Source organism: Dendrobates tinctorius, unplaced genomic scaffold (genome assembly GCF_039654945.1).
Source record: "Dendrobates tinctorius isolate UK_male_01 unplaced genomic scaffold, ASM3965494v1 ptg000025l, whole genome shotgun sequence".
NCBI classification, from domain to species: Eukaryota; Metazoa; Chordata; class Amphibia; order Anura; family Dendrobatidae; genus Dendrobates; species Dendrobates tinctorius.
Window position 1 is genome coordinate 3404266 of NW_027361693.1, and position 144179 is coordinate 3548444.

Here is a 144179-nt window from a genome sequence, read left to right on the forward strand (position 1 = left end):
AGTCAGTCAGCAATAGTGCAAGTTCCACCACTTAAAAAGATGAGAGGCGTCTGTAATTTACATCATAGGTAGACCTCAACTATGGGAGACAAACTGAGAAAAAAAAATCCAGAAAATCACATTGTCTGTTTTTTTTTCATTTTATTTGCATATTATGGTGGAAAATAAGTATTTGGTCAGAAACAAAATTTCATCTCGATAATTTGTGATATATCCTTTGTTGGCAATGACAGAGGTCAAACGTTTTCTGTAAGTCTTCACAAGGTTGCCACACACTGTTGTTGGTATGTTGGCCCATTCCTCCATGCAGATCTCCTCTAGAGCAGTGATGTTTTTGGCTTTTCGCTTGGCAACACGGACTTTCAACTCCCTCCAAAGGTTTTCTATAGGGTTGAGATCTGGAGACTGGCTAGGCCACTCCAGGACCTTGAAATGCTTCTTACGAAGCCACTCCTTCATTGCCCTGGCGGTGTGCTTTGGATCATTGTCATGTTGAAAGACCCAGCCACGTTTCATCTTCAATGCCCTTGCTGATGGAAGGAGGTTTGCACTCAAAATCTCACGATACATGGCCCCATTCATTCTTTCATGTACCCGGATCAGTCGTCCTGGCCCCTTTGCAGAGAAACAGCCCCAAAGCATGATGTTTCCACCACCATGCTTTACAGTAGGTATGGTGTTTGATGGATGCAACTCAGTATTCTTTTTCCTCCAAACACAACAAGTTGTGTTTCTACCAAACAGTTCCAGTTTGGTTTCATCAGACCATAGGACATTCTCCCAAAACTCCTCTGGATCATCCAAATGCTCTCTAGCAAACTTCAGACGGGCCCGGACATGTACAGGCTTAAGCAGTGGGACACGTCTGGCACTGCAGGATCTGAGTCCATGGTGGAGTAGTGTGTTACTTATGGTAGGCCTTGTTACATTGGTCCCAGCTCTCTGCAGTTCATTCACTAGGTCCCCCCGCGTGGTTCTGGGGTTTTTGCTCACCGTTCTTGTGATCATTCTGACCCCACGGGGTGGGATTTTGCGTGGAGCACCAGATCGAGGGAGATTATCAGTGGTCTTGTATGTCTTCCATTTTCTAATTATTGCTCCCACAGATGATTTCTTCACTCCAAGCTGGTTGGCTATTGCAGATTCAGTCTTTCCAGCCTGGTGCAGGGCTACAATTTTGTTTCTGGTGTCCTTTGACAGCTCTTTGGTCTTCACCATAGTGGAGTTTGGAGTCAGACTGTTTGAGGGTGTGCACAGGTGTCTTTTTATACTGATAACAAGTTTAAACAGGTGCCATTACTAAAGGTAATGAGTGGAGGAAAGAGGAGACTCTTAAAGAAGAAGTTACAGGTCTGTGAGAGCCAGAAATCTTGATTGCTTGTTTCTGACCAAATACTTATTTTCCACCATAATATGCAAATAAAATGAAAAAAAAACAGACAATGTGATTTTCTGGATTTTTTTTTCTCAGTTTGTCTCCCATAGTTGAGGTCTACCTATGATGTAAATTACAGACGCCTCTCATCTTTTTAAGTGGTGGAACTTGCACTATTGCTGACTGACTAAATACTTTTTTTCCCCACTGTATGTATGATGGGTATATGGGCACGGGACTATGGGATGGAGGATGTGTGATGGGTATAAGGGCAGTGGACTATGGGATGGAGGATATGTATGATGGGTATATGGGCACGGGACTATGGGATGGAAGATATGTATGATGGGTATATGGGCACGGGACTATGGGATGGAGGATGTGTGATGGGTATAAGGGCACTGGACTATGGGATGGAGGATATGTATGATGGGTATATGGGCACGGGACTATGGGATGGCGGATATGTAGGATGGGTATATGGGCACGGGACTATGAGATGAAGGATGTGTGATGGGTATAAGGGCACTGGACTATGGGATGGAGGATATGTATGATGGGTATATGGGCACGGGACTATGGGATGGCGGATATGTAGGATGGGTATATGGGCACGGGACTATGAGATGAAGGATGTGTGATGGGTATAAGGGCACTGGACTATGGGATGGAGGATATGTATGATGGGTATATGGGCATGGGCCTATGGGATCATGGATATGTATGATGGGTATATGGGCACGGACTATGGGATGGAGGATAATTATAATTTGCTATAACTAACCACAGTTAGTTACTATGCCCGGGCAGCGCCGGGCTTTTCAGCTAGTACAGCTAGTATATATATATATCTAATATATAAAGCTCAAAGTGTGTATGTATGTATGTATGTATGTATGTGTGTGTGTGTGTGTGTGTGTGTGTGTGTGTGTGTATGTCCGGGATAGGCATCCGCACCGTCGCAGCTACAGCCACAAAATTTGGCACAGTCACACGTCTGGACCCCGAGAGCGTCCTAGGCTATGTTGTGAGGTGAAATTTTAACCCCGCGCGTTCCAATTCATCAAACAATTTTGCCCCTGTCTACATACTGGGGAAAAAGTGTGTGCGGGTCAAGCCCTGCCCCTCATTATGATGTCATAATGGTTGACTATGGAATGGAGGATGTGTGATGGGTATATGGGCACTGGACTATGGGATAGAGGATATGTATGACGGGTATATGGGCACGGGACTATGGCATGGCGGATATGTATATGGGCACGGGACTATGGGATGGAGGATGTGTGATGGGTATATGGGCACTGGACTATGGGATGGAGGATATGTATGACGGGTATATGGGCATGGGACTATGGGATGGCGGATATGTATGATGGGTATATGGGCACGGGACTATGGGATGGAGGATATGTATGATGGATATATGGGCATGGGACTATGAGATGAAGGATGTGTGATGGGTATATGGGCACTCGACTATGGGATGGCGAATATGTATGATGGGTATATGGGCATGGGACTATGGGATGGAGGATATGTATGATGGGTATATGGGCACGGGCCTATGGGATGGTGGATATGTATGATGGGTATATGGGCACGGGACTATGGGATGGAGGAGAATTATAATTTGCTATAACTAACCACAGTTAGATACTATGCCCGGGCAGCATCGGGCTCTTCAGCTAGTGTATATATATAACTGAGTGTATATATGTATGTGTATCAAGCCATGCCCACTCCACATAGTCCTGCCCACTCCACATAGCCACACTCATTCCACACACAAAGCCCCGTATAATAAATATCTAATATACAGTATATATATTATCTAATCTAATAAATATCTACTGTAATATATAAAGCTCAATGTGTGTGTGTATGTTTGTATGTATGTGTGTATGTCCAGGATTGGCATCTGCACCGTCGCAGCTACAGCCACACGTCTGGACCCCGAGAGCGTCATAGGCTATGTTGTGAGGTGAAATTTTAACCCCGTGCGTTTCAATTCACCAAACAATTTGGCCTATTATTCTTATTTCTATGGTGTTATCGTCCTTCTGTAAAGCTGGAAATAACACAATTTATTACTGTGCCAACACAGACCACCCTCTGACACAGACTGCAGGGGGAGCCCAGTATCACACAGGATAGGATTAGATACATGGCTCAGCAGTCAGTATCACACAGGAGAGGTTTAGAAACATGGCTCAGCAGTCAGTATCACACAGGACAGGATTAGATACACAGCTCAGCAGTTAGTATCACACAGGATAGGATTAGATACACAGCTCAGCAGTCAGTATCACACAGGATAGGAACAGATGCACGGCTCAGCAGACAGTATCACACAGGATAGGATTAGATACACAGCTCAGCACACAGTATCACACAGAATAGTATTAGATACACGACTCAGCAGACAGTATCACACAGAATAGGATTAGATACATGGCTCAGCAGTCAGTATCACACAGGATAGGATTAGATACACGGCTCAGCAGTCAGTATCACACAGGATAGGATTAGGTACATGGCTCAGCAGTCAGTATCACACAGGATAGGATTAGATACACAGCTCAGCAGTCAGTATCACACAGGATAGGATTAGACACATGGCTCAGCAGTCAGTATCACACAGGATAGGATTAGATACACAGCTCAGCAGTCAGTATCATACAGGATAGGATTAGATACACAGCTCAGCAGTCAGTAGCACACAGGAGAGGATTAGACATGGCTCAGCAGTCAGTATCACACAGGATAGGATTAGATACACAGCTCAGCAGACAGTATCACACAGGATAGGATTAGATACACAGCTCAGCACACAGTATCACACAGAATAGTATTAGATACATGGCTCAGCAGACAGTATCACATAGAATAGGATTAGATACACGACTGAGCAGTCAGTAACACACAATAGGATTAGATACACAGCTCAGCAGAAAGTATCACACAGGAGAGGATTAGGTACACAGCTCAGCAGACATTATCACACATGATAGGGTTAGATACACAGCTCAGAAACAGGATGTGCTAAAGGAGAGGACATTTTCATTCCAAGAATTCCACTCATTCCATCTGATTCGTTTTTTGATTTTAAATGCCTCCAGTTTCCAGTTCAACTGCTATTTGCAATGTCCATTAACAATGCTCAGGGACAGTCGATTTGCAATTTCCATGCTTTTCTCATGGTCAACTTTACGTGGTCTGTTCAAGAGTTGGAACTGCCAAAAATCTGTTCATCTTTGCACCGAAAGGAAAAACCAAAAATCTTGAATGAGTTGAAAATAAAATACTATCAATACTTGGGTAATCGTTTAGTTAATTTGTGTTGCAAATCTGTAGTGTTGAATATATTATGTGAAATGATTTTATGTGCAATATAATCATTATAATTTGTTACAACTTACCACAGTTTGTTACTATGCCCAGGCAATGCCGGGCTCTTCAGCTAGTATATAATAAATATCTAATATATGTACAATACCGTTCTAAATTTTAGGGTCACCCAGACGATTTTGTGTTTTCCATGAAAACTCATACTTTTATTAATTAATTGAGTTGCCAAATGAATTTAAAATCTAGTCCAGACATTGACAAGGTTTGAAAAAAAGAATTTTATTTGAAATAATAATTTTCTCCTTCTCCTTTCGCCTAAGAATGCTCCCTTTGCAGCAATTACAGCATTGCAGACCTTTTGCTTTCTAGCAGTTAATTTGCTCAGGTAATCTGGAGAAATTTCACCCCCATGCCTCTAGAAGCCCCTCCCACAAGTTGGTTTGGCTTGATGGGCACTTTTTGCATACCATACGGTCAAGCGGCTCCCACAACAGCTCTATGGGGTTGAGATCTGGTGACTGCGCTGGCCACTCCATTACAGATAGAATACCAGCTGCCTGCTTCTTCCCTAAATAGTCCTTGCATAATTTGGAGGTGTGCTTTGGGTCTTAGTCCTGTTGTAGGATGAAATTTGCTTCAATCGAGCGCTGTCCACAGGGTATGGCATGGCGTTGCAAAATGGAGTGCTAGCCTTCCTTATTCAAAATTCATTTTACCTTGTGCAAATCTTCCACTTTACCAACACAAAAGCAACCCCAGACCATCACATTACCTCCACCATGCTTGACAGATGGTGTCAGGCACTCTTGCAGCAACTTTTCAGTTGTTCTGCGTCTCACAAAAGTTCTTCTGTGTGGTCCAAACACCTCAAACTTGGATTCATCTGTCCATAACACTTTTTTCCAATCTTCCTCTGTCCAATATCTGTGTTCTTTTGCCCATATTAATCTTTTCCTTTTATTGCCCAGTCTCAGATATGGCTTTTTCTTTGCCGCTCTGTCCTGAAGGCCAGCGTCCCGGAGTCGCCTCTTCACTGTAGACGTTGACACTGGCGTTTTGCGTGTACTATTTAATGAAGCTGCCAGTTGAGGACCTGTGAGGCGTCGATTTCTCAAACTACAAACTCTAATGCACATGTCTTGTTGCTCAGTTGCGCAGCAGGGCCTCCCACTTCTCTTTCTACTCTGGTTACAGCCTGTTTGTGTTCTCCTCTGAATGGAGTAGTACACACCGTTGTAGGAAATCTTCAGTTTCTTGGCAATTTCTCGCATGGAATAGCTTTCATTTCTAAGAATAAGAATAGACTGTCGAGTTTCACATGAAAGTTCTTTATTTCTGGCCATTTTAAGAGTTTAATGGAACCAACAAATGTAATGCTCCAGATTCTCAACAAGCTCAAAGGAAGGACAGGTTTATAGCTTCTCTAATCAGCCAAGCTGTTTTCAGCTGTGCTAACATACTTGCACAAGGGTTTTCAAGAGTATTCTAACTATCCATTAGCCTTCTTACACAGTTAGCAAACACAAAGTACCATAAAAACACTGGAGTGATGGTTGTTGGAAATGGGCTTCTATACACCTATGAACATATTGCATTACAAACCAGACGTTTGCAGCTGGAATAATCATTTGCCACATTTACGCTACTTTCAGACTAGCGTACGGAGGCACAGCGCAGCGCGCAATGTCCAGAGCTGAGCTCTATCTGCAGCCGCAGACACAGGAAGGCTTCTCCTTCTTTAGAACACAGACCACTTCTGTAGAGTCCCACCTGGACACATGGAAGTCTGTCCACACTTTGACAGACTCACTCACACGTGCTAAACATCTCAATTACATAGCCCTGTAACCACACCCATAGGTGAGGTATGGATCACATGAGCTGTTCACATGGTCAGGACCTCACCACAGGTCCTAAACATACACATATCTTCAGGCAAAATGGGGTACACTATAGACAAAATACTCTGGGTTGCATCGCAGGGAGCATCCATCCATGTGACATATACCTCCCATTAACCACGCGACCACCCGTCACACCACATATTCCCCCCCTCTGCCTAAAGCCGTGGGGCTTGGCACTTTCTATTACTCGACCAGAGATCCTTCTCGGTCGTCTATGCCAGTCAAATCGTCTATCAAAGTCAGGCCCTGCTACTGAACCCTTCAGTAGACGTCCATTATCCGACTCTGTCTCGTTCTTTGATAAAGATGGGCCCATGTCAGACCACCCGCATTCCCGGCGGTCAGTATGGTGTTGCGACTCACTTGCCCCCATAGCTCTTGTCTGGACTGACTCTTTGTCACCACGTCTTCTACAGGGTCTCCCGCCTAGGTCACTCAGCTCTGAGCTAACTGAGGCATCACTACTTCCTCTTCCATCAGGCCACCTACTGTCATCTCTCTGCTGGCCATTTCTCCTATGGTCTATATGGTCCCGAGAGCAGCCCTTCCATTTATTTTTATGTACTCTCTTATCTCCAGCTTGAGTATTTCCAGTCTTAAGCGAACCTCTTCGCCTTTCTATACCGCGAGCTGAAGGTGGCGGCCATCTTCTTTCCATTTCCTGCAGCTCTCTGTTCATCTGCTCCATCTCAAGTCTTAGCTGCTCTACTTCTTTCAGGTATGACACGCGATACTCCAGGAGCATCCGGATATTCCCAAGGCTCTCCATGGACCCGACAACGAGAAATGGAACTATCCCATCTTCACCCATGTCCTGGGCTTTCTCAGAAGCCGGAATCCTCACTCTCATCACGCCAGACCTGTTCACCATCTCCTGCATCACTTTCCCAAACCTTCCGATGACTTTCCTCACCAGACCTCCGGGCACTTGAATGATGTCTTCTGCAATGCCCTGCTGACTTTGAACTTTCCTCGCACACTCTAGACATCGAGCGGCTTCTTTTTTCTTCAACAGGATCATCTGCTTTGTGCGGAGGCATTGTAGATGCATATCCCTCAGGAAAGCAACCCGCTTCCTTATGACTTCCTTAGTTGACAGTATGACCAACTGCTTCGTCTCTGGTGCCCAGATCACACTACATGCTTCTATAGCCTTCCTAAAGGCCTCATGCCCATCCTCAATGGCACACGCTTCTTGCATGTCTTCGGGTACCTCTATTACACACTTGAAAAGCGAAGTCTCCCCTTCTTGGACATACTGTTGGACCTTCTCGTCCTGAGCGTCAGCGCAGTTTTCCAAGACATCGGCATCCCTTGTATGGCCACCTGCGTGGCACTTCCCCAGCTGGATTTCTTCTTCCATGGAGGCCCCTTCTTTGGTCAGCCTCTCCAGCTCACTCTCCTTCAATGTGATCAGCTCCGGAGAGTGCAACAGTTTGATTTCCCGGTCATCTGTGTATTTCTGGAGCTGGGCCTTAGTCTCCTTTATCTTGAGCTCTTGAAGAACTCCATCTCGCTCCTCTGCCAAGCAGCGACGCTCATCCTCTCTCCGGAGAATCTCCTGTTGATGCTTCTCTTGGGTCTCTCTGAGCACTTCTATATCTTCCAACAGGGTCTTGTTCATGGTTTTACACGCTGACAGGTGACCTCTGAGCTCAGAGACTTCCTTCTCCAGCTCATCCACTCTGTGCTCAGTCACTTGTCTCAGTGCCTTGACTGCCAAGAGCTCGGACTCTAGGTGGCGCAGCTGCTCCACCTGTGCGGAGTTGGCGACTTCCATACTCGCCACCTTCAGACACTCCCTCGCCAGCTGTTGACACATCTCTTCGCGCCCTTTCTCCAAGTCTCGTAGGTGCGCTTCTACCTGGTGCAAACTGTCATTACACTGGGTTCGTGCTTCTGTCTGACAAACACTGTCTTCAGCCCTAGTGGTTGCTACTGGCAATAACATATTACAGTCACGCCCGCTACCTGTGTCACACCCCACCGTATGGGAAACGCTCATGTTGCTCTCTGTTCGGGTGTCAGGTCCACTCTTTTTAATTACCACACCACTATCAGTCCCCCTGTGGTACACGTCAGGTGACATCATGTCGGTAAGTTGGGCCGACGCACTGTTCTCTCTGGTCATGCTTAACTTAGGACTGTCAACTTTAGGGGGCGGACTTTCCACACCATTAACTCCCATACAGATTATTTCAACAGACACTTTTCCCTTTGTCCACCAGTCCCACAGGGCTTCTAAGTCCCGCCCTATTACCATAGTACACTGTAAGTCCGGGACTACTGTCACTACATGGTACGTGGATCTCTCAGTCGTGTCAATGTGGAGGTATGCTGTCAAAAGGTCTTTATCGTCCCCACCAAAGCCATTCACTCTCGTCACTGTCCCAGGTGACACAGAACGTCCAGGAGTGGTTCTTAGCACAGACACCTGACTCCCCGGGTCTAACAATCCCATCACCCGTTCTCCATCCAGCCAGAAGGGGCACTGTAGTGTCGGTTCACTGACCAAGCTACCCACAGTACAGTAGGAACTTCGCTGCTCCCGGCTACAGTCCAATGGCGCCTTCGCCGCCGCCTCTTTTTTTGCCACCATGCCAATTTGGGTTACCGCCCCCTTCTGGGGCTCCACCCCTTTTGGGCTACAACCCCGATTTGGGCTACTATCCCCTTTTGGGACTCCGCCACTCTCTGGGACTCCACCCCTTTTTGGGCCACTATCCCCTTGTGGGACTCCACCCCCTTTTGGGACTCCACCCCCTTTTGGGCCACTGCCCCCTTTCGGGATTTTCCCATGTCCGTTCTGCAGAACTTCTTATGCCACAGTTCACACAGTACAGTTTGTCCTTTTTTTGGGCTGGTACTGGCCCTTTAAGCCCAACACCACACCAGTTCCTTCTGGTACTGCCACAGCTCCTGCTGTCACAAACCACCGGCACCTCCAGCTGCCATTCACAAGCAGCTGCTGCTGTCACTGCAGCTCCTGCTGCGCCGTCTTCGTGGACCCGCCGATCCACCGCAATCTTCTTAACCCCGCCGAGTTACCACTAGCCACTTGTCACCTTCGTGACCCAACTGAGCCACAGCAAGCTGCCTTGCAAAAAAACCTCCGTGACCCCTCTGAGCCACAGCAATCACCTTCAGGTTTTGCAGAGGAAAAGAGGAAAAAGAAAAAAAAACATGCACAGTTTCTCACTGACCCTGGTCAGTACAACATGGATTCCTGTCCGTTACCTGCTGGTGTCAGCCACACAGGTTCTCAGGTACCTCTCATCCACAGAGGCACCCTATAGCGACTTCTCAAATAGTCTTTCCCTGACCCCGGTCAGCATTACTCACGGTTTTCCAGACCGTCTGCTCTCCTGGCTCAGAGCCGCCAGTACGGCAACATGTGCTTCTTGGAACCGCTGCCCACAGTCTGTCACCAATTGTAACGTTCCACACTGTCTGTGGACGGGGATTACCCACTTTGCAGGTCTTGGAGGTAAACACTGGCACACGCAGGGTTAAAACTAGTCCATTCGGTTTATTTTCTCCATAAACCATTGAAGCATGAAAAAAGGCAAACAGTCTTACAGCAACACAAAAACAGTCCTTAGCTGGGCTTGGTTCCCTCAGGTCCTGTGCACACACAGGCAAATATATAAGCCGCGGAGACACCATCACGTTTCTTAACGCAGGCAGTGACTAGCCAGGTCTTTCACCGGGAAGGAACAACCACGGGAAGGGCAGTCTCCAGTGAAGGAAACCACCTATGCCAAAACATGGTATCCATCCACAGACAACTGTTTCGGGTTATTACCCCTCATCAGTGTGGAGTAGGAAACTGGCTAGTGGGAGCAATGCCTAGTAACAGACCATGAAAAGAGGAGGATCAATGACCTCATGGAGATCCTTATGGGATGGGAGCAGTGCTCTAGAATCACTGCGTTGAGAAACACGTGATGGTGTCTCCGCAGTGTCGGATGTTGATCTCCATGAGGTCATTCATCCTCCTCTTTTCATGGTCTGTGCACACACAGGACCTGAACAATGTCCAGAGCAGAGCTCTATCTGCAGCCGCAGACACAGGAAGGCTTCTCCTTCCTTAGAACACAGACCACTTCTGTAGAGTCCCACCTGGACACATGGAAGTCTGTTCACACTCTGACAGACTCACTCACATGTGCTAAACACCTCAATTACATAGCCCTATAACCACACCCATAGGTGAGGTATGAATCACATGAGCTGGTCACATGGTCAGGACCTCACCACAGGTCCTGAATATACACATATCTTCAGGCAAAATGGGCTACACTATAGACAAAATACTCTGGGTTGCATCGCAGGGAGCATCCATCCATGTGACATATACCTCTCATTAACCACGGGACCACCCGTCACAACACAGAGTATAATGCATTCCAGTCATATACAGTAATATAATGCACCCCATAGTCATATAGAGTAGTATAATGCACCCCCATAGTCATATATTAATAGTACAATGCACCCTCATAGTAATACACAGTAGTGTAATACACTAATACACCCCTATAGTCATGTATAGTAGTATGAGTATAATGCATTCCAGTCATATACAGTAATATAATGCACCCCATAGTCATATATAGTAGTATAATGCACCCTCATAATCATATATAGTAGTATAATGCACACTATAATCATATATAGTAGTATAATGCGTCAACATAGTCATATGTAGTAGTATAATGCACCTGTCATATATAGTAGCATAAGCATAATGCATCCCATAATCATATATAGTAGTATTATGCACCCTCATAGTCACATATAGTAGCACAATGCACCCCCATAGTCATACACAGTAGTAAAATATACCCCCCATAGTCATGTATAGTACGAGTATAATGCATTCCAGTCATATACAGTAATACAATGCACCCCATAGTCATATATAGTAGTATAATGCACCCTCATAATCATATGGTCCCGGAAGCGCATGGCTATAAAAAGCCCGCATGGCGACTCGGCCATGCGCTAGTGTAGACTAAGAATGCTATGTGTGTATGGAGATTGATGCTTGGACTGGTGACTTACTTATTAAGAAACCCCTTCCCTCTGATATTACGAATGGTGACAGAGTGTTGGCTTAGTCAGCGCCAGGTTGTGGCAAGCTACACACCACTGTGCTTACCGCACCTACACTAGCGTCCGTCGGTGTCCGGCTCCTCCGGCACCGTCGCTTAGCGACTTCAGTTACGGCCGCGCTGCAGTAGCAGCAGCCTTTGGTGTTCGCGGCTGCAACGCCATACGCCGGCTGACCTGTGCAGCTAACAGGTTCAGCCTTCACTTCTACTTTATGTTCAGGCGTCTCTGTGACTAAACAGAGTCCGCCTTCAGGCTCTCGGGTGACGTTAACCCGAGCGCTGTATCGCACTTCCAGCATATCTGCCATTGTCCAGCAGCGGTCTTGCCATCTACCGCACGGTGGACCCCGGGCGGCGAACGCACCCCCTATTATTTATATCTGGTGCGTTCCGCCGACCCTAACATTACACTAGCGCCAGGGTCTGGCTGGTAATGGCAGACGTGCAGCAGTTGCAGCGCTATATTCGGCAGCTGGAGAGCAGGTTGGCGGCTATTGAGAGTGCCAACTCAGCTGCGAATACTGCGCTAGCTGCTGCTCAGACAGTCGCTGAGGCTGTCTCACGTGTGCCCACACTTATGCCCACGCCGACAATTTCTCGCCTCCCGCTCCCCGACAAATTTTCGGGTGACAGCGCCACCTGTAGGGGATTCGTCAGCCAGTGCTCTATTCAGCTGGAGTTGCTGGCTGCACGGTTTCCTACAGAGCGGGCTAAGGTGGGGTTTATTGTCTCCTTGTTGTCTAGCCGGGCATTACAGTAGGCCACGCCATTGTGGGAACGTGATGATCCCGTGGTTCAGGATGCTGCTCAGTTCCTTGCGGCCCTGAAGCATGTCTTTTTGGGACCACGGATCACGCACGATACCTCACTCCAACTACTATCCCTAACACAGGGCTCGCTCTCGGTTAGCCATTATGCCGTCCGGTTCCGGACACTGGCTTTCCCTTTTAGAGTGGCCAGACAAAGCATTAGTCCTGGTGTTTTGGAGTGGGTTAGCTGAGCATGTGAAAGATGCTCTAGCCACTAGAGAAGTTCCCACAAGTCTGGAGGAATTGATTGCAGTTTCCACCCGCATTGACCTCCGGTTTACGGAGCGCGGGTTGGAACGTGCACAATCCAGACAAAGGGTTAATTTGGCTCCCACATTCTCCGAGCCTCTAATTTATCCAGCTCAGGAGCTTTCACCCTCCGAACCTATGGAGGTGTCTCGCACTGGCTCTAAGCCACGGCCGATGCGAAGCTCGGTACGTTGTTATCAGTGCTGCCAGTTTGGTCACCCGGCCAGCACGTGTCCTCTGCGGGTGAAAAAACATCCACGACCAGTGGCCGTAGGTGGTGGGCAGTCCAATTTGAAACCCTTCTCACCCAAACCGGTATTCCGGGGTATCTTAGACAGTTGGTCTTCCACCTGGGAGGCAGAGGTTACCGTGGATTCCGGGGCCGAGGGGAATTTTATGTCCTCTACCTTCGCCCAGAAACACGCTATTCCCCTGGTATTATTACCACAGCCCCTGACCATCAGGGTGGTTAACGGTGCCCCGTTACCCTCTCAGGTGACCCATCAGACAGCTCCACTCGGGCTCTCTATCTCACCCTCTCATCGTGAGATTCTGTCCCTGGTCATCTGGCCAGATGGCATCGACCAGGTGCTTCTTGGGTTTCCCTGGCTCCTTTGCCATTCCCCTCATATTGATTGGGCTTCGGGGAATATACTGTCATGGAGCAAGGACTGTGAGGGAAGGTGCCGGAGGGGCAGTGTTCAGGTGGCTTCCACTGAAGTGCCTGCAGATCTCTCTGCACTCCCCAAGCCCTATCACCAGTACGCGGACGTCTTCTCTAAGAAGTCTGCGGAGACGCTCCTGCCGCACCATCCCTATGATTCCCCGATTGATCTCCTGTCAGGCACAGAACCTCCTAGAGGCTGTGTGTATCCGTTATCACTCCCTGAGACAGAGGCTATGTCTCAATATATCCGGGAGAACCTGGCTAGGGGTTTTATCAGAAAATCGGTGTCACCGGCTGGTGCAGGGTTCTTGTTCGTACAGAAGAAGAACGGAGAGTTACGTCCCTGCATTAACTACAGAGGTCTCAGTGCTATCAGGGTTAAAAACAAATACCCTCTACCGTTGATCTCTGAGTTATTTGACAGGTTGCGAGGGGCCCGGATCTTTACAAAATTAGATCTGCGGGGGGCATACAACCTGATCCGCATTCGCGTAGGAGACAAATGGAAGACAGCTTTTAATACCAGGGATGGCCATTACGAATACCTGGTTATGCAGTTTGGCCTTTGTAATGCGCCAGCTGTCTTCCAGGATTTTGTCAACGACATCTTCCGCGACATGCTCTCTACCTCGGTGGTGGTCTATCTGGATGACATACTCATATTTTCGCCAGATTTGACCACCCACCGGAAAGACGTCTGCAGGGTCTTCGACCGTCTGCGGGCGAACTCTCTATTCGCCAAGCTGGGGAAGTGCCAGTTTGAGCAGGAGTCCTTGCCGTTCCTGGGCTATATCATCTCGGCCCAGGGGCTGGCCATGGATCCTGCCAAACTACAAGCGGTAATGGACTGGCAGGAACCCCATTCCCTCAAAGCGGTGCAGCGCTTTTTGGGGTTCGTGAATTACTGCCGCCAGTTTATGCCACACTTTTCCACACTGGTGGCTCCTTTGGTTGCTCTCACCAAGAAAGGAGCTAACCCCAACGCTTGGTCGGAACAGGTCTCCAAGGCCTTCTCGGCTATAAAATCGCATTTTGCTGGCGCTCCCATATTACATTGTCCCGATGTGAATAAACCATTTATTCTGGAGGTAGATGCCTCTTCCGTCAGTGCAGGAGCAGTCCTTTTCCAGAAGGATGCTCAAGGTCGGAAGCATCCATGCTTCTTCTCAAAGACCTTCTCACCGGTGGAAAAGAATTACTCCATTGGTGACAGGGAGCTGCTAGCCATGAAGTTGGCCTTTTCTGAGTGGAGACGTCTCCTGGAGGGGGCTCGGTTTCCCTTCCAGGTATACTTAGACCATAAAAATCTGGTCTATTTGCAAACGGCCCAACGCCTGAACTCCCGTCAGGCTAGGTGGTGGCTTTTCTTTTCTCGCTTCCGCTTCACCCTGCACTACCTCTCAGGAGAGAAGAACGTCCATGCGGATGCTCTCTCACGCTCGATGGTTTCAGCGGAGGAAGGAGAGGCTGAGCCTCAGTTAATTCTCCCGCCGGAGAGTTTTACGACCGTGGCTCCAGTCGCTCTTGAGTCAGTGCCACCAGGCAAGACCTTGGTGCCTCCTCAGCTATGGCCGGAGGTCCTCGCCTGGGCACATGCCTCTAGAGTGGGTGGTCATTTTGGCAATAAACGGACCACCGAACTCCTGGCAAGGTCATATTGGTGGCCACATATGGCTCGAGATGTTAAGGAGTACGTGCAAGCATGCGTCTCGTGTGCTCGAAACAGACCCTCTAGACAGAGGCTGGCGGGGCTGTTGTATCCCCTGCCAGTGGCGGATAGACCTTGGGAGATGGTTGGCATGGACTTCGTGGTTGGCCTGCCCAAGTCTGGTGGCAATACGGTCATCTGGGTGGTCACCGACCATTTTTCCAAAATGGTGCATCTGGTACCACTCGCACAGTTGCCTTCCGCTCGTGGTCTTGCCACTTTTTTCATAAAGCACGTATTCCGGTTACATGGTATGCCGGACAAAATCGTGAGTGACCGAGGTCCCCAGTTTGCATCTCGGTTTTGGAGGGAGCTCTGCAGCTTACTTAGCATCGAGCTCAATCTGTCCTCCGCTTACCATCCCGAGACGAACGGCTTGGTCGAGAGAGCCAATCAGACCTTGGTCACCTACCATTTTGTCTCTGCCAGGCAGGATGACTGGGCATCCTTGCTACCTTGGGCTGAATTTGCTCTAAACAATGCGGTGGCTGATTCCACTGGTCAGACACCCTTTCTCCTAAACTATGGCCAACATCCTCGCGTCCCTGTCCCGATGCCAGTGTCCTCCGCTGACTCCAGGGTGGCAGACTGGGCAGTGGAGGCCCGGGACATTTGAGATCGCACTCAGGATGCTATCCGTGCCTCTAAGGAAAGGATGAGTGCGGCCGCCGACACGCATCGGCGACCCGCTCCAAGCTTCTCCCCTGGCGACATGGTGTGGCTCTCTACCCGAAACATCAAACTGCGGGTCGAGTCCCCCAAGTTCGCGCCGCGATACATAGGACCTTTCAAGGTCCTCGAGCGAATTAGCTCGGTGGTCTACCGCCTGGCTCTTCCTCCACATTTAGCCATTTCGGACGTGTTCCATGTGTCCCTCCTCAAACCAGTTCACATGGCCCGGTTTTCTGAGTCATCGGCTGGGTCGTCAGACTTATCGTCTGACGAGTTTGAGGTTAATGCCATCGTAGGGTGCAGGTTTGTCCGTGGCAAAAAATTTTATTTAGTGGATTGGAAGGGTCATGGGCCCAAGGCTCGGACCTGGGAGCCGGTGGAAAACATCCACGCACCGCTCCTGATCGCGGCTTTTGAGCGCAGTGGGGAGGGAGCCTTAGGAGGGGGGGTAATGTTAGGCGTCGGATTCCTGACACTGCACAGCATGAATCCAGAGCCAGACATCCAGCGGTCTCCAATTCTCCTCCGACCGCTCCGGGTGCTGCTCAGCAATCACGGTGAGCCAGGCGTGCTGCTCAGACTTGCTCTGACAGCCTGGATGTTGCTGCCACCTCTGGTGCAGCAATGGTAGCGCAACCTGCTCTGCAGGGAACCGCTCCAGAGGCTAATTCCTCATGCCGTGCTAATGGGCATGCCCGCAAGGTGACCTCTCAGTGGAGAGCAGAGGTCACATGCTCAGGTCCTGCGTCGGATCTGATTGGTCCTTCCCAAAGTACTGGAAGGTCCAGGAAGCGCATGGCTATAAAAAGCCCGCATGGCGACTCGGCCATGCGCTAGTGTAGACTAAGAATGCTATGTGTGTATGGTGATGGATGCATGGACTGGTGACTGACTTAATAAGAAACCCCTTCCCTCTGATATTACGAATGGTGACAGAGTGTTGGCTTAGTCAGCGCCAGGTTGTGGCAAGCTACACGCCACTGTGCTTACCGCACCTACACTAGCGTCCGTCGGTGTCCGGCTCCTCCGGCACCGTCGCTTAGCGGCTTCAGTTACGGCCGCGCTGCAGTAGCAGCAGCCTTTGGTGTTCGTGGCTGCGACGCCATACGCCGGCTGACCTGTGCAGCTAACAGGTTCAGCCTTCACTTCTACTTTATGTTCAGGCGTCTCTGTGACTAAACAGAGTCCGCCTTCAGGCTCTCGGGTGACGTTAACCCGAGCGCTGTATCGCACTTCCAGCATATCTGCCATTGTCCAGCAGCGGTCTTGCCATCTACCGCACGGTGGACCCCGGGCGGCGACCGCACCCCCTATTATTTATATCTGGTGCGTTCCGCCGACCCTAACAGACTTTCCTCAATTCATGGGCAGTTATTTTGCGCCTTTTTTTATCAACACGCTTCTTGAGACCCTGTTGGATATTTTCCATGAAACGCTTGATTGTTCAGAGATCACGCTTCAAAAGTTTGACAATTTCAAGACTGCTGCATCCCTCTGCAAGACATCTCACAATTTTTGACTTTTCAGAGTCTCTTCTGACCCATTTTGCCAAAGGAAAGGAAGTTGCCTAATAATTAAGCACACCTTATATAGGGTTTTGATGTCATTAGACCACACCCCTCCTCATTACAGATATGCAAATCACCTGATTTACATAATTGCCAGTTGACTTTCAAGCCTATACAGCTTGGAGTAGGACAACATGTATAAAAAGGATGACGTGATCAAAATACTCATTTGCCTAATAATTCTGCACCCAGTGTATATAGTAGTATATTGCACCCATAGTCATATATAGTAGTATATTGCACCCCATAGTCATATACAGTAACATAATTCACCCCATAATCATATATAATCTAATGTCACCAGTGGTAATATTAGTGTTATTAGTATTGTGATTTTTATTAATGAAAAGTAGTGTAATATTTGGTCACTATGTGGTGGTAATATGTAGTCTGGTCATAGTATGGCGATATTTGTTTCTTGTATGTGCTATTATTTACTCACTGTGGTGGTAATATGTGAGCTGGTCATGGTGTGGTGGTATTTGTCCCTTGTATATGATATTATTTGGTCACTATGAGGTGGCAATATGTGGTCTGGTCATAGTGTGGGGGTATTTGTCCCTTGTATGTGGTGTTATTCAGTCACTATGAGGTGGTAATATGTGGTCTGGTCATGGTGTGGTGGTATTTGTTCCTTGTATGTGGTGTTATTCGGTCACTATGAGGTGGTAATATGTGGTCTGGTCATGGTGTGGTGGTATTTGTTCCTTGTATGTGGTGTTATTCGGTCACTATGAGGTGGTAATATGTGGTTTGGTCATGGTATGATGGTATTAATCCCCTGTATGTGGTGGATAGGCGAAAAAGAGGTGGCATTCTGTAGTTAAGCAATATCCAAGAAGTATCATTTCTCCTTGCGGAGAATGACATGCTAAGCATGTCGAGGTGAGGAGACTTAAAGCTGCAATGCTCCTCTGGGAAATAAGCTAATTATGCAAATTGTCTCTTCATAGAGGAAGAGGACTAGAACTCTAGTGCCACCTATTGGAAGTAGCAATCCTAAAAGTCAATGTCGACCCTTTAATGAGCCTTGTTACATGACTTAGGATAAAAGCCAAGCCAGTATCTCCATTTGCAGACACTGTGTTTTGGGGTACTGCCCCTCATCAGTGCAAAGTGTGAGATCTGGTTTGGCTGTGTAGTTAAGCAAAAATGAAAAGGTTTCATGCCTAAAATGTGCACTGTTTCGGCTCAGGCAGTTTGCCTTTTTCTTGATTACAAATCCAGTTTTTGCTGAGCTACAAAGTGCTTTCGCTTATATTACTGGTGTGTTCCAGCAGCCAGTGCGTCTGGGGGGCTCTAGGGGACTCTTTGATAGATTGGTGCTGCTTTGTGCTTTCTCTACATCTATTGCTGGAGAGGACTAACTTGCACTCTCTTTATTTTCATACACGAACAGTGAAGTATCCAAAGCGCTGATACTGCATTCTCGCAATCAGCCAGCAGGTGGCAGAATACGATCAAATAGCAGGTTTTATTTTGCCAGACTTAAGGTTGGCAAAAGAGTTCCGACGTGAGCGGAAGTGACGTCACGGGCCAAGGTTTCCCGGAAGTAGGAAGTGAAGCGTAGAAAACGTGACGGAGCAGGGGATGTGAGTACCGGGCTGTGTTCTGACCGTGCTGGTAGTGATACCCGTTCCTGTCTGGTACAGGACGGTGTTCCCCCCACACACAGGTGTAAGCCCCTCCATACACGCAGTGTTTTCTTTCTTGTGTCTCCTCTGCAGGCACAGGCACTTTGTAGGGGAACAGTTATCTGAAAGACATATGGCAATCCTGGCATTGCTTTACCACCATAAAGGGTTAAATGGCACACATGTGACTTTTCTTTCTTTTGTGGATTTTCTTTATTAATCACATAAGGGAACGTTACTCCGTGATGCATTGATGACCTGCACAATTCCCTGCCCTAGCTATGCCCACTGGTGTGTGCCTGGCAGACATGGGGTCTCTATGGGAGCCTGGGGCACCATGTAGTAGTGCTGCAGCAGCTCTGATGGGCATCCTACCAGTGAGCCCGCCAGAGTCGCACCTTGCACCCGTCTGAACACACACCATGCAAGCTGTATACATGTACCACCTGTGCCCATGTGTTGCTTGTATGGTGCAGAGTGAGAAGGGATACTTTCTGACTGCTTGCTGCCAGCCACTGCTGGGAGGGGCCCATGGACTGAATTCCAGAATAGTAGCTTTTCCAAGCCTCCCCCTAGGGGTGGTGAAGCTATGGGGTATGTGCACACATCTTTTTTGGGTGTATCCCACCTTAAAATAAATGAGCATATGCACAGCAGGGTCAAAACCGCCTGCTGTGCTTATGAAGTGCCTTTTTCAGTTTTGTTTACCCACTTCAGGCTTTCAAAGCCATGAAGCAGCTAAAAGAAGAGACGTGTCCATTGGTAAGGCAGCTTCCATTTGGAAACTGCCACTTTGTTGCACCATTAACCCAGTACAATATTTTTGCTGACCTGGGATATTAGATAATAGCCACAGCTGTCGGTCACTATAGCGGACACGCTGCCGTGTCATCTACGAGCGATTGGTGTTGGCACCAACCGTGGACCATTTAAGCCTTTAGATGCTGCTGTCAATAGTGACTACGGCATCTATATGGTTAACAGAGTGCGGGGGGGATTCCTCTTAACCCCATCGGCCCCCTGAGATTACGATTGTGTGGTCCTGATGGTTTCCATTGCAATTCACGGCCAAATAACAGCCTTAGGGTCCCGTCACATTTAGCGATGCACCAGCGATCCCGACCACGATACGACCCGGTCAGGATCGCTGGTGCACCAGCGATCCCGACCACGATACGACCCGGTCAGGATCGCTGGTGCACCAGCGATCCCGACCACGATACGACCCGGTCAGGATTGCTGGTGCATCGCTAAATGGTCTCTAGTGAGCTGTCATACAGGCAGATCTCACCAGCGACGTAGCAGCGGTCGTTATTTACCTGTCAGTCGCAGCGATTAAGACGTCCTCCCGCCTGTGTCGCTCGTCGGCCTGAGGCTGTGTGCCCACATAAGCTTTTGTTTCGCGTTTTTTAAGTGTTTTTTCCATGCAAAAATGCTTAAACGCATACAGTAAGCATCCCATTCTTATAATGCATTCTGCAATTTTTGTGCACATGATGCTTTTTTTTTCTGCAAAAAAAGCGCATTGCAGTAAAAAACGCAGCATGTTCATTAATTTTGCGGTAAAAAACATTTCCAACTATATTCTATGAGAATGTGGATGCTTCAGAAAGAAACGCATAAAAAATGCGCAAAAAAAAAACACGTTTTTCCTGGGAAGGAGTCCGGTTTTTAGTCAGGAATTTTCTGCATACGTGGGTACATAGCCTAAATGTTACTACTAACATAAAGTACAATGTCTAATCATTGGGACCCGTTGAAGCGACACTGGTCAGAATTGAAAAAAGTTTACTACATCAGTAAAATGTAAAAAAAAAAAAAAGTAAATAAGATGCCACAAACACGACAAGAGATGACAAAGAAATCTATTCAGGAAAACCGCCCTTGACATGTACCCTTATAAAGAACATCTATAGACTGCTGTGAGTGTTGTGCCTCAGTTTGTGCTAGCACTCCTACTAAAGAGTTTGCCTTCATACTAATTAAATGGATTTTCCCACAAACAAAATTAATTTTAAAGTTGATTTTAATTAGTAGAGCTTGAAATAATAATTTCTACAATTGGATTTTCTAAGTAAAACGTTCATGTGCTGAGATAATCTTATAAATGACCCTACTGTGTAATGGCCGTGTCTGATCATACCACATCTCCTGGGCAGGGGAAGAAGAAAGGGAGTATACAGATATTATAGCACAAGATCACAGCTGATTCTTTTTGTGAGGTAAAACATTTCCCTGTTTGTTTTTAGGAAATGTTTTTCCTCCCCCTGCCCAGAAGCTGTGGTATGAACAGGCCATGTTCCTGCATTAAAGGGAGCTTTACACATAGCGATATCGCTAGCAATATCGCTAAAGCGTCACCGATTTTGTGACGCAGCAGCAATATTGCTAGCGATATCGCTACATGTGATACTCACCTCCGACCGGCTCCCCCGCTGGCTATCGCTGATTGCGCTAGATCGGCCTGGTCCATTTCTCGTCGTTGACTTCCTGCTGGCGCCAACGAGCGAGCCATGGACGCAGGCGGAAGACGGACACCCTCGCCGCGTCTGAAGGTAAGTACGACCGCCGACCGCTGCTGCATCGCTAGTGAGATCTGCCTGTATGACAGCTCACTAGCGACCATTTAGCGATGCACCAGGGATCCTGACCGGGTCATATCGTGGTCGGGATCGCTGGTGCATCGCTAAATGTAAAGGGGCCTTAAGACACAGCCATTACACAGTACACAGCAGGGGCACATTTATAAGGTTATCCCAGCACAGGAACATTTTATTTAAACTCATCCAATTGTGGAAATCATTATTATTCCAAGATCTGTTGATTAAAGTGAACTTTGCTTGTGGGGAAACCCCTTTACGGTTCCTCCTAGCACAAACTGTCATGGCTACCACATTGTGATGCCGCGTATCCATGTAGTCCTTTATTTAGCATACATAGTACACTTATGAACGGACACGCTGCAGTTTAAGTAGCAGAATACCTTGAACATCTTATGGATGCCCTTAATGAAGTGGCAACAGGTTCCTTTTAAGTGGATTGTCCATGCTAAACCCCCCCCCACCTGATGTTTTATGTTTGGAGAGATGCCACTGGGCAGTTGCTGCCATCTGACACCCAGCGAATCGATTCTGGGTATAAGGGTCATATTATATAGCGTGCACCAGAGAACTCCAGTTATTTTGTGGTGCTTCTCTGTGTGCTGGTTGCTGGGCCCTCAGCCTGTTTAGTTCTGAGAACTAGGTGCTTATTGCAGAGTAATCATGGAGTAAAAGGTCTGAGGATTTGTAGCACGTAGCAAGTCACATATTGGAGATCACTGATACAGTACTCTTGTGGTGCTCTGTACTCCTATGCATACAGACCGTTGGATCGTCACATTTCTCAGATTTGCTTACACATGTACATATAATGTTGCAATTTGTTTTCCAGTGTTGAAGAAACCAGACTTGTGGAAAAATGGCTTCCTACACCTGCATTACATGTCGGGTAGCCTTTGCTGACCCTGATATTCAGAGAGCGCATTATAAGACTGACTGGCACAGATACAACTTGAAGAGGAAGGTGGCTGACATGCCCCCAGTAACAGCTGACAATTTCCAGGAACGTGTTCTAGCCCAAAGAGCTGTTGTGGAGGAGCAGAGCAAGGAAACGGCCACCTACTGTACTGTATGCAGCAAAAGGTTCTCAACATTCAATGCCTATGAAAACCACCTGAAATCCAGGAAGCACTTAGACCTAGAGAAGAAGGCAGCGGAGGCAATCACTAAGAAGGTGGAGATGATGAATGAGAAGAACCTGGAGAAAGGCATGAGGGCAGAGAATGTAGACAAAGATGCCATGAATGCAGTCATACAGCAGGCTGTCAAGTCACAGCCGTCCTCTCCCAAAAAAAAAGCCAGCATCAGTCAAGAAAGGGAACTGGCTGTTCCTGGCAAGCAAGAACAAAAGGTGAGGGTACGGCCTGACAAGCCACCCAGGTTACAATGGTATGAAGATCAGGCCAAGAAACTGGCCACCTTTGAGGATGATGAAGACTCTACGAAGGAGGAAGAACAAGGTAATGCACAATGTAAGGGACTGGTTTGCCTTTACACAACTTCAAGTAACTATTTTAGTTTGACCTTCGTATTAGGAAATGGGGGCTCTACAGGTCCCTAATGTATGAGTCAGGACAGTCATTTTCAGTGTCAGAACTTAAAAGCTCATCCTTTGATTGTTGCCAATCCACACTTGGATTAGTTCTATTCAGTAGGGCTAATCATCATATGGCTACCTGAACGCCAACTTGGAAAAGAATAGGAGGTGGTTTGTAGCCTATTTTCATGCAGATTTCAGCTCAGGATACAAACCCAAATCAGTGTAGAAAAAGCTTTAATTCATTCCTGATGAGTACACTTCCCAAATGGCTTTGGTTGTGTAAGCATTGGCAATGCATTGGTGGAATTGTTACTGTGAAAGTGGGAGTGTGAAAAAAAACTTCTATTGAAGTCTATTCATTTTCATTTTTGCAGATTGGGAAGATATGGATTCAGATGAGGATGATGGAGACAGCGACGAGGAGATGGAGGAAGATACTGGAGCTGATGAGGCCAGCTCTGTACCAGTATCAGAGAGCGCTGCGCCCCCTATTGGAGCTATTCCTACCACAAACTGTTTGTTCTGCTTACACCGTTCCCGCTCCTTAGTGAAAAATGTCGCCCACATGACCAATGTCCACAGCTTCTTTATTCCAGACATTGAATACCTCCAGGATCTCCAGGGTCTCATTCGCTACTTAGGTAGGTGGACCTGTCTGATTAAACAGGAATTTCGCATGTCTTCATGTTCAGCTTAAATGAATGTAGCCATAACAATGGAATATTGGTTGCCTGGTTCATATTGCCATAATAAAAGTATTAATTTCACTGCAGTTGTTTGCAATGTTACCTGTATATCTAAAATCATACATTTTCTGATATGTGGCTTTGGGTGGAGATAATTTTGATGACAAATGTAGCAGATTATGTTTAGCTGTATGGGAACTTATATTTGAACACCATTATATTTACCTGCTTTATTTTTTGCTCCTTTAGGTGAGAAGGTCGGTATCGGGAAGATATGTCTGTGGTGTAATGAAAAGGGAAAATCTTTTTATACTACAGAATCTGTGCAAGCTCATATGAATGACAAGAGCCATTGCAAGCTCTTCACTGATGGAGATGCTGCTCTGGAATTTGCAGACTTCTATGATTTCAGGTATGCATAAACAATTATTTCACAGTTCCTTTAGTGATTTAAAGGGGTTTTGTACTTTAACAAAATTGGTGGCAGTGATAGTCGTTATGGGAAGTGACTGCGGTAGACGCTGTATGAAAGTGACTCCTTTTGAACTACATATGGGCAGAGATTGCTTATGTGCACAGCATCCTATAAAGTTTTCAATAATCCCATTATGACCTTGAACGTACCCAGTACAACATGGTTGTGAAGTGCTTTCCGACCATTGACGTACTGGGTACATCTTGGCGATTTTGCGCACACAGGAGCTGTGCGCACACGTTCGCCGCCTGGTGTTCAGCTAAAATCATAGCTGACACCCAGCGGTTTAACTCTCTAAATGCTACTATCAACATTGACAGCAGCATTTAAAAGGCAGAAAGAGGGAGGGGTCCCCATGACGTCATCACATGGCCCAGATTGTGCATGTTCTAAAGGGGGTTTTACACATAGCGATATCGCTAGCAATATCGCTAAAACGTCACTGGTTTTGTGACGTTATAGCGATATTGCTAGCGATATCGCTATGTGTGATACTTACCTCCGACCGGCTCCCCCGCTGTCCATCGCTGATTGCGCGAGAATGTCCGGCTCCATTTCTCGTCGGGCGCTTCCTGCTGGGACTTCCTGCTGTGACGACGAGCGACGCTGGACGCGGGCGGGAGGACGTCTTCATCGCTGTGTGTGAAAGGTGAGTATTGTGCGCTGCGTCGCTGCTGCATCGCTGTGAGGTCTTTCTGAATGAAAGCTCACTAGCGATCATTTAGCGATGCACCAGCGATCCTGACCGGGTCAGATCGCTGGTCGGATCGCTGGTGCATCGCTAAATGTAAAAGGGCCTTAAGAAGCTTGTGGGAGATCAGAACAGACTGTTACAATGCATTGCAATGGTGTTGTATTGCAATGCAATATAACAATGATCTGGCTGCTGAAAGTGAAAGTCCTATAAAGGGACTAAGTAAAAAAAAATTGTAAAAATATTTTTCTCGTTCGCCTTATTGGGGGACACAGAGACCATGGGTGTATGCTGCTGACACTATGCACAAAAAAAGGTTAGCTCCTCCTCCGCAGTGTACACCCCACCGACTGGCAGGGAATTCCTCATTTTAGCTTAGTGTCAGTAGCAGGTGGACACGGGTCTTTAATTAGACCCATATCTATCTCGATGTGCGTCATTCCTTTTCAGGTTTTGCCGGAGGGATACAGAGTGAATGGTCACATCTGTACTCCCACAAGGAGTCTGTGAGTACGGCGTGTACTGCCACCCCGTATCCTCACAGTTCTCCGTAGCAGGACCACCAGCCTTCCAGGCGGATGCCAACACGAAGATGTGTCAGCGATCCAGAGGGTCCTCGTCGCCAGTCTCCCACCCACTTGCCTACCAGAGCCTGTCGGTTGGATGAGACGCAGACTCTTCATGTACAGGTACTTTCTTCGAGGATTCGGGCCCGGGACGGGTAAGTATTGGGTCCCTTTGGCCTGCAGCATTCCTCCCCGAGGGCACGTTTGCAGCGTCTTCCCTGGAGCAGGGATGCGGTGATGCTGCGAACTCCTGCGCCCATCCTGCTCCTACAACCAGCCCCTTCACCGTCCTCTTCTACCCGACACTCCCATCGGGTATTCCAGGGTCCTCTCGCGGCGGCGCTCACATTGCAGCACCTCCGCGCCGACCCCGTGCTGACAGGCGGCCGCCGCTAGTAATTTAGGCCCCGGTTTCTGTCGGGCCTACCTTAGTGTCGCGGCCACGCCCCCCGCCCCTTTCTTCTAAGCGGGCTTCTCTCCCGCCCGTTCCAGGCCCTCCCACCGCCCTTCTCAGCCCGTTCCTGGCCAGGGGCGGTGCTGGATTCAGCAGGCGGTTAGCTCCGCCCTCCTTCCCCTGGGAGCGCGTTTTTCCCTGTTTCCTCTCAGGCGATCGCCATCTTTGCAGCCACACAGCCGGACACCCCTGTCAGCCGGATATCGCTCCCTGGGCCTGTCAGTCGGATATCGCGCTGTCCTGCATCTGCAGAGAGGTGGATACCTTCGTCTCTGGGTCACTGGACCGTAAGTAGCTCTGCATCTGCAGGCTGACACCCTTCTCTGCACCCTGTCCCCCCAACCTTCCGGCACTACCTCAGGTTTCACTATGTCTAACTCCAAATCTGACCGTAACCGCCCTGCGGCTCCCCCCTGCACTCTAGTTAAGTTCTTTGCATGCTCTTCTTGCAATCGCAAACTTCCCTCAGGTCAGTCCACTTCCCTCTGCCTGGATTGTAGCAATCCTATTCAACCTGACACCGCTCAGGAGCCATCTAGGGCCCCAGGCGAGAGTGAACCCCCCCCATGCCCGACTGGGCCACGTCTCTTTCACAGTCAGTGGCAGACCTCACCAGGGTGTCTCAGTCCCTAGTAGCCGTTCTGGATAAGTTACCCCTGGACACCTCTACAGGGTCCAGCAGGTCTCAAGAGGTTCCATCTGAGTCGGCCAGCGTTAGTCGCAAAAGACCCAAGCAGGATCTCCAGCCGGAATCCTCTCCTCGCTCCATGTCACCACATAGTCGTTCTCGGCAGCCTCCCTCCCGGGCCTCCTCTCTCGAGTCAGGTGAAGCGCTCTCGGACAGGTCATCTGAGGGGATCTTAGAGCTGGATTCGGACCAGGATGCGAACATGAGGGTTACTGTACAGAACCTCATTACAGCGATCCATCAGACCTTCGACATTGCTGACCCCCCTGCGAAATCCTCAGATCAGGAGGTTTCGTTCAGACGGGAGGAAACACCCTCCAGGGTATTCCCTTTACATTCCGAGTTTGGAAAGATTTTTACCAGGGAAAGAGGAGATCTGACCAGACGCTTTCAAAGAGGAAAGCGTCTCGGCGTTTTGTACCCGTTTGCTAAAGAGCTCACGGACAACTGGTCTGCCTCCCCTTCGGTCGACCCGCCCGTGTCCATGCTTTCTACTAACACGGTTCTCCCGCTTTCAGGCGTGGCGTCTCTAAAGGATTCTAATGATAGGATTATAGAATCCCTAGCGAAGTCTGCCTTCGAAGCGGCTTCGATGGCGGTATGCCCAATTTTTGCTTCATCTTGGGCAGCAAAGGCCATACCTACTTGGGCAGAGGATCTTTGTCAGGGCATCCTAGAGAAAGCACAACCAGATCGATTGGTCGATCTCGCCAATCAGATTTCCCATGCGGGGGATTATCTGCTTTCTGCTTCTTTGGATGCCGCATCCTGCGCAGTTCAGGCGTCCAGTAACGTTGTGGCAATCCGACGTACAATTTGGCTCAAGGCCTGGCAGGCGGACCTGTCTTCAAAAAAGTCTCTTACTAATCTGCCTTTTCAGGGAGGGCGCCTCTTTGGATCCCAATTGGACCAGATTATTAAGGACGCCACCGGAGGCACAAGTTCTCTCCTGCCTCAGTCCAAGCCTCACAGATCTCCACTAAGGCGTCCGTTTCGACCCTTTCGGGCTTACCGCCGTTTCAATACGGCGGAGACCTCCTCCAACCAACAAAAACCGCAGGCACGCCAAGATAGGAAGAAAGTTTCCTTCAGACCCACTCCCTCCTGGCGTTCCCACTCTTCGCAGAGCAGGCCATCCAGATACGGATCTGGACGGTCCACATCAGCATGACTATGCTCGGACTCCCGAGGGTCCCTTCCAACTGGGAGGTCGACTCCTGTTCTTCAAGGACGTCTGGCTGGCCTCAGTAGAGGACGCTTGGGTCAGAGAGGTTGTATCGTCAGGATACAAGATAGAGTTCGTCTCTCTTCCACGGGATCGTTTCTTCGAATCCCGTCCTCCAAAAGATCCAGCTTTGATCCCGGGGTTCTTTACGGCCATCGACTCTCTCCTCAGCTCCGGGGTGATTGTGCCCGTTCCCGAATCAGAGCGGTTTACAGGGTTTTATTCAAACCTATTTGTCGCGCCGAAAAAAGACGGGGCGGTCCGACCCATCTTGGATCTCAAGCTGCTCAACAAGAGAGTCCGTCTTCGCCACTTCTGGATGGAGTCGGTTCGTTCGGTAATCTCTTCCATGGATGAGCAGGAATTCATGTGTTCAATAGACATCCAAGATGCCTATCTACATGTTCCCATATTCTACGGACATCAGAAGTTCCTGCATTTTGCGGTTCGCCAGGAACATTACCAGTTTGTCGCGCTGCCCTTCGGTCTCGCCACCGCTCCGAGTCTTCATGAAGATCATGGCTGCATTGATGGCCTTGTTGAGGATCAGAGGTCTCGTTCTTTTTCCGTACCTCGACGATATTCTGATCAAAGCTCCCTCTTTCCAACAGGCACGCCTAAGTTTGACAATCGTCCTAGACACTCTTTCCAATTTCGGGTGGATCGTCAACAGGAAAAAGTCCTGTCTGGTTCCTACTCAGCGTCTTGTGTTTCTGGGCCTCCTGTTCGACACTCGTCGGTCAAGGGTCTTTCTCCCACAAGAGAAGATTCTCTCCCTGCGGCAGGATGTACAATCGCTGCAGACCACACGATTTCCGTCCCTCCGAACAACCATGAGGGTCCTGGGAAAGATGGTGGCGGCGATAGAGGCAGTTCCCTTTGCCCAATTTCACGCCAGACCTCTCCAACACGCCATTTTGTCGAGGTGGAACAGGTCGGCTCTGTCCCTGGATCGCCCTGTTCGTCTTTCATGCCGGATCAAGCGGTCACTCAACTGGTGGTTGACGTCACCTCTCATCTTCTTGGGGCGGTCTTTTCTTCCCGTTCACTAGCAGATTGTAACAACGGATGCCAGCCTCCTCGGCTGGGGTGCATTGTTCCGCCATCACACTGTTCAGGGTCGTTGGTCGACTCAGGAATCTGCTCTGACGATCAACGTCCTAGAGATACGAGCGATCCATCTGGCTCTTGTCCACTGGGAGAGGCTCCTCAGGGGTCCGCCTGTCCGGATTCAGACAGACAATGCCACAGCGGTGGCATATGTCAACCGCCAAGGAGGGACACGGAGTGTCTCAGCCCTGGCAGAAGTGTCCAAGATCCTTCAGTGGGCAGAGATTTCGGTACCGACAATCTCTGCGGTACACATTCCCGGCGTAGACAACTGGGTCGCCGATTCTCAGCCGCGAGGGTCTCGCAGCAGGAGAGTGGTCCCTACATCCGTATTTCTTCAGCTCTGCCGTCGTTGGGGAACCCCGGATGTAGATCTGCTAGCTTCTCGCCTCAACAGGAAAGTCCCACAGTTTGTATCCAGGGCTCGAGATCCTCTCGCAGTAGGCGCCGACGCTCTGGCCATTCCTTGGTCGCAGTTCGAGCTCCTCTACCTGTTTCCTCCCCTGCCTCTTCTTCCCAAGCTGTTGAAGAAGATCAAAGCAGAAGGAATTCCAGTCATTCTCATCGCCCCGAATTGGCCCAGAAGGTCTTGGTTCGCGGACATTGTCAACCTTCTCGCGGACGCCCCCTGGAAGCTTCCAGACAGGGCAGATTTGCTGTCTCAAGGCCCGATTTGCCACCCCAATTCTCGGCCGCTCAATTTAACGGCGTGGCTGTTGAGACTGAGGTTTTGAAACGAGCAGGATTCTCCGGTCGAGTAATTCATACCATGATCCGAGCCAGGAAGCCATCATCTTCCAAAATTTACTACCGTACTTGGAAGGCCTATTTCACTTGGTGTGAGGCCAATAACATCGCGCCCATGTGCTTTTCGCTCCCTTCCGTTCTGGCGTTTCTTCAGGCAGGGCTGGATGCGGGGCTTGCTCTCAGTTCCTTGAAGGGTCAAGTTTCGGCGCTGTCCATTTTGTTTCAGAAGACGTTGGCCTCCCGCCCACAGGTCAAAACCTTTCTTCAGGGCGTGGCTCACACGACTCCTCCGTATCGAGCGCCCGTGGTTCCATGAGATCTTAATCTGGTTCTTGAGGGTTCTGCAAGGTTCTCCTTTTGAACCTCTCAGGGATGTTTCCCTTTCTTTCCTTTCTTGGAAGGTAGCTTTTCTGGTGGCCATCACTTCCATCCGGCGCGTGTCAGAATTGGCGGCTCTTTCTTGCCGCTCTCCTTTCTTGGTACTTCACCAGGACAAGGTAGTTCTGCGGCCTTCGCCCTCTTTTCTTCCGAAGGTGGTGTTCTCCTTTCACCTCAATGAGGATATTGTTCTGCCGTCCTTCTGTCCGAGTCCAACTCACCCTCGGGAGCGGTCCCTGAACAAGCTGGATCTGGTCAGGGCGATGAGAGTCTATCTGTCTAGGACGACTTCCTTGCGAAAGACAGACTCTCTTTTCGTCATTCCAGATGGGGCGCGGAAAGGTCACCCGGCTTCCAAAGCTACTATTGCTCGCTGGATCAGATTGGCAATTTTGGAGGCCTACCGGGTTAAGCATCGAGTGGCCCCTCCGGGGATCAGAGCGCACTCTACCCGGGCAGTGGGTGCTTCCTGGGCGGTACGCCACAGAGCCTCCGCGCTGCAGCTTTGCAAAGCTGCAACCTGGTCTTCGGTTCACACGTTTGTGAAATTCTACAAGGTCCACACCTACGCTTCGGCGGACGCCAGCCTAGGTAGAAGGATCCTGCAGGCAGCGGTGGTGAGTCCACTGGCCTGATGGAAGTTTGTTTCCCACCCCAGGGACTGCTTTGGGACGTCCCATGGTCTCTGTGTCCCCCAATAAGGCGAACGAGAAAACAGGATTTTTGGGTTGCTTACCGTAAAATCTGTTTCTCGGAACCTTCATTGGGGGACACAGCACCCTCCCATGTTCTACAACTCCTGTTCTTACTTTGGTTGATTGGTTACAGTTGAGTTGTTTGTTCTGTTTTCAATCTATTCTGTTACTTCTGCTACTGCTTTCTCACTAACTGAGGAATTCCCTGCCGGTCGGTGGGGTGTACACTGCGGAGGAGGAGCTAACCTTTTTTTGTACATAGTGTCAGCCTCCTAGTGGCAGCAGCATACACCCATGGTCTTTGTGTCCCCCAATGAAGGCTCCGAGAAACAGATTTTACGGTAAGCAACCCAAAAATCCTGTTTTTTTTAAATAACAAAATAATATATCAAAAAATATATATTGTACCTATGTTTGTATTTTTCTGTAAATAAAAAAATCAAAAAAAGCAATAAAAGTGCATGTTTGGTATTGCCGCATCTGAAACGACCTGCTACATAAAACTGTCACACTAGTTAACCCCTTCAGTGAACACCGTCAAAAAAAAAAAAAATTGGGCATCATACAACCGAAAAAAAGTGGAATAAAATGCGATCATAATGATGGATGTAAATAAAAATGGGACAGGTGAAAATGTCATCTTGTCCTGCAAAATACAAGCCGCCATACAGCTTCATCAGTGGAAAAATAAAGTTATAGCTCTCAGAATAGAGCAATGCAAAAATAATAAACTATATAAATGTGGCATCGCTGTAATCGTACTGACCCGAAGAATAAAGCTGCCTTATCAATTTTACAACACGCTGAACGGCATTTAAAAAAAACAATTCCTGAATTGCTGTTTTTTTTGTTTATTCTGCCTTCCAAAAATTGGAATAGAAAGCGATCAAAAAACATTATATGAAAATGGTACCAATAAAAACATCGACTTGTCCCGCAAAAAAACAATCCCTCACACGTCTCTGTCAGCCGAAATGTGGAGAAATTCTACCTCTCACAATATTTCAATAAAAAGCGTCTTTTAGTGTGTGACTGCAGCTAAACAGAAAAAAATTATAAATCTGGTGTTGCTGTAATGGCATTGACCCAAATAGTAAAGTCACCTAATCACTAATACCAAACTAGGATCAGCATAAAAAAATTAATAAAATTTATTTCAATTCTTCACCTGCTGTTGATTTTTTTAATTCAGACTCCAAAGATCGCAGTAAGGTTTGGCATATGATTATCCTGCACTCTATGCTGATCACTTACACTGGGGTTTCCTATTAAATCTCTGAAATATGTGATTCAGGCGGAAGATTCCCTGTTATGAGGCAGATGAAGTTACTGTGGACGCTATCTGGCGTATGATCCAGCAGTATCTTGTCTTTTTAGGCGTGCATAAAACTACAGTCAACCACAGTTTTGTGCACCTCTGAAAAGGACACTGCTGAACAGAGGCCAGACGGAGTCCAGAGTAACTCTACTGCCTCATTATAGTGAATGGATCTCTCGGAGGTTTCATATGAATCACGTCATTCAGAGATATAGATGGAATCTCCAATATAAGAGCGCCAGATAAATGTGATCTCAAATGTTATGTTAAATGTTCCCAATAAAAGCTTCAACTCAATCCACAAAAAAACCAAGTACCCACTCAGATCTTTCAATGGCAATGTAGCAGTCTGCCACATTACTGGTAGTACAAAGGCTCTGAAAAGCGAAATGACTTCTCACCTCACAAAAGATATTCAGCAAATTCTCCGCTCCCAAATCCATATGCCCCCCTCTGTCCTTAGCTCCAGTGTGTCTAAAGCACATTTAGGCTGTGGGCCCACGTAGCGTTTTAAAACGCTCACTAAAAACCGCACTCCTTCCCAGAAATCGCACGTTTTTTTCCGCGCGATTTCACCGCGATTTTACCGCGATTATGATCGCGATTTTGTCGCGATTTTCGTGTGCGATATTCAAGCACTTTCCAAGCGATTTGAAGCATCACTTGGAAAGTGATTGACAGGTTGGTCACACTCGTCAAACATAGTGTTTGACAAGTGTGAGCAGCTTTTTACTATTGAGGCTGCCTATGCGGCATCAATAGTAAAAGATAGGATGTTAAAATGCTAAAAAAAAATAAAAAAATCGGGGTATATTTACCTTCCGACGTCCCGCGCTGCATTCCCGGGCCTCAGCTTTCCCAGTAATGCCTTGCGAGACCTGTGATGACGTAGTCTCGCGTTACTATAGCGATCTCGCGAGACCGCTAGAGTCACGTGAGACTACGTCATTACAGGGCCTTGCCGCAAGGCATTACTGGGAATGCTAGGCCGGGAATGCAGCGCGGGACATCGGAAGGTAAATATACCCCGATTTTTTATTTTTTATTCTTTTTTTTACAGGGGTATGGTGCCCAGGGCCTGGAGGACAGTCTCCTCTCCTCCACACCGTGGGTACCAACCGCACATGAGACACTTAACTTCCCGCATGGTGGGCATAGCCACATGCGGAAAGTAAGCGATTCTCATGCATTCCTATGGGTGCGGAATCGCGGCAATTCTTTGTGATTCCGCACAAAAGAATGAGCATGCTGCGATTTTTAAACGTTTTCGCTGCGTTTTCGCGCCGAAAATCGCGGCAAAAACGCTTAAAAATCTCTACGTGGGCACATAGTCTTAGTGTCTACGTGTTTGGCATTTCTGTAGCGATGAGAGCCTGACTAATTTACAGGTGCGCGTCTCAAGAACCATGAGATGGACACAATGTATGGACACTGCAACGTACTGATGACTACAATGTACAATGGCAGTTTATAAGTTTTACTCAGTAACATCCACTGCTGCTTGTTTCTGGTAAACAATCATAGAGTCAAAACCATCACTACACCTGTAGATAAATCCCCAAAGGGGTATAATTTCCAAAATGGGGTCACTTGAGGGGTAATTCTGCTCTTCTAGCACTTAAGTCCTCTATATACAGTATAAGGAGTCCGCAAACTATTCTAGAAAAATCTGCACTCAAGGAAGCAATAGCGTTCTGTCCCTCCTAAGTCTCGCCATGTGGCTAAGCAGTACTGTACAACCATATGTGGGGTACTGCCACATTCAGCAGAAATCATGTGACAAATTTTGGTGCCATTTTTACCTATTAACCCATGTGAAAATGTAAAATCTGGGGCTAAAACTGAATTTTGGTGGTTAAAAATGTAATTATTTTTTATTCACCGCTCAATGATATATAATTTTGTAACACCCTTGTGGTGTCAATATGATCACTGCACCCCTAGATGAAGTAATTGAGAGGTGTAGTTTGTAAAATGATGTCACTTATCGGGCGTTTCTGTTGGTCTGGGGCTCTGCCAATGTAACATGGCACCCTCAAATCATTCCAACTAAATCTGTAATCCAATATGGTGCTTCTTCCCTTCTGTGTTTTGCACTTTGCCTCAAAAGTAGTTTTCGACCACATATGGTGTATTGGTGTACTCGGAGGAAATTGAACAAAAATTTTGGTGTCCATTTTCTCCTGCTATCCTTGTGAAAATTAAAAACATTGGGGCTAAGACATTTTTGGGAGAATTTTTTTTTTTTTTTTTTTTTTGTTCATTTTCCCAGATCAACGTTGTAAAATTCTGTGAAGCACCTGGGGGTTCATAGTGCTCACCACACATCTAGATGAATTCCTTGAGGGGTCTGGATTCCAAAATGGGGTCACTTGTAGGAAGTTTCCACTGTTTAGTAACAAGTTATGTAATTCAATAAATATATGTGTATACCAATGGCGCTCAAGCGTACACCCACAGAACACAAAGCAGCAAGTAATAAGACAACACACCACTCAAGTTGTCTCCATAAAATAATAATAATAAATAAACCTGATAGAAACTTGCGCTAATTAAATGTGTCTTGGTTAAATAAAGATATCTTATGAAGAAATCTATTACCTTTACTGAAGCTAAAAACTGGCGAGGCAGGGAAAAAGGTCTTCAGAATGCAGGGTGGATTTCCAGGTCCTTTCCCAATAATACTCCCCGACACAGGTATATAAAAACTTACTGGAGCTAAAGGGTGCTACCTCCTAGCATGCCGCCGTCCCGGCCAGTGACTGGCGCGCAGCTGGAGGTGTATATCGGCAGGCTGTAAGAGTACCAGCCGCCGCTTGCAAAAGCAGGCCTGCAAGGTCCAAAAAAGCTGAAGGACCTTGCGTGACGTCACAGTCACGTGATAGATCACGTGACAGGCAAGAAAGCCCTATGGGGCGCTGATGGGGCCAGAAAGCAATGGCAAACCTACGCGTTGCGGAATTCACTGATTCTTTCTTGAAGAAAGAATCAGTGAATTCCGCAACGCGTAGGTTTGCCATTGCTTTCTGGCCCCATCAGCGCCCCATAGGGCTTTCTTGCCTGTCACGTGATCTATCACGTGACTGTGACGTCACGCAAGGTCCTTCAGCTTTTTTGGACCTTGCAGGCCTGCTTTTGCAAGCGGCGGCTGGTACTCTTACAGCCTGCCGATATACACCTCCAGCTGCGCGCCAGTCACTGGCCGGGACGGCGGCATGCTAGGAGGTAGCACCCTTTAGCTCCAGTAAGTTTTTATATACCTGTGTCGGGGAGTATTATTGGGAAAGGACCTGGAAATCCACCCTGCATTCTGAAGACCTTTTTCCCTGCCTCGCCAGTTTTTAGCTTCAGTAAAGGTAATAGATTTCTTCATAAGATATCTTTATTTAACCAAGACACATTTAATTAGCGCAAGTTTCTATCAGGTTAAGTTATGTAATTCAACCCAGTGATAAGAGGGAAATAGCACATGGGTAAAAATGAACTTTTATTAAATAATGGATGAAATATCAAATATGACTTAATATTAATGAAAGTGCTGTGTGTAAGAAAGTGATGTGTAAACGGACGTGCGCAAAATATAGAAGGTCAGTGTATGGATGTGTACACCCAAAATTCAGAGATCCAGTTGCTTGTCGAGTGAAGCAGGGCTTACTGGTATTGCCCCATTGGGTCCTGTATACAGGGAAAATCTTTGGGTGCATAGGAAGCACAATAGGTTTCTGGTACATCAAACTTCAATTAAGTTTATGTGACTGGTTCTTCTGCTGCAGTGTTATCCCTGTTCGTAGCATGATCATATATCAATCGCAAACATGCTTGTAGAGAAACAAACCTGAGGCTATAGCAAGCACAATCAATGCATTCTATCCTCATCACAGAAAGAAATCATATATATATGGAGAGTTTCCACAACCATGCATAATCACATGCCTTTTAGTCCATAATAAATGCAGCACCAATATAGAGAAAAAAAGCATGGAACTAAAGACCCATACTAAACCTGCGGTCTATGTAGTAATAGGAACATTCACACCGAGTTCAGAGGGAATTAGTTAAACCATGATGATCCCTATTCATTATCAGGTGGAAGTCCTTCCCATACTGACGCATTTCCTCATACAAGATTCATCAGGGGAGCCACACTAGGACATGTATTTACAAGGCTACCTTGTATATACAAGGTTTATTATGGGTCTCATGCTGATGAAGTTTAGTGTTGGAAAAAATGTCCTATTCCATAGAATCATCAGGTTTTGGTGCAAAAAAACGCAGCAAAACATACCGCATTTTTGTGTTTTTTCAGCGTTTTTTCACCACCCATTCAAGTCAATGAGTGAAAAATGCTGAAAGAAGTGACGTGCTTATGTCCAAAAAAAACGTGCAGAGCATATAATACTGATGACAAAAACCAATGTGTGTACATGAGATTTCTGAAATCTCTTAAGGCCCTTTTACATTTAGCGATGCACCAGCGATCCGACCAGGTCAGGATTGCTGGTGCATCGCTAAATGATCGCTATCACGCAGAAAGATCTCACAGTGATGCAGCAGCGATACAGCGCACGATACTCACCTTTCACACACAGCGATGAAGACGTCCTCCCGCCCGCCTCCATGCGTCGCTTGTCGTCACAGCAGGAAGCTGACGACGAGAAATGAAGCCGGACATTCTCTCGCGATCAGCGATAACCAGCGGGGGAGCCGGTCGGAGGTAAGTATCACACATAGCGATATCGCTATAACGTTACAAAATCGTTGACGATATAGCGATATCGCTAGCGATATCGCTATGTGTAAAACCCCCTTTAGACTTTGCTGGTACTGTAAAAAGCAGCAGAAAATTTGCATAAAAACGCAGCAAAAACGCCGAGTGTGAACTTAGCCTTAATTTTTTTCAGAAAAAAAATACTTTAGACCCAAGCTTTTTTATTTTCACAAGGGTAACAGGAAAAAATGTACCCCAAAATTTGTTGTTCAATTTCTCTTGAATACACCAATACCCTATTTGTGGGGGAAATCTACTGTTTGGGAGCACAGCAGAACTCGGAAGGGAAGGAGCTCCATTTGACTTTTTCAATGTCGTAATGTCGCGTTTGGAGGACTCCTGATGTACCTAAACAGTGTAAACCTCACACAAGTGACCTCATTTTGGAAACCACACCCCTCAAGGATTTTATCCAGCGGTATAGTGAGCATTTTGAACCCACAGGTGCTGCACAGAATTTGATAACATTAGGTTGCTATATTGAATATGTCGTCATTAATGCTGAGCGCAAGTGCTTGCTACTACAGTTTGCATCAGGTGCTTAGATATGCACTGGGTGCTTGAGTGACATGCTTGAGTCCCTACCCCGCATGTTTTGCGGCTCTTAGCACCAAAATAAAAATATTCGGGGATCCACAATACTCTGTGCATACCCGAGCACCCGATGCAAACTCTGATAGCGAGCACTTGCGCTCAACACTAGCTGTCATATCGTCATTTTTTATTTTTTTTTTACTTTTGAAAACCCCCCAACCCTAACCCTAAGCCCAACTGCAAAGAATGGAAAAAATAAAAATATTTTATCATTGTTATTATCTAAGAGGTGACAAAGGAGGATTTGATTTACTATTTTTTTTATTTTGATCACTGTGATAGGGTCTATCACAGTGAGCAAAAGGAACCAACTGGAAAAATGTCCTATTTGTGCTGGGTGCCGGCCTGTAGATTTCAACGGGCGCACTGCGAATGCGCTCTCCATTTTTTCTTCCAGGAAGATGACACCAGGCCGGGGGACTGATCAGGCGGGACCCGGGGTGAAGAAGGCAGAGGTATCGGGGTGTCTCGGGAGCATCATTGCTTTCGCCTCTGACATGTATATCATGTCAGAAGAGAGAGAAATCATTGAAACAGCCGGAACACTTTTTTTTTTTTTTTTTTTTATCATGTTCTCCGGGGTCTCAACTACCCCCAGTAGCCGAGACCCCGGAGATTTTCTGACTCTGGGGGACGTTACAGCCTTATTCCCTATCGCCGTTAAATAAGTACCCTTAGCGGCCGCCGATTTAATGCACATCGGCGGTCGCTAAGGGGACCAATAATTATTATATTTTGATAGATTGGACTTTTCAGCACGCGGCAATATCACGTGTATTTTTTTTATATCTTTATTTTTAATGAGGGAAGAGGGGGTGATATTAACTTTTTTCATACTTTTTTAAAACGTTATTGTTTTTTTTGCAATTCATGTTAGAAGCTTCGAACGCCTGATCGTTGGCACTATATGCAGCAATTCCACAGAATCGCTACATATAGTAAAAAAATCACTGTCTCCTTTTGAAGCCTTGCCACATGCTAGGTGTTAACCCCTTCATGACCATATATACTCATGTATAAGCCGAGTTTTTCAGCACATTTTTTTTGTGCTGAAAACGCCCCGCTCGGCTTATACACGAGTCATTTGTCCCAGAAAGCCGGCTGGGTAGGGGGAGGGGCGGAGCAGCGGGTGACGGGCAGTAGCCAGCGGGTGACAGGCAGGAGCCAGCGGCTGTGGCTACAGCCTTTGCCGCTGCTAAAAATAAATATTCATTTCTCTAGTAGCGCTCACAATGACAGCTGCAGCCACCAGCTTCCAGAAGACATCCTATTCACTCTCCAGCATGCCCTGCATCTCGTTGGTCCCGGCGCCCTCGCAGCATCTCGTTGGTGCCAGCTTCCAGCAGCTCTTCCTGTGCTGAGCGATCATGTGGCACCGCTCATTAAGGTAATGAATATGCACGCGTCTCCAACTCCCATAGGCGTGGAGGGAATATGGGGCGTGCTGGAAGCCGTAACAAGGTGCTGCGAGGGCATGCTGGATGGTGAGTAGGATGTTTTTTTTTTCTGTTTTTTTTTTATTATTGTAATAGGAAGCATGCATACAAGGATGGGAGGGGGGGAGCCACGCATACCAGGACAGCGACGGGGGGAGCCACGCATACCAGGACACCGACGGGGGGAGCCACGCATACCAGGACAGCCACGGGGGAGCCACCATACCAGGACAGTGACAGGGGGAGCCCCACATTCCAGGACAGTGACGGGAGGAGCCACGTATACCAGGACAATGACGGTGGAGCCACGCATACCAGGACAGTAACGGAAAGAGCCACACTTACCAGGACAGCGACGTGGGGAGACATGCATTCCAGAACTGGGGGAGCCACGCATACCAGGACAGGGATGAGGAGGCAGTACATACCCAGCTTATACTCGAGTCAATAAGCTTACCCAGTTTTCCGTGGCAAAATTAGGTGCCTCAGGTCGGCTTATACTCGATGTGATGGATAGCGCAGCCTGTGCCACCAATACGCCACGATCCCACCACTGACACGGGTTTGTCAGCGGACGGAGGAACGCGACGCATTGCCAGCACATGGCTATCACAGGCACAGTGGGGGCTTATCTTAGTTATCCCACCACTGGCACCGTGTGACCAAAGCACAGCAAGCTAATCTTGCTCTAACAATTTACTGCAGGGGGTTATTTTGGATGCCACACCACTGCTAACAACCTTCCAAGAACTGCGGGGATTTATGTATATCCCACTTTCTCAGTTTCACTTTGGAACTCGCAGCTCTCCCGCGCCCCCTTACCCTCAGGTCAGTCAGGGAACTGCACCTAGGATAATTAGTCGCCGGATTGGCTGCTTGTTGTGCACAACCAATTAGACTACTGCAGTAAGGGAATTATCAGTGCTGTGGCCTCATCCACTCATTCAGCAATATAAGACCCTTCTGGACTGCCAACTAGCCTAACCAACCGTACACCACGCTGCCACCAGCTCCTGGTTTCTCCACTTAAGTTATAGACTTAATGGAGGGGTTTGAAGCCAAACTCGAACAGTAGCGTAATTATCTAAAAAAAGGCGCATAGTTCGTTTCTTAGAGCATGAAGGCAGACTGAATGATTTTATCATTTATTTCCCAAATGGGCAGTGATTACATAGATAAAAGTTGCTATAAATTGAGACATTAAATATGTACAATACAAATATAACATAAAGGGATTAAAAAGACAGAAAGTAACACTCATGTGCTTAGTCGGTATCAGGCAGACCATGTGGCTGGGGAGAGAAGGCGGAGCCACACGTCTCCACTCATCTGGGTTCTGGTCAGCACGGACGCTGTAGCTCCAACTGACTGGAAGTTGGTAGGGAATACCTTATAGTCCAGGGTCTGTGACCTCACGAAATGGGCGGTCTGGTGAGGTCCAACCCCCCTTTCTCTAAGTTATGATTCTTTACTAAAACTTTATAATAGCCATATCTTCACGAGGGAAGTTCGCACAGACACATATATGGTATCATTGTTTGTGATTTACCGAATAGAATCCACCAACACCAATCATACCATATTTAAGACCCTCCATTTGGAAGCAATCCATATCTCAGTTTCTGGAGAGGTTATAACTGTGAAAATTAGGAATTAGAAAGCTGGCCTCATGCCCTTCGCAGAAATGTGGGTTTTATATCTCTGTCATGAGCGAGGCGCCCGCTAGGCTTCTTTAATATTTCCTATACCTGTCTTCAAACCTCGTGGTTTCAGAACAAAGGGACATCCTTTCCACTTAGCTGTGCTGGGGGTGGGAGAAGAAGGCTTCCAGAGGAAATGTCCGGTATCAGGTTTCAGATGCAGGCAGACACACAGCTGCTAGGGGGGCAAAAGGAGGGGGGCTGCAAGAGCTGACAGGCTACTTTCTCATAGAATGAAAGATTCTAGAAGGTTACAGAAAACATCATACTTTATAGACATTTTACATTACACCTCCCCCCTTTTAGAGGGCGCTACGGAGGCATTACCTCTCGGTAATCGGCCATGCGCACCTCAGCGGGTTCGCCCTGGCGTGACAACCCATCGGCATTACCATGTTCACTGCCCTTTTTGTGTTGTACAGTAAAGTCGTACTGTTGAAGGGCAAGGCTCCAGCGGAGCAACCTTCCATTGGTTCCGGACACTGTGTGCAACCAGCTCAAAGGGTTGTGGTCGGTTACCACCGTGAAGGTGCGCCCATACAGGTAGGGCTGCAAACGTTGCAGTGCCCACACCATGGCCAGACACTCCTTCTCGATGGTCGAGTATGCTACTTCCCTAGGCAAAAGTTTCCGGCTCAGGTACAATACTGGGTGCTCCTGGTTCCCCGAGTCGACCTGGCTGAGCACAGCACCGAGGCCAAACTCGCTGGCGTCGGTCTGTACCAGAAACGGGCGACTGCTGTCGACTGCTCTCAACACTGGAGAGCTGCACAGGGCTGCTTTCAAAGCTTGGAAGGCCACCTCACAGTCATCTGTCCAGTTGACTGTTTGGGGTAGCCTCTGCTTGGTGAGGTCAGTCAATGGTTTTGCAAGGGCGCTATAGTCGTACACAAACCGCCTATAGTACCCTGCAGTGCCCAAGAAGGACTTCACCTGTTTCTTGGTCCTGGGAGTGGGCCAGGACACGATTGCATCCACCTTTTCTGGCTCCAGACTCATGGAACCCCCGCCTACCCGGTGCCCCAGGTAGTGGACCTCGCTCATGCCCATCTGGCACTTTCCCGGCTTGATAGGCCTGCCTGGTGAAGACGCTTGAGCACCTCCTGGAGATGCTGAAGGTGTTCCTCCCAGATGGAACTGAAGATGGCGATGTCGTCCAAGTACGCCACTGCGTACTCCTCCAGTCCCCGGAGCAGGTGGTTGACCATCCGCTGGAAAGTGGCAGGGGCATTTTTCATGCCTAAGGGCATGACTGTGGACTCGTACAGCCCAAAGGGGGTGATAAAGGCGGATTTCTCCTGCGCCTCAGGGCTCAGGGGGATTTGCCAGTATCCCCGACTCAAATCCTTGATGGATATGTACCTTGCTTTCGCCAACCGCTCAAGCAGATCCTCGATGAGCGGCATCGGGTGGGCATCATAGGTTTTGATGGCGGTGAGCCCCCTGTAGTCCACGCAGAACCGGGTGGTTCGATCCTTTTTAGGCACGAGGACTACAGGTGAGGCCCATGCGCTTTTTGACCGTCGAATCACCCCCAGCCTTAACATCTCCTCGATCTCTTGGCGCATGACTTGTTGCACCGCCTCAGATATCCGATAAGGTGTTCGCCGTAGTGGGGCGTGATTCCCGGTGTCCACCTCATGAACCGCTAACTCCGTCCTCCCAGGTCGGTTGGTGAACACGTCCCGGAAGGGTTCCAGAGTTTCCACCAACCGCGACCACTGTGATACGGTTAGCAAACCACTTATCTCCATGTCCTCAATTTACCCATTGGCCTTGTCTTGGGCCAGCATGTCCAGTAGGGGATCTTCCTCCCCATCCTCGGGCAGGTTGCAGACCGGTAGGACGCAAGCTTCACGTTCGTGGTGCGCCTTCAGCATGTTGACGTGAAAGGCCTTGCGCCTACCCCGAGCATGGTCAAGCGTGACCACGTAGGTGATCGGGTTGAGCTGTTGGTGGACGACGTCTGGGCCTTCCCAGGCTGCCTGAAGCTTATCCGTTGGTACGGGGACCAGCACCCACAGCTTTTGACCCACCTGGTAGGTCCACTCCCGGGCGTTCTGGTCGTACCAGTGCTTCTGGTCAGCCTGAGCCTGCGTCATGTCATGCACCAACTGCGTCAAGGTCTGCATCTTGTCACGGAAGCGCATGACATAATCCACAATGGACACCTCTGTGGGGTTTGGCTCATCTTCCCAAGGGGTCCCCGAACTCGCCTGCGGAACTTCTCTGTAAGCGAACAGCAGGTGTGGGAGGTACCGCTCCCAGTCATGCACTTGGGTCTCAACCAGCATGCAGAGCATCTGTTTGAGGGTACCGTTGAAGCGTTCACACAAACCATTAGTCTGTGGGTGATACGCACTCGATGCCAGGTGCTTTACCTGCATTTTCTCACAGAGAGCCTCCATTAGGCCAGACATGAATTGGGTCCCTTGATCGGTAAGCATCTCCCTGGGAAATCCTACCCTTGAAAAGATGGTCACCAGTGCGTCAGCCACCTTATCTGCCCTGGTTGAAGACAGAGCTACTGCCTCTGGGTACCGGGTAGCGTAGTCTACCACGGTGAGAATGAATCGCTTTCCAGAGCTGCTGGGGACCGCCAGCGGGCCTACAATGTCCACCGCAATTCTCTGGAAAGACTCCTCTATCACCGGCAAAGGAATAAGGGGAGCCTTAAGAGCAGGCCACGCCTTACCCACTTTTTGACAGGTGTTACAGGTGTGGCAGTATTGTGTTACATCTGTCCCCATCTTGGGCCAATAGAAGTGTTGAGACAGCCATGCCTTTGTTTTTCTGATCCCCGAGTGTCCAGCGAGTGGAATCTCATGGGCAATCCGCAACAACTCAGTTCTGAACTGTAGGGGGACGACCGGCTGCCTTTCCCTCAACCACTCCTTTTGGGAATCTCCAGGTACTGTCTCCCGGTTCAACCTTCCTCGTTCCCAGAACACCCTCTCCTTAACAGACTCGGAGGTGGGCGTCTCGGCGAAACCTCTCAATTTCTCCAGGCTCGCATCTGAGTGCAGAGCAGCCTGGAACTCCTTGCTGGAGGCTGCCAGAAGTGGTGTCAGGGTCCCTTCCTTACTGGGACCCTCTGGAACCTGCTCTGGGTGCACCTCTGGTTCAGACTCTCCCGTAGCAGAAGAGGGTCCAGAAGACAGGGCGCTACCTGCGATCTGGGCACTCTGACTGCGTATGACAGCTGCTACGTATGCTATCTCCCTGGGGATTTCTACAGACCCACCAATCAGTGCTGCTATGGGCTCTACCTCCCCATCCAACCCCAACACTTCAGGCGCAGTGCTACTTATGGGCCGGTTACCTTCCTCGGTGGCACTGGTCAGTTGCATGGCATTACATTCCTCATGGTCCCCATGCACTTCCCCATTTCCTTGAGCATCGTTGCTTGCTCCTAAAAGGGGTTCCTCAGCCGTCTCACTCCGCAGAGTGACGGGGCTGAGCACTTCGGTACCTGTGGATACATCTACCGTTTCAAAGAAATGGTTAACAGGTTCAGTCGGCACAGATACATCATCATCATTCCTAGGAAAAGAATGGTTATCAGATTTCTTTGGTACAGTTACATCAGCATCATTCCTGGGGAGAGAATGGTTATTAGTTGCATCATTACTCATCAAGTCATCAGCAGGTAACACATTCAGTTTCCCATCATCATCAGGGTTAACGTTATCCTTATTATCAGGTTGGGGAGGGGTGTCAGGGACGTAGTATGCAACCATCCTCCCCAAGTCAGTCCCCAATAAAACATCAGTGGGCAGGTTTTCAGACACTCCCACTTCCCTCAACCCGCTCCCAGCACCCCAATCAAGGAATACCCGGGCCACTGGAAAGGGACAGCGGGTACCCCTGATCCCGGTGACAGTCAGGTGTTGTGAGTTCATTTTCCCCTCCGTCACTGAGGCCTGGTGAACTCCCTATTCTAGTGAAGGAAGGTAGTGAGCCTGATTATCAGGCACCTGGGACTAATGAAGACGATTGGTGGCTGAGTGGAGTCACTGACTGGATTTAAGGCAGCCTACGCCCTTTCTGCCCTGCGGGTGATTTCTCTGTGGACTCTTGGACACCAGTCTGATTCCTGCTCTCCTAAAGCTAAGTTTTCTGTTTTGCCTTTTTGCATTTAAGATTTGTTTTTGTTTTTCTTGCTTTTTGGACTCTGCCACTCCCTGCTGGAGTGTGCAGTGTTCCGTTATCTCTGTCCTCAGAAAGTACATGAGTGCTGATTTAGTTTTTGAAGCTTAGTTGCTTCAGGGCCATTTTTATATCAGCTTGTTGGCTTTTGTCTCTGATAGGGTTTTGGCAGATTGCAGACAGCAGCCTTCCTATCCGTTCCTATCTAGGTAGTTTTTGAGCCCCGTCTTTGCTCAGTCTGTCTTTCTGTCTGTGTAAGTGTTTTCATCTTGCTTCACCGTCATTATATGTGGGGGGCTGCCTATTGCTTTGGGGTCTGCTCTGGGGCAGTTAGATTTCCCATTTCCTTCTTTAGGCCTATGTATCTCTCCGGCTGTGATCGAGGGGTCTAGGTCATCGTAGGAACCCCCCACGGCTACTGCTAGTTGTGTTGATAGGTTCAGGGGTCTGCAATCTGATAGTTGCCAACTTCTCTGGTTTTCTGGACTTAGCTAGCATTTCTGGTTTTGCCTCCTACGGTGACTCAATCATAACAGTCAGGGTTTTCCCCTCAACAAACTCTTCAGGGGCCGCCAGTCCAGGACAGATGAGGGTTCGTTCAGCCCCGGTGTCCTTGAGGCCTGTAGCAACAGGTTGAACGTTGACGTCAATCCTCCCAACCACACCTCCCACCAAAAGAACAGAGGCATTGGGCCCAGAGGCCTTGGATGGGGGGTTCTTTGGCTTTTCCGGACAGGCGTGACGGAAGTGACCAGTCCGATTGCAGTTGAAACACTGGCGATTGTCAGTAGTAGGCCTGGTGTTGGTAACAGGGACAGGGCTTCCGGAGGGACGGCTAGCTGGGGCACTGGGGTTGGTTGCAGGCTTACCCCCTCTCCAGCTGGTGGTGACTGGCCTCCGCATCTCTGGTTTTCTGTTGGCCTCATAGTCGTCGGCAATCTGCGCCGCTTTGTCCGCATTCGGTGGTTCGCGGTCCAGGATGAACTGTCGGACCTCAGCTGGGCAGAGATGCAGGAACTGGTTTTTGATCATCAGGTCCCGTAGCCGCTCAAAGGAATCAACGGACAGTCCATGGATCCACTGGTCAAAGTGGGTCCTGAGTCCTTGCACCACATCGCTATAGCTATCGTGTGGGCCACGTTGCATGTTCCGGAACTTCTTTTGGTATACCTCAGGCGTCAGCCGGTATTTGGCGATCAGGGCCTGCTTGATGGCATCATAGTCGTCATCATCTTCTGGCCGGAGAGAAGCAAATGCCTCCAGAGCTTTGCCCTTTAGCCCTGGGGTCAAGTACCTGGCCCATTGTCCGCTAGGCATCTGGTACTGTCTGCAGGTTTTTTCGAAGGCTCGCAGAAACGTGTCCAAGTCCCCGTCCTTTTCCATCACGGGAAAATGCTCTGGCCGGGGTTTAGGACTCTGGGTGCTGCTGGGCTCACTGCGGCGGGCTATGGAGGATGTTCCCCCTTGTCGGAGCATCTCCAGTTCATGGGCTCTCTGGGCCTCCCGCTCGGCTCTCTGGGCTTGGCGCTCAGCCAGGGCTGTGGAGTCGGTAAGCCAAACCTGCGACTCCGACTCCTCAATTTCCCTTACACCGACTCCAACTCCGACTCCACGACTCCGACTCCGACTCCCACACATATTGCTTATATTTAAGTGAAAAATTTATTGTAGTACAATGTGAACCTCAGACATTTAATCATTTTTATGATCCAATAATCAAGATGTTTAGATAAAACAGAATATATATTGGTGTACTACCCGGTTTTCATTCTTTTTGGTACAGATACGATATGGATAGACAGATATGGATAAATGGATATATAGAGCAGATTTCTAATCTGCTTTTGCTATTGAAAACATTATCTAGGAGCTCAAAAACCTTTCAGGTGATGCAGTTTTTTAAAAAGATGATCAGCTTTTGCAGCTGCAAAACGTATCCTCAAAAAACACAGGAAAAACGCTGTGCGTGAATGTAGCCTTAGATCAGGAATAGAACAGTCATTTATAGGACATTTCATAACTTTCCCAAACTCCTATAAAAAAATATTCAGCACATCCTGCATTGAATTACTGTACCCAATTTATTATATATTTTAGGAGTCGGAGTCGGTCCATTTTATACCGACTCCAACTCCGACTCCGACTCCACCAAAATGAGCACCGACTCCGACTCCACGACTCCGACTCCACAGCCCTGCGCTCAGCTCTCTCCGCCTCCCGCTCGGCTCTCTCTGCCTCCCGCTCGGCTCGCTGCTCCGCTCTCTCCCGAACTTGCTGGATCAGCGTCATACGTCCCTCACGGTCTGCAGCAGGGAGTGCATCCAAGGCCGCTTGCAGGTAGGGGTCCAGCCTGGCCTGGTTGCATGTGGGGCTGGCATACGGTGGTTGGACCTCAGGTGCAGCGCCACCTTGGCTAGGGCCGACTTCTGCGCCCGCTGGGCTCTGGTCGTTGTCCAGCTGCACCAGAGCCGCGATCAGTTGGGCTCTGTTTTTGTTCGTGGCGTCAAGGCCTTGGTACGTGCATAACCCAGCAAGAACTTCCTTTGTCTGCTGTTTGTACCAGCCTTCTTCTTTTGCCGCCATGGTTGCCAAATTAAAGATAGAAAAGAAAAACGAAGGAAAAGGGAGGGGATACTTGCAAGTACACAAAAATGTCTCAGGACTAGTAACCACTGAGTCTGTTCTCCAAAACCTGTGATGCAGGATTCCTGCAGGAACCGTGCAGGTCTTTAGTGAGAGGAATGATTGCTCAAACCAAATCACTCTAGGATTATCCCACCGCTGCCACCAAATTGTGACGGACAGCGCAGCCTGTGCCACCAATACTCCACGATCCCACCACTGACACGGGTTTGTCGGCGGACGGAGGGACGCGACGCACTGCCGGCACACGGCTATCACAGGCACAGTGGGGGCTTATCTTAGTTATCCCACCACTGGTACCGTGTGACCAAAGCACAGCAAGCTAATCTTGCTCTAACAATTTACCGCAGGGGGGAATTTTGGATGCCACACCACTGCTAACAACTTTCCAAGAACTGCGGGGATTTATGTATATCCCACTTTCTCAGTTCCACTTTGGAACTCGCAGCTCTTCGGCGCCCCCCTTACCCTCAGGTCAGTCAGGGAACTGCACCTAGGATAATTAGTCGCCGGATGGGTTGCTTGTTGTGCTTGACCAATTAGACTACTGCAGTAAGGGAATTATCAATGCTGTGGCCTCATCCACTCATTCAGCAATATAAGACCCTTCTGAACTGCCAACTAGCCTAACCAACCGTACACACCACGCTGCCACCAGCTCCTGGTTTCTCCACTTAAGTTATAGACTTAATGGAGGGGTTCGAAGCCAACCCGAACAGTAGCGTAATTATCTAAAAAAGGCGCATAGTTCGCTTCTTAGAGCATGAAGGCAGACTGAATGATTTTATCATTTATTTCCCAAATGGGCAGTGATTACATAGATAAAAGTTGCTATAAATTGAGACATTAAATATGTACAATACAAATATAACATAAAGGGATTAAAAAGACAGAAAGTAACACTCATGTGCTTAGTCGGTATCAGGCAGACCATGTGGCTGGGGAGAGAAGGCAGAGCCACACTTCTCCCACTCATCTGGGTTCTGGTCAGCACGGACGCTGTAGCTCCAACTGACTGGAAGTTGGTAGGGAATAAATTATAGTCCAGGGTCTGTGACCTCACGAAATGGGCGGTCTGGTGAGGTCCAACCCCCTTTCTCTAAGTTATGATTCTTTACTAAAACTTTATAATAGCCATATCTTCACGAGGGAAGTTCGCACAGACACATATATGGTATCATTGTTTGTGATTTACCGAATAGAATCCACCACCACCAATCATGCCATAGTTAAGACACTCCATTTGGGAGCAATCCATATCTCAGTTTCTGGAGAGGTTATAACTGTGAAAATTAGGAATTAGAAAGCTGTCCTCGTGCCCTTCGCAAAAATGTGGGTTTTATATCTCTGTCATGAGCGAGGCGCCTGCTAGGCTTCTTTAATATTTCCTATACCTGTCTTCAAACCTCGTGGTTTCAGAACAAAGGGACATCCTTTCCACTTAGCTGTGCTGGGGGTAGGAGAAGATGGCTTCGAGAGGAAATGCTCGGTATCAGGTTTCAGATGCAGGCAGACACACACAGCTGCTAGGGGGGCAAAAGGAGGGGGGCTGCAAGAGCTGACAGGCTACTGTTGTGAGTTCATTTTCCCCTTCATTACTGAGGCCCGAGGAACTCCCTCTTCTGGTAAAGAAAGGTAGTGAGCCTGATTGTCAAACACCTGAGGCTGATGATTGTGACTGGCTGAGTGGAGTTACGGACTGGATATAATGCTGCCGACGCCCTTCTGCCCTGCGGGTGATTTCTCTGTGGGATCCTTGGAGACCAGTCTGAATTCCTGCTCCTCCAAAGCTAAGTTTGCTGCTCGGCCTTTTGGTTTTGTGCTTTGACTTTGTTTTTGCTTTGTTTTTCTGGATTTCTGCCATTCCCTGCTGGGGTGTGCTGAATTCATTTAGCTCTGTCTTCTGAAAATACCTGAGTGCTGATTCAGTTTTTGAAGCCTAGCTGCTTCAGGGCCTTTTTCATATCAGCTGGTTGGCTTATGTCTTTGATAGGGTTTTGGCAGATTGCAGACAGCAGCCTTCCTGTCCTTTCCTATTTAGGTAGTTTTGGGGCCCCGTCTTTGCTCAGTCTATCTTTCTATCTGTGTTAGTATTTTCATCTTGCTTCACCGTCATTATATGTTGGGGGCTGCCTATTGCTTTGGGGTCTGCTCTGGGGCAGTTTATATTTCCCCTTTCTTTCTTTAGGCCTATGTATTTCTCCGGCTGTGATCGAGGGGTCTAGGGCATCGTAGGAACCCCCCACGGCTACTGCTATTTGTGTTGATAGGTTCAGTTGTCTGCAATCTGATAGTTGCCAACTTCTCTGGTTTTCTGGACTTAGCTTGTATTTCTGCTTTTGCCTCCTACGGTGACTCATTCAAAACAGAATCACCCACCATACCGCAGATTCTAGGGTACTCAATAGCAGGAAAGAATTGTAAAAAAAAAAAAAAGGTGTATATTTTTTTCCTCTATATCTCTGAGGCCGTAGGGGGAATTTTTTTTTTCTCTCCATGGAGATAAAGCAATTGTCTGATCGTGTGGAGCAGCTCGCTGCGGAAGTGCGGGGAATTTCTGCCTACCTTGCTCATTCACATTCTGCTGAACCAAAGATTCCTACACCTGATGAATTTTTTGGGGATCAGTCTAAATTTTTGAATTTCAAAAATAATTGTAAATTATTTTTTGCCTTGAAGCCTAACTCGTCAGGGAGCTCCGCGCAGCAGGTTAAAATTGTCATCTCTTTGCTGCGTGGCGATCCCCAGGATTGGGCGTTTTCTTTGAAACCAGATGATCCTATTCTGACTAATGTGAACGCATTCTTTCAAGCTTTGGGGTTGTTGTATGACGAACCTAATGCCATTGATCAGGCTGAAAAGACCCTGCTGGCATTGAGCCAGGGTCGTGATTCTGCAGAATTTTACTGTCAAAAATTCCAAAAGTGGGCAGTACTTACTACCTGGAATGATAATGCCTTGGCTGCTCTCTTTCGGAAGGGGTTGTCAGAAGCCGTAAAAGATACTATGGTGGGATTTCCTGTTCCCGCTGGTCTTGACGATTCTATGTCATTAGCCATTCAGGTTGATCGGCGTTTGCGCGAACGCAAAGCTGCACGAGAGGTGTTGCCACCTGTTGAACAAATGTCTGAACCTATGCAATGTGATAGAGTTTTTTCCAGAGAGCAGCGTCAGGAGTTCAGAAGGCGTAATAAGTTGTGTTTTTTCTGTGGAGATGCCTCGCATATTATTTCTGTCTGTCCCAAACGAGAGAAACACTTTACACACACATTTTCTGTTGGGGGTGTTCAACCTAAGTTTCTTCTGGCTATTACTCTGATCTGCTCCCTGTCCACATTTTCCGCCAAGGCGTTTGTGGATTCGGGAGCAGCCCTAAACCTAATGGACTTGGATTTTGCTAAACGTTGTGGATTTCCAATGACACCTCTTCAGACGCCTATCCCTTTGAGGGGAATTGATGCTACTCCTTTGGCTAAAAATAAACCCCAGTTTTGGACCCAGGTGGTAATGCGGGTCGCCCCAGACCATCAAGAAAATTGCAGATTTCTGGTGTTGCATAATCTGCATGATACTGTTGTTCTGGGGTTTCCCTGGTTACAGATTCATAATCTAGTTTTGGATTGGAAATCTGTGTCTGTGGTGAGTTGGGGTTGTCTGTGTGCCTTTAGTGAGGCTCCGGTGTTTTCCACCTCTCCTCAGTCGCATGATGTTCCTGATTATTTGGCGGACTTTTATGATGTATTTAGTGAGAATGAGTCTGCGTCTCTGCCTCCTCATAGGAGTTATGACTGTGCAATTGAACTGAGCCCGGGGTGTAAATTTCCCAAGGGTCGGCTCTTCAATTTATCTGTACCCGAGCACGAGGCTATGCGATCCTATATTAAGGAGGCGTTGGAGAAGGGTCATATTAGACCATCCTCGTCACCCTTGGGTGTCAGGTTTTTTTTTGTAGCCAAAAAGGATGGATCATTAAGACCTTGTATTGATTATCGTGCCCTCAACAAAATTACTGTTAAATATCAGTATCCGTTTCCCCTGATTTCTGATCTATTCTCCAGAGATAAAGGTGCTTGCTGGTTTACCAAGCTTGACCTCAGGGGGGTGTATAATCTTATTCGCATTAAGCATGGGGATGAATGGAAGACGGCGTTTAATACTCCGGAGGGACATTTTGAGTACCTGGTGATGCCTTTTGGGCTCACTAATGCCCCTTCTGTCTTCCAGTGCTTCATGAACGATATTTTCCGAGATTTTGTCGATAAATTTTTGATTATCTATCTGGATGATATTTTGATCTTCTCCAAGGATTGGGATTCTCATGTGGAACATATTCGGACTGTGTTCCGGATCTTGAGGGAGAATTCCCTGTATGTCAAAGGATCTAAATGCCTTTTTGGAGTACAGAGGATTTCTTTTTTGGGATTTATTTTGTCCCCGTCAACTATTGAAATGGACCCGGCCAAGGTACAGGCCATTCACGATTGGGTTCAGCCCACTTCTTTGAAGGCCCTCCAGAAGTTTTTGGGTTTTGCTAATTTTTATCGGAAATTTATAGCAAAATTTTCTAGTATTGCCAAGCCATTGACTGATTTGACTAAAAAGGGTGCTGATGTGTTAAATTGGTCTCCGGAGGCTGTTTCTTCCTTTCAGGAGTTGAAGCGAAGATTCACCTCCGCCCCGGTTTTGCGGCAACCTGATGTCTCACTTCCATTCCAGGTAGAGGTGGATGCTTCTGAGATTGGTGCAGGAGCTGTTTTGTCGCAAAAGGATCCTGTAACATCTAAAATGAATCCCTGTGCTTTCTTTTCCCGAAAGTTCTCCCCATCTGAACGTAACTATGATGTGGGGAATAGGGAACTGTTGGCCATGAAATGGGCATTTGAGGAGTGGAGACATTGGTTGGAGGGAGCTAAGCACCAAGTCGTGGTCCTCACTGACCACAAGAATTTGATTTACCTAGAGTCGGCTAAGCGCTTGAACCCTAGACAGGCTAGGTGGGCCTTGTTTTTTACACGTTTTTATTTTGTGGTTTCTTTTCTTCCTGGAACAAAGAATGTCAAGGCAGACGCCCTCTCTAGGAGCTTCCTTGCTGATTCTCCTGTGGTGACCAAGCCTGCTACCATTTTAGGCGAAGGGGTAGTTCTTTCTGCCATCTCGCCCGATTTGAGACGTGCTCTGGAAGAGTTCCAGGAGGACAAACCTGAGCGTTGTCCCAGTGGAAAGTTGTATGTTCCTGACCAGTGGAAGAAGAGAGTGATGTCTGAAGTTCATTGCTCTGCTTTGGCTGGTCACCCAGGTATTTTTGGTACTAGAGATCTGGTGAGTCGTTTTTTTTGGTGGCCCTCCTTGTCCCGTGATGTCAGTAATTTTGTGCAGTCCTGTGGCACGTGCTCCCGGTCTAAATCGTGTTCTCGCTCTAGTGGGTTGTTGATGCCTTTGCCTGTCCCCAAGAGGCCATGGACCCATATTTCAATGGATTTCATCTCTGATATGCCTGTCTCTCAGAGGATGACTGTTATTTGGGTGATTTGTGATAGGTTCTCTAAGATGGTTCATCTTGTACCACTCCCTAAGTTGCCGTCTTCCTCTGAGTTGGTGCCCCTGTTTTTACAACAGGTGGTTCGTTTGCACGGGATTCCTGAGAACATTGTATCTGACAGAGGAGGGCAGTTTGTGTCTAGATTTTGGAGAACTTTCTGTTCCAGGCTGGGAATTCAGTTGTCCTTCTCCTCTGCTTTTCACCCTCAGACCAATGGGCAGACAGAGAGAACAAACCAGACCTTGGAGTCATATTTGAGATGTTTTATTTCTGCTGATCAGGATGATTGGGTTTCATTTTTGCCCTTGGCCAAATTTGCTTTGAATAATAGAGCTAGTTCTGCCACTTTGATGTCACCTTTTTTTTGTAACTTTGGGTTTCATCCTCGATTTTCTTCAGGGCAGGTGGAGCCCTCTGCCTGCCCAGGTGTTGACACTGTGGTGGAGAGAATGCACCAGATCTGGGACCAAGTGGTGGATAAGTTATCTCTCTCCCAGGAAAAGGCCCAGCGGTTTTCCAACCGACATAGGACCATTGGTCCCCAGTTTAAGGTTGGTGATATGGTGTGGTTATCATCAAAAAATATTGCTATGAAGGTGGCTTCTCCTAAGTTTAAGCCTAGATTTATTGGACCTTACAAGATTGTGGAGATTATTAATCCGGTCTCTTTTCGTTTGGCTCTTCCTGTCACATTTAAAATCCATAATGTGTTCCATAAATCTTTGTTGAAGAGGTTTGTTGAACCTGTTGTTCTGGGGGTGGCACCTCCAGACCCTGTATTGGTTGAAGGTAACATGGAGTATGAGGTAGAGAAAGTACTGGATTCCCGTCTGGCTAGACGGAGACTCCAGTATTTGGTTAAGTGGAAGGGTTATGGTCAGGAGGATAATTCCTGGGTCTCCGCCTCTGATATTCATGCCAAACGATTGGTGCGTGCCTTTCATCGGGCTCACCCTGATCGCCCTGGTGGCATAGTTGAGGGTTCGATGACCCCTCCTCAAGGGGGAGGTACTGTTGTGAGTTCATTTTCCCCTTCATTACTGAGGCCCGAGGAACTCCCTCTTCTGGTAAAGAAAGGTAGTGAGCCTGATTGTCAAACACCTGAGGCTGATGATTGTGACTGGCTGAGTGGAGTTACGGACTGGATATTGCTTTGGGGTCTGCTCTGGGGCAGTTTAGATTTCCCCTTTCTTTCTTTAGGCCTGTGTATTTCTCCGGCTGTGATCGAGGGGTCTAGGGCATCGTAGGAACCCCCCACGGCTACTGCTAGTTGTGTTGATAGGTTCAGGGGTCTGCAATCTGATAGTTGCCAACTTCTCTGGTTTTCTGGACTTAGCTTGTATTTCTGCTTTTGCCTCCTACGGTGACTCATTCATAACAGGCTACTTTCTCATAGAATGACAACATCAAACATCATACTTTATAGATATTTTACATTACACTCGAGTATGTATGGGTATTTTTGTTTTTGCGTTTTCGTTTTTTGCTCCCCTTCTTCCCAGAGCCATAACTTTTTTTTATTTTTTCGTCAATATGGCCATGTAAGGGCTTGTTTTTTGCGGGACAAGTTGTACTTTTGAACAACTCCATTGGTTTTAACATATCATGTACTGGAAAATGGGGAAAAAAAATCCAAGTGCAGTGAAATTGCAAAAAAAATGCAATTCCACAATTGTTTTTTGTTTTTGCCTTTTTTTTTTTTTTTTACTATGTTCACTAAATGCTAAAACTGACCTGCCGTTATGATTCTCCAGGTCATTACAAGTTCATAAACACCAAACATGTCTAGGTTCTTTTTTATTTAAGTGGTGAAAAAAAATTGCGCCATTTTCTGATACCCGTAGCATCCCCATTTTTCGTGATCTCTGGTTGCGTTAGGGCTTATTTCTTGCGTGCCTAGCTGACGTTTTTAATTATACAATTTTGCTAGAGATACGATCTTTTGATCTCCCGTTTTAATGCAATGTTGCGGCGACCAAAAAAACGTAATTTTGGCATTTGGACTTTTTTTCTCGTTACACTGTTTAGCGATCTGGTTAATTCTTTATTTTGATAGATCGGGCAATTCTGAATGTGGCGACAGAAATTATGTGTATATTTGATTTTTTTTTTATTTTGAATGGGGCGAAAGGTGGGTGATTTGAAATGTAATATTTTTTTACTTTTTTTAAAATATTTTTAAAAACATTTATTTACTTTTGGCATGCTTCAATAATCTCCATGGGAGACTAGAAGCTGCCATAATCCGATCGGCTGTGCTACATACAGGAGATGATCAGATCGCCTGTATGCAGCAGAACTGCTGACTTGCTATGAGCGCCGAACACCAGGCGGCATTTAATGGGGGTTAATAGCCGCGGGTGGATCGTGATTCCACCTGCGGCAGTTCTGTGCATGTCAGATGTTCAAAACAGCTGACGTGCCAGGAAAGATGTGGGCTCACCGCTGGAGCCCAAATGAGAGGAAGGGTGTCCGACTTTGCTGTACTATTACGCCCGATGTCGGAAAGGGGTTAAAGAAGATAAGTTATGACAAGCACAAAAGTCTCCAATAGACCTCCGACTGTCATAGGAGCCCATCGGAGACCTGTTATCACGTCACATGCAATGGGTGCATGGAAGAAGCGCCCCCATGCTATCTCATGTTAAATCTGCTGTCAGGTTTACAATTGCGGTTGTAGATCCTTTCTACCCGCAATTGTTATAGGCAGGTCCTGGCTGTAACACAGCCATGAGCTGCCGGATATAGTGCGAGCTCACCCTGTGAGCTTTCTCCATAATCTGACTTCCAACTTGCGCCGTACATGTACGGTATATATCGTGAAAGGGTTAACATTATAATGCGTGGGCGAAGCTTTGTAATGTATTCATTCTTATGAGAAAATCATTAAAGGGAATCTGTCACCCCATATTCGGCCACCCCATTTTTCACCCTTATTATCTATAAGCTGCAGCCACCGCCATCAGGGGCTTATCTACAGCATTCTGTAATGCTGTAGGTAAGCCCCCGATGTAACCTGAAAGATTAAAAAAAGTTAGATTATACTCACCGGGGGGGGGGCGAGTGCGGTGGGTGTCGCGGTCCGGTCTGGCGCCTCCCATCTTCATACGATGCCGTCCTCCTTCTTACTTCTACCGCGGCTCCTGCGCAGGCATACTTTATCTGCCCTATTGAGGGTAAAGTACTGCAGTGCGCTGGCGCCGGAAAAGGTCACAGAGGTCCGGCGCCTGCGCACTGCAGTACTTTACTCTGCCCTCAACAGGGCAGATAAAGTACGCCTGCGCAGGATCGCAGTATGAAGCAAGGAGAAGGAAGATGGGAGGCGCCGGAACGGACGCCTGGGTAAGTATAACTCGTTTTTCTTATCTTTCAGGTTACTTCGGGGGCTTATCTACAGCATTACAGAATGCTGTAGATAAGCCCCTGATGGCAGTGGCCACATCTTATAGGCTGAAAATGGGGTGACAGATCCCCTTTAAGATGGTAAAAATTGACACATGGACTATATATTGATGAAAATCTGACCACTTTTTGCATACAATAAATATCAGTGACATCTGAATGAGGCCTGAGTGAAATACGCTTATTACCAGCTGGACTGCAATGCCTTCTTTTCGATAGGAACACTTTGAGATTTGTGTTTTTGTGTAATAGGTCCAGTTATCCAGATCATAAAGAAGGCGGAGATGTAGAAATGGATGTCCGAGAAGTTACACATGAGAAAGCTTTAGAATATGATGAGGAAACCATGGAATTGGTCTTGCCATCAGGTGAGGAATTGGCTACTATACTCACAGTATGTCAAATTGTGTACAGTTTACTTTCCATTGAAATTAATCTGGCCAATGATGTGAATTGAATTTGGCAATTATTTCAAAGAAAAAATTGACGAGCCCCGACAGGAAATTTTTTCCCAATCCTGTAAAGCTAAGGTTCACATTAGCATTCTGGGGCTCTGTGGAGGGCTGCGTACTTCCTCCGTTAAGTCCCGCCTACTTCCACATGCTTCTGCATTTGTCCTGCGAACCTATCTTTAAAATTGGGTACGCAGGACATGCGGATGCGTTATTTTGACGAGCCCGCTGACCGCACAGGAACGCAACAAGTTGGGTTTTGCGCAGACTATGGGCGCGTCAAAACAACGCATCCGCATACATCCGTATGTCCTGCATACCCAAAGCCAATGAGTTGGCGATTGGGACAGATCCCCTTTACACTATGTAGCAACCGAAGGATTAATAAACTTCTTGAATGTGATTTTGAGCAGCTTGAGGGGTGCAGTTTTTAGAATGGTGTCGCTTTTGGGTATTTTCTGCAGGGTGGATTTGATTTAAATCTAACTGATTTAAATCACGATTTAAATCACTAGTCAGTAAGGCTTGATTTAAATCAGTGATTTAAATCAAAGTTTCTACCTAAACTAGTTCTTGCTACTTTAACATGCAAGTAGATGAAGATTTTTAGAATCACTTTTTATATTACTTTTTTCTCCCCAGTTTAATGGGTTAATCATTCATATTTGGACACCACTGTTCTGTTGTACTTAGGAAGGAGAAAAATAATCCTGACCTTAATAACAATTTAAATAGATTTATTCAACTGAAACAATAACAACATTACAGCATAAGTTATTTGCTTAAACAAACATCCATGTTTGTTAACTAATTTGGCTAAACAAAATATATATATATTTTAAGAAACTTAGACTGTCAGCCCAGCCGACACATGAAAAACTTAAATACTACTGTCCCTGCTGTCCTCTGTAGCTCACTTGTCGTCATCTTCATCATCATCTTCTTCTTTGTTCCTATTCATAATCTGGAAAAGAAAAACAAGCTTTCCTGCTTTATTGGGTCCCAACTGATTTCTCAATTTAGAATGAATGAGTCCAAAGGAAGAGAATAATCTTTCAACGCCTGCAGAAGAAGCTACTGCTGTTAAAAGTGAAATCATTACTTGAACAGTCTCTAAATCCAAGCGCTTAAGTGACTTCCACCAGTTTACTGGTGTGACCTTCCTTAAAATATCTTCAGCAAACATATATTTCTTGAATGGTTCCCCCTTAGCTCTGAAGTTTATTATAGTTGGCATTAAAGATGGATGATTGCTGGATACCCATGTCATAGCTAACTCCTCTTCCTCAGCACTTAGGTTTTGACCCTGATATTGGATATTGACAATATTTGCCAAAAAATGAGCTGGAGTCAGTGCTTGTCCCATTCGTTTGTTTACTGCTTGTAATTTAATTCTGTCCATGTGTAGTTCTGTTTTTAAGTGTTCACTCAGTTCCTTCCAAATTTCAACAGCATCCGCAATAAAACAGCTATTTTTCTGTATTTTGTTTAAAGCTTGAGAGATGGGTTTCAGGAAGCTCAGCATATGTTCAACATTTCTCTTAAGCCCAATGTTGAGGATTTTGGCCGTGACAGTGCCATCTATTTTATCTCGATTTTCTTCACAAAGTGTCATCAGAATAGGCCAGTTTTTGATATACTGCTCAAAACAGTCCACCACAGAGTTCCATCTAACATCTTGTGGGAGCGTTAGCTAGGTTCCACCCATCCTTTTCAGAGCTGCTGCAGCAAAATGATTATTACGGAAGTATTTAGCAATTTCAACAACATTAGCCTTTATTTCTGGAACACTTAAGTCTTTGGCTAAGAGGTGCAGCAAATGAGCACTGCAACCATATGTTATTAGCAGCTTTGTATTCCCTCCCTGCTCTTCTAAATCTCTTCTCATCTTGGATACGTTTGCAGCATTGTCAGTGACCAAACTGCGTACTAGACATTTGAATTTTTGTTCACATGTCGTTATAGCTTTTACTGCCACTTCTTGTAAGTATTCTGCTGTGTGTGCATTTCCTGACGTATCAGTTGTTTGTGCAAGGAAGACTTTACCTTCTTCTGTTGTTATACAAGCACATACAATAGGATCATTGTGGACATTACTCCACCCATCAATACTTAGGTTAACAATTTTACCCTCCAGAGCTGTTGCACATTGCTCCATTTCTCTGTCATACACTTGATCCAGCAGTTTCCCTGCAACATCAGCTCTGCTGGGTGGACTGTATCCTGGTCTCAGTGACTGAACCATATTAATGAAATGTGGGTTCTCAGTCAGACGGAAAGAAGAGTTCGTTGCATAAATAAACTGGGCAATTTTTTCATCAATCAACTCTTTTTCTAATCTGCTAGTTCTTATCACAAACCTATCTATGGTGGTTCCAGGAGGTAAAGGTTTTTTCTTCCTTTTGGGTGATGGTGATATGTGGCTGCTGCTGCTAATGAAGCACTATCCTGGATGGATAACTCTGAAACTGTAGAACAGGATGATGGTGATCTTGGAGGTGGATAGTTTCCAGAATCCATGAATTCCCCTAAACAAAAAAAGTCAATGCTGTTATTTTATTGTTTATACAATTTCTGCTTATTGTACACAACACATCACTGCCCCTGCCCCAAAAGGAATATTTGTTTTTTTTCATAACTGTACCAAATGACAGTAACATGCAGTAATAATAAGAAATATAATTTTTCTCACACATGACAGTTCAGTCTTTAGAAATAGGATTCAATAAAAATGTTTACCAACCTGAAGATCCTGCCTGTTCAGAAGTGTTTCTTTGGTCATCTTCATCACCGCACTTCTCATGATGTTGCCTCATTCGCGCCACCAGGCCTTGCATCTCTTTGTTGCATCGTTTGCATTTTGCACGCATGCCTGCCTTACCGATAGGCAAAGGAGCTTCATTAAAATATTCCCAAACTGGGTCTCTTTTACGGCCTGCTGCCATTATAAGGAAAGAATGTAATAAACCTCAGATCGTACACACAAACAGATCCAGACTTGTCTGTCTGTGGCTATGCTGCAGTATTGTGCTCAAAGTTTCACTTTCATTTTCTTGTCTGCTTGCCCTTCCTCCTCCTCACACTTAGATTCACATTCTTCTTGTGTTGTGCAGATCTATTCCACTCCAAACAATCAGAAACATATTGTCTAACTTCTTGGACTTGGCACTGAAGGGGTTGATTCTGTATTTATAGGTTTGTAGAACAATAGGATTAAGGTCTTTTTCTCAACTCTGTTCATGTTGTAACATTTTTGCCGTGAAGAAGAGGCTGGGACCTCTGCGGAGTCAAATTCAGTTTTGAGAACTGCGTAAGTAAAGCGAGTGTCTGTGATAATATAGGAGAGAAACTGCCCACTAATCCTGCAGAAACCTCTGGAAGAGCATGGCATTGTGAATGTTACACATATACAGCCTTTATTCTACTGAGTTAAACAACTCAGCTTTATCTCATGATGGAAGAACCTTTGGATGGTAAAATATTTTCCTCAAAAAGCAGTTTATTGAAAAAAATCTGATTTAAATAAAAAAAATCCGATTTTTTTTTAAAAAAAAACATTGATTTTTATCCACCCTGATTTTCTGTCATATAGACCTCTCAAAGTCACTTCAAATGTGATGTGGTCCCTAAAAAATGGTTTTGTAAATTTTGTTTGAAAAATTAGGAATCGCTGGTCAACTTTTATACCTCATAACTTCCTAACAAAAAAAATTATATTTCTAAAATTGTGCTTTAACCCCTTCATGACCAAGCCTATTTTGACCTTAATGACCAGGCCATTTTTTGCAATTTTGACCAGTGTCCCTTTATGAGGTAATAACTCAAGAACGCTTCAACGGATCCTAGCGATTCTGAGATTGTTTTTTCGTGACATATTGGGCTTCATGTTAGTGGTAAATTTAGGTTGATAATTTTAGCGTTTATTTGTCAAAAAATCAGAAATTTGGTGAAAATTTAGAAAATTTTGCAATTTTGAATTTTTATTCTGTTAAACCAGAGAGTTATGTGACACAAAATAGTTAATAAATAACATTTCCCATATGTCTACTTTACATCAGCACAATTTTGGAAACAAAATATTTTTTTGTTAGGAAGTTATAAGGGTTAAAAGTTGACCAGCGATTTCTCATTTTTACAATAAAATTTACAAAACCATTTTTTTTAGGGACCACCTCACATTTGAAGTCACTTTGAGGGGTCTATATGGCAGAAAATACCCAAAAGTTACACCATTCTAAAAACTGCACCCCTCAAGCTACTCAAAACTACATTCAAGAAGATTATTAACCCTTCAGGTGTTTCACAGGAAATAAAGCAATGTGGAAAGAAAAAATGGACATTTTAATTTTTCCAACAAAAATTTTCTTTTAGCATCAATTTTTTCATTTTCACATGGGAAACAGGATAAAATGGATCCTAAAATTTGTTGGGCAATTTCTCCTGAGTACAACGATACCTCATATGTGGTCATAAACCACTGTTTGGGCGCACGGCACGGCTCAGAAGGGAAGGAGTGCCATTTGACTTTTTGAATGGAAAATATGCTAGAATATTTAGCGGTTGCCCATATTGTGTTTGGAGAGCCCCTGTGTGCATAAACATTGGAGCTCCTCCACAAGTGACCCCATTTTGGAAACTAGACCCCCCAAGGAACTTATCTAGATGCATAGTGATCACTTTGAACCCCCAGGTACTTCACAAATTGATCTGTAAAAAAAAAAATACTTTTTTTTCACAAAAATTTTCTTTTAGCCTCAGTTTTTTCATTTTCACATGGGCAACAGGATAAAATGGATCCTAAAATTTGTTGAGCAATTTCTCTTGAGTGCACAGATACCTCATATGTGGTCATAAACCACTGTTTGGGTGCATGGAAGGGCCCGGAAGGCAAGGAGCACCATTTGACTTTTTGAATGGAAAATTAGCTCCAATCGTTATCGGACACCATGTCGCATTTGGAGAGCCCCTGTGCACCTAAACATTGGAGCTCCCCCACAAGTGACCCCATTTTGGAAACTAGACCCCCTAAGGAACTTATCTAGACGTGTAGGGAGCACTTTGAACCCCCAAGTGCTTCACAAAAGTTTATAACACAGAGCAGTGAAAATAAAAAATAATTTTTTTTCCTCAAAAATGATTTTTAGCACACTATTTTTAATTTTCACAAGGCTAACAGGAGAAATTGGACCACAAATCTTGTTGTCCAGTTTGTCCTGAGTACGCTGGTACCCCATGTGTGGGGGGGAACCACTGTTTGGGCACACGGCAGGGCTCAGAAGGGAAGGAGCGCCATTTGACTTTTTGAAATGCAAATTACTTCCAATCGTTAGCGGACACCATGTTGTGTTTGGAGAGCCCCTGTGTGCCTAAACATTGGAGCTCCCCCACAAATGACCCCATTTTGGAAACTAGACCCCCTAAGGAACTTATCTAGATGTGTAGTGAGCACCTTGAACCCTCAAGTGCTTCACAAAAGTTTATGACGCAGAGCCGTGAAAATAAAAAAAAAAATTTTTCCCTCAAAAAATTATTTTTTAGTGCGCAATTTTTTATTTTCACAAGGGTACCAGGATAAATTAGACCCCAAAATTTGTTGTCCAGTTTGTCCTGAGTACGCTGGTACCCCACATGTGGGGGGGAACCACTGTTTGGGCACACGTCGGGGCTCGGAAGGGAAGTAGTGACATTTTGAAATGCTGACTTTGATGGAATGGTCTGCGGGTGTCATGTTACATTTGCAGAGCCCCTGATGTACCTAAACTGTGGAACCCCCCCACAAGTGACCCCATTTTGGAGACTAGACCCCCCAAGGAACTTATCTAGATGTGTGGTGAGCACCTTGAACCCCCAAGCGCTTCACAGAAGTTTATAACGCAGAGCCGTGAAAATAAAAAATGTTTTTTTTTCCACGAAAAAAAAAGATTTTTAGCCAGCAATTTTTTTTTCACAGGGGTAGCAGGATAAATTGGCCCCAAAAGTTGTTGTCCAGTTTGTCCTGAGTACGCTGATACCTCATATGTGGGTGGGGACCACTGTTTGGGTACACGTCGGGGCTCGGAAGGGAAGTAGTGACATTATGAAATGCTGACTTTGATGGAATGGTCTGCGGGCATCATGTTACATTTGCAGAACCCCTGATGTACCTAAACTGTAGAACCCCCCCACAAGTGACCCCATTTTGGAAACTAGACCCCCCAAGGAACTTATCTAGATGTGTGGTGAGCACCTTGAACCCCCAAGTGCTTCACAGAAGTTTATAACGCAGAGCCGTGAAAATAAAAAATATTTTTTTTCCTCAAAAAAAATGATTTTTAGCTAGCAATTTTTTTTTTCACAAGGGTAGCAGGATAAATTGGACCCCAAAAGTTGTTGTCCAGTTTGTCCTGAGTACGCTGATACCCCATATGTGGGGGATGACCACTGTTTGGGTACACGTCGGGGCTCGGAAGGGAAGTAGTGACATTATGAAATGCTGACTTTGATGGAATGGTCTGCGGGCATCATGTTACATTTGCAGAACCCCTGATGTACCTAAACTGTGGAACCCCCCCACAAGTGACCCCATTTTGGAAACTAGACCCCCTAAGGAACTTATCTAGATGTGTGGTGAGCACCTTGAACCCCCAAGTGCTTCACAGAAGTTTATAACGCAGAGACGTGAAAATAAAAAATATTTTTTTTTCCTCAAAAAAAATGATTTTTAGCCTGCAATTTTTTTTTTCACAAGGGTAGCAGGATAAATTGGACCCCAAAAGTTGTTGTACAGTTTGTCCTGAGTACGCTGATACCCCATATATGGGGGGGAACTATTGTTTGGGCACACGTAAGGGCTCGGAATGGAAGTAGTGGCGTTTTGAAATGCAGACTTTGATGGAATGGTCTGCGGTCGTCATTACGTTTGCAGAGCCCCTGATGTGCCTAAACAATAGAAACCCCCCACAAGTGACCCCATTTTGGAAACTAGACCTCCCAAGTAACTTATCTAGATGCCTGGTGAGCACTTTGGACCCCCAAGTGCTTCACAGAAGTTTATAACGCAGAGACGTGAAAATTAAAAAAAAAAAATTTTTCCACAAAAATATTCTTTTAGCCCCCAATTTTTTATTTTCCCAAGGGTATCAGGAGAAATTAGACCCCCAAAGTTGTTGTGCAATTTTTCCTGAGTACGCTAATACCCCATATGTTGGGGTAAACCACTGTTTGGGCACACGTCGGGGCTTGGAAGGGAGGAAGCACCGTTTAACTTTTTGAAGGCAAAATTGGCTGGAATCAATGGTTGCACCATGTCGCGTTTGGTGACCCCCTGATGTGCCTAAACAGTGGAAACCCCTCAATTCTAACTCCAGCCCTAACCCCAACACACCCCTAACCACAGCCCTAACCCCAACACATCCCTAACCCTAATTCCAACCATAACCCTAACCCCAACAGACCCCGAACCCTAATCCCAACCCTAACCATAAGCCTAACCCTAATTCCAACCCTAACCCTAATTCCAACCCTAACCCTAATTCCAACCCTAACCCTAATTCCAACCCTAACCCTCTTTCCAACCCTAACCCTCTTTCCAACCCTAACCCTCTTTCCAACCCTAACCCTCTTTCCAACCCTAACCCTCTTTCCAATCCTAACCCTAACCCTCTTTCCAATCCTAACCCTCTTTCCAATCCTAACCCTAACCCTCTTTCCAACCCTAACCCTCTTTCCAACCCTAACCCTCTTTTCAACCCTAACCTTAACCCTCTTTTCAACCCTAACCCTAACCCTCTTTTCAACCCTAACCCTAATGGAAAAATAAAAATAAAAATATTTTCTTTATTTTATTAGTTCTGCCTACCTATGGGGGTGATAATCGGGGGGTTTATTTACTCTTTCTTTCATTTTGATCACTGTGAGAGTGATCAAAATGAAAGAATGGAATCTGCAGCCAGCAGATTCGGGCGGGCGCATGCGCCCGCCATTTTCTAAGATGGCGGCGCCCATCATCCGGACCCGAGGGACACCGGGAGGGACGGGGGGACTCAGGAGGTACCGGGGGGGGGGGTGAGGGGGGGATTGGAGGCTGGCGGGGAGCAGAGGGAATGGAACGCCGCTGTCATTCAGTTGCGGGGGGGCGATCGCCGGTGGGGGGGGTGGAATCGGTGTCTCCATCCATGTCCGATGCTACAGCAGTGTCGGACTTGGCTGGATTGTAATATTTCATCAATTTTCATTGATGAAATATTACTATCGCTCTGATTGGCTGTTAAAAGTGAAACAGCCAATCAGAGCGATCGTAGCCACGTGGGGGCGAAGCTACGCCCCCTGTGGTGAATTACAAAGCCCCCTGTATCTGCGGGTCGGGTGACCTTTCAGTGACCCCGGTCACCCGACCCGCAGGGGGGCTTAGAAGTCATGACGCCACATAGGCGTCACTGGTCAGATTTGAACCACCTCCACTGAATGTTCATGTCGGGAGGAGAAGCAGCAGGGAAGCAGAGCTAGCAGTACAGCGGAGGAGCACGGCGGGGAGACCTGTTGCAGCTCCCAGAAACAGATGGAGCGAGCATGGTGAGCAGAAAGAGGAGGCCCCGACCTCCTCACATGCTGACAATGTTGGGGAGAGAAGCCACGGTTTCTCTGTGACAGCCCTGCGGCTGCACACAGAGAAGACTGTGAAGATGGAGCGGGGGAGCAGCGCGGTGGCACCTGCAGAGTCAGACCAAGCCGGGAGGAGAAACCACAGCAATGCAGAGCGGGCAGCACAGCTGAGGAGAGCTGCAGGAAAGGTTCTGCGTTCTGAGGCACCAGAGTTTATACCCAGGTCAGTCTGTAGTGGAGGAGACCGGGTTCAGAAGCGGCAACTGAAGCTTAAAGGGAGCGATGAGCAGGAAGTTATCCCTATATCTGCAGTTTTGCAGGGTCATATCCCTGCACTCACAGATCTACAATCCCCTCTTGATGCTGGGGAACATGCTACTGGACTCAGGCTGAATAATGGGGTAAAGAGTTATATGAACATAATACTCATACAGGGGTTACTAATGGATGCTTGTTTCCCAGTCCCTCCACTCTTATCCCTAAATGTAAAGGGGAAGTGCACCAGAACAACGTAGAGGGATCACAGATGAAAGGTGCTAAGCATCTGTATAACGATGGTGGTCTGGAGTCTTTTGGGTCATCTTATAAAGTTAAACAAAGGAGATCGAGTGGGACACTCAGATAAAAATGGCTTATCATACGATTTTGACAGTTTTTGTTCGGAGGGATTTATTGCGGATGGTGATTTATATGATGAACTTGGGAGCGATTGTCTCAGTGATCACGCATTGGATGAACCTCTATCATCGGGCTCTTCTTCAGAGGGGGGAACTAAATGTGAGATAAATACATTATTACTAGATGCCATACCCGCCTCGGATGACTACGCTACTGAAAGTTTTATGGTCAGTTTGTGCAAAGCTTTTTTGGACTCGTTGAACGCCTCTATGGGGACTCCTACCCTTCAGGGAAATCCGTTTAAGATGCAAAATAAATCTAAAGCATCTGAAGTTTTTGTAAAAGACCTCTTCAAAGATACCCTGATGCGTTTAACTGATGACTCCTACCCGACTTCTACGAAGGATTACGGTAACGCCACAAAAGAACAAAAAATACCCGAAACTCTTAGAAATCACAAGATTTTAGACTCAAGTCAGCCGCAGATCCTTCCTTCATTTTCAGATTCCCTGGATAAATTACAAAAAGACATTACTTCTCTCAAAATTAATATGGCCAACTTTGAAGACTTTAGAAGAAAAAATAATGCGAAGATCAGAGGGATTCCTGAGTCAATTCTGGCTCCCCAACTGAAGGGCTACATATTGTCAATGGTCTCTCATTTGTTCCCTGACATCAATGAGAAGTGTCTGATTGAAAGGGTTTTTAGGATTCGCAGGCCATCCACTCTCCCTCATGATTTAGCAAGAGACACTATAGTATCTTTTTACCCCAATTGGCTAAGAAACACGTTGCTGGGTATCTCCAAAGATCCAAGATTCTTGTCTTCCAAATATAGTCATCTGATTTTCCTCAAGGATCTTTCAAAGGACACTTTACAGAAAAGGAAAGCATTTTCCCATACTACTGGTGAACTCCGACGCGCAGAGATTCCTTACACCTGGACTCATTCCTCCACTCTTCAGGTGAAATACGCATCGAGATTGGTTCCTATCTCTACCCCGGATGAGGGGAATGACTTTCTTGAATGCATTGGAATAATGTCCTCCAAGGATTCTCCCGGAACTTCTTCCACTTCGAAATCGGATCTTCGTCTCGGCTGAAGGAGCTATTTAACTGTTTTTTTTAGTTACTCTTTTTTTATATCAAGCGGCTGAAAAGAAATTTTTTTCCATCCTTTTAGTTTTTTTTTTTTTCGTAAGGAACCGAATTTCAATTCTGATTTATTTGTCGTTGAGTAATCTAGATTATATATAAAACAGTCTGAAGAAATATTTCCACTTTACAGTTTTTGATTGAACCAATTTTTTTGGCCTTCACTCAGTCTTAGGGACATCACAGTATGTTCCGGACAGGACAGGCATTCATATTTTTTATAACTTACTTGGGTACTTCATTTTTTTTTTTTTTTTTTTTTTTTAAGTATTAGCATAATAAGTGCATTGATCTTTTGTTTTGTTTTTTAAGCTATCATAATTGTGCAAATTTTATAGCACAATATGTGTACTGATTTTTCCTATGGCTATTATATAAATATAATGATCTTTGCATTTGTCATTGTCTTTTAACCTTTTTCTTCCTACAGGTTTGTATTTAAGCAACAATTGATTTGTGTATTATTGATATTAAATAATATTTTGCTTTGGAACTACTGCATTGTATTTACAGTTTGTATGTTTGCCTGTCTATTTCCCCACTTTGTTGGGATATCCCTGTCTTTACAGGGATTTGTTCTCCCTACCCTAATCCCCTTGTTTTTGTTCTGTACCCTATTCCCCCTCCCTCATAAAAATGTTAAAATTAATAAAAAATATTGGAACACAAAAACAGGCAGGGAAATGTTTTACCTTACAACATGTTGCGTTCCCATGCGGTCGGTGGGCACGTCAAAACGCCACATGCGGACGCATTCGCCTCATGTCCCTGCATACTCACGATAGGTACTCAGGATGACGCAGGACACATGCGGAAGTAGGCGGAGCTTAATGGAGGAAGTACGCAGACCAGCCATACGCAAGTGTGAACTTAGCCTTATGGCACCGTCACACACAGCGAGATCGCTGATTTTGTGACGCCACAGCGATCTCGCCAGCGACATCTCTGTGTGTGACATGGATCAGCGACCGACCCCCCCTGCCGGGTATCGCTGATCACGCTGGAACGTCCTGGGCCTTTTTTTGAGTGTTGGTGTCCCACTGGCCAGCGCGCATCGCTGCGGGTGGCAGCGAGAGACCAACGATCAGCGACGCTGGAAGCAGGTTTCCAATGTAAACAGCGGGTATCTACAGTTGTGGCCAAAAGTATTGACACCCCTGTAATTCTGTCAGATAATACTCAGTTTCTTCCTGAAAATGATTGCAATTACAAATTCTTTGGTATTATTATCTTCATTTAATTTGTCTTAAATGGAAAAAAAAACACAAAAGAGAATGAAGCAAAAAGCAAAACATTGATCATTTCACACAAAACTCCAAAAATGGGCCAGACAAAAGTATTGGCACCCTCAGCCTAATACTTGGTTGCACAGCCTTTAGCCAAAATAACTGCGACCAACCTCTTCCGGTAACCATCAATGAGTTTCTTACAATGCTCTGCTGGAATTTTAGACCATTCTTCTTTGGCAATATGCTCCAGGTCCCTGATATTTGAAGGGTGCCTTCTCCAAACTGCCATTTTTAGATCTCTCCACAGGTGTTCTATGGGATTCAGGTCTGGACTCATTGCTGGCCACCTTAGAAGTCTCCAGTGCTTTCTCTCAAACCATTTTCTAGTGCTTTTTGAAGTGTGTTTTGGGTCATTGTCCTGCTGGAAGACCCATGACCTCTGAGGGAGACCCAGCTTTCTCACACTGGGCCCTACTTATGCTGCAAAATTTGTTGGTAGTCTTCAGACTTCATAATGCCATGCACACGGTCAAGCAGTCCAGTACCAGAGGCAGCAAAGCAACCCCAAAACATCAGGGAACCTCCGCCATGTTTCACTGTAGGGACCGTGTTTTTTTCTTTGAATGCCTCTTTTTTTCTCCTGTAAACAAAAAGCTCTACTTTTGTCTCATCTGACCAGAGAACATTCTTCCAAAACGTTTTAGGCTTTTTCAGGTAAGTTTTGGCAAACTCCAGCCTGGCTTTTTTATGTCTCGGGGTAAGAAGTGGGGTCATCCTGGGTCTCCTACCATACAGTCCCTTTTCATTCAGACGCCGACGGATAGTACAGGTTGACACTGTTGTACCCTCGGACTGCAGGGCAGCTTGAACTTGTTTGGATGTTAGTCGAGGTTCTTTATCCAACATCTGCACAATCTTGCTTTGAAATCTCTTGTCAATTTTTCTTTTCCGTCCACATCTAGGGAAGTTAGCCACAGTGCCATGGGCTTTAAACTTCTTGATGACACTGCGCACGGTAGACACAGGAACATTCAGGTCTTTGGAGATGGATTTGTAGCCTTGAGATTGCTCATGCTTCCTCACAATTTAGTTTCTCAAGTCCTCAGACAGTTCTTTGATCTTCTTTCTTTTCTCCATGCTCAATGTGGTACACACAAGGACACAGGACAGAGGTTGAGTCAACTTTAGTCCATGTCAGCTGGCTGCAACTGTGATTTAGTTATTGCCAACACCTGTTAGGTGCCACAGGTAAGTTACGGGTGCTGTTAATTACACAAATTAGAGAAGCATCACATGATTTTTCGAACAGTGCCAATATTTTTGTCCACCCTCTTTTTTTATGTTTGGTGTGGAATTATATCCAAATTGGCTTTAGGACAATTCTTTTTGTGTTTTTTCATTTAAGACAAATTAAATGAAGATAATAATAACAAACAATTTGTGTTTTCAATCATTTTCAGGAAGAAACTGAGTATTACCTGACAGAACTGCAGGGGTGTCAATACTTTTGGCCACAACTGTAAGAGCTGCGCGGCTCTTAGGCTGGTTTCACACTTGCGTTTTTTAGCGCTGCGCCTCGTGCGCTATCGTGCGCATGGGCATTGCTCCCCTATCTTTAACATGGGTGCGCATGGTCTAACGCATGCATGCGTTTGTATACGTTTTCGTGCGCATGCTTTTTTTTGTAGTGTGCGCCGGACGCAACCTGTTGCATTTTTGGTCCGTCCGACCTGTCTCAAAAAAAACACCTGCGCGCGTTAGCGCACGGAATGCGCAAAAAAACAGCATTACAGTCTATGGGAACGCTCGCGTGCGCTAGGACACGCGCACGTATGCGTTTAAAATCGCATGCGTTTTTTTATTTAACACGGTGCCAAACTGGTTAAATCACATGCGCAAAAAAACAGCAAACGCATGCAAAACTCATGATGCGTTTTTTGCATGCGTTTGTTATGCGCACGCGGCGCAGTGCAAAGAAAATGCTAGTGTGAAACTAGCCTTAGTTACCCGCTGTTTACCTGGGAAACCAAAAGTGCTTTCTCTCCTTACCCAGTTGTCATGTGGTCGCTGAGTGTCAGGAGGGAGCAGTAGCTGCTGAACCCTAGGAGACTCATCAGTCAGGAGGCTAATGTAACAGCACTAGATTCTGGGGAAATCTGCAATAAAGAAAAGGTTTTTGTGTTCAAATACCCCTCAAAGGTATTTCAATACCTTATGGGGAAAAATTGTGAAAAAAAAAAAAAGCAAATAAATAAAACTTAGAAAAAAAAAACCCATTTGGAATTGCTGTTTATAGCCGTGTCAAAAAAGTCTAATCTATAAAAATTGACTTGCATACAGTCGAGGAGGCAAAAGGTGCAGATGGAAGGAGGTTATGAGCCCCAGGGACATGTAGTTACCGTATATACTCGTGTATAAGCCGACCCCCCTAATTTTGTCACAAAAAACTGGGAAAACTTATTGACTCGCGTATAAGCCTAGGATGCACAGTGAATGGCCCCAGATAATGCTGCACAGTGAGTGGCCCTAGATAATGCTGCACAGTGAGTGGCCCCAGATAATGCTGCACAGTGTGTGGCCCCAGATAATGCTGCACAGTGTGTGGCCCCCAGATAATGCTGCACAGAGAGTGGCCCCAGATAATGCTGCACAGTGAGTGGCCCCAGATAATGCTGCACAGTGTGTGGCCCCAGATAATGCTGCACAGTGTGTGGCCCCAGATAATGCTGCACAGTGTGTGGCCCCAGATAATGCTGCACAGTGTGTGGCCCCAGATAATGCTGCACAGTGTGTGGCCCCAGATAATGCTGCACAGTGTGTGGCCCCAGATAATGCTGCACAGTGTGTGGCCCCAGATAATGCTAAACAGTGTGTGGCCCCAGATAATGCTGCACAGTGTGTGGCCCCAGATAATGCTGCACAGTGTGTGGCCCCAGATAATGCTGCACAGTGTGTGGCCCCAGATAATGCTGCACAGTGAGTGGCCCCAGATAATGCTGCACAGTGAGTGGCCCCAGATAATGCTGCACAGTGAGTGGCCCCAGATAATGCTGCACAGTGGGTGGCCCCAGATAATGCTGCACAGTGAGTGACTCCAGATAATGCTGCACAGTGGGTGGCCCCAGATAATGCTGCACAGTGAGTGGCCCCAGATAATGCTGCACAGTGAGTGGCCCCAGATAATGCTGCACAGTGAGTGGCCCCAGATAATGCTGCACAGTGAGTGGCCCCAGATAATGCTGCACAGTGAGTGGCCCCAGATAATGCTGCACAGTGAGTGGCCCCAGATAATGCTGCACAGTGAGTGGCCCCAGATAATGCTGCACAGTGAGTGGCCCCAGATAATGCTGCACAGTGAGTGGCCCCAGATAATGCTGCACAGTGAGTGGCCCCAGATAATGCTGCACAGTGAGTGGCCCCAGATAATGCTGCACAGTGAGTGGCCCCAGATAATGCTGCACAGTGAGTGGCCCCAGATAATGCTGCACAGTGAGTGGCCCCAGATAATGCTGCACAGTGTGTGGCCCCAGATAATGCTGCACAGTGTGTGGCCCCAGATAATGCTGCACAGTGTGTGGCCCCAGATAATGCTGCACAGTGTGTGGCCCCAGATAATGCTGCACAGTGTGTGGCCCCAGATAATGCTGCACAGTGTGTGGCCCCAGATAATGCTGCACAGTGTGTGGCCCCAGATAATGCTGCACAGTGTGTGGCCCCAGATAATGCTGCACAGTGAGTGGCCCCAGATAATGCTGCACAGTGGGTGGCCCCAGATAATGCTGCACAGTGGGTGGCCCCAGATAATGCTGCACAGTGGGTGGCCCCAGATAATGCTGCACAGTGGGTGACTCCAGATAATGCTGCACAGTGGGTGGCCCCAGATAATGCTGCACAGTGTGTGGCCCCAGATAATGCTGCACAGTGAGTGGCCCCAGATAATGCTGCACAGTGAGTGGCCCCAGATGATGCTGCACAGTGAGTGGCCCCAGATGATGCTGCACAGTGAGTGGCCCCAGATGATGCTGCACAGTGAGTGGCCCCAGATGATGCTGCACAGTGAGTGGCCCCAGATGATGCTGCACAGTGAGTGGCCCCAGATGATGCTGCACAGTGAGTGGCCCCAGATGATGCTGCACAGTGAGTGGCCCCAGACGATGCTGCACAGTGAGTGGCCCCAGATAATAAGGACAGTGAGTGGCCCCAGTGTTGCTGCACAGTGTGTGGCCCTAGATAATGAGGACAGTGAGTGGCCCCATCATGTTGCTGCTGCCTCCGCTACAAAAAAAAACAAACTGTTTACTCACCTCCTGCTGCCCGCTGCTCATCAGCGTTGCCGGCTCTGGAACAGGGACAGGTGAATATGGCTCCCCTTGTTCATACTCACCCCGTCCTGCAGCTCGTCTCTGCAGAGCAGCCCCTGCTTATTCCATGTTCTCGGCTCCGCTGTGCTCTTCCTGCTTCAGCGGTCACGTGGTACCACTCATTAAAGTAAAAAATATGAGCATATTCATGAGTTTAATGAGCGGTACCACGTGGCCGCTGAAGCAGGAAGAGTGGGGGTGCTGAGAACATGGAGCAAGCAAGGGGGCTACAGAGAAGAGCCAGGAGGGGGTGAGTATGATCTCTGACGCCCCTGATCCCCCTCTCCCGCTGACCCCCCCGGTATATGACTCGTGTATAAGCCGAGAGGGGGACTTTCAGGCCAAAAAAATGGGCTGAAAATCTCGGCTTATACACGAGTATATACGGTAGGTAAATTTACCGCACGCTCTTGTATTTTTTTTTTTCAGTTTCTTTTTATGTCAAAATCCAAGTTCAGGGGTAAAGAAAAGAGGTTTGTTCTTGGCTATGGTGTCCTGGTGTGCACTGCTGAGCAATCACATGTGTAAGCCATGGCTTTACTCCTCCAGGGAATTACCAGTTTCGGTCATGGTCAAGCTCAGCACACCAAGAACAACTTTGTGAACAAGACCTGGGACTGGATTGAAACGTTATGTCACATCTATAATTTGCACTTTATGCATGTTCTATGCTTATGTCTGCCTGCAATTTAATTTTGAAATAAAAATAAATTGCATTCATAACAAGAGTGAATTTACCTAACAATATATAAAAATAACTTTTATGGAAAGGGGAGCACAATTTAAAATGTTTTGGGTTTTTTTGAGTGGTCCTTTGTGGTTGTAAAAATAAATAAATAAAATGTGAACAATACTCATGTATTTTATATTTTTCATTGTATTTTTCCTCGGTAACAGAAAAATAATCTAAAAATATGAGAAAAAGAGGCAAAAATTATTTAAAAATCTGAACAAGAAAATGTTAAATTTTTTTCTAAAAGCACATCCATTTCTAAAACCCAAAAATGTGCTTGGTCCTGAATTGGTTAAGGACACAATCATTAAAATACAACTTTACAGTCCTCACTCAATGTTTATGGTTAATCTTAACCGAGATAGAATCGGTGCACTGACACACTCAGTGTTGCATGTTCTCTACCTGTTGTTAACTCTTTTTTTCTCTTGTGGTTGTTGTTTCTCCATCCATTTATAAACCTCATTGTAGCACTTTTCTTTTCCTTTTCATTCACTAATCAGAATAAATACTTTTCCTCGTATTATGTTTCTTCTCTCTTTTTTACTCCTGTGTTTGGAGTCCCTTTACATGAATTGGGGCCCTTTATTTTGGGTTTGCTTTATACAAATTTCTGTTGCCTCCATTTCATTCTACTCTCCCAGTCCTTTAGGTTCACATAGGGATCCTGTACAGATTTATACTTATTTAGCCCTCTTTTTACCTATTCCTTGCAGGGGTCTGAAACTTGACAAATTACTTCACGCATGCGCTGTTTGGGCTGGCATGTCAGTAACGGCTGTTTACCGCTGCACGCTGCCGGTGTCATGTCTGGCCTCCTCTCATTTGTGCATGCACTAACTTGGTCTGTATACCAACACTGGCTGCTCTCTTTTGCCGACCGACGCAGCCCTGCTTCCTACTTACTTGTTGTGCGCATGCGCTGGTCCCAGCTGGAACTCTAGTATCAGCTGATTCGGCTGCCGTTTCCATGCCTGGCGCTTCCTTACCTGTGCGCAGGTGCCAGTGCTGGCCGGAGCATCACTACGAGCTGACTGCAACAAGCGGGTCTTCGCTTCCATCTCATCTCGGTGCTTGGAAGCACACCGGTAATCCATTATGTGTGATGACTTTTCTATAGAATCTCTGACTGGCTTGCACCCTGTACACTTCCCCTGATGAAGCTGCCCCTGCAGCAATACGCGTGGGGTTTCCCCCATCACCCTGGTCCCGGGACTGTTTTCCTCTTATCATGGATTTATCCCTGACATTCTGGCCTGACTTCCCTATATGGTGACTCATGCTGACTGTCTTCATTGCACTCGGTGTTGCTAAGCTTTGATCTTTAGCTTATTTGTCTTTCATCAGCATTACCCATAAGACACTACACATCTTGCTTTCTATTATTATTTTTGCCTTCCGGTGGCCTCTACTTCACATGCACATACATACTGCTTTATATCCTTACACCTTAGTAGTGGCTTTCTTTACATCTGGCTTGTATGCTCATGATTTTTTGTTGGGCCCAACTATCTGCATGTGCTTCTTTACCGACTCTGGGCACGCCCATTTTCGGTTATCTATATATATATGAGGCATCGTGATTACTCGTTAATCCCGCCCCCTGCACAGTAGCTCCACCCCCACCACATCACCACACATCCCGCCCCCCACCCCATTACCACACACAATCCTGCCCCCACCCCATTACCACACACAATCCTGCCCCCCACCCCATTACCACACACAATCCCGCCCCCACCACATTACCACACACAATCCCGCCCCCACCACATTACCACACACAATCCCGCCCCCCACCACATTACCACACACAATCCGGCCCCCACACCATATCACCACACATAATCCCGCCCCCCCACCACATCACCACACACAATCCCGCCCCCCCACCACATCACCACACATAATCCCGCCCCCCGCCACATTACCACACATAATCCTGCCCCCCGCCACATCACCACACATAATCCTGCCCCCCGCCACATCACCACACATAATCCCACCCCCCCGCCACATCACCACACATAATCCCACCCCCCACCACATCACCACACATAATCCCTCCCCCACCACATCACCACACATAATCCCGCCCCCCCACCACATCACCACACATAATCCCGCCCCCCACCACATCACCACACATAATCCCGCCCCCCCACCACATCACCACACATAATCCCGCCCCCCCACCACATCACCACACATAATCCCGCCCCCCCACCACATCACCACACGAGGCTCCGTCCCCTCACATTACCACATGAGGCTCCGTCCCCCACACATTACCACACGAGGCTTCGTCCCCCACATTACCACACGAGGCTCCGTCCCCCCACATTACCACACGAGGCTCCGTCCCCCACACATTACCACACGAGGCTCCGTCCCCCACACATTACCACACGAGGCTCCGTCCCCCACACATTACCACACGAGGCTCCGTCCCCCACACATTACCACACGAGGCTCCGTCCCCCACACATTACCACACGAGGCTCCGTCCCCCACACATTACCACACGAGGCTCCGTCCCCCACACATTACCACACACAGCACTTCCTTTCTATGTAATTCAACCACTTCAGCCAAGGTAAACGTATGCTGGAATGAATAAAAAACGCACATCTTACTGAATTCAGTTTGTTTGATTTTACACTGTGAATAAAATGTATCATTAGTATTATTCAGATTTTTAATGATTATTATTGTTATTAACTTCATTTTAATTGAATTTACCACCTGCGTAAGCGCTATTGAATGTTGTCATTATTTACTTTAGTTTAGTCACCAGCAGCGTTAATTAGATAGCAATGAGCGTGCCGAGCGTTAGCTGGCTGGAAACAGCTAGTTCATATTATTTGCTATTGTGAATATTGTATGGTTCCTATTGGTATCTTTCTTCTGCTGCACGTGTGTAATATCAGAGACAGTCCCATATTTTTCGGTAGAGACATTTGGGGTCTTTTTTTTACATTATTTATTAATGTTGTTATTGTTTATACTGATTTTTACATGGATCATATTGGTACCATGGATGTGTCATTGTTGTCTCTTAAATATTTTTAACTATTGTGGTTGTTTTTCTTGTCGTCAATAAAATATATTTGCTATTGTTCTTTATCCAGGTGTGCGCAATTTCATGCACTGACCTTCCTCCTTTCCTTGGTATACTTCCCTCCATGCATGGTGCAGCACCCTTTTTATGCCATTTATGCCCATCTATGTAGTGCACCCTATTCCTTAGCTGCATAAAATACAACCCGCAGTCAGCTGATGCCAGATAATAGTCTAGACTGTTTTTTGTACAGTGCCTATTATTGAGACAAGGAAGGGAACAGGCAGGCTCGTTTTTAAAAAGGTTTTTTAAAAGCTTGATCTATTGATTTAAAATTAAGGGGAGGAAATAATGCAGGGTTCATTTTAGCAGAGCTCTAGCATTAGATATTGATTTCAGGTTGAATAAAGCCTGCATGTAGGGAAATAAAAAGAATACAGAAGAGTGACGATTAAATCTCAGTACGATAGATCCATAGCAAGCAGCTCTGTATTGGTTATTGTTTAAGCAACTTACTGGTCTGGGCACAGCTACCTTGTGTAGAGAGGATTAAAGTAATCATACAGTAAAGAGAAACTGGCTGATGTTCCCTGTTATCAGCCATTTAGTGTGGAGAGAGACTAATTGCAATGAGATTTCTTACAGAAAGTCCAGAAAATATCAACCCCCCGATATCATTGCAGTATCTGTTGTGAAATCCTCCATACAGCTGTGTAGATGGTGCAGTCGACTGTTTGTATAAGCTGCTCCATTATAAGCCGCCTCATTAGATTTAGCTGCCGTTTAAATGACTCGCTGCTCGGTATTATCCCGGCTGGAGATTAGAATTTGAAAGTATATTGATCTGCTCAGGGATACAAAAGCCGACTGTAGAAGTCCTGTGCAGTCAGCGCGGCTCTCTAAGCTTTGTTATTAGTAGCCGTCCTGTGTCCAGTGTGACTGCTGTCCGAAGTATTACTCTTTCACTTCCAGTGTGTTAATCTGTCCGGAACCTTTTAGTAAGCTGCCACTTTATTATCAACGCTGAGTGCTGTCACTGTGGCTAGTTAGTTACACAAGGGTTTCCACCATATCACAAAGTCTGTATGTGCTGAAACCAGTAATAAGAGAGCGTGTTTTCCCTCTTATGTCCTACATATGACATTTAGCTGAAAGCAAAGGCTGGTCAGCCTCCATGACAGCCATCCGTGTCTAGTCTGCCATCTTTTCATCCATGGCAACATAGCCAGTGTGGCAGGAGTCACATATAACTTGCAATCTTCTTTTGTCTGGCTAATGACCTCACAAGTAGTTCAGGGCTATCAAGAAGAAATGTGTGCTGTATTGTATGGGCACTGTATCTGGTGACCGTGTTTTGTGGCCATTTTCCTTGTTTTGTGATCAGCAGAAAGTCATAGCTTTTGGAAATTTTACTCTGCTTTAAAGGGAATCTGTCAGTAAGATAATATCCCCCCCCCAAACCAACTATATGGACTTGGTGGTCTTAGTAATGTAAATTCATTGTGCACCTTCGTATCTTCTGTCTGTTAAGCTGGAGTCACACATAGCGACTTACCAGCGATCCCGACAACGATATCAACATGTCAGGATCGCTGGTAAGTTGCTATGTGATCGCTGGTGAGCTTTCACACAGGCAGCTTCACCAGCGATCAGCACCAGCGATGCAGAGCGCGCGGCATCGCTGTGTTCGTTAGCGCTGATGCCATCCCTGTAAAAAAAAAAAAATAGAATTAAAATAAAAAATATTGTTATTCTCACCTTCCGACGTCCAGCGCAGCCATCCCGCCTCTCTCCACGCTCCCGGTCCCAGTGATCCTTTGCGAGAATGACCGTGAGAATGTCGCTGTCTCGCAGGAGCGCGACGTCTCGCGGTCATTTGTGCACAGGATCACTGGGACCGGGAGCGTGGAGAGAGGCAGGAAGACTGTGCGGGACGTCGGAAGGTGAGAATAACAATATATATTGTTTTTTATTATTTTACAGCTGATCGCTGGTCTCCCGCCTGTCACACGCATCGATGCGTGCTGGCCAGCGGGAGACCAGCGACGAAAAAAAAGTCTAGAGGTTTCTTGTAGCGATCAGCGATACCGGCAGGGGGTCCGATCGCTGTCACACACAGCAATCTCACTGGTGAGATCGCTGTTGTGTCACAAAAGTTGTGACACAGCAGCGATCTCGCTAGCGAGATTGCTATGTGTGACTCCAGCTTTACTTCTCTCTCGAGAAATTAGCATTTTTAATTCCTATTCAGATGAGTTAATAACAGCGCTCTGGGTGTGACAGTACTTGCTGAGGTTCTTCCTCCTGAGTTGGTAACCGCCCAGCACCCCACCCTCTCTAACCTGATTGCTAGCTCACTGATTTCCCTGCCTGGCACCTGATGATGGTGCTGGGTGGGAACAACACCAGGAGGCTTGTTCAGTGCTGCGTCACAGCCAGACCACTTCATACCTGTTTGTAGGGTTGAACCTACTAACAGATTCCCTTTTACTACTATTTGAGCTGTGTTATTGTTTGACAATTGTAGGTAAATAGTGCAGACTGTCTTCATACAAGCACCACCGCTAAGGCCTAGAATTAAAACATTTATTTGGCCTCGTCACTCTGATTGTGTCACAGACTATGGGCTCATTCAGACGTCAGTTTTTTGTGTACAATTGCTCTCCGTATTTTTCACCAACAGCACTCGTACCTAGTATAGCCTGTGAACCTGTTCACATGTTCGTCATGTTTTGCAGACTGAACAATAGGGCAGAGACATGTCCGATATTGATCCGAGTGTAGAATCAAATTTAGTAAGACAAGTCTATGGGTCCGTGAGAAAACTGGACAGCACTCAGATCCCTTCCGAGTGCAATTCATTTTCCATGGACTGTTAGATAGGATAAAGTGGAGAATATTTTTATTTTATTTTTTTTTTTATATCTGAGTGAACCTCATGAAAATCGGATCAAACTCTGATGGCATTGTAATGAAAATCACTGATAAAACTCACATCATTTTTCTCGTACGTACATTAAAAAACCTGATGTCTGAATAAGGTATAAATCTATATTGGTTTTGGTGCTGCAGGGTTTAATAAGTGGGGCATATATCTGAAGTGGCATACTGTTCTATCCATTCATAATCGAGGCACCTAAACGCTCATTATGGCTACCAACCAACAACGGCTTTTTCTATGTTGTAGTTAGTATGAGAAGCCTTTTTTTTATGTTTTTAGAACTTTTTGTTTGCTTCTTCCTTTAAAGCATCTGTGTTTCTATTATAGGTGCCAGGATTGGTCATCGCTCTCTTATGAAATACTACAAACAGAAATTTGGTGTGGACAGAGCTGTGGTCGTATCCAAGAACCAAAGAGCTGTAGGCAGGGTCTTACAGCAGTACAAAGCCCTGGGCTGGACTGGGGGGACTGGTAAGTTTATACTAAATGAGTGGCTGATTTACCTGATAATGATGTCCAATGGGGTAAATGAACCAAGTAGATACCAAGTTGACTAAGCACATACTTCTTTTTTTTATCCTCTTATTTGTTACGCTACTCATAATTTGTAATATAAAGGTAACAGATAATATGTATAATTAGGAAGTACAAGTGTAATGCTGCTGATGAAGATGACTGGTCAGAATCGGAGACACTTCATGTACTTTATTGCAAGCAATTCTGTCCTTTGTGCCACAAGCACAGAGATTGGTGCTGCCTGTACACATAGCTATAGTATATCATGCAGCAAGAATTGTACAACAAAACCCTAATGTTTTATTAATCATTAACACTCTTTTTTTATTGTGTTGTCACGATATGTGGTTGGTACTCATTGTATTAAACAAAATTTTCATCTATGTAACCTACACAACAAAAAAATATATTGAAAGCCTATTTCTAATTTGAAGAAAAGCACATGCAGTTTTGCTGTACAATACACAGTACCACAACATGTACAGGCTGTTCAGATACTCCTCACTAACGTATAATGACAAAAAATGTCCCCAGCTATTGTCACACACACAGAGACGTGCCTTCATTCAGATGCTTGATGCCGTAGATCTAGTCTTCCTGGCATTTCTTGTTACGACGTGCCTTCATTCAGATGCTTGATGCCGTAGATCTAGTCTTCCTGGCATTTCTTGTTACAAAGTAATCAAGTCATGTGTAAAAGTAGAAGCTTCCATATTGGAAACGCATAGCTCAATATAATGTTCAGTTTAGAGTCTTGAATGTTGACAATTTTGCATTGCATGGTAGTTTGTCTTCAGAATTTTCTTTGCTTTTTGTCCTAATCCTGCAAATCTTGTCTTCCCCTTATAGGTGGCAGTCTTCAGCATGGACGGGACATGCAGTATGTGCAGAAGATGAAGTCAAAGTGGATGCTAAGAACAGGGATGAGCAATAATGCTACAAAGCAGATGCACTACAGGCCCCAAGTTCTATTTTGAAAGTCTCATATGTTTTGGTGAACAGGAATGGATGACTGAAATGGTTCGGCTGTTGCCAGGTTGTGGTATACAGTCCTAATCTAATCTGCTTTGTCTTGTGAGCGATGTATGTGAAGTAGCCTATAGAGGACCCTGATGTGAGACCCTCTAGGAGTGTCTTAATAATATCCTCACTTATTACAACATACTTTTTTTAACACATTTTACAAGACAAGCAGAAAAGTGAAAAATTGTACCAGTATCTGCTTCACTGTTTACTGCATCAGTGAAAATAAAGAAATGGCAACTTCATATATATGTATGAATGTAGGATTCCTGGAGTATTTGTAATGCTGAACGAAAACATGAACAGTATCCAGTGTGTGAGTCTGGAAACTTTGAATAAACTGTTATTGCCTCCCCCAAAATCTTTTAATGAATGTATATCATGCTGTTAATCCAAATAAAACTTGCAGTACAGAATTCTGAGTGGTAGTATTGTTACTATATGCGGACACGAGCATGAAATCATCATGTAAGACTACAAGTGCCAGTCTTTATCGTACCTTCCAGATTTCTTGGCAAGTTTTCTACCAAAGTGAAAATAGAGACAACACCTAATCCTTTCGAAATAATATGTCTTAATTATGAGAGCCGGAAAACCACCCTACAGAATAAAATGCAAAAATGGTATTTGAATTCGAAAATACTGCTCATGTTACATTATAGCTTTCACAAGTTCTCATAGTACTCAATCTTTCATAAGTTTCACAAGTATAGAATTAAAAACAAGCATATAAGCAACTTCCAGCATGGCTTGTTGTCCAACAAACTTAATGATTTTCTTAAAAAGGTAACAAAATGCAGAAAATTTTCATTATCAGGGAGACTTGGATATGTTTAAAAAAACAAAAAAGCCTACAAAAATATCCCGCCAGCTAAAAATCTTTATGAAAAAGATATCTTTTTAACAAAATCATAGAAACAAATAGAAAGGCAGAGGTCATACAGAGAAGAAAATCAACGGTGTGCATAATACTCTGTCTCAAAAGAAAGGCAGAGGTCATACAGAGAAGAAAATCAACGGTGTGCATAATACTCTGTCTCAAAATATAGTCTCAAATAATTTACATATATAAACAATAATCAGTGGCAAAGAAAACCCATATGAAAAAGCTATAACAGTCAAATACCATACTCCCTATGTCCTAATTACTAGCACATCTATATCCAGTAGTGAATATCGGTATATATAGTCTCTCTTAAAAGGTGCATCTGGGTAACTGTCTGCTCTGTCTCTTAGACTAGGTTCACATTGCGTTAGAGCAGTCCGTTTTTTGATCGTGTTATGCGATCGCGCTAGCGCAGCATCTGCGCTAGCAGTTATGGACCCTTGAACGCTGCAGACAGCATGATGGCACATCTCTAACGCATGCCGATTATGACATGCGTTAGCGATGCGTCACGTTATGGCAGCGTTAGGCTGTGTTCACAGCATTTTTTTAGCGGTTTTTACCGCGGTTTTCACTATAAAACCGCTAAAAATAATCTTCCCAGTCATTTCTATGCATTTTGCACTTTTTGTGGACATTGATGCATTTTTTACCGCGAAAAAACCGCAGCATGCTAATTAATTTTGTGGATTTTTCCGTGGTTTTGGCTTCTTCCATGCAGTTTGAAACCGCTGTGAAAACGCTGCGGAAAAATAGGTGCGGTTTCTGGGAAGGGATTCAGGTTTATGAGCAGAAATTTTCTGCAACGTGTGCACTTAGCCTTAACGGATGCGTTACATCGCGTTAATGACGTGTTGTAACGCAATCCGTTAGAAGGACTGCCATAACTCAATATGAACCCAGCCTTATGTTGTATGCCCTTTTGGTGTGGGGATACTATGGGGTCTGCCTTTTACTGCTGTGTCTTATGATGCAGAGCACTGGCAATTATGTTTTCATTTTAGGGTAGTGTTTATGGCTTACCCTTGGTGCTTCACACACCATATTGAATTGAGTCTATTATATTTGGTTACACTTATACCATGCTGGTTTCTAAAGGTTTGCATGTGCACTGTCACTTTATTATCTAATATTATACATTAATTAATATGCCTGCTGATATGTAAGAGACACTTCTCATATATAATTTTTTGAGGTTCTGTACCGATATTCACTACTGGATTTAGATGTGCTAGTAATTATGACATAGGAGTATGGTATTTGACTATTATAGTTTTTTCAGATGGGTTTTCTTTGCTACTAATTATTGTCTATATATGCAAATTATTTGTGACTATATTTTGAGACAGAGTATTATGCACACCGTATACTTCCCGTTTCCTCTCTGTATGACATCTGCATTTTGTGTTTTTATGTTTTTGTTAAATTAATAAAGATATATTTTTGATAAAGATTATTGGTCAGCGGGATATTCTTGTAGGCTTTTCTCCTCATTGTTCAAATCTCAAGTATGTATAGGACCATTTTGGGTTTTGGATATGTTTAATCAGCGTACCCAGAATTATATAAATCAAGTATATATCTTCATTTAGTGGAGAAGTTAAACAATCCTGTGTTAATATTTAATGGCTGCAGCAATTGTAAGTATGATAAAGCTCTCTGCTGCAATGATTCTTGTACACTGCTCAAAAAAATAAAGGGAGCACTTAACACAATGTAACTCCAAGTCAATCACACTTCTGTGAAATCAACCTGTCCAATTATGAAGGTACACAGATTGTGAATCAATTTCTCCAGCTTTTGAGCATATGGAACACAACAGGTTGAAATGATAGACAATTAGCAAGGCAACCCCTATAAAGGAGTGGTTCTGCAGTGGGTGACCACAGACTATTTCTGTGTTCTCATCCTTTTTGGCTGTCGTTCTGCTTACTTTGGTCATTGCTCTCACCCCTAGAGGTACTATACATTAGCATGAAGCAGTGTTTACAACCCACAGAAGTTGCTCAGGTAGTGCAGCTCATCCAGGATGGCACATAAATACGAGCTGTGGCAAGAAGGGTAGCTTTGTCTGACAGCACAGGGCCGAGAGCATGGAGCAGTTACCAGAAGACAGGCCTGTACCCAAGGAGACGTGGAGGGGGCCATAGGAGGGCAACAACCTAGCAGCAGGACCACTACCTTTTCTTTTGTGCAAGGAGGAACAGTGGCAGAGTCCTGTAAAATGACTCCCAGCAGGCCACTAACATCCATGTGTCTGCTCAAACTGTCAGAAACAGACTCCATGGGGTTGGTATGAGGGCCCGACGTCCACAAGTGGGTGTTGTGCTTATAGCCCAACACCGTGCAGGGCGATTGGCATTTGCCAGAGAACACCATGATTGGCAGATTTGACATTTGTGCCCTGTGCTCCTCACGGATGAGAGCAGGTTCACACTGAGCACGTGTCTGGAGACGCCGTGGACAACGTTCTGTCTCCTGCAACATCCTCCAGCATGACAGGTTTGTCAGTGGGTCAGTAATGGTGTGGGGAGACTTTTTTGGAGAGCTGCACATCCCTCCATGTGCTAGCGAAAGGTATCCTGACTGCCATTAGGTACTGGGATGAGATTCTCAGACCCATTGTGAGAGAATATGCAGGTGCAGTGGGCCCTGGGTTCCTTCTGATGCATGACTGCTAGGCCTCGTGGCTGAAGTGTGTCAGCAGTTCCTGCATGATGAAGGCATTGATGCTATAGTCTGGCCTTCCCGTTCCCCAAACCTGAATCTAATCGAGCACATTTTGGACATTATGTATCGTTCCATCCACCAATGCCATTTTGCACCACAGACTGTCTAGGAGTTGACTGATGCTTTAATCCAGTTCTGGGAGGAGAACCCTCTGGAGAACATCTGCCGCCTCATCAGGACCATGCCCAGGCATTGTAGGGAGGTCTTACAGGTGCGTGGAGGCCCATACGCACTGCTGAGCATCATTTCCACATCTAAAGGCATTTCCACTGAAGTTCAATCAGCCTGTAACTTGATTTTCCACTTTGATTTTCAGAATCATTCCAAGTCCAGACCTCCATGGGATATTAATTTTGATTTACATTGATTACGCTTATCGCAATCCACTATGTAGTGAATAAAGATTTGCAACTGAAATAACTAGTGATATCTAGGATTGTGGTATTTTAGTGTTCCCTTTATTTTTTTGAGCAGTGTATTAGACTATGTGCACATGGCAGGCTTTCCCAAGCGAAGTAGTCCTTTTACTGAACCAGTATCGCTGGTAGTTTTGTCACCGCTTTTGCAGTGGCTCCTTCACGTTTTACTTTTAAGTACAGAGAGCGAGGAGCTTCCTAGTAGAAGTCCCGCAAAGCGTGAGCATGTTACACATTTTAACTGCTCCAGGGTTTCCGAACCCTGAAGCAGGTAAAAGAAGTACATTAGTATTCAAAATAACAGCAGTGTGTTTAAAAGCATGAGTTTAATCACAAAATCTTTATACTAGTTTTTATTTCCATGCATTGGGATCATTGCACACTGTTTTCTAATTCAGAACATAAAGAGAAATGTATATAATTTTTAACTACTTTACAAAAAATGAACATTGAGCTGTTCTAAAAAATAGCAGTGTTTGCATTTGTCTTTACAAACTCACAATGTGTACTTTTTTGTGGCTTTTGCATTCCTGTGAATCACTAACCTAATATTTAGTGTATACCCACAGTTTTTAGAACTGCTTCACATCCATGTTGCATAGAGTCAACCAACTTCTGGCACCTGTCAACTGTTTTTCCAGCCCAGGATGCTTGGTCTACATCCCACAATTTTGTGCTATTTGTTGGCTTTACCTAAGAAACTGCATTTTTAATGTCATCCCACAAGTGTTCTATCGGATTAAGGTCCGGGGATTGGGTTGGCCACACCATAACCTTAATATTGTTGGACTAAAACTAAGATTTTGCTTGTTTACTGGTGTGTTTAGGGTCGTTGTCTTGTTGAAACACCCATTTCAAGGGCATATCATCTTCAGCGTAAGACAACATGACCTCTTCAAGTATTTTAATATATGCAAACTGGTCCATGATCCCTGGTTTCCGGTAAATAGGTCCATCACCATAGTAAGAGAAACATGCCCATATGATGCTTGCACCACCATGCTTAACTGTCTTCAGAGTGTACTGTGGCTTGAATGCAGAGTTTGGGGGTTGTCCGAAGAACTGTCTGGGGCCTTTGGACCCAAAAATAACAATTTTACTTTCATCAGTCAACAAAATGTTTCTCCATTTCTCTTTAGACCAGTTGCCGTGTTCCCAGGCAAATTATATTCTCTTCAGTATTTCTTTTTTTAACAGTGGGACTTTGCGGGGACTTCTTGCTAAGAGAATAGCTTCACACAGGCGTCCTCTGTCACAGTACTCACAGGTAACTTGAGACTGTCCTTGATCATCCTGGCGCTGATCATTGGCTGAGCCTTTGGCTATTCTGGCTATTCTTCCATCCAATCTAATGGTAGTCTTTCATTTTCTTCCACGTCTCTCTGGTTTGGATTTCCATTTTAAAGCATAGGAGACAATTTTAGCTGAACAACCTATCATTGTCTGCACTTCGTTATAAGTTTTATCCTCTCCAATCAACTTTTTAATCAAAGTTCTTCTGAACAAAGTCTCGAACAACCCATATTTCTCAGGCTTTCAAGGAGAAATGCAAGTACATGTCCTGTATTCACCCTTAAATAAGGGCCACCTGATTCACACCTGTTCACAGAATGATTGACCTCACTAATTGAACTCCACACTATTATTTTGAACACATCGACTTTCAATTAATTCTAACACACAGACTCAAAAGCCTGCAGATCATGAATGCTGAGTCTGTTGGTTTCCTTAGAATCTACTACACCAACTCCTAAAATGTTTGACATGTGATATCATTTATACCAAAAACAGTGATTAATCTTGTTAGTCATATTGGACTGCTATTATTTTGAACACTACTTAAACAAAAGACTGAATACTGTATCTGCACAGCAATGTTGTTTTATCATTGTGGTGTTTTTCCAGGTGTATTCTAGGCTGGAAGTGCATGAAAAAGATTCCAAATGCATAAGGTCTTACAAAAGGAACTTGGGAGCAAGAGTCAACATCTTATGTGAAGTCTGCTCCTTAATACTAATTTGTTTGAATAACTTGTCTATCAGAAACCTAAAATTTTTATCAGCATAATACAAATTGTAAGGAAATGGGTCACCTATGTATACATTAGGATTTATCCATGTGTCCTTTTTCTTCATCTGTTCAAACTATACTTTCTCTAAAGTGAGGATTTGGGAGGAACGCTGATAAACTTTAAGTGCACTATTATAGGGTACATTCACATGACTGCACCCTTAAGGCTCCGGTACACATAATGATGTCCCAGCGATCCCACCAACCATCCGACGTGGATGTGATCGCTGGGACATAGCTGATCGCTGGTGAGCCGTCACATAGACAGCCCCTCCAGCGATCAGGACTAGCGAGCAAGCTGGTTTCCAATGTGAACAGCGGGTATCTAAGAGCTGCACGGCTCTTAGATACCCGCTGTTTACATTGGAAACCAGCGTCGCTGATCGCTGGTCTCTCGCTGCCACATGCAGCGATGTGTGCTGGCCAGTGGGAGACCAATGATCAAAAAACGGCCCAGGATGGTCGAGCGCGATCAGCGATACCCGGCAGGGGGGGCTGTCGCTGATCCATGTCACACACAGCGAGATCACTGTGGCGTCACAAAATCAGCGCTCTCGCTGGTGAGATCGCTGTGTGTGACAACACCCTTAGCCTCACCTCTGTCAAATAGCTGATTGGATAGACAGCTTAGTTTTAATATAGGGGTTGTCTATGAGGATCCTCTTATTATTAGAAATCATTTATTAACTAAAGTGAGACCAAACCATCTATAACTACTACCAACCACGTAGGCTAGGGCAAGAGGGAAAAACTGGACGCATCACCCAAAACATTTCTGCTACTTGTCTGCAACTTTTTTTTGTTAAAAATCTTGCAATTTATGTGTATAAAAAAGTTAAGTCGCAGATAGGTCACATGCGACTTGCATTGAAGTCTCGGGGGCAAAAGTTTCATGTGTCAATCGGACCATGGTTGTCATAGACAATGAGACCCATTGATAATCATTAGGAGGGAGGTCCCATAACAAGACCGCAATCTTCATATATTGGAACCAGTGTCAATTGGTGATATAAGAGGAAGATCTGGTTTATATCTGTTGCCCATACAATACTTGACACCGTGGCAATGTTTGCAATATCCTACCGAATAGTAAGGCGTTCTTTAAAATATTCACAGGTATCTAAAGTAAAATCACGTTTCTCATCTGAAAGAAAAAATCTTTTCAAATAGCAGATTTAGGAAAAAAAATGCCAGACTCCCCGACATTAATCTGCATGAAGTGCTGGCAGCGACTGACAAGGACGAGCATGCTGGTGCTATATAATGAAAAACAGCCCTTCAATAATACGAAGACAGATGTTTTATAGTTGAGATAAATTGGCAATTAAAAGGAAAGAGATGCAAAGTGTTGCTGTCAATATTTTATAATGTGTTGGCAAAGTGAAAAGCGGGACACTCGCAGCAATAATAAGGTCAGGACCATCACATGTAAGAATCTGCAATAAACCCAACAGATTGTGCTGCTCTCATCCTGATGGCTGAAATATATTTTATACAGGTTTTTTACATTGTTCAGCCATTCAGCTTGTGCTATAACGATCTTAAGATATACATGCTGCACACACTGAGATCACATAGCAGATTTCTCCCGTACATTTATATCCTGGCTAACAATTCAAGCCACTGGGGTTATTTAATGATGTCTTGGGTCTTGTCATCAATGCTTGGGATAAACAGCCACTGAAATTCTCTTTTCCAATTATATTCTTTCTAGATGATCATAGTATTATGTGCCATAATTATAAACCTGACAAATATTGTGCAGACGTCATTGTGTAGACTTCATAGTGTACATAGCTCCAAAATTCTGTTGTAATTCATTTTATGCTATGTTTATTATTATTATTTATGATTATAGCACTATTTATTCCATGCACTTTATATGTGAAAAGGGTATACATGATAAAAACAAGTGTAATAATCATAAGCAATACAAGTTACCGACTAGTACAGAAGGAGAGAGAACCCTGCCCATGAGGACTCTACAAGGTATGGGTGAGGGTACAGTAGTTGAGTGAAGAGCTGGCCATGCAATGGTATAGTGGGACAAGGGTTTTTGAAGGTTGTAGACTTGTTGGAAGAGGTGAGTTTTCAGGTTCCTTTTGAAGGTTTCCACTATAGGCGATAGTCTGGTATGTTGGAGTAGAGAGTTCAAGAGTAGGGGAGATGAGCAAGAAAAATCTTGTATGTGATTGTGGGAAGATGGGAATTGGGGGGGACAGGTGGATTAGTTGTGCAGCAGAGTTTAGGATAGATTGGAGGAGTGATAGAGTGTTAGAAGGGAGGTCACAGAGCAGGAGGTTGCAGTAGTCGAGGTGGGAGATGATGAGTACATGCCCTAGTGTTTTTGCAGATTCTTGGTTAAGTAATGTATGTATCCGGGAAATATTTTTGAGTTGGAGGTGGAAAGGGCTTGGATATATGGTTTGAAGTATAGAGCAGAGTCAATGGTTAACCGAAGGACTGGGGAGAGTGAGCAGCCATTGACTTTGACGGATAGGTCTGTTGGGGGGATTGAGTGAGATCGGGAAACATGATGAATTCTGTTTTGTCCATGTTAAGTTCAAGAAATCGAGCAGATTTAGATGAAATAGTGGACAGGCATTGTGGTATTCTGGTTAGTAAGGTTGTAATATCGGGGCCATAGAGGTAGATCTGAGTGTCATCAGCATAGATATGATACTGAAAGCCGTTGGACTCTATAAACTGTCCCAAGCTAAATGTGTAATGGAGAAGAGCAGAGGTCCTAGAACTGAGCCTTGAGGGACACCGACAGATAGAAGGCGAGATGAATAGGTGGTGTGATGAATAGGTGATGTGAGTGGAAGATGCTGAATGTCTGGTCTGTTAGGTATAAAGAGCTTCAAGATATGGCCAAACCTGTGATGCCAAGAAATTCGAGAATTTGTAGTAAGAGGGAATGGTCCACTGTGTTGAAGGCAGAAGACAGGTCCAGGAGGAGAAGGACAGAGTAGTGTTTATTGGCTTGGGCGATTAGTAGGTGATTGCTGACTTTAGTTAGGGCAGTTTTGGTTGAATGATGCAGTTGGAAGCCAGATTGTAAATGGTCTAAGGCTATGTGCCCACGTATGCAGAAAATTTCTGCATGAAAACCGGACTCCTTCCCAGAAAACGCGCTTTTTTTTCCACGCAGTTTTGATGCGTTTTTTCCCGTGCCTCTCCAGTCTCATAGAAAATAGCTAAAGATGTGGACATTTCTGCAAAGTTAATGAGCATGCTGCGTTTTTTTACCGCAAAGCGTTTTTTTAGCGGAAAAAACGCATCAATATGCACAAAAAGTGCAAAATGCATTAAAATGAATGGGATGCTTCTTTTGAGCGATTTTTAAGCGTTTTTGCCTGTAAAAACGCGAAAAAAACACTTACGTGGGCACACAGCCTAAGAGGGAGCAGGAGAAGTGGGGGGACAGTTCAAGGTGGATATGCTGTTCCAGTAGTTTTGAGGCATAGGGGAGCAGCAACAATGGGCAATAGGTAGACACAGAGGATGGGTCAAGGGAGGGATTTTTGAGGACTGGTGTGATGGAGACATGTTTGAAGCATGAAGTGGCAGGATATCTTAACGGACTGTTCATTTCAGCTGATGAAATTAATTATTTCACTGGAGGAAAATACCCTCTTAAAAGTTATAAAAGAAATTCAAGCTTTGAGGATTGCAATGAAGGATCGAAGATCCTCCTCTAAGCATTATGAAAGTTTGAACAAATCTATGAAAGAAAAAAAATCATACATTTAGAAGAGAAGACCATGTCTACCAAAAAACATAAGTTTGAAAGGGATCGAGAGAATTACAGTATTCTAGAAATGAAGTCTATGTATGGAGACGCAATGGACCAAATAAATTTCCCTCCAAATCGATTCTCAAACGTAATGGGCAGACTAGACACACTCAATACAATAAGGGTGCTTCCAAAAAAGTCTACCACATTTCAAGAAGAAAGATATACTGTAGGTCAAAAAAGGGGGATCACCACACAACATGGAAATCGCATAGAAAATATTTTATTTTTAACACCAAAAAACACACAAACTTCTTTTTAAAAACATTAAAATAGTCACTATTGTGACATATATTGACTATACATAGGCATGTATTAAAGCCTGTGAGCCAGGAGACATAAATGCAAGCACCTTTATCAAGACACATATAAGTAGCATACCATCAATGAAATAACGGACATGGAGAACATGTGTTGGGTCCACTTATAAATAGAAAACCCACACACAGAGAACACAGTCAAGATTTTGTAAACATATGACGGTTATATAAACTTAAAAAATATATTTGTGAGCTGTAAAGGTAACAGCCAAAAAATAATATAAACCCTTATAAGCTAATACTTCACCCAGACATGGAGTTCCCACAATTGAGACAAGGTGAAGTTGTGTAGCAAAGCCAAAAATCCTCCACGTGGAAATAGGTCTCTGAATAGTTGCTCAAGTGGGGACCGGACTGCAAGTGAAAAACCTGTCCGAAGAACCTCAATATATTGCATTTGAAAGTTCTGAGTACAATACTTCAGAGGACTTCTTGGATTCATCATCGGAATATCCACTCCCCAGTGCGACCAGACGTAGCACAGTCTACAATAAGGGGAATTATATGGAATCTATTCACACTATGGATTAAAAAACGTAAAAGGAGGAGGAGAGGGGCAGGAAACATAAAAGATGCCACCAAACTACTACCGAGATACAAACATGCTTAAATCTAAAGCATGATCGTATGTGTAATGTGTATTAAATTGTTTTATTTAATGATATAAGTAAATTCATTTAAAAAGTGCCTCCTCCAAGATGACGCCGCCAACGCTTGCGCAGTAGCATCTATCAGATCGCCAATAGCTGCTACTGCTCAGGCGCCGGCGGCGCCATCTTGGAGGAGGCTTTTTTTTTTTAAATGAATTTACTTATATAATCAAATAAAACAATTTAATACATTACATATTTGATCAGGCTGTATGTGATTTTTTTCTTCAATATATATAATATTCATTATGCAAACTAGGGGGGCAGGTCACTGAGGGGTCAGTGACCTGGCAGAAGCCATACTGGTGAATACCTAATCAGAGCACCACATGAAGACCCCCCACAGGCTGCCCCAGAGCATGGCCATATCATTAACTGGAAACTGAAAATAAAGATTACACAACAACCTCAAGACAGATTTCATCAACCAAGATATCATTGTAATCAGTATAACGGCGCCGACCTGACACTGTCTGTAGGTTACTGAGCACAATGCTGCTGACAGGTTCCCTTTAAGGGAATCCAGACTGGAGAGTTGATGGTAAAGTATTGAAGTCACAGCATTAAAGGGGTTGTCCACTCTTAAACTATAAATTTACGGTCACTCTATGTGACTGCACACTTGTGAATCCACACATTACATGTGTAAGGGTGTGACAGGGGCTGTCATATGCCTCTCCCTCTCAAAACAGTGTTTATATAAGGTATGAGAACATTGTAGAAGAAATTAGCGCACATAGGGTCTTATCCGATGGACAAAATAAGCAATCTATTCATATTGCAATAACATGATAGATCTAATGTAATGACATGTAGATCTCTTTGAGAATATCAGCTGCAGCAGATCCATGGGTCTGTAGGTGACCGTATCAGATATGAAGAGGTAGAAATAAAAACCACTTCCGTTGAAATAAAAACCACTTTCTTTCATTTGGATATCTTTGGTTCTGCATTTTAATCGGCATCGCGGATTACATCCACAAACCTTCTACCTCTTCATGTGTACATAGTGTGTGATTTTATTGTATTTTTATGACTGTATTAATTTGTGGAACTGCATAGAGTTTTATAGGCACTAATGTACGCGGTTAATGTAATGTACTGTGATAAATGTATAACGTGATTTATGTATATTATATAGGGAAAGGACATAGGTACAGCATAGGACATAGGGATTCAGTTAGAAAGGGGAATGATTCAGTTGTGGGCATACTAGATATAGGAAGTAAATTGCACAGGTTAAGATGAAGATAAATGTTCAGGATCATCCCCAGCATGGGAGGGGCAGTTATTAAGGGGAACACTTCTTGGTTTTAGCCAGAAAGATGAGAGTTGGAGATTGATCTGTTAGAGGGCAGGAGAAGTATGAACTGTATGGCAGAATGAGAACGTCAGCAACTGACTTCAGAAGACATTCCTGTAACATATGGAGACTACGGCCCAAATTAAGCACTGGGACGCTTTCCTTATTTCCTTCCAACAAATGGAAGTCGGACTGGAAAACGCATGAGGAAGACAAGACAGGACTCATGGAAACTGTGAAGCCGGACGGAGTATCTCAAGGGCCGAGCCATTAAGCGAAGGTGGAGCAAACAGAGAACGTGGACACATACTGTGCTGTAACTGCAGTTGCACTCAAGATGCTAACTAAAGTTGAACTGTATGTTAAGAAGCGAGTGTCCCCTGATATATGTGCGGATATCCCTGGATCCGGAATCGTGGAGACAGAGGAGGTCTGCGGCCGAAACGTGAGGGTATGCACCACACGGGAATTGGTACACTGTTTATTTGTAGAGTGCCAGGGTGTGTGAACACAGCAGCCCCTTGCCCATGACTACCGCCCTGTGCACCTTACACATGCACTGCATGCTGTGAGGATTCTCCAGTGTCGGCACCGGGAAGAGGGGTTATGCCACGGCAAGTATGCATTTTGCATACTCACAGTCACATTTCAACTAGACCCATATTTCAACAAGCCTGTTTCTGGCCTTGCAAAATACCCTTGCATTGAGCGAGGCCATGCCCGTCTAATCGGCAACTGACCACATGTAGGCAAATCACATACTTGTGGTCATGCGCCAGCTGCTCACGGCACTGGAGAATCATCACAGCATACAGGATCTGCAATGTCAGGAGTCATTAAACATGGATGTGGAAACCACAAAAATACGACCAAAAGATCCTTTATCATGATATAAATGTTTCTTTATTAGAAAGGACATAAAAGGACAAGAAGGCAGACATGTGCAAAATGCAAACTAAAGTGCAAATAGTGCCTAAAGACAACCTGGACCACCACCAGTCACAGAGGAAAGGTAGAAAGATATACAAATCTATTATACAAGAGGCATATGGTATATTGAGGGCAAAAGGAGCCCAAGATTTAAAGTATATCACAGAGCTACACAGGAAAACCTATATCACCTCAAACAGAGGTGCCAGATATGAATAAATATCCATGATTATATATATATAGAAGGAACCACTGCCTATATCCTATGGTGTGCTCAAATAAACCTCCTATCCATTAATGCCATAAGCCCACATGTTGCCTAAACCGGGAAAGAAATCCTTCCCATAAAGGGCTAGACTATTACCCATCTATAGGGGTTAAAAAACCAACCCCAACATTACCTCAACACAGTCCTCAGATGACCAGGTGGTCCAGGTGTCACCCCAACGCGCGTTTCGGAGCCGATTGCTCCTTCCTCTCACTGTGTCAGCAATGGCATAAAGTGAGACTAGGGACTTTTTTTTTTTTAAGTGGCGGAGGAATACAGTGCGGAAGGATACCTACCTTCCGTCATTGGATTCCTGCAGCCCGTAGAGAACGGCAGCAACAGCTGATGCTGCAGTTCTCTACCCAAGATCGTCGTGGGACACACTCGTGGACTGCTTCGGATCGTGGGTGAGTATTTTTGTGGTTTGTTATGTTAATATTTATTCCGTAAAAGACAATGGCTTCGGGGAACAATGTGACAAGTATTGGTAAGTATGTTACTCTATGTTATATGTACTGTATGTCTATGTATGTATTGTATGAATGTATTGTATGTAGTATGTATGTAGTATATATGTGGTATGTATGTAGCATGTAGTATGTATGTAGTATGTATGTAGCATGCATGTAGCATGCAGTATGTATGTAGCATGCATGTAGTATATATGTAGTATGTATGTAGCATGTAGTATGTATGTAGTATGTATGTGGTATGTATGTAGCATGTAGTATGTATGTAGCATGCATGTAGTATGTATGTAGTATGTATGTAGTATATATGTAGTATGTATGTAGCATGTAGTATGTATGTAGTATGTATGTAGCATATATGTAGTATGTATGTAGCATGTAGTATATATGTAGTATATATGTAGCATGTAGTATGTATGTAGTATGTATGTGGTATGTATGTAGCATGTAGTATGTATGTAGCATGCAGTATGTATGTAGTATATATGTAGTATGTATGTAGCATGTAGTATATACTGTATGTAGTATGCATGTTGCATGCATGTAGTATATATGTAGTATGTATGTTGCATGTAGTATATACAGTGGGGCAAAAAAGTATTTAGTCAGTCAGCAATAGTGCAAGTTCCACCACTTAAAAAGATGAGAGGTGTCTGTAATTTACATCATAGGTAGACCTCAACTATGGGAGACAAACTGAGAAAAAAAAATCCAGAAAATCACATTGTCTGTTTTTTTTTTCATTTTATTTGCATATTATGGTGGAAAATAAGTATTTGGTCAGAAACAAGCAATCAAGATTTCTGGCTCTCACAGACCTGTAACTTCTTCTTTAAGAGTCTCCTCTTTCCTCCACTCATTACCTGTAGTAATGGCACCTGTTTAAACTTGTTATCAGTATAAAAAGACACCTGTGCACACCCTCAAACAGTCTGACTCCAAACTCCACTATGGTGAAGACCAAAGAGCTGTCAAAGGACACCAGAAACAAAATTGTAGCCCTGCACCAGGCTGGGAAGACTGAATCTGCAATAGCCAACCAGCTTGGCGTGAAGAAATCAACTGTGGGAGCAATAATTAGAAAATGGAAGACATACAAGACCACTGATAATCTCCCTCGATCTGGTGCTCCACGCAAAATCCCACCCCGTGGGGTCAGAATGATCACAAGAACGGTGAGCAAAAATCCCAGAACCACGCGGGGGGACCTAGTGAATGAACTGGAGAGAGCTGGGACCAATGTAACAAGGCCTACCATAAGTAACACACTACGCCACCATGGACTCAGATCCTGCAGTGCCAGACGTGTCCCACTGCTTAAGTCTGTACATGTCCGGGCCCGTCTGAAGTTTGCTAGAGAGCATTTGGATGATCCAGAGGAGTTTTGGGAGAATGTCCTATGGTCTGATGAAACCAAACTGGAACTGTTTGGTAGAAACACAACTTGTCGTGTTTGGAGGAAAAAGAATACTGAGTTGCATCCATCAAACACCATACCTACTGTAAAGCATGGTGGTGGAAACATCATGCTTTGGGGCTGTTTCTCTGCAAAGGGGCCAGGACGACTGATCCGGGTACATGAAAGAATGAATGGGGCCATGTATCGTGAGATTTTGAGTGAAAACCTCCTTCCATCAGCAAGGGCATTGAAGATGAAACGTGGCTGGGTCTTTCAACATGACAATGATCCAAAGCACACCGCCAGGGCAACGAAGGAGTGGCTTCGTAAGAAGCATTTCAAGGTCCTGGAGTGGCCTAGCCAGTCTCCAGATCTCAACCCTATAGAAAACCTTTGGAGGGAGTTGAAAGTCCGTGTTGCCAAGCGAAAAGCCAAAAACATCACTGCTCTAGAGGAGATCTGCATGGAGGAATGGGCCAACATACCAACAACAGTGTGTGGCAACCTTGTGAAGACTTACAGAAAATGTTTGACCTCTGTCAATGCCAACAAAGGATATATCACAAAGTATTGAGATGAAATTTTGTTTCTGACCAAATACTTATTTTCCACCATAATATGCAAATAAAATGAAAAAAAACAGACAATGTGATTTTCTGGATTTTTTTTTCTCAGTTTGTCTCCCATAGTTGAGGTCTACCTATGATGTAAATTACAGACGCCTCTCATCTTTTTAAGTGGTGGAACTTGCACTATTGCTGACTGACTAAATACTTTTTTGCCCCACTGTATGTAGTATGCATGTTGCATGCATGTAGTATATATGTAGTATGTATGTTGCATGTAGTATATATGTAGTTTGAATGTAGCATGTATGTAGTATGTAGTATGAATGTAGCATGTATGTAGTATGCATGTTGTATGTATGTAGCATGTATGTAGCATGTAATTTTTTTTTTTTTTTTACATTCAACACATTAGCCGGATGATGGGACTACTACTGTCCCATCATTGGCTAATGTGTCAATCACTGTCATGGTAGCAGGCATCGCCCGATGGGACTTGTAGTCCCATCGGACGATGCCTGCACAGCCCCCCGGAGCCTGCACAGCCCCCCGGCAGGCCGGCACAGCCCCCCGGCAGGCCGACACAGCCCACCGGAGCCTGCACAGCCCCCCGGCAGGCCGGCACAGACCACCGGAGCCTGCACAGACCCCCTGGCAGGCCGGCACAGCCCCCCGAAAGGCCCGTACAGACCCCAGAGAGGCTGTACAAGGGAAAAACAGGATTTTTCTTATTCCGATACCGGAAGTCCCATAGACTTGAATGGGACTTCCGGTATCGGAATCGGCGATACCGATACTTTTTTTTAAGATCGGCCGATCCATTCCGATCCGATACTTTGAAGTATCGGATGGTACCGCTCAACTCTAGTTCTCATCCTTTGTACTGATGAGGGGGACATACCCTGAAACACTGTTTCTGGTAATTGAGATTCTGATTTGGCTTTTATCCTAAGTCATATTGTAAGGCTTGTTAAAGGGTCGTTAGTGACTTGTAGGATTGCTGCATCCAACAGGTGGCACTATAGAGTTCAAGACCTCTTCCTCTCTGAAAAGGCAATTTGCACTGTTATATACTGACATTCAATTAAGTGGCCATTCATATAACTCATGGAGACATTAGATTGACCAGAGAAAGAGCTTCAGTATTTTTTATTAGCTTTCTGCTCTACATCATAGAAGGAACTTCTTTGTAGGGGGAAGAAACTGGGACAACTTCTATTACTTTTATGGCCTGGGCATATTTAATTCCTACCAAGTCTTCTGGAACATCTGGAGATTCCAGGAAAAAGGGAAGAGCTCACGTAATAATAATAATAATACATTTTATTTCTATAGCGCCGACATGTTCCGCAGCACTTTACATTTCAGAGGGGACTTGTACAGACGATAGACATTACAGCATAACAATAATCACATAGATCATAACAGATACCAAGAGGAATGAGGGCCCTGCTCGCAAGCTTACAGTCTATGAGGGAAAAAGGGGAGACACGAAAGGTGGATGGTAACAATTGCCCTGATTGTATGGACCAGCCATAATGTTAAGTGTGTAACAGTACGGACACAGAGAGCTGATAGATGCATAAAGCATGTGGGAACATGATACGGGAAATCTGGTTATGGTAAAACTTTTGGCTGTTCCAACACAGGGATAGATTAGGTTAATGTGTTGAGGCGATAGGCCAGTCTGAATAAATGCGTTTTCAGGGCACACTTAAAATTGTGGGGATTGGGGACTAATCATATTGACCTGGGAAGTGCATTCCAAAGAATTGGCGCAGCACGTGTATAGTCTTGGAGACGGGAGTGGGAGGTTCTGATTATTGAGGATGCTAACCTCAGGTCATCAGCAGAATGGAGGGCGCAGGTAGGGTGGTAGACTGCACTCTCAGAACATTTGGCAAACCACCTGTGCACCGCTGAATCTTTCCAAAGGCTGTCAGAAAGCAGCTGTCCTGGAAGGTTTCTTTGATGGAGGGGCATAGATGGGTTTGGACTGAAAAATGGTGTGGTGGTGTGAAAAAATTTTTTTGGGAGATGTGGCTACAGACAAAAACATTGCCTTCCTGGGAGGGCTGAATTAAACACTGACAGTATTTCAAATAGAAACCACACGTTTCTTTTTTCTTGTCAAATCCCTCAAGTTTGTATCCTTTCTTTTTGCTTTATACATCAAATAGCATCCCACAATTCAATTTTAAAAAATGGCATATTCTTACCTATATTGCATAAAATTAGCTCAAGGAAGTTTTAGATACTGTATATATATATATATATATATATATATATATATATACTGTATATATATGCTGCATATATATATATATATTTATATATATATATATATGTATATACTGTACGGTGCAAAAGTCTTAGGCAGATCTGGAAGACATGCCGCAATTTAAGGATGCTTCTCTTTTCTATTTATTTAATTCACTTTGCATTTTGTTAAGTGATGCAAATTATTATTAACACTTTTTTAAAAATAATTCTTACTTTGCAACTTCTTTTTTGCACCTGCCTAAAACTTTAGCACAGTATTGTGTATACATTCTATTACATTTTCTCCTGTACATATACAAATCATTTATGCACACTAGTTGAAAATAAATAGCTGTTAATAGTAAAAGTTATTGACAATACAATCAAGCTTACTGTAGATTTCCGTCCATCACTAGGAGTGTACATCTCTCCCGTGTCGCTAGCTTTGGCTATGACTGCTTGCTCTGTAGAATAATGTGTATATTGCTTGATGGGCGTATCACCCCATTGCTTAAGCATGGAGGGAAATCAATCTGAGTGGCTCCAACCAGGACAGACAGGAACAAGAAGAACTTTATATCAGCCACTGTATAGGTCAGACATCATGTTACTGTTCTATCAATATTGATGTACCCATTCATCAACAATAGTGGACACAGATAATGTAACGACATAAGCCCAAGCTGGAAAAGCTGATCCAATAAAACCAGTGATACGTAAAAGGAATCTATCAATAGTAAATGACATATTTCTTACAACTACTTAAAAAAATAACAAAAAAAGTTTTTTGTTGCAGACTACATAAACAGAAAGAGACTATGCACACATATAACTCTGTAAGGCTACTTTCACACTTGAGTTTTCTTGCGCTGCGTGTGGAGTGCAAACGCGCATAAAAAATGCACATGCGTTTTTAATGTGTTTTCTTGTTTTTTGCGCATGGTTTTTACAAAAAAAAGCATGCATTTTTAAACGCTGATGTGCGCATGACCATGCACACGTCAGCGCTCCCATAGACTTTAATGTGTTTTGGGGTGAATTCCGTGCGCATGCGTTTTTTTTAAACAGGTCGGACGCACCAAAAATGGGCGCACACTACAAAAAACGCATGCGCATACAAACGCGTACAAACGCATGACAATGCGCACCCATGTTAAATATAGGAACAAAAAACGCATGCGCATGTATGCGCAAAAACGCAGCGCAAAAAAACGCAAGCGTGAAACCAGCCTAAACAGACTTTTCATTAGATGTTTCTTTACCTGAAAGGTATGCATCAATTATGTGTATATTTAATTTCATAGACTAAAAAGAAACACTAATTTACAGTATAATAATACCTTCTTCCCACCATCCAGATCCCTGCAAGGAGATTCCTACCAAAAGCCCAAATAAGTTGTGATTTGTCAGCCATTATTCTGTGGATTGAAACAAGCAGAGAAGCAGTAGCTGTTTTATTGCTGCAGTAGGCACTAATTGACCTGAGAATAATACAAGGACAGTGAGCTGCAGCAGAAAGGCCAGAGTCATTTATTTAGGCACAAACATGAATCGCTTTCCAGGGAGCTAGTCTGATTGCCGTATGTGGAGTCGGGAAGGAATTTTTTTCCCCAATGTGAAGCTTACTGTTTGCCACATGGGTTTTTTTTGCCTTCCTCTGGATCAACATGTTAGGGCAAGTTAGGATAGGATATGGGTTGAACTAGATGGACTTAAAGTCTCCCTTCAACCTTAATTACTATTTTACTATGTTACTTCCTTCTAAACAGCAGCAAAATACTGACAACTGGAAAGAAAGCAAAATCGGCCTCTGTACACACTAGCATTAGAGTTCTTTCCTTTGGTTACTGTTGCTTTTTTTTCCATAAAAATATAAGCCTGACAAACGTATTACAAATGTATCGGTCTGTTATACAATACACCTGTCTTGCATTTAAAAGGCATGCTAATATTGGAAGCAGTGACCCTAGTGGATGTGACACTAAAGGTACTGTCACACTAAGCGATATCGCTAGCAATATCGCTATAACTAGTGACGTTATAGCGATATTGCTAGCGATATCGCTGTGTCTGATACTTACATACGACCGGCTCCCCCGCTGGTTATTGCTGATCGCGCGAGAACAGGCTGGACTGTTTCTCGTCGTCAGCTTCCTGCGGCGCTTCCTGCTGTGACGACGAGCGACGAGCGTGGATGCGGGCGGGAGGACGCAGGATCGCCTGGTGTGACAGGTAAGTAGCGATCCCCGTCCCCAGCGATGTCGCTGGTGAGATCTGCCTGTGTGGCAGCTCACTAGCGACCACTTAGCGATGTATCAGCGATCCTGACCGCGTCATATCGCTGGTCGGGATCGCTGGTACATTGCTAAGTGTGACAGTACCTTAAGGGAAGCTTTTATCAGAAAATGACCTATTGTTTAATTCATGTATTTGTGTTATATGCATTTGTTTTATTATTTGGTAATGCTTGTTGTTTTTTCATATCTCAATCTTTATTAAAATAACTAAGTGAATAATCTTGCAGTTTTAACACTGGGCATTTGAAGACCACTAGTTTCTGTCCTGTCAGCAGGTTTCTTATCAGTAGAAGCAGGACTACCATGACAGATATCACCTCTATGCACAGCTGATAACACAGTATCCACCAATCACAGCTGACCTTTCTCTCCCTTCCTCAAAATTACCTTATCACACGATGCTTCTAAAGGTAGATTCATGGTTTGTTCATTGTTGCTAAGTACATGTGTTGTTTCCTGAAACAACAGGAAATTAGAGTCTAAAAAGGCTCTAGTAGCCAATGTGAGAAACATAACATTTCTATCTTTAATACAGATTGTGATATGTAAAAATAAAAAATGTCCAAAACATAAAAAAAGAAAAAAAACATTTAACACAAAAATCTCATTTAACCATAGGTCGTTTTCTGATGATAACTTCTCTTTAAAGAGTTTTCCCGTGATCAAGACAAAAGGGGCTAAGATGTGGGTTCAGACCTTCCTTCTGTGAACCTGAGAATCGAGCACCTTAGCCTCTAATTGATGTGAACCATGTCCCTTACATCATTTATACTGCTCTGTTTTGCACTATCATCGGTCTCTAATACCTGCTGAATGTGCTTTGCAGTGTGGAAGGAAACTGGAGAATCCCGGAGGAAACTCACTCAAATCCTCCACAAGGAGCAATTGAAATGAAGCCCCTTCGGAGGAAGCTAATGCAAAACGCATGTCAGGGGACAGGGGTGCCACATGCTGCATGGTATATTTAAGCTGGTTCGTTAAGTTCCTTCTATCCCCCAGTTATGACCTCTCTACCAATGTTTGGTGCATGATATGCCTTGTGCTCTCCCAGCTTGGGGATTTTGGGGAGTTTCCCATTTGTGAGACTACATACATTGCACTTGTGGAGTACAGCAGGCTCATGTGCTTTTTGTGTGAGACTATTGTTGCACTTCGTAACGTAATATTCATATTGGCATATGCACTTTACCTATTTATTGAAGGCTAGTTTACTAGGAATGAAGTGTCCCATCTCATCATGATAATAGGGTAAGTTCACACGAGCGTCCCAAAAAATCTTTCAGAGTTTCATCCAGAAAAGTAGGACAATTCATTCCTTACTTGTCATCAGGACCTCAGCGCTGTAAAGTTTCAGTGCTAACGACTGAGCCATCATTCTGCCCATTGGATCACTTTGCTCTGATTTGCATAACACCTGGGACAAGTCACTTTTCTCTCATGTGTTGAGCTGCGGAGGGGAAATAGGGACACAGAATAACGACACCGCTCTTTAGAGAGTAAACAGAGAAGTGACATTAATTCAGAACTGGGAAACCTGACAGGTGCCCTTTGAAGCTGCTGACCTATAACTTTTATGACTGGAATTGCTGTCAGCCCTTACGTTAATGAAAGCTTTATCATTGTATAATAACTAATAATATTAGTGTGCGCTTGGAACACTCAAAGAAGAGGGAAATCTAAATTGGGTGGTTATAGAAAAAAAACAAAAAAAAAAAACCCTCTTATAAGTGCTCTTTATGTAGCTGGATAATAGCGAGAAAATAGCAATTAGTAATAGTCAATTGTAAGACCTCAGAAGAAGTGCTTAAGGGAAAAAGAATATATATAGATGCTGGTGGCAATCTTAGTTCCAACCTGAACAATCACAGGAAGAAGACAGTTAGTCTTTGAAACATGTTGGAAAGTCCATTGGTCCCCGTCGCAACCACCAGCAAGTGAAACAGACATGGTCATGTGTTGACTCACATCACGAAGGTCCCGTATACCTGGAGCAGCTCACAGACGCCGGGAGCACGAGAGGCCGCTCACGTCTGCTCCACAGCTGGAGGTACACTGACAGGAGGCTGCCACCGGCCGGGGCAGGCCCTGTAACTCGTCTATACCCCTGTGTACAAACCCCCCCCCCTCTTTTTCCAAGCGCTGGAGCAAAAAGCGCTATTTTAACTTGCACCGCTTACTGGAGTGAGGACTTCGCATCGCATTATCTTTACAGGTACCGCTCTCTGACTTGTGCATTTACTATTGCGGCTACTCTGCACAGCTGTTCACAGGCTGCAATTTGACTTTGACTTTTTTTTTTTTTTAAGCTATTATCAGGGAGAATTACCCTGCAGTATATAACCTGTTCAGTGATTTCAGGTTTTTACCCTCACTCATGCCTTTTTAGTTTGTGATTGTTCAGGTTGGAACTAAGATTGCCACCAGCATCTATATATATTCTTTTTCCCTTAACCCCTTCCTGACATGAGACGTACTATCCCGTCCACGGTACCCGGGCCCGTATGACCGGGGACGGGATAGTACGTCTACCGCGATCAGCGGCGCCCACGTGGTGAGCGCCGCTGATCGCGGCCGGGTGTCAGCTGATTATCACAGCTGACACCCTGCACAATGTGTCAGGGGCGGTCACGGACCGCCCCCGACACATTAACCCCTTGCACACCGCGATCAAACGCGATCGCGGTGTACCGGGAGTTAAAGGGAAGCATCGGCAGGGAGGGGGCTCCCTCCGTGCTTCCCTGAGCCCCCCACGGCAGCGCAATGTGCAGCGCTGCTGCGGGGGGCTCCTATCCTCCAGGCCCCCGAATCCAAGATGGCGACGGGGGCCTTCGGGGGCCTGGGGAAGCTGGCTTCCTCAGTGCCTGCAAAGCGCAGGCAAGAGGAAGCCTTGTGCACTGCCTGTGACAGATTGCTGATCTGTCACAGTGATCTGTGATGTGACAGATCAGCGATCTGTCACAGGACAGTGATGTCCCACCTGGGACTATGTAATAAAGTAAAAAAAAATTAAAAAAAAAGTGTAAAAATAAATTTAAAAAAATCGCCAAATAAATTAGTAAAAAAAAAAAAAAATATTCCCCAATAAATTCATTTTTTTAAAATAATAAAAAAAAAAACAATAAATGTACACATATTAGGTATCGCCGCGTCCGTAACGACCTGCCCTATAAAACTGTTCCATTAGTTAACCCCTTTAGCGAACCCCTTAAAAAATAAAAATAAAAAACGAAGCAAAAAATAATGATTTATTATCATACCGCCAAACAAAAAGTGCAATAACGCGAGATCAAAAAGACGCATATAAATATCCATGGTACCGCTGAAAACGTCATCTTGTCCCGCAAAAAACAAGCCGCCACACAGCATCATCAGCGAAAAAATAAAAAAGTTATAACTCGCAGAATAAAGCGATGCAAAAATAATTATTTTTTATATAAAATAGTTTTCATTGCATAAAACCGACAAAAACATAAAAAAACGACCTAAATGAGGTATCGCTGTAACCGTACTGACCCGAAGAATAAAAGCGCTTTATCAATTTTACCGCACGCGGAACGGTGTAAACGCACCCCCCCAAAAGAAATTCATGAAACGCTGGTTTTTGTTCATTCTGCGTCCCAAAAATCGGAATAAAAAGCGATCAAAAAATTTCACGTGCCCGAAAATGGTACCAATAAAAACGTCAACTCGTCCCGCAAAAAATAAGACCTCACATGACTCGGTGGGTCAAAATACGGAAAAATTATAGCTCTCAATTAGTGTTGAGCATTCCGATACCGCAAGTATCGGGTATCGGCCGATATCAGCGGTATCGGAATTCCGATACTTAATTCCGATACTTTTTTCATATCGGATTCCGGGATCGGAATCGGAATAGGAAGTTCCCATCATGCTATGAGCCTGCTTGCTTTGATTAAGCCAATGGGAATCCTCCGAAGTGTGGGCACATCCTGTTAGGCATGTAGGCATGTTAACTATTGGCATGGCTGTGATTGGCTGCCGAAATGATGTCATGATGCACTATAAAAGCCACCGCAGCCGCCATTTCTGGTCACTCTGCTGTGAATTCAGTTAGGGACAGGCTGCTGTAGAAGACTGTGAGGGACAGTTAGAAATAGCGATTCTAAAAACAATATTGTGCTTTATCCAGGCTACATAAACCACCACTGTAGCTTGCTTTTCCCTAGCAGCGCTGTTTTCACAGCTGTCTGCAAGGGCTGTGTGAGTGCAGCTCACGCTGTGGAGTGGGTCCTGCAGCCACGTCAGGCTGTAGGCCACCCAGTGTGATCACTGCTGCCTCATACATCTTTTATTTTTTGAGCTGCATTTTTTAAATAATTTCAATCTAGTGTGCTTCCATCCGTATCCATATACGTTGGTTGCAAACACTAGTAGTAGACAGCGGAGCCTTTCTGCAGCCTTTCAGTGCTAGTGTCCACTTTGCTGCACTGTTCACGGCTGTCTGAGAGGTCTCTGACTGTGTGTGAGTGCAGCTCACGCTGAGTAGTGTGTCCTGCAGCTACGTCTGGCTGTAGGACGCTCAGCGTGCGTCACTGCCTCACACATATTTTTATTTGAGTGCAGCTCATTTTTTCTTCTATTAGTGTGCATCCATCCGTCTCCATCTACGGTGGTTGCAAACACTATATAGGAGTACACAGCGGAGCCTTTCTGCAGCCTGTCAGTGCCAGTGCCCACTTAGCTGCACTGTTGACGGCTGTCTGAGAGGTCTCTGACTGTGTGTGAGTGCAGCTCACGCTGAGTAGAGTGTCCTGCAGCTACGTCTGGTTGTAGGACGCACAACGTGCGTCACTGCCTCACACATATTTGTCTCTGAGTGCAGCTCATTTTTTCTTCTCCTATTAGTGTGCATCCATCCGTATCCATCAACATTGGTTGGTTGCAAACACTATATAGGAGTAGATAGAGGAGCCTTTTTTTCTGGCTTGTGCCCTGCCGGCGCAGCCAGATTAGTATTACCCAATTTTTTTGGAGCCTCATCTTTTGCATTGTAGGTTACCTGCCTGCATTGTAATAGCTCCAAAAAGTTGGTGATACTATCAGTTTCAATTCTTTGTTCTCATACTTTGAGTTTGTTTCAAACAAAGAAACCACATAAAAAGTTCACCAAACACTACATTTTGAACTTGTGTAGGCCACATCAGCTCCTATTAAAGTCTAGTCCACACACACACACTTCATAAAATTAGTGTTTCTTGTACCTGTAACCAGCTGTTCAGGAATAAGCACACTAAGGCCCCCCTTTGTCCTTTTTTGCCTATCTTAAGCAGTCTTGCAAGATGAAGAAGGCAGGGAGTAAGGCGCGGGGGCGTGGGCGTGGGCGTGGAGTTTCAGCAGGGAGAGGACGTGGGGATTCTGCAGGGAGAGGACGTGGGGATTCTACAGGTAGAGGACGTGGGGATTCTGGGCCTGCTGCGGGCACCAGTGGATCAGCATCCCCCAGTTTTAGCAGGCAACAGTCCTTTATGCGCAGCTTTGTAGGACCTCAACGTACCCCACTGCTGCGGGAGGAACAAATTGAAGCCGTTGTCGGATGGATGGCAGCTAACGCATCGACTTCAATTACTTCCGCATCCTCTCAGGGTCAGAGCACCGAAGAGCAACCATCTGTCTCTTCACCACCTGCCAAAGTGCCCAGGCAGTCAGAGAGACATGGACAGGAGCCATCACAATCTCTACTTCTGTTCTCGGAATCTGTTGGCTTGGAAAGAGGGGGCCAGCCAAGCAGCATTCCTGAATGTGAAGAAGAGGGAGTATGCAGTGATGCGCAACTTCTTTGTCCCTCTGAATCTGAAGAGGCGAGTGGGCCAGTGCCTATGGTCAGCACACCTCAGTACGCATCAGATGATGACGAGACTCAGTTGCCACTTTCTGGTGCGTACGGTGCTGGCGAGACAACCCCGGAGAAGCAGCTGTTTGAAGAGGGGAGGGAAGATGATGAGGTCCTTGACCCATCATGGCGTGAGCAACAGGAAGGTGGTGGGAGCAGCTCGGAGGAAGAGATTCCCCTACCGGCCAAAACAGGAGGCAGAGGGAGGGGGAAGACTTGGTTGCCTGTACCCTCCACTTCGGCACCCGTTAGGAGCATTCCTCCTTCCAAAGGCAAACCGGGCGCTCACAAGAGTTGCAGTGCGTGGTCCTTTTTTGACACAGTTGCAGATGACATTTGCTTTGTCAAATGCAAGCTGTGTCATCAGAGAGTCAAAAGAGGGAGAAATGTCAGCAACCTCAATACCACAAATATGTGGAAACATGTGCGCACCAAGCACGAGTTGGAGTTGCAGAGACACCCTCAAGACGTAGGCCAACGTACAGCACCACCTACCACCTCTTCAGTTCGTGTTGGGCCCTCTTCCTCCAGCTCACACACTGCTGGTTCGGCTTCCTCACAGGATCGCCAAGGAAGAACCTCTGCCACTGTTGTCCGGAGACCCTGTCAGATTCCACCCATAACAGCACGTTCCCATCCATCACAGCCATCGGTAGCACAGGCATGGGATAAAAGGCGCCCTTACTCGGCAAACCATCCCAGAGCACAGTCTCTGAATGCTGGCATTGCCAAACTTCTGGCAGTTGAAATGCTGTCATTCAGGCTGGTGGACACTGACACCTTCCGGGACTTAATGGCATTGGCAGTCCCCCAATACAACGTGCCCAGCCGCTTTTATTTCAGCAGGCGAGCCGTCCCTGCCCTGCAGAAACATGTTGAGGGCAAAATAAAACATGCGCTACTAAACGCCGTTAGTAGCAAGGTCCACCTGACCACCGATGCGTGGACCAGTAACCATGGACAGGGACGATACCTTTCCCTCACTGCCCACTGGGTCAATGTTGTGGAGCCGGGTACGGATCTGGAGAGTGGCGCTGTACGTGTTCTTCCAACGCCACGGATTGCAGGACTCCAGTCTGTACACATAGACTCCTCCTCCTACTCAAGTTCCTCAGAAACAGCAGAGCAGGAGCCTGTTACGACCGATATGAGCACAGCCGTGGCCAAACGTCAACAGGCTGTACTCAAATTAATTTCTTTGGGGAATCGAAGCCACACAGCGCAGGAGCTCTGGAATGCTATCAAGCTGGAGAGCGATGTGTGGTTTGGGCCAGCGAATCTCCAGCCGGGCTTGGTAGTGTGTGACAATGGCCGAAATCTGGTGGCAGCTCTTGGCCTAGGCAACCTCACACACATCCCATGTCTGGCACATGTTCTTAACTTGGTCGTGCAGAGCTTTCTGAGGGACTATCCGGATCTTGATGCACTGTTGCACAAGGTCCGCATAGAGTGCGCTCACTTGCGACGTTCCAGCACGGCAAGATCGCGCCTCGCTGCTCTGCAGCGACGATTTGGCCTTCCAGAACATCGCATCATATGTGACCTACCCACCCGGTGGAATTCAACGTTACATATGTTGGAGCGGTTGTGTGAGCAGCAGGCAGCAGTCATGGAGTACCAGCTGCATCAGGCGCAAACAAGTCGCACTGTGCGCCGTTCACACTTCAGCACCATTGAGTGGGCCTCTATGAAGGACATCTGCCTCGTTTTGCGTGCCTTCGATGAATCCACGCGGATGGCGAGTGCAGATGATGCACTAGTCAGCATGACTGTCCCCCTTATCTGCCTGCTTCAACAAACACTGCAAGCACTAAGGGATGAGGTTTCAGAAGAGGTGGAGGATGAGGAGTCCCAAATGCCATCTGCTTCTGGACAGTCTGCGCTACGTGTTTCCTCACAAAGGCCTAGGCAGGGGACACTTTGTGAGGAGGATGAGGAGGAGTCGATGGAGGAGGAAGACATCTCTCCAGAGGAGGGAGGTACACAAACCTCTACTCAGTATGTACAGCGAGGGTGGGGTGATGCAGAGCAGGTCGAGGTCACGCCTCAAACAGGGGACAGCGGTTCTTTGGCAGTTGGGAGTCTGCAGCACATGGTTGATTTCATGCTGCAGTGCCTGAGAAACGACCGCCGCATCGCCCACATTCTCGTCTCGGCTGATTATTGGGTGTACACCCTCCTAGATCCTCGCTACCGGGACAGCGTACAAAGGCTCATACCAACGTTGAACCGGGAGCGTAAAATGCGGGAGTAAGAAGAGTCACTGGTGCAGTCCATAATGTTTTCCATTCCACCCGACAGCATTGTTGCAAGTGCTTTACAAAGCAGCTCTGTGCGTCGAGGCAGTGGAGGAAACTCTGCACAAAGAGGGAGCAGAGGCAGTGCCGCAGCACAAGGCAAGACCACTATGGCCCAAATGTGGCAAAGTTTTGTGTGTCCACCACAATTGTCTACACCATCAGCGACGCCTCGAGTCAGCAGGAGGCAACGCTTCCGTCAGATGGTGTCAGACTACATGTCTTGCCCTGTCGCTGTACTCCCAGATGGCTCTTCCCCCTTCAAGTTTTGGGTCTCTAAGCTGGATACATGGCCAGAGCTTAGCCAGTATGCATTGGAGGTGCTGGCTTGCCCTGCTGCCAGTGTATTATCGGAACGTGTCTTTAGTGCCGCAGGTGGTGTACTAACAGACCGTCGCACGCGACTATCTTCCGATAATGTTGACCGGCTGACTTTTCTGAAAATGAACAAGGCCTGGATCTCCAAAGACTTTGCCATTCCTCTTACAGACTAAATTAGTGGTTGGCAACTGTATCCAGGTCTGCTGGTGTGTTCATTTTTCTACCACCTGAACTATAATCCCTGTGCTTCAACACAGCCAGTTGTCGCTCAGATGTGTCGTCTGCACAGAGAAACACACTAGCTCCTGTGTTACTGGGGTTCAGTAATGCCAGCTGATCCCCTGCTGTGTGGACGGCAGAGTCACCAGCTCCATCAACATTCAAACCACTACTGATTTTTAACCGTGCCCAACTTAGGTCTCTGGCTCCACTGTCTCTACTATTTCCCCTGACCTCCAACCCCGCCATCTACATCTCTGAAGTGGCGTCAGCACAATCTACACTTGTTCCTGTGTTCCTGTGGCTCAGTCCCATCAGTTTATCCCCTGATGTGTGTCCGGCAAGGTCTCCTGCTCTGTCCACATTCCCATAACCAGTAGTGGGAATGAGGACAGAGCTGGCGAACTTGCCGGACAAACATCAGGGGATCAACTGATGGGACTGAGCACCAGTAACACAGGAACAAGTGTAGATTGTGCTGACGCCACTTCAGAGATGTAGCTGGCGGGGTTGGAGGCCAGGGTAAATAGTAGAGACAGTGGAGCCAGAGGCCTAAGTGGAGCATGGTTAGAATCAGTAGTAGTCCACAACCTCCATAAAAACCGCTGCCCATTGGCCTCTGCATGCGGCATGCGTAATCCTGGGCACCAACAGCGTCAGTTGGTGTTCAGAAGTGTCGTCTCCACAGAGCCAAACACATTCGTTCAAGTGTTAGTGGGGTTCAGCACTGCCAGCTGTTCCCCTGCTGTGGAGATGGCAAGTCTCCTGCTGCATTCACCTGCCAAAATCCAGTAGGCCCCAGCCTGCTCCTCGCCTAATCCTGGGCTCCAACAGCGTCAGTTGGTGTTCAGAAGTGTCGTCTCCACAGAGCCAAACACATTCGTTCAAGTGTTAGTGGGGTTCAGCACTGCCAGCTGTTCCCCTGCTGTGGAGATGGCAAGTCTCCTGCTGCCTTCACCTGCCAAAATCCAGTAGGCCCCAGCCTGCTCCTCGCCTAATCCTGGGCTCCAACAGCGTCAGTTGGTGTTCAGAAGTGTCGTCTCCACAGAGCCAAACACGTTCGTTCAAGTGTTAGTGGGGTTCAGCACTGCCAGCTGTTCCCCTGCTGTGGAGATGGCAAGTCTCCTGCTGCATTCACCTGCCAAAATCCAGTAGGCCCCAGCCTGCTCCTCGCCTAATCCTGGGCTCCAACAGCGTCAGTTGGTGTTCAGAAGTGTCGTCTCCACAGAACCAAACACGTTCGTTCAAGTGTTAGTGGGGTTCAGCACTGCCAGCTGTTCCCCTGCTGTGGAGATGGCAAGTCTCCTGCTGCCTTCACCTGCCAAAATCCAGTAGGCCCCAGCCTGCTCCTCGCCTAATCCTGGGCTCCAACAGCGTCAGTTGGTGTTCAGAAGTGTCGTCTCCACAGAGCCAAACACGTTCGTTCAAGTGTTAGTGGGGTTCAGCACTGCCAGCTGTTCCCCTGCTGTGGAGATGGCAAGTCTCCTGCTGCATTCACCTGCCAAAATCCAGTAGGCCCCAGCCTGCTCCTCGCCTAATCCTGGGCTCCAACAGCGTCAGTTGGTGTTCAGAAGTGTCGTCTCCACAGAACCAAACACGTTCGTTCAAGTGTTAGTGGGGTTCAGCACTGCCAGCTGTTCCCCTGCTGTGGAGATGGCAAGTCTCCTGCTGCCTTCACCTGCCAAAATCCAGTAGGCCCCAGCCTGCTCCTCGCCTAATCCTGGGCTCCAACAGCGTCAGTTGGTGTTCAGAAGTGTCGTCTCCACAGAACCAAACACGTTCGTTCAAGTGTTAGTGGGGTTCAGCACTGCCAGCTGTTCCCCTGCTGTGGAGATGGCAAGTCTCCTGCTGCCTTCACCTGCCAAAATCCAGTAGGCCCCAGCCTGCTCCTCGCCTAATCCTGGGCTCCAACAGCGTCAGTTGGTGTTCAGAAGTGTCGTCTCCACAGAACCAAACACGTTCGTTCAAGTGTTAGTGGGGTTCAGCACTGCCAGCTGTTCCCCTGCTGTGGAGATGGCAGTCTCTCCTGCTGTCTCCGCATTACAAAGACAGTAGGCCTCTGCCTACACCCTCCTATTTCCTGGGCTTCAACACAGCCAGTTGTAGTTCGGAAGTGCCGTCCACACGGAAAGAGACACTTGCTCCCGTGTCTCAGTGGGGTTCAGTAACGTCAGCTGATCCCCTGCTGTGTGGATGGCAGTCTCTCCTGCTGTAAACTCATTCAAAATACAGTAGGCCTCTGCCTACACCCTCCTATTTCCTGGGCTTCAACACAGCCAGTTGTAGTTCGGAAGTGCCGTCCACACGGAAAGAGATACTTGCTCCCGTGTCTCAGTGGGGTTCAGTAACGTCAGCTGATCCCCTGCTGTGTGGATGGCAGTCTCTCCTGCTGTAAACTCATTCAAAATACAGTAGGCCTCTGCCTACACCCTCCTATTTCCTGGGCTTCAACACAGCCAGTTGTAGTTCGGAAGTGCCGTCCACACGGAAAGAGACACTTGCTCCCGTGTCTCAGTGGGGTTCAGTAACGTCAGCTGATCCCCTGCTGTGTGGATGGCAGTCTCTCCTGCTGTCACCTCATTCAAAATTCAGTAGGCCTCTGCCTACACCCTCCTATTTCCTGGGCTTCAACACAGCCAGTTGTAGTTCGGAAGTGCCGTCCACACGGAAAGAGATACTTGCTCCCGTGTCTCAGTGGGGTTCAGTAACGTCAGCTGATCCCCTGCTGTGTGGATGGCAGTCTCTCCTGCTGTAAACTCATTCAAAATACAGTAGGCCTCTGCCTACACCCTCCTATTTCCTGGGCTTCAACACAGCCAGTTGTAGTTCGGAAGTGCCGTCCACACGGAAAGAGATACTTGCTCCCGTGTCTCAGTGGGGTTCAGTAACGTCAGCTGATCCCCTGCTGTGTGGATGGCAGTCTCTCCTGCTGTAAACTCATTCAAAATACAGTAGGCCTCTGCCTACACCCTCCTATTTCCTGGGCTTCAACACAGCCAGTTGTAGTTCGGAAGTGCCGTCCACACGGAAAGAGATACTTGCTCCCGTGTCTCAGTGGGGTTCAGTAACGTCAGCTGATCCCCTGCTGTGTGGATGGCAGTCTCTCCTGCTGTAAACTCATTCAAAATACAGTAGGCCTCTGCCTACACCCTCCTATTTCCTGGGCTTCAACACAGCCAGTTGTAGTTCGGAAGTGCCGTCCACACGGAAAGAGATACTTGCTCCCGTGTCTCAGTGGGGTTCAGTAACGTCAGCTGATCCCCTGCTGTGTGGATGGCAGTCTCTCCTGCTGTAAACTCATTCAAAATACAGTAGGCCTCTGCCTACACCCTCCTATTTCCTGGGCTTCAACACAGCCAGTTGTAGTTCGGAAGTGCCGTCCACACGGAAAGAGACACTTGCTCCCGTGTCTCAGTGGGGTTCAGTAACGTCAGCTGATCCCCTGCTGTGTGGATGGCAGTCTCTCCTGCTGTCACCTCATTCAAAATTCAGTAGGCCTCTGCCTACACCCTCCTATTTCCTGGGCTTCAACACAGCCAGTTGTAGTTCGGAAGTGCCGTCCACACGGAAAGAGATACTTGCTCCCGTGTCTCAGTGGGGTTCAGTAACGTCAGCTGATCCCCTGCTGTGTGGATGGCAGTCTCTCCTGCTGTAAACTCATTCAAAATACAGTAGGCCTCTGCCTACACCCTCCTATTTCCTGGGCTTCAACACAGCCAGTTGTAGTTCGGAAGTGCCGTCCACACGGAAAGAGACACTTGCTCCCGTGTCTCAGTGGGGTTCAGTAACGTCAGCTGATCCCCTGCTGTGTGGATGGCAGTCTCTCCTGCTGTCACCTCATTCAAAATTCAGTAGGCCTCTGCCTACACCCTCCTATTTCCTGGGCTTCAACACAGCCAGTTGTAGTTCGGAAGTGCCGTCCACACGGAAAGAGATACTTGCTCCCGTGTCTCAGTGGGGTTCAGTAACGTCAGCTGATCCCCTGCTGTGTGGATGGCAGTCTCTCCTGCTGTCACCTCATTCAAAATTCAGTAGGCCTCTGCCTACACCCTCCTATTTCCTGGGCTTCAACACAGCCAGTTGTAGTTCGGAAGTGCCGTCCACACGGAAAGAGATACTTGCTCCCGTGTCTCAGTGGGGTTCAGTAACGTCAGCTGATCCCCTGCTGTGTGGATGGCAGTCTCTCCTGCTGTAAACTCATTCAAAATACAGTAGGCCTCTGCCTACACCCTCCTATTTCCTGGGCTTCAACACAGCCAGTTGTAGTTCGGAAGTGCCGTCCACACGGAAAGAGATACTTGCTCCCGTGTCTCAGTGGGGTTCAGTAACGTCAGCTGATCCCCTGCTGTGTGGATGGCAGTCTCTCCTGCTGTCACCTCATTCAAAATTCAGTAGGCCTCTGCCTACACCCTCCTATTTCCTGGGCTTCAACACAGCCAGTTGTAGTTCGGAAGTGCCGTCCACACGGAAAGAGATACTTGCTCCCGTGTCTCAGTGGGGTTCAGTAACGTCAGCTGATCCCCTGCTGTGTGGATGGCAGTCTCTCCTGCTGTAAACTCATTCAAAATACAGTAGGCCTCTGCCTACACCCTCCTATTTCCTGGGCTTCAACACAGCCAGTTGTAGTTCGGAAGTGCCGTCCACACGGAAAGAGACACTTGCTCCCGTGTCTCAGTGGGGTTCAGTAACGTCAGCTGATCCCCTGCTGTGTGGATGGCAGTCTCTCCTGCTGTCACCTCATTCAAAATTCAGTAGGCCTCTGCCTACACCCTCCTATTTCCTGGGCTTCAACACAGCCAGTTGTAGTTCGGAAGTGCCGTCCACACGGAAAGAGATACTTGCTCCCGTGTCTCAGTGGGGTTCAGTAACGTCAGCTGATCCCCTGCTGTGTGGATGGCAGTCTCTCCTGCTGTCACCTCATTCAAAATTCAGTAGGCCTCTGCCTACACCCTCCTATTTCCTGGGCTTCAACACAGCCAGTTGTAGTTCGGAAGTGCCGTCCACACGGAAAGAGATACTTGCTCCCGTGTCTCAGTGGGGTTCAGTAACGTCAGCTGATCCCCTGCTGTGTGGATGGCAGTCTCTCCTGCTGTAAACTCATTCAAAATACAGTAGGCCTCTGCCTACACCCTCCTATTTCCTGGGCTTCAACACAGCCAGTTGTAGTTCGGAAGTGCCGTCCACACGGAAAGAGATACTTGCTCCCGTGTCTCAGTGGGGTTCAGTAACGTCAGCTGATCCCCTGCTGTGTGGATGGCAGTCTCTCCTGCTGTAAACTCATTCAAAATACAGTAGGCCTCTGCCTACACCCTCCTATTTCCTGGGCTTCAACACAGCCAGTTGTAGTTCGGAAGTGCCGTCCACACGGAAAGAGATACTTGCTCCCGTGTCTCAGTGGGGTTCAGTAATGTCAGCTGATCCCCTGCTGTGTGGATGGCAAAGTCTCCTGCTGCCTACACAGTCGTACCACTACTGATTTTTAACCGTGCTCCAATTAGGCCTGTGGCTCCACTGTCTCTCGTATTTCCCCTGTCCTCCAACCCTGCCAGTTACAGCTCCGAAGTGGCGTCTGCACAATCCACACTTGTTCCTGTGTTACAGGTGTTCAGTCCGATCAGTTAATCCCCTGATGTGTGTCCGGCAATGTCGCCTGCTCTGTCCACATTCCCATTATCGGAATGTGGACAGAGCAGGCGACATTGCCGGACACACATCAGGGGATTAACTGACCGGACTGAACACCTGTAACACAGGAACAAGTGTGGATTGTGCAGACGCCACTTCGGAGCTGTAACTGGCGGGGTTGGAGGACAGGGGAAATACGAAAATCAGTGAATCCACAGGCCTAAGTGGAGCTTGGTTCAAATTAGTAGTCTACAACCGATCTTAAAATTTCTTCAATGCAGCCTAAGCCTGCTCCGTGCTTGTCCCTGGGCTTCAACACAGCCAGTTGTTGCTCGGAAGTGCCGTCTTCACAGAGTAAAACACTAGCTCCTGTGTTTGTGGGGTTCAGTAACGTCAGCTGTTCCCCTGCTGTTTTGATGGCAATCTGTCCTGCTGCCTCCCAATTGACAGCACATCAGGCCTCAGCCTGCTAAGTGCTTGTCCTGGGCTCCAACATCGCCAGTTGCTGCTCATAACTGACTTTGGCACGGGTACTCCCTCCTGCCCAGCTTGGTTCCAGCCCTGCCTGCTGTTTCCGGGAAGTGTCAATGTCAGTTTGCCACCCCAAGTTGCCATGTCGTGTTGCGGTTGGGTTAGCCGAGGCTAGGGTGCCAGCAGTTTAGGTGCTTCCTATGTGGACTGCGGGTTCTGGTAAGAAAGGTTTGTTCCATAGTGCCAGTAGGACAAGCACCCCCTGTAGGACTGTGTGATTCGGTAACTGCGGCCAGCTTGCGGCATGCCAACTTTGCTTTTCAGGGGTAACTTCTGATACCCCTCCGGGTTCCAGCACCGTCAGCTGGTTCTCATCAGAGCCTTTGGCCTAGGTGCCTCCATCTCGGTATCCGAGTTCCAGCAACGTCTGCTGGTCCTTGGTAGTGCTTTGTAGCACAGGTACCTCCTGCTTAGTAACCGGGTTCCAGCACCGTCAGCTGGTCCTCGGTTGTGCCATTGGCTCTTATTCCTTCTGCTGCCCCTCCGGGTGCCAGCACTGTCAGCTGGTCCTCGCTATTTCCATTTGCTCTTGCAGCTTATGCTACCCCTCCGGGTTCCAGCACCGTCAGCTGGTTCTCGTCAGAGCCTTTGGCCTAGGTGCCTCCATCTCGGTATCCGAGTTCCGGCAACGTCTGCTGGTCCTTGGTAGTGCTTTGTAGCACAGGTACCTCCTGCTTAGTAACCGGGTTCCAGCACCGTCAGCTGGTCCTCGGTTGTGCCATTGGCTCTTATTCCTTCTGCTGCCCCTCCGGGTGCCAGCACTGTCAGCTGGTCCTCGCTATTTCCATTTGCTCTTGCAGCTTATGCTACCCCTCCGGGTTCCAGCACCGTCAGCTGGTTCTCGTCAGAGCGTTTGGCCTAGGTGCCTCCATCTCGGTATCCGAGTTCCGGCAACGTCTGCTGGTCCTTGGTAGTGCTTTGTAGCACAGGTACCTCCTGCTTAGTAACCGGGTTCCAGCACCGTCAGCTGGTCCTCGGTAGTGCCATTGGCTCTTGTTCCTTCTGCTGCCCCTCCGGGTGCCAGTACCGTCAGCTGGTTCAAGAGGACAAAGAACAGGAAGACAACCACCAAGATGCAGAACAACAAGAGAGAGAAGACAAAGAAGCATAAAAAAAACAAAGCAGAAGAACATTAAGCATAAGACTAATACTCTGAGCAAATGATATTATCTTATTTATAAGCAGAAGAAGACTAAGCAGTGTATGGGGGTGAGTCCGTTCCTCCTCGTGGTGCCCCTGGAAAAGGCCTGCTTCTGCAGGCCAAACTGAACGCGGACAAATCCTGTTGTAAATCTTTTGTGACAGGCAGAACGGAAGGTGTAAACTTCTAACTTTTCTAGATAACAACTACAGGAATGCCTGACACAAACAAGAATATGATGAAGAAGAATAGGAAGAAGATGAAGAAGCTGAATATGTAGAATAATAATTGTTGAATAAGAAGAATATGAAGAATGTAAGAAAAGGAAGAAGAAGAAGAAGAAGAAGAAGAAGAAGAAGAAGAAGAAGAAGAAGAAGAATGTAAAAAAAGGAAGTAGAAGAAGAAGAAGAAGAATGTAAAAAAAGGAATAAGAAGAAGAATGTAAAAAAAGGAAGTAGAAGAAGAAGAAGAAGAATGTAAAAAAAGGAAGTAGAAGAAGAAGAAGAAGAATGTAAAAAAAGGAAGTAGAAGAAGAAGACATACATGTCTGGCAAAATATAAATGAGGCTAACATAGTCAATATCTTTGTAACTCCTAACATCTTTAAAAAAAAAAGTTTAATTCCTGCTATTCCATTTGATTGGGCTAAACCTCTATGGCTTTAATGTCTCCTCCACCTCCCACAATACATTCTACATTATTCTTAGTTGTTTTTCTTCATGTAGAATTAACCTACAAGGAAAGAAAGGGTTTTTTTTAATTCCGATATTTTGGCCCCATTGACTTGCATTGGTTCCCGGTATCGGAATCGGCGATACCGATACTTTTTTTTAAGATCGGCCGATCCATTCCGATCCGATATTTTCAAGTATCGGCTGGTATCGCTCAACTCTACTCTCAATATGTGGTGATGCAAAAACTATTTTTACAATAAAAAGCGTCTTTTAGCGTGCGACAGCCGCCAAACATAAAAACCGCCATAAATAGTAAATCAAACCCCCCGTTATCACCCCTTTAGTTAGGGAAAAATAATAAAATAAAAAAAATGTATTTATTTCCATTTTTCCATTAGGGTTAGGGCTAGGGTTAGGGCTAGGGGTGTGTTGGGGTAGGGTTAGGTTAGGGTTAGGGTTAGGGCTAGGGTTAGGGTTAGGGCTAGGGCTAGGGCTAGGGTTAGGGTTAGGGTTAGGGTTAGGGTTAGGGCTAGGGCTAGGGCTAGGGCTAGGGTTAGGGCTAGGGTTAGGGCTAGGGTTAGGGGCGTGTTGGGGTTCGGGTTGGAGTTAGAATTGGGTGTTTCCACTGTTTGGGCACATCAGGGGCTCTCCAAATGCAACATGGCGTCTGATCTCAATTCCAGCCAATTCTGAGTTGAAAAAGTCAAATGGTGCTCCTTCCCTTCCAAGCTCTGCTATGCGCCCAAACAGTGTTTTACCCCCTCATGTAGGGTATCAGCCTACTCAGGACAAATTGCAAAACAATTTTTGGGGTCCAATTTCTCCTGTTACCCTTAGGAAAATAAAAAATTGGGGGCAAAAATATCATTTTTGTGGAAAAAAAATGATTTTTTTATTTTCACGTCCGAGTGTTATAAACTTCTGTGAAGCACTTGGGGGTTCAAAGTGCTCACCACACATCTAGATAAGTTCCGTGGGGGGTCTAGTGTCCAAAATGGGGTCACTTGTGGGGAGTTTCAATAGTTTAGGTACATCAGGGGCTCTCCAAACGCACATGACACCCGCAGACCATTCCATCAAAGTCTGCGTTCCAAAACGTCACTGCTTCTCTTCCGAGCCCCGACGTGTGTCCATACAGTAGTTTTCTCCCACATATGGGGTGTCAGCGTACTCAGGACAAATTGGACAACAACTTTTGGGGTCCAATTTCTCCTGGTACCCTTGGGAAAATAAAAAAAATGGTGACTAAAAGATCATGTTTGTGGAAAAAATACGAATTTTTTATTTTCACGCCCGGGCGTTGTAAACTTCTGTGAAGCACTGGGGGGGTCAAAGTGCTCACCACACATCTAGATAAGTTCCTTGGGGGGTCTAGTTTTCAAAATGGTGTCATTTGTGGGGGGTTTCCACTGTTTAGGTACATTAGGGGCTCTCCAAAGGCAACATGACACCCGCAGACCATTCCATCAAAGTCTGCATTCCAAAACGTCACTACTTCCCTTCCGAGCCCTGACGTGTGCCCATACAGTAGTTTTCTCCCACATATGGGGTAGCAGCGTACTCAGGACAAATTGGAAAACAACTTTTGGGGTCCAATTTCTCCTGGTACCCTTGGGAAAATAAAAAAAATGGTGACTAAAAGATCATGTTTGTGGAAAAAATACGAATTTTTTATTTTCACGCCCGGGCGTTGTAAACTTCTGTGAAGCACTGGGGGGGTCAAAGTGCTCACCACACATCTAGATAAGTTCCTTGGGGGGTCTAGTTTTCAAAATGGTGTCATTTGTGGGGGGTTTCCACTGTTTAGGTACATTAGGGGCTCTCCAAAGGCAACATGACACCCGCAGACCATTCCATCAAAGTCTGCATTCCAAAACGTCACTACTTCCCTTCCGAGCCCTGACGTGTGCCCATACAGTAGTTTTCTCCCACATATGGGGTAGCAGCGTACTCAGGACAAATTGGAAAACAACTTTTGGGGTCCAATTTCTCCTGGTACCCTTGGGAAAATAAAAAAAATGGTGACTAAAAGATCATATTTGTGGAAAAAATACGAATTTTTTATTTTCACGCCCGGGCGTTGTAAACTTCTGTGAAGCACTGGGGGGGTCAAAGTGCTCACCACACATCTAGATAAGTTCCTTGGGGGGTCTAGTTTACAAAATGGTGTCATTTGTGGGGGGTTTCCACTGTTTAGGTACATTAGGGGCTCTCCAAAGGCAATATCACACCCGCAGACCATTCCATCAAAGTCTGCATTCCAAAACGTCACTACTTCCCTTCCGAGCCCCGACGTGTGCCCATACAGTAGTTTTCTCCCACATATGGGGTATCAGCATACTCAGGACAAATTGGACAACAACTTTTGGGGTCCAATTTCTCCTGGTACCCTTGGGAAAATAAAAAAATGGTGACTAAAAGATCATGTTTGTGGAAAAAATACAAATTTTTTATTTTCACGCCCGGGCGTTGTAAACTTCTGTGAAGCACTGGGGGGGTCAAAGTGCTCACCACACATCTAGATAAGTTCCTTAGGGGGTCTAGTTTCCAAAATGGTGTCATTTGTGGGGGGTTCCACTGTTTTGGTACATCAGGAGTTTTCCAAACGCGACATGGTGTCCGATCTCAATTCCAGCCAAAAACGTCAAATGGCGCTGCTTCCCTTCCGAGCTCTGCCATGCCCCCAAATAGTGGTTTACCCCCACATGTGGGGTATCAGCGTACTCAGGACAAATTGCACAATAACTTTTAGGGTCCTGTTACCCTTGGAAAAATAAGAATTGAGGGTGAAAAGATCATTTTTGTGGAAAAATTATGATTTTTTAATTGTATGGCTTTATGTTATAAACTTCTGTGAAGCCCATGGGGGTTCAAAGTTCTCACCACACATCTAGATAAGTTCCTTAGGGTGTCTAGTTTCCAAAATAGTGTCATTTGTGGGGGGTTTCCACTGTTTTGGTACATCAGGGGTTTTCCAAACGCGACATGGTGTCCGATCTCAATTCCAGCCAAAAACGTCAAATGGCGCTGCTTCCCTTCCGAGCTCTGCCATGCGCCCAAATAGTGGTTTACCCCCACATGTGGGGTATCAGCGTACTCAGGACAAATTGCACAATAACTTTTAGGGTCCTGTTACCCTTGGAAAAATAAGAATTGAGGGTGAAAAGATCATTTTTGTTGAAAAAATATGATTTTTTAATTGTATGGCTTTATGTTATAAACTTCTGTGAAGCCCATGGGGGTTCAAAGTTCTCACCACACATCTAGATAAGTTCCTTAGGGGGTCTAGTTTCCAAAATGGTGTCATTTGTGGGGGGTTTCCACTGTTTTGGTACATCAGGGGTTTTCCAAACGCGACATGGTGTCCGATCTCAATTCCAGCCAAAAAAGTCAAATGGCGCTGCTTCCCTTCCGAGCTCTGCCATGCGCCCAAATAGTGGTTTACCCCCACATGTGGGGTATCAGCGTACTCAGGACAAATTGCACAATAACTTTTAGGGTCCTGTTACCCTTGGGAAAATAAAAATTGGGGTGAAAAGATCATTTTTGTGGAAAAAATATGATTTTTTAATTGTACCGCTGTACGTTATAAACTTCTGTAAAGCCCTTGTGGGTTCAAAGTTCTCACCACATATCTAGATAAGTTCCTTGGGGGGTCTAGTTTCCAAAATGGGGTCACTTGTAGGGGGTTTCCACTGTTTAGGTACATCAGGGACTCTCCAAACGTGACATGGCGTCCAATCTGAATTCCAGCCAATTTTGCATTGAAAAAGTCAAACGGCGCTCCTTCCATTCTGAGCTCTGCCATGCGCCGAAACAGTCGTTCCCCCCCACATATCAGGTATCTGCGTACTCAGGACAAATTGCACAATAACTTTTGCAGTTCAATTTCTCCTGTTACCCTTGGTAAAATAAAAAAAATTGAACCTGAAGTATTTTTTTTATGAAAAAAAGTTAGATGTTCATTTTTTTTTAAATATTCAAAAAAATTCCTGTGACGCACCTAAAGGGTTAATAAACTTCTTGAATGTGGTTTTGAGCACCTTAAGGGGTGCAGTTTTTAGAATGGTGTCACTTTTGTGTATTTTCTATCATATAGACCCCTCAAAGTGGCTTCAAATGTGATGTGGTCCTAAAAATAAAATGGTGTTGTAAAAATTAGAAATCGCTGGTCAACTTTTAACCCTTATAACTTCCTAACAAAAAAAAATTTTGGTTCCAAAATTGTGCTGATGTAAAGTAAACATGTGGGAAATGTTAGTTATCAAGTTTTTTGTGTGCCTTATCTCTGTGATTTAAGGGCATAAAAATTCAAAGTTGGAAAATTGCGAAATTTTCAAAATTTTCGCCAAATTTCCGTTTTTCTCACAAATAAACGCAAGTTATTTGAATGAAATTTTACCACTAACATGAAGTACAATATGTCACGAGAAAACAATGTCAGAATCACCGGGATCCATGGAAGCGTTCGAGAGTTATGACCTCATAAAGGTACAGTGGTCAGAATTGTAAAAATTGGCCCGGTCATGAACGTGCAAACCACCCTTGGGGGTGAAGGGGTTAAGCACTTCTTCTGAGGTCTTACAATTGACTATTACTAATTGCTATTTTCTCGCTATTATCCAGCTACATAAAGAGCACTTATAAGAGGTTTTTTTTTTTTTTTTCTATAACCACCCAATTTAGATTTCCCTCTTCTTTGAGTGTTCCAAGCGCACACTAATATTATTAGTTATTTTACCTTATTTCTTTGACACCCTTGTGACAGGTGTCTTAGTGTTTGCTGCTGGAATTACACTCATACACAAGCGCCACTGAATCTCCATTTGCTTTATCATTGTATGATGAAAAAGTTATGCAATTCTCTAGAAGGTTCTGCGTTTCATTTTCTCAGCATGGAACTTGTGGTCAGTGAAAAGGAGCATCATTGTTTGCAGTCAGTGACAGGAGACGCTTCTGGACTTTGTGCTCAGCAGGGTTTCTACATTAGGCTGGAGTCACACACAACGTACAAAAATACTGTCCGTATTTTACGGCCGTAATACGCAGAAAAGGTCCCTAAATAGTGATCCGTATGTCATCCGTTGTCAGGGTGTGGCCGCGTATTTTGCCTATGTAAGCATCCGTAAGTAATCGTGTGTGATCCGTATACCGTTTTTTTCTAGCAGGCTTGCAAAATGGACATATAATGGAGCCCAAAGACAGGTTTTCAAACACAAACAAAAGAATAGATATAGACACATAGAATACATATATATATTTATATACTGCATATGCATGTTATAGACACAAATATATATATATATATATATATATATATATATATATATATATATATATATATATATTTATATTTCATATAGTTCTACATAGCCGAATAGCCGCTGAAACATTTGCCGGCTTCATTAAAATCATTCCAAAACCCGACATGAAATGACACATGGTTTACATACAGTAAACCATTTAATTTCATGTTTTTTATATGTTTTTCACTAGTAATTAGATGAGGGTATGTGTGTAAAATTTGGGAGGTGTAGGTGTTAATTTAAGGGGTTAATTTGTTGTAAAAAATTGCGTGGGCTCCCGCGGTAATTTGTCAACCAGAGAGGACATTAAGCCGATTAATAATGGAGAGGTGTCAATAAGACACCGATCCATTATTAACCCTAGACTATGAAAGCGTTAAAAAACACACACAGATATTAATTAAAAAGTCTTTTAATGAAATAAAGACACCACGTTTTGACCAATTTTTATTAGTCTGCTATTCCAAAATAAAACCATGACCTGCAAAAAAATAACATAAAAAAGCAACAATATCCTTACCTCTCCGCCGTTTAGTCATGTCCCACGCTGTAATCCTTCACAAGGGGTTAAATAGTTTGCAATGAGGACCAGCCCCACTGTAAACTACTTCAGAATGAGTTCAGCCTCACTGGCTGCTTGGAGATGAACGGGAAAGTTTCTGACTTTTTTCTCACGCTCATCAGTTCACCTCAGGTCAGCCGGGGACTCCCGCTGATGTCACTGAGGCTACGCGGAGTCCCCTGGCTGACCTGAGGTGGACTAATGAGCGTGGGAAAAAATGCTGAAACTTTCCCACGGTAATTAGTTAATCTCAGGGCAGCCAGGGAGGCTGCGCAGAGATGAAATAATTCATCCTGACAGTGGTTTACATGGGGCTGGTCGCATTAGCACCAATCCCTATGTAAACCACTTAACCCCTTCTGATGGATTGCAGCTGGGGACCTGACTGAGCAGCGGAGAGATAAGGATATGGTTTTTTTTTGTTTTATTTTTGTTACAGGTCGATGGTTTATTTCTGGATTACCAGTGCAATAAATCTTGTCAAAAACCAGGTGTCTTTATTTCATTAAAATAATTTTGAATTAATGTCTGTGTGTGTTTTTTAACCCTTTAATAGTCTAGGGTTAATAATGGATAAGTGTCTAATTGCCACCTCTCCATTATTAATCTGCTTAATGTCACCTTCCAATTGCAAGATGACATTAACCCATTAATATTAACCCATTAGCCACCGCTACAGGGCAATTGGAATAGAGAGGATAAGTGCCAGAAAAGGCGCATCTTATAGATGCGCTTTTTCTGGGGTGTCTGGGGGCAGATTTTTGTAGCAGGGGGGCCAAAAACAATGGTCTCTCTCAAGGCTATTAAAATCTGCCCTCACCTGCTTTACCTCTCTGGTTGCGATTTCGCCGCGGGAGCCCACGCATTTTTTTCCAACGAATTAACCCCTTAATTTAACACCTAGACGTCCCAAATTTTACACACAAACCCTAATTTAAAGGGAACCTTTCACCCCCCAGGCGTTTTTAACTAAAAGACCTACTACTAAAAAAGACCTACTAAAAGAACTACTGGGCATGCCCAAGATTCCCAGCCCCGCAGTGTGAATAATCAGAAGAGACTGCGGTGTGGTATCTCGGGCCACGTTTCCACGCAGGCACGATAAGGAAGACATCATGAGATGTCACTGGACGGGCAGCGCTAACTGCGCATGCCCGAGAAAAAAGATTACAGCGCAGGGAATCTTGGGCATGCGCAGTAGTTCTCTGCGGCTCTCCCTCATGGCTGATGGATGTGAGGCATCTGTGTCCGGGGGGAAAGACCTGCCCCCGGACAAACTACAGGTATGACGGACAAATTATAAAAACGATTCTTTCAGGGGTGGAAAGGACCCCAAAAAGAAGAGCCACCTTGACAGAATGCAGCATTAGTGCTGCACAAAGTGGCTCTTTTAGTTAAAAACGCCTGGGAGGGGTGACAGGTTCCATTTAATCATTAGTCAGGGACATATAAAAAAAATACATGAAATGAAATGGTTTACTGTATGTAAACCATGTCATTTCATGTCGCGTTGGGGAATGATTTTACAGAAGCCGGCAATTGATTTTGCGGCTATTCTGCTATGTAGAACTGTATGAAATATAAATATATATATATATATATACTGTATATATATGTGTGTGTCTCAATGACAAGTACTGTATATATATATATATATATATATGTATATATGTATTCTATGTGTATATATCTATTCTTTCGTTTCTTTATTAAACCTGTCAGTGTGATTTTACTGTATCGTGCACTGAATTGACAGCTTTTCTAAAGGACACCGGGTACGTATTTCTCGCAAGTCACAAATCTGGTCCATGTGTAATGCGTTTTTTTTGCGCACCCATAGACTGGCATTGGCGTACTATGGGCGTAGTACGCTGACAATCGCAGCAGGCTGCGATTGGCGCGGCCCGTAAAATATACGCCAGAAATATACGGCTGATGGGAGCTACCCCATAGAGAATCTTTGGTCCGTGTGCAATGTGTGTTTTTAATGCCTCTCACTCGTCCGTATTTCTCTCTAGTGTGACGCCACCCTTATACTACAGTAGTGTAAGTAATGGACATAGGTCTGAAGGCCAAGGCTGGAGAAACATCGTCCTACCCATGCTGATGTGGTAATAGCAGGTACGCAGGATGCAGTGACAAGACGCGAGACAGATAGGACTTTAAACGTTAACTTTTCTAGATAAATGCAGTTAGGGCTATTGTTATGCAACCAACAGAATAACAGTAGTTGTCCACGCATGCAGCCAATACACATAAACAAGGATTGGGAGAACCCATCTAATCCGGCAAAGACCGGTCACTTTATGGCCGCGGAATGGCCGACTATGGGTCCTTAGTCACTATGTATCACTTATCCGTCCTGACATCCCTCGGCGTTCGGTTCCATGGGGTGTTTGCGTCGCAGCCACTGGGCCCAGCCACTGAAGATCTGGCGTAGGCTTCGGGCGTTCCGACGCCCAGGAGGAGCAGGGGCACAACAGGCCCGTGGAGAGTTCTTTGGCGGGATGTCCCCCAGCGGAGGCAGCGGGATACCGCCTGGGAGTGGGAGAGTGGAGGCCGCAACTCCCTGACAGGGACTGGCAGCGGCGGTGATAAGTGGCGGTTGATAGGCCACAGGCGCAGTCTGAGGCCACACTGGAGGATTCGCAGCGGCCACAGGCCCTGTCTCTACCGCGGACTGGAGCGTGGTGGTGGCAGCTGCGGGCGGCAAAGGAGGAGTCACCACCGTGGTTGGAAGTGCAGGCAGCAGCGAGTAGGCCGCAGCCGAGAGCTGGAGTGAGGCAGCAGTCTTCTTTTGTCGGTAAGCTCGGCGCCGTCTCCCTGCGGTCCACCGAGAGTCTCCCTCATGTCGCAGTCCTCCCGGGTAGCTGCTTGAGGCTCTCACTCTCTGGCACTCTCCAAGTCTCCACCTCCTTCTCCCTCGTTCTGCTGACTCACCCAGTCTGGCCCTCTCCGCCCCTCTTCTCTGGACTCCTCCCCCAACTACCCTGTCAGTCTCAGCAGTCATCCCCTAGTTCTGCTCCCTGGAAACAGATACCCCAGGAACCTGGAAGACGGTCCCCTCGGTTCCGGCCCGGGTACTCGGCGGAGGCCTCCCCTCCTACACTCCCCAATCCTGTATGCTCACCAGTCCTCGGGCGAGGGTCTTGGTAGGCTCGGGTTGGCCTTTTGAGACAAAAGTTCCTGTTGCCATACGAACTGATCCTGTTCGTAGTGTTCGGGGGGTTTGCCGGCTGTTGACCGCTCGGAGAGTCTTGGTTCAACTGTAGTGGAGCTTTCTGGGGTGGTGGCCGGTGGTGGACTGGCCGATTCTGGTGGGCTGGCATGACTTGCTGAGATTGTGTTCCTTGGATGGCCCGCTTGTACCGCTGGGCTATCTTCTTCGTCATCAAGATCCCAGACCGTGGGCATTGGTTTGGGGGCCTGAGGAGTGGGTTCGGGTTGCACGGGATCGTTGGATGTACAGGGCTGCAACAGTACGAGTGGTAAGTGCCCCGTCCCTTTCAGGTCGTATCTCGTACACAGGCCCATCAGGGTTTATTAGGCGCAATACTCGGTAAGGACTCTCTTCCCACCGGGGTTATTACTTGTTCTGGGGGCGCAGGTCTAGTACGAGTACTCGATCCCCAGTCTGAAAGTCGGTGGGTGGAGGTAGAGTCCCTCCTGGGTGCTCTAGCTCCTGGAGTTTTGTCTGGACGATGCGGTGAAGGGTCTGTAGCCGGTGTCGGTGGTTTCAGACCCATGATGACACTCCAGACCAGGGTTGGGGTTCCTCCGGGTTTAGTTCTACCTCCGTGATCCCTTTGCCTTCTCGCCCGAATAGCAATGAGTAGGGGGTATAGCCGGTAACCCGGTGTACCAGGTTGTTATAGACCCACACTGGTTCAGGGACATACTGAGGCCAGCGTGCCTTCCGGTCACTCTCCAGGGTACGCAACATTTGAATTAGTGTCCGATTAAAGCACTTGCATGCCCCGTTTCCCTGTGAGTGGTATGGTGTGGTCCGAGACTTATTGATACCATAGAGACGCTGTAGCCCCTCCATGACCTTCCCCAGGAAGCATGCTCCCTGATCTGAATGTATCCATTGAGGGCAGCCGTACACTTGGATAAAGTTCTTGCAGATTGCATAGGTGGTTGACTCCGCAGTTTGATCTCGGGTGGGGTTTACCACGGCACATTTGGTGAAGTGATCCACCATGACAATACAATACCCCTGGTATGCAGGGCCAATGGTCACATAGTCCACCGTCAAGAGCTCGAGGGGTGCTGATGTCACTATCGCTTGCACCGGGGCCTGTTGTGCAGGTGATTTAGCTAGTTCGCATAGGCGGCAGGCCCGGCAAGTTTCTTCTACAGCAGCGTGCAAGCGCGGATGGTAAACTATCTGCTGCAACCATTGCAAGGTTTTCTGGACTCCAAAGTGAGCCACCTTTTCGTGGGCTTCCCGTGCCAGTTCACTGAGTTGGGCACAACTACCTGCCAAGTTGTTGCAGACGTTGCCCGTGATACTGTCTTACGATACAACAGTCCTTTCTTGATGACTAGTTTCTCCCATTGGCGTAGCATCAGTAACATATCCTGAGACCAAGTCTGTCTCTAGGCGTCGGTGGGTAGTCTGCCGGTGGTCACCCATCAGCGTAGGAGCCCAATTTCTTCATCTTCTTGCTGCTGTTGGATCCATCTGTCACAAGATTGCTCCAGCACACCCTTTGGGGGTCCTTCTTGCATGGCAGCCGTGAGCACGGCGGCGGTGAGGGCATATGGTGTCTCTTCTTCCAATTCGTCATCTCGACTTTTCCCTGGCGTTGTGTGCCGGATCCTGGAGAGAGCATCCGTGTGCACATTTTCTGCTCCTCTTTTGTAGATGATCTTGTAGTTGAACTTGGCCATCTGGGCCACCCATCGCTGCTCCAGAGCCCCCAATTTGGCATTTTCCAAGTGGGCCAGCGGGTTGTTGTTCGTCCTTACCACCACTTCGGAGCTTGCCAGTTACTCTGCGAACTGCTCCGTCATGGCCCACACTACCGCGAGGAGCTCGAGCTTAAAGGAGCTGTAATTGTCAGGGTTTCGCTCGGAGTCATGAAGTGATCGGCTACCATATGCGATCACTCTCTCCCGGTCGTCCTGAACTTGTGACAATACAGCCCCTAGCCCATGGAGGCTCCCGTCGGTATGTAGTATGAACGGTTGCGAGAAATTCACATAAGCTAACACTGGGGCACCCGAGAGCACAGCCTTAAGGTCTTGGAAGGCCTCTTCTTGCAATTGTTGACACTGGATTTTCCGTCCATTCGCCCTGGCAGGAGCCTCCTTTAGCAGGTCCTGCAGGGCTCGGGCCCGGCGTGCAAAATTCTTTACGAAACGATGGTAGTATCCAGCCAGCCCCAGGAAGGCCGGCACGTCTTTTATCGTCTCCGGGGTAGGCCATCCCTGAATGGCAGCAACGTTTTCCAGGGACGGTCTAACAACCTCGGCAGAGACGACATGCCCCAGATATTCAATCTGGGTGCGAAACAGGTGGCATTTCTGGGGCTTCACCTTCAATCAGTACTTCTGCAGCCAGCCGAGCACCTGCCCCAACCGCCGCAGGTGGTCCTCAAACGTGGCAGCATAGATGATTATGTGGTCCAGGTATATCAGCGTGGCCTCGAAGTTGAAATCCCCCAGACACCGCTCCATCAGCCGCTGAAAGATCCCCGAGGCATTGGCCAGCCCGAATGACATTCGATTGAACTTGAACAGTCCCATAGGAAGAATGAACGCCGTCTTAGCCCTGTCTTCTTCCGACATCAGCACCTGCCAATACCTGCTGGCCAGATCTAGCGTTGAAAAGTACTTCGCCTTCCCCAAGGCGGACAGGGATTCTTCTATACGAGGCAACGGGTACCAGTCTTTGATGGTACAAGCATTCAGCTTTCTATAGTCCACGCAGAACCGCAGGGTGCCATCCTTTTTGTGGACCAACACGATGGAAGCCGCCCAGTGGCTCTGGCTTTCTTGTATGACCCCCTTCCGCAGCATTTGGGCCAGTAAAGTTTTTACCTCCTGGTATGGTTGTGGGGGAATTTGTCTGTATCGCTCCCGTATGGGGGCCGTTCCTGCCGTGGGAATTCCATGCGTGATGGCTGTGGTGCATCCAAAATCATCCTCGTGGCTAGCGAATACCCCGTGATACTGTCCTAGTAGTGTTTCTACCTGGAGAAGTTGGGCGGGAGCCAGGCCAGAGAGTTCAGCCCGCATTCTTTCCAGGATGTTTCGGCCCTTTTCCTGAGTCAAGGACTAGGCAGCCTGCAGAGTTCGAATAGTCACTGCCCAAGGGTCCTCGGGTTGCACCTTCAATTGGACCATAGGGGCTGGCAGCACCTCTTCCAACTGCCTCACCAGCTTGGCCATCTCGACCCGGGGCCTTAAGACGATGTCTTGGTCTTCTAGGTTGACACAGCGCACCAAGACGGTCCCTCTCTGCACAGTGGCCAGGGAGCAGGCCACCAGTATGCCAGGAGGCAGGCGGTCCAAGTAGCATGGCTCCACCTGCATCTCCACGCCCTCCAAAGGCACCAGGGTCCGGATGGGCAGGGCCAACACTGTCTGCCTGGGGAGGCAGTATGAGCAGGGGAGCCACTGGCACACTGACTTTGCCCAGTGCCTCGCCTTACTGGCAGTCCTGGAGAACTCGCGCCTCCTGCACCAACTGCTGGAAGACCAGCCCTTGGGGCGTGCGGGAACCCCACTGGTTCAGAGTCTCTTGCGTGGGGTCATTGAGGAGTAAATTGCCAAACTCCCACAGGATGTTCATGCCCAGGATAACTGGATGTTTGTCATTGGTTTCTCGATGAGTCAGGACCACTCCCCGGCGTCTGAGGGACTTGCCACACAGCGTCATCTGCACCCAAACCACCCCGGCAACAGGGAGCGGCAATTGATTGGTGGCTACCAGCTTTATCATGGGTCCCCACTGCCTCACGGAAATGCTACCGAAAATTAGTTGTAGGCATGGTCGTTACTTGCGACCCCGTGTCCACTAGGCACCGTATGGCATGGCCCTCGACTTCTGCCCATACCACTGGACCCTTTGCGACCAGATCTTCGAGACTTACACCACCCCATGTCGTGGCTTCTGGCTCCGAGCAGCATCCCCCCAGCCCGGAGCCTGCTAGTTTAATGGCGGCCAGGGTGGGTGCCTCCCACGCCGCGGACACTCTCGTGCGAAGTGGCCCAGCTCCCTGCACTCATAGCACTGGGGCTGTGAGGGCCGGCCGCTCCAGGCATTGTGAGGCCCCAAGGGCCCGGGATTGAAACTAGGCCGCCCAGACGTGACCTTGGTTCTTCTCTTCAATTTGGCCAACTCGCCCCTGATGTTCTTCAGCTCTTGTTTCATCTCTTCTATCCATTGGGGCTCTTCGACAGCAGTCACAGCGGCCTCCACTCTCCGGACCTTCCCCACGGGGACCGTCTGTTAGGAGTCGGATTTCTGCGTTTACTCAGCAGGGATCCAGATCCTCACATTCTGCACTCTCCTCCTATTTTTCCACTGCAGAGGAGATTGCAGAGGAGATTGCCTTGCAGCAAATCTCTCCTGAGGCTAAGTCCTTCTGTCCTCTTACTGGGCATGCTCATGGGACGATCTCCCATTGGAGATTGGGAGTCATGTGCTCAGGTCCCGCTCCAGTTCTCATTGGTCCATCTCAGAGATCTGGAAGCGTGCAGAAGGTCCCGGCTGCTATAAAAGGCGCACATGGATGTTCCGCCATGCGCTAGTATAGACTATACTTGCTATGTGTGAATGGTGATGGATGTATGACTCTGGTGACTGACTCATTTGAAACCCCTTCCCTCTGATATTACGCATGGTGATAGGGATTTAGTTTAGTAGTCAGCGCCAGTCAGTGGCAAGCCTTAAGCCACTGTGCTCACTGCACCGCTACGCTAGCGTCCGACATCGCGCTTGCTATCTGGCTTTGTCGTCGAGCGGCAGTGTCCTACGTTGCGCTGCAGTTGCAGCCCTTCTAGGCGTTCGCAGCAGCGAAGTCGCACACACGGTAGGTCTAGAGGGACGCAGCTCCTCGGTCTTGGGTCCTGCTCCTGTGACCAGATACCGTGTGTGCATCTACCTGAAGCCTGTGTCACTAACAGGTTCAGCATTTTGTGTGATTTTTGTTGCGGCCCCTCGGTGTGTGAACAGAGGCCGCTCTGCGCACTCGGGGTGAAGTTTAACCCATGTGCATCATACCGCCATATTGCTCCTGCCACCACTTAGCAGCGGTTATATCACCTACTGCACGGTGGACCCCGAGCGGCGAACGCACTTTATTATTATTTTTATTTTAATGCGTTCCGCCGTTCCTAACACCGTCATTCCCTGCTCCTGTTCTCGTGCAAGCGCCTGACTCCCCACCTCAGAGAAAGCTAAATGTGGGTTCACTCGGACATGCTCTCGTAGTGCCTGCTTTATCAGCGGGTCTCGGAGTCCAATCACTAACAAGTCGCGTAGGGTAATGTCGATGGGTCCTACCCCTACGCTGTCCTTCCGCTCGATTGCCGTGTATAACTCTTGGAGGACATTCATATACTGGGTGATAGTCTCCCCCTCTCCCACATCTGTGGAATCCCCATGGGTCTCTTCCAGTATCCGCAAGACCCTAGCAAAGGTGTTGCAGTGTCCTGGGGGCCTCCCCTTCTAATGCCATAAGAGCTACCTCGGCTTCCAGGTCAGGGGTCATCGGATGCATTCGGAAGAGGCCTCGCATTTGCTCTACCCAGCTCCACAGCATGGTGTTGGAGCCTGAGAACCTGGGCAGGTTGTTTAGCATAGCCCCCAGACAAATGCTGGACCAGGGTCCCTGGTTGCTTGCTGTGTCTATGGCCCCGCTCTGGCCCGGGGTGCCACTGTCCGCGCTCGGAGACTGCATCCTGCTGACTACGCCAAATGTGGTAATAGCAGGTACGCAGGATGCAGTGACAAGACGCGAGACAGATATGACTTTAAACGTTAGCTTTTATAGATAAATGCAGTTAGGGCTATTGTTACACAGCCAACAGAATAACAGTAGTTGTCCTCGCAGGGAGCCAATACACATAAACAAGGATTGGGAGAAGACGACTAATCCGGCAAAGACCGGTCACTATATGGCCGCGGAATGGCCAACTACGGGTCCTTAGTCACTATGTATCACTTATCCGTCCTGATGTCCCTTGGCGTTCGGTTCCACCGGGTGTCTGCGTCGCAGCCACTGGGCCCAGCCACTGAAAATCTGGCGTAGTCTTCGGGCGTTCCGACGCCCAGGAGGAGCAGGGGCACAACAGGCCCGTGGAGAGTTCTTTGGCGGGATATCCCCCAACGGAGGCAGCGGGATACCGCCTGGGCGTGGGAGAGTGGAGGCCGCAACTCCCTGACAGGGACTGGCAGCGGTGGTGATAAGTGGTGGTTGATAGGCCACAAGCGCAGTCTGAGGCCACACTGGAGGATCCACAGCGGGCACAGGCCCTGTCTCTACCGCGGACTGGAGCGGGGTGGTGGCAGCTGCGGGTGGCAAAGGAGGAGTCACCGCCGTGGTCGGAAGTGAAGCGGCGATGGCTGCAGGCAGCAGTAAGGAGGCCACAGCCGCGAGTTGGAGTGAGGTGGCGTCGGCCGCGGACGGCTGTGAGTAGGCCGCAGCCGAGAGCTGGAGTGAGGCAGCAGTCTTCTTTTGTCGGTAAGCTCGGCGCCATCTCCCTGCGGTCCACCAAGAATCTCCCTCCTGTCGCAGTCCTCCTCCCGGGTAGCTGCTCGTGGCTCTCACTCTCTGGCCCTCTCCAAGTCTCCACCGCCTTCTCCCTCGTTCTGCTGACTCACCCTGTCTGACCCTCTCCGCCCCTCTTCTCTGGGCTCCTCCCCCAACTGCCTGTCAGTCTCAGCAGTCCATCCCCTAGTTCTGCTCCCTGGAAACAGATACCCCAGGTACCTGGAAGACGGTCCCCTCGGTTCCGGCCCGGTACTCGGCGGAGGCCTCCCCTCCTACACTGATAGCATGGCCTATGTGTAATGGAGTTATGTCTGACATATCTCCAAACTTGGAATGATTAGAGAGGGGCTCGTACTGCAGCGCACATAGCACACTAATCCAATGCCCTAACATCACCCAGTTCTGTATATGTGGACACACAGAAATAGTACTCTGTCTTAGGCCTCATTCAGACTTCCGATTTTCATGTATGAGTGCTATCTGTGTTTTTCATGGATAGTGCTCGTACCAGTATTAGTCTATGGGACCATTCACATGTCCGATTTTTCCTCTGACCGAGTGGCCTACGGAAAATATTGGAGACATGTTCGATTTTGATCAATACAAGTCAGTGAAAAAGTCAAACAATACTCGCATGACATTGGAGTGCGGTGCGATTTTCATGGACTGTCAGAATGGAGAAAGTGGACTTTTTTTTATTTCTCCACATACGGGAAAATTTAATGACACTCGTACCACACTTTGATTAAACTCTGATTAGAGTCTAACCACTAACCAGAATAATCGGACCGATTTTCTACTGCGTGAAAAAAATCTGATGTTTGAAAGAGGCCTTAGTGAATCTCACTCTCACGTCTATGTTTTTAACAGCAGTATGTATACATCCATTCTACTCTATGGGTCAGTGTGCTCGCTGAGAAAAAATCAGACAATACTAGAACACGTCTAAAACAGTTTCCAAAGTTAATAATGGCTATGTTTCTGTAAAAATCAGATGCTATGTGGTTGAACTGCATGTGATCAGATTTTTTTGCACATTCGTAGACGTAAACAGGCGAGTCTCATCCGAATTATGAAGATCTAGTGTGTTCTGCCTTCTTCCACGTTTGACGCTGTGTGGATTCCAGCATACAGCTTAACCTTTCATCCACTCCCAGAAACAAGACTGTATGGGTGCTTAAGTCTATATTTATTGGGATGATATGAACAACAATGGGAGATGATAATAGATGGTATAGTAGAACACAGTAGTAGATGAGATCAGGGGTTGTTGTACAAAGTTGTAGATGATATCAGAGATTGTTGAACACAGTTATGGATGAGTTAGCAGATTGTTGTACAAAATGTGGATGATTCAGGTAAAAACTATAAGAAATTGATAATGCAGCATGTCAGTACTGGAAGACAATATCACAGCAATACAGGGTACTATCACAACAGTAGCAATGATACAGGATGCTGTTAAATCAGTAGTGTGCATTATATAGAAGCTGAGTAATACAACATACACAGCAGCAAAAGAGAAAGAAATATCTAACAACTAATGGCTGCAGCTTTGCACTCACTGACACTGTAACTATCATGCAGTGAAATAGCATTACAGAAGCTGAACATGCATTGCAAACATCATGGGGGGCTGCATTATGGATGCTAACACAGATGCATAAATGCATTAAAACCTTACCGGAATCCGCTTGTTATACGCAGTGGTTTTGCAGAGAGCTGAGCAGGTGAGAGCTACTCAGAAGACCGGCTGAAAATGGTTACATGTTGTTGACCAGGGAAGGAAGAAGGGCGGTTCAGAACAGTTAACCATTTAGGAAAGCAGAAGATTCCAAACACATGAATAAGAAAGAGAATGTCAACTTATGACACCTACTGGTGATAGCTGGATCAGCACTTAAAATACCTTGCTGCACAGAATTGGCAGAACACTCCCCACTTGGCATCAACAGATGCCACAATTAGACTCTTTTGGCTGAGGGCGGTATACACATGCTTGTAGTTGTGCCAACCTTTACAAGGTCTCTGCCTGCAGATGATGCTGACTTGTAGGACTGGGCTACATAACGTAGACAGGCTATGGCTCGAACAAGTGACTTCCAGGTTGAGAACCTGCTAAACCAACGAGATTCCAGGTGATGGCTTGAACTCCCTGTATGCAGACCTTACACTAGTGGACGGAGGTCTTTGTCGGCATCTGGATCCACTAGTTTGAACGTATCGGGCCTGTCAATGTGGGGAATTGAACAGTACAAGGAAGCAGTGCCTGTGAACCACGTAGTGTCCTTAAGATGACTTGGAGCAATGGATCTATTCGCATGGTCCGCAGGATTGAGGTGAGTAGGCACATAATGCCACTGATTAGGGCAGGTGGATCTTCTTGTCCACAGTACCTGATTGCTGACGTAGACATAAAAGCGTTGAGATTCATTGCAGATGTATCCTAGTACCACCTTGCTGTCAGTGTAGAACTCTGCTCTTTGATCTCCAGATTCATAGCATCTGAGATAAGCTCGGCCAACTCGACTGCCAGGACAGCAGCACAGAGTTCCAGTCTGGGTATCGTGTGTTCACGGAGTGGTGCCAGTTTAGTCCGGCTCATCACAAACCCGATGTGGCTCTGTTCGTCCATGTCTATGATTTTGAGGTATGCTACTGCTGAGATCGCTTTGACTGATGCGTCACAGAAGATACAAAGTGTTCTTGTCTTGACTTCTGTGGATGGCACAGGAGCATACGGTCGTTTCACACGAAGGTCGGTCAAGGCCTCAAGAGAACTTCTCAACTCTTTCCACAGGACTGCCTTTTCTGTTGGAAGTGGATCATCCCAATCAGACGTGTCTTGGGTGAGGTCTCTTAGCATCATTTTCCCTTGGATAGTTACTGGAACTACGAACCCCAGGGGGTCAGAGAGCTGAGCAGGTGTGAGCTACTACGAAGACTGACTGAAAATGGTTACATGTTGTTGACCAGGGAAGGAAGAAGGGCGGTTCTGAACAGTTAACCATTTAGTGCAATGTAAAATGTCGGTTCAGGTAGAACTTTCTAGAAATCTCCCATTGCTACACATGAGGAGACGAGCCTGTCATGTAGCTGCAATCCCCCCTCCCTTACAGCCCCCTCCTTTTGCCCCTTAGCAGTGGTCTGTGTGTGCTTTCTGCCGGCAGCTCTGTGAAACCTGAAACGTGCACTTCCTCTCGAAGCCTCAGTGTAGAATTCTTCTCCTCCCCCTCCCTGCAACCAGGAACGAAAGCCTTTTGCTCCCAGAACTTGGGACTGAATTAAACAATAGGAAATATTAAAAGAAGCCTAGCACGCACTTCGCTTGTGACAGAGATATGAAACTCACATTTCTGCAAAGGGCACGAAGCCAGCTTTCTAAACCCCTAAGTTTCACGATTCTCAGACTTCCAGAAATTGAGATATGGATTGCTCCCAAATGGAGTGTCCTATCTAGTGCTTTCTTGATGTTTTCTTGTTGGGTTCGTTACACTGGGAAACAAGATACCCTTGGTGAGTTCATACGAGCTTCACCCATTAAGATATGGTTATCATAACTTTTTTAGTTAAGTTGTAACTGAGGGTGTAAGGGGGTTGGACCTCCCCAGACCGCCCATTTTGGGAGGTTACAGACCCTAGACTATAGGTACTCCCTACCATATCCCAGTCAGTTAAGCTGGAGTTCTGATGCTGAACAGACCTACCCCATGTCTTGGGATGTTTGGCCGCCGCCCATCCCTCGAGCCGCATGGGTTGCCTAACACCAACTGACCACATGTAAGTGTACTTTCTTCTTTCATCCACTTTGTTTTATATTTGTATTTGTACATATGTAATGTCTCAACTTTGTAACAAATTTTATATTGGTAACCACTGCCCGACTTTTTGGGGAATAAATGATAAAATTATTTCATCTGCCTTTATGCACTAGGAAACGAACTATGCGTCTCTTTTAGATAATCACTACTGATTTCAGGGGTTTGCCATGGACCCTCTTAATTTAACTCTGTGAATTAAGAAAAGCGTGGATGACGGCAGCATGGTGTGTGCGATTGATTAGGCTAGTTGGCAGGACAGAAGGGTTTTATATTGCTAAAGGGGGGCTGCTGCTACAGCATTGATAATTCCCTTACTGCGGTAGCCTAATTGTCCGTGCACAACAAGCAGCCTGTCCGGCGACTAATTATCCTAGGTGCAGTTCCCTGACTGACCTGAGGGTAAGGGGGATGCCGGAGAGCTGCGAGTTCCAAAGTGGAACTGAGAAAGTGGGATATACATAAATCCCCGCAGTTCTTGGAAGGTTGTTAGCAGTGGTGGGGCATCCAAAATACCCCCTCTGCGGTAAATTGTTAGAGCAAGGTTAGCTTGCTGCATTTTTGTCACATGGTGCCAGTGGTGGGATAACTAAGATAAGCCCCCACTGTGCCTGTGATAGCCGTGTGCCGGCAGTGTGTTGCGTCCCTCCGTCCGCTGATACACCCGTGTCAGCGGTGGGATTGTGACATATTGGTGACACAGGGTCCGGCCGTTCGTCGCAATTTGGGTGGCATCGGTCTGCCGTTCGTCACATTTAGGAAAGCAGAAGATTTCAAACACATGAATAAGAAGGGCAACTTATGACACCTACTGGTGATAGCTGGAACAGCACTTTAAATATCTTGCACATAATGGGAAGAACATAGTGCATACTGATATTTTTTTTCACGGATATCAGTCTGACCAAAAATATAGAACGCAGCCTGTTTTTCAGAGTAATGTCTTGATGAATACATGCAGATCAGCTGTGAGCCGCAGAAGATCAGGTTTGGTTATCTATCTGGATATAAAAAAGGTTACTATTCAATTACTTGTATTAGAGATCTTAAAAATGTTGAGGGATTGAAACGCAAATTATTGTAAAAGCTGAAGTGATGTTTGATCATACAACTAGTTCGCTTTATGATCACTTCTCCATGACTGTTACAGGGGTGTAACGATTGAGCCCAGAGGTAGAAGGGGAACTGCTGACACCTGCGTATATTTTAGCTGTATGTGTTTCCGAGGACGCACATTCAGCTGTAATGTATTCCGGCGCAGAGGCCAGCAGCTGATGTCAGTGTGCAAGTCACTCGCTGCACATGGCAGTGATGTTACGCGCTGCCGATCACTTGCATACTGACATCAGCTTCCGGCTATAGCGCTGGCGTCCCTGCATGTTGAGCCCTCTTCACCAGCAGGGATGCCAACTCACTCAACGCCACGGTGCACTTCCTCCTTCTTCCTCATCGGCTGCTGCCCGGGGTGCAGATCCCTGGGAACTGTGCTTAGGTCTCTCATGCGCTTGCTCCTTCCTTCATAAAGGGGCCACATGCACCATCCTAAAGTGTCCCCAACCAATGGCTGGGAGACACTTATTATTTAAGGCACCTTCACTGCATGGAGGTGCCTGTGCAACGTTTTTAATCTGTTCCCAAACACGCTTGCCAGTTCTCAGGTCCCTGTCCACTGGTCTCGCTAGTGTCTGCCTGTTACTAATCTCTTTGCTAGTACTTGAATTGTCAGTCTATATTACAGCCGGACACACCTGCACCTGCTGTGGTAACCTGTATAATAGCCAGACCCATCTACACCTGCCGTGCCAATCTGTATAACAGTCGGACCAGTCTGCACTTGCCATGCTAGTCTGTATATAGTCTGTCTCTTGGGGGTCAGCTGCTATGAGTCTGTGGTCTGTTTTGGAGTAGCATCTGGTGGTCATCGAAAGTCAAGACTTACTCCACCATCAGGGCTCTAGTGAAAAGTCAGGTGCTCATCTAGTCAAGCCCCTCCACAACTCCCATTATAGTTTGCACAGGCCATGGAAACCGGTGGCTTTCAGGCTTCCTCGATCTCTGACCTACACCAGGAGGTCTCCCGCCAGAAATACCAGCAGTATAAAATCCTCTCCTACCTGCAGACAGTAACTACCCTTCTAGATACTCTGTTAAATCCGGCCGAGTCCACCAGTACTCAAGCTGCAAACAGTCTTCAAGCTACGCGTCCTGCTATGTACCTCATCTGTCAGCTCCTTCACATTATGACGATGACCCTGATCTATGTCGGGGGTTTATTAATCTGTGCACGCTGCACTTTGAACTCTTGGCTCATCAGTTCGTTTCCAGCTGGGCCAAAGTGACTTTCATCATATACCATCTCACTGTTGAAGCGTTAGCATTGCTCAATCCTCTATGGGAGAGCGGGGAACCTCTTGTGTCGAACCTCTAGTCTGTTCTAGGAATCTTCCTGTAAGGTCTTTGATGAGCCCAGCCACGCTTCCTGTTGTTTGAACTCGCCTGGAATAATGAGGCTCTGGTGGCTACTCTCTCATAAAGCCTTTCCTGGTGAATCAAGGACGAACTGGCCAGTCATGATATACCCATCTAATTTTCATGACCTGGTGTCCCTTGCAACCCAGATAGACATCAGGTTTCAGGAGCGTTCCAAGGAGGTGACCAGTGAGAGAAGACCTGTGCACCTAGCTCCAACCTTCCAAAGACTGATCACTCAGCAAGCCTTCGATATCTTCCCTAGAGTCTACAAAGCCATTTTGCCCAGCGAGCCCATACTGGGCAGCACCTTTCTGAACCCTGCTCATGAAAATATTGTTCACATGTTCAGGTTTTAAATATATTAGATAGGACTGCTCCGAGAAGGGTATACCGTGACGTGGTGGAGTGGCTTAGCGTACATTTTTTTGCAAAAAAAGTATCAACAAAATACCCTAGTTTTGTTAACATCTTTTACTAGCACTTGCTGCTTACTGTTACATATATTTTACAGCAGAGTATTTATGCACATTTGTCATACTGTGTTTTTTCTGTGTCTTAGTTCTTGGGTGGTGTGAACAGGGTCTTACTGACCTGATCATTTTCCGTGCATGTGTCATGTGTTCTGAATCCATTGATTTCTTGCTTATGCAAGCTTTGGGAGATCCCCGCCTCTCTCCTTTGGGACATGCACATAAAAAGCCATTTTGACCAGCGAGCCCATACCTGGCAGCACCTTTCTGAACCGTGCTCATGAAGGTATTGTTCACATGTTCAGGCTTTAAATATATTAGATAGGACTGCTCCGAGAAGGGTATACCGTGACGTGGTGGAGTGGCTTAGCGTACTTTTTTTGCAAAAAAATGTATCAACAAAATACCCTGGTTTTGTTAACATCTTTTACTAGCACTTGCTGCTTACTGTTACATATATTTTACAGCAGATTATTTATGCACATTTGTCATACTGTGTGTTTTTTCTGTGTCTTAGTCCTAGAGTCTATGCAGATTAACCAGGTGAAGATGGCTTAGCATCGTCAGAAGGCTCATCGTGCAGAGGGAAGATGCTTCTAATGTGGCAGTCCTGAACATGTCATCCATTCCTGCCCAGAGAAATTGGGGAACTCCAGAGCCTAGGGATGATTTAGTGAATCCTGCTTTGAGCAGGGGGTTGGACCACATGACCCTGGAGGTCCCTTCCAACTCTACCATTCTATGATTTTATGATATGTCTGTTGGAGAGACTATCCTGGGTGAGAATCACTCCTCTCCTTCGCTGACTCTGTCAGTATCTGTTACCTGTGGTAGCATCAGTTTTGTTGAGTCGGTCTACTTGGATTCCGGTTCTGCAGGCAATCTCATTCAACAGGTCATTGTGGAGCGGTATCAAATCCGATCCAATGTCTTCAGGATCTGCTGATGGTTTAATCAGTGGATGGGAAACCTCTCTCTGAGACCATTCTTTTCATGACTGAGCCAGTGGAACTTTGGGTAGGAATGCTACACTTGGAGAGGATCATTCTCTGTGAGCTGTTGGGCCTGTCTCATGCTCTGCTTCTAGATCTGCCATGGCTGCACAAACGCAAGCCTGTTTTGGATTGGAAATCTGTTGAGAACTGGAGTGCCCCAAGAGGTGTTTAGTTCCTATTCGTCTTGCTCGACCTCCAGCTTCTCCATCTTATTTAACCAGCTTGCCTGCGGCATACTGAACGTACGCTGACGTCTTGATCAAAACGGAAGCTGAGATGCTTCCACCTCATAGGCTCTATGACTGTCCTATCGATCTTCTTCCAGGTACCTCCTTCAGGACATATTAACCCCCTGTTTCAAGCTTAGACCTGAGCAATGTATGAGTACATTAAAGAAAATTTTGTTAGGAGATTTCTCTGGAAATCTTCCTCTCGACTGAAGAATAGTTAGCAAGCAAGACCGAAAAAAGACATTTGTCCATCCAGTTTAGCCTATATTCCATGAGTATAAATCCCCAGATCTACGTCCTTCTAAAGAATCTAATAACAGTAAGATACAATATTGTTACGCTCCAAGAAGACATCCAGGCCTCTCTTGAACCCCTCGACTGAGTTCACCATCACCACCTCCTCAGGCAAGGAATTCCAGATTCTTACTGTCCTAACAATAAAGAATCTTCTTCTAGGTTGGTGGAAAAACCTTCTCTCCTCCAGACGCAGAGAATGCCCCCCTTGTGACCGTCACCTTCCTTGGCATAAACAGATCCTCGGAGAGATATTTGTATTGTCCACTTATATACTTATACATGGTTACTAGATCACCCCTCAGTTGTATTTTATCTAGACTAAATAATCCTAATTTTGCTAATCTCTGGGTATTGTAGTTCCCCCATCCCCTTTATTAGTTTTGTTGCCCTCCCTTGTACTCGCTCTAGTTCCATTATATCCTTCCTGAGCACCGGTGCCCAAAACTGTACACAGTACTCCATGTGCGGTCTAACCAGGGATTTGTACATAGGCAGTATAATGCTCTCATCATGTGTATCCAGACCTCGTTTAAAGCACCCCATGATCCTATTTGCCTTGGCAGCTGCTCCCTGGCACTGGCTGCTCCAGGTAAGGTTATCAATAACTAAGATCCCCAAGTCCTTCTCCATGTCAGATTTACCCAGTGGCTTCCCGCTCAGTGTGTAATGGTGATATTAATTCCTTCTTCCCATGTGTATAACCTTACATTTACGCAGAATTTATGCATGGTGACCTGTGGCTTCCAAAATCCTCTTAGAACGCAACTACTCGCTAAGCGATCAAAAACTGTTAGCGATAACACTGGCTCTGGAGAAGTGGCGATTCTTGCTTGAACCACAATAATCCAGTCTATCTACGATAAGCCAGGTGGTCTCTGTTCTTTGCCCACTTCAACTTTACTCTCCACTTACGGCCGGCTAATAAGAATGTCAAGGTGGATGCTCACTCTAGATCTTTTTTTGTTTTCCAACCAGGAGGAACCTTAGCACATCATTGAGCCCCCCAAAATAATTACATTCACTTTGTTGGATTTGTCTCAGCTCCCTTTTGGAAAGACTTCTGTGAGGTCACTGGTCTAAAATGTCTGTTCATGCCAGAGAGAAGAAAATGCTTCTCCTCATTTGCCAATATTATTGGTGGCTGACATTAAGTAGCTTGCAGATGGCCCTCCAGAAATGAGAAGTAAACTGGACACCTCTGTCCAAGACAATATGGAGCAGGAGACTATGGAGGTGGAAAATATGTAGAATAAAGTTCTCTGCAAGCACTGGGGCAAATGTGAGACTGGACAGTAATGAGCCATCTTGGAAAAGCGATCCAAAACAACCCAGAAAGCGGTACATACAGCTGATACTGGAAGATTGGTGATGAAATCCATTGCAATATGCTGCAAGGGAGCAGACGGTATGGGCAAAGGAAGTAGACAACCAGTTGGAAGCTGTTTCAGAGTCTTGTTCTGGGCACAAGAGGGACAGGCAGAGATGAAAATCCCAAGTTCACTCCCTGATGAAGCAAATGTGTGAAACGCGCATTGGAGTGTGAGGTGGCAGCGTTCACATGCACAGCATGAATTCAGGTCGGTAGTTTACTTAACCCTTCACTTTTATGGCTTAAATTATTTCAAATATGAGATTTGCACTATTGCACTTTATAATTTTCTTACACTAATTATAATGTTGTGCCATTTGATATATATTATGGATTGCATATATGTGATGTTTCCAGTATGATGGATAAAGTGGATTGGAAATAAATGATATGCACATGAGCACTGCACTTTAATTTAAATGATTTAATTATTGATGTCTTGCTTTCCCATATCCTGGAAACATCATATACCCTGGATAATAATTTTCTACATTCTCTGCAGTGTATGTTCACCTGCTCCCTCCCTCCCTTTTTAATATTGATGTTTTTTTAATTCTTGTTGGTGTCTATAATTAAATAAAATTGCATATTTGAAGATTATTATTCTAAATAGTCTTATTTTTAAGTAGTCTTTTTTAGTTTATGATTCTAGTGGGTCTACTTAAATTAATACAAAAAAACTTTTAGGGTAGATATCTTTTCTTCTTTGTTTGGAATAAGTAAAACTGCATAAATGTCAGACATCCATGCCCACTCTTCAGTTGTTTAGTGCGGAGG

General features: G+C 46.2%; 1 protein-coding gene across 2 annotated transcripts; it reads left to right on the plus strand.

Moving 5' to 3' along the window:
• Positions 1 to 18855: 18855 nt before the first annotated feature.
• On the plus strand, positions 18856 to 81546 carry ZNF622 (zinc finger protein 622). 2 transcript variants are annotated; one of them, XM_073569438.1, is made up of 7 exons: positions 18856 to 19012; positions 22487 to 23114; positions 23569 to 23835; positions 24130 to 24292; positions 56714 to 56829; positions 79919 to 80062; positions 80957 to 81546. In XM_073569438.1, exons 2-7 carry the CDS (start codon positions 22514 to 22516, stop codon positions 81082 to 81084), a joined length of 1419 nt encoding a protein of 472 aa, XP_073425539.1. In that variant the 5' UTR covers positions 18856 to 19012; positions 22487 to 22513; the 3' UTR covers positions 81085 to 81546. The 2 variants fall into 2 exon arrangements, with proteins under 2 accessions (XP_073425539.1, XP_073425540.1); XM_073569439.1 differs by lacking the exon at positions 56714 to 56829.
• The last annotated feature ends 62633 nt before the right edge of the window (positions 81547 to 144179 follow it).

Excerpts from the sequence above, each read along its gene's own strand:
- ZNF622 (XM_073569438.1), top strand. The coding sequence starts at position 22,514 with ATGGCTTCCTACACCTGCATTACATGTCGGGTAGCCTTTGCTGACCCT. Across the intron at positions 23,836-24,129 it reads GGGTCTCATTCGCTACTTAG|GTGAGAAGGTCGGTATCGGG; the intron begins GTAGGTGGACCT and ends TTGCTCCTTTAG. Across the intron at positions 24,293-56,713 it reads GCAGACTTCTATGATTTCAG|GTCCAGTTATCCAGATCATA; the intron begins GTATGCATAAAC and ends TTTGTGTAATAG.